This window comes from Eretmochelys imbricata, chromosome 8, assembly GCF_965152235.1.
Source record: "Eretmochelys imbricata isolate rEreImb1 chromosome 8, rEreImb1.hap1, whole genome shotgun sequence".
In the NCBI taxonomy this organism is placed as follows: Eukaryota; Metazoa; Chordata; order Testudines; family Cheloniidae; genus Eretmochelys; species Eretmochelys imbricata.
The window spans coordinates 98,986,033-99,130,211 of record NC_135579.1 but is presented as its reverse complement, the minus strand read 5'-3'; positions in this window follow the sequence as shown (position 1 = coordinate 99,130,211).

The window sequence follows — 144,179 nt, the reverse complement described above, 5'->3', positions numbered from 1 at the left end:
CCCATAAATTCCTTTGCCCCCTACAATCACAGGAAATTGATCATCTGAGATATGTCTACCTGCCCCCAAATGATGATCCTCCAGTGACAACAATTTCTTCTCAAGGTTCTTGACAATATGCTGGGGGTGAGGAATTCTTTCCAGAAACACTAATTTGGTGCTCAGCAAGAATGATCAAAATCCTATTTGCTAAAATCATTAGCACATGGTTCATTATCTAATCTTATTTAAACCATGGGCATCCAAGTAATTCTCTTACTGTTTTTAATCCTTAAATCCCAGTAAAGTGGATTAGGCCAGTATAATTTGGGTATGAACTTCCTACACCTCAGTTACCCTTTGGATACAAGCTAAAAACCCCAACACATAGTTAATCTAAACTTCGGGACAAATTATCCTCTGGTGTAAAGCTGCACTCAGTCTCATTGAGCTATGCTGATTTTCTGATTTATGGCAGATGAGATACTGATCTTTCGTTTTTATAATTTTATAATTTTCAGGAGCCTGCAGTTTCTAAACTCTGGGGAAGGCTGACCAGTGCCTCTCATGAACTGCTACCATAACCGCTCCACCTAGGGCATTATATTCAGCTCTCATTAACACCCTTGTAATATTACGGGTTGCAGGGCTGTGACTGGGAGCAGACTGTGGACTACAGTTGTTTCTTGAATGGCATAAGGAAACAGAAGAGGGCCTTAGATGGTGCCAAACTTGACGTGTACTAGGACCTTTTCTCACACAGTTTCCCATCTCTCTCTAGAAATGGGACTTTTTGTATTTGTCCTTGCAGACTGGAAAATGTCCAAGGTGGAAGACTTATGTTCTGTGTCAATGTCCTATTTAGCAATCGTGCTGCCAAAGGGACTACTTGTTAGGGTCCTGGTTTAATCTGCTGCAATATGGCCCCTGTCTGAGAAGGTTAGGAATACTGGAGCAGATCTTTGGCCCTTCTCCAGCACCTTTGTAGCACTGTGGTGATGCTAAGGGTAGTAATTCTGATTTAATAGCCAGCTGAGGATGTACTGGTTTGGGGAATCCCTGTGTGGCATGTAGATGTGGCTGCCATCCTCCTTCACAACCGGCAGTGCTGGCTGTATGGCAAGGTTGCATGGCCTCGGCACCGCTTTGCTCTAATGACCCCGGGCTGCTCCAACAGTCACTTTTGTCCTCTCCCAAACATGGGAGCCAAGCACAACTCGGTTAGGCATAGTGACTGAATCTACAGACTCTTTATGGCTAGTTGCTTTGTAAAGACAAGCCATTGTCTTCACTTCCAATGGGGTGGGATTTTGATTGGCATCTACTTTGGGAAATTGGTCTATTTTGAGCAGTTATACGGCCACCATGACCAGAGAAGCTGAGTACCTCGCAATATTTAATACCATCCCACCACCCACTGTGCACAGGATAGTGAAGCATGGAGGTACAGATCCTCAGGGATTTTGGCACTTAAGCTTAAGTGCCTAAATACTTTTGAGGATCTGGGCCAGAGAGACCTAGGGCAAGCCCACACAGGATGTCTGTAGCACAGCAGGGAATTGAACCAAGTCTCTTACACCCCAGGGTGGTTCCCTAACTGGGTCATCCTTTCCAGGATGATAATGAAATCAGAAGAAAATCATCTGCAGTATCCATACCTCTGGACACAGCATTTGATTTTATAGTTTTGCAACTGTCCTCATTGTTGAAAGTGCACCAGTTTCTTTTCCAAGAGAGGATTTCTACTTATTTAGGTAATTCTCATACTCTAAGACTTGTCTAAGTATTAGATTCCATGAATTCCTATGGAAGCTTAAATGACCAAATATTTGATTTTAAAAAAAATCAAAAAAGGATTTGCTTTCAGGTTAATCATAGATTGGTTTGTTAGGAATGGCGGAGATCATGTTTCTGAAAAAGTTTATGCAGCCAGTTGGTCTGAAATTTTAGCATCAGCTTTATTCTCAGACCATCCCTGTTTGGCCTAAATAATGCAGATGATGCTAAAATAGTGGCGGTGGTTAAAACTCTGAAGGATGTTACTGTTTATAGAATTATAGTGTTAGCTTAATTGGACAGGTTCAGAGGTGGAGCAGGAGGAAATTTAACATGTCTATATGCAATGAAAGATGAAAAAAAAATCCCAACCAAAATTCTTGAATTTACAAGAGCAATTTTACTGGTTGGTGTCTGAACTGCAAATTCATCAGGACAGTGACCTTATCTTTATTCCAATCTGCAAAATACCTAGTACATTGCCACTATACCAATAATAAATAATGATGGTCATAATAAGGTGATGCACTGAGACAGAAATAATGCCAAAGCTAAATATAGATGAAATTGTGATGGATTTAGTTAATACGGGGAGGTAAAAAAGCCCCTGATGTAGGAACTGATCCAACACTTAAATTCTTAGTTCAGCATACAGCAACACTGAAGAAAATTAATAGGATGCTGGCATGCATTAAAAAGGAGGTATATATGTAACAAATCCGATACATTTCTGTTTTCACTTCAGAAGGCCCTGTGGTGGTTAGACCATACTTGAAGTATAGTGTCCAGTTTTGGTCACGAGAGTAGAAAACAGATAGAGTTAAACTAGATAGAGTATGGCAGAGGACAACCCAAACAGTTCATGGATTGGCGGGGGCTCATCAGTAGTTGAGACAATGATGAAACGGGGATTATTTAGCTCCAAGGAAAAGTGATTAAGAGGTGAATGACTCAAACATTTTAAACCAGATAAGGGTTATTATATAATTAAACTTGGCGAGACTAGAACTAAGGGACACAGGATTAAATAGGCCATCCTCACAAAGTTTACAGTACACAGGTGGAAGTAGATGTGGTTGGAGTGCTGGCTGGAGTCATTGCACTCCACATATGGGATACATAGTTTTTGAAGGTCTTTTCCTTGGCAGGTGGTAGAAGCTAAATAAAGTGTTCTCCTCCTCTGCCACACCATCAACAAACCCCAGGTAGCAGAATTGTTCCAGGTAGGTAGACAGACTGGTGGATCCAGGCTGCCTCCATTTTGAAACAGAATTGACTATCTCTTGCTATGAGTAACTTAGTGTCTATATCACGGATAAAACTGATTGGATCCTATGTGGATCAACCAGCTTCATGATAGCAGAATTAGGTCATGACGAAAGAAATTCAGTGTCATCTATGGATGTCTAACTCATTATTTATCACCTTGGGTACTCCTGTGGTCCCCAAAACCATAGTCTCAGAACACCCCATAATGTTTAACATACTTGTTGTTGAGGTTCTAGAGACAGTGAGGGTAGGAATCAAACACTGACTACAGCAAAGAGGGGGCTGGTTTTCATCCTCCATGTGGGTAGGATGAATAATTAAATAAAAAAAATCAGGAGGTTCTGAAAGTTTAGGCATGCTGGGTAGAATTTTTTGATGAACAAACGACTCGATTTGCTACTGATGGATGGAAGATGTGGGATCTGCACTGAGATAGTGCCGATGTGGGAATTAAATAGCGCAGGGAGGAGAAATGAGCTATGCCTGACCAGAGAAGAAAAGAGGACACAGTGGCTATTAACAGTGAAATATTATGTTGGTTTTTCTAATTAGCAAATGCTAATTGTAGGAATGACTATACAGTACAACAGAAGAACCAAATCTCAAGTGGAAGTAGGTGATAGCAAAATATTATTAAGCCAAAAAGTATAATGAGGAAGATATAAAATGGAAAAGGTGATTGTTCCTTCGAGCAAGAAAATGTTATTACCAACAAACAAACAAATTTTCACTGTACTTATACAACACAAAATTGCTTGAACTATCTTTTGCATAAAAAGTCTAGAAAGGTGTATTACAATTTGGAAAAATCAGATTGGGGTAAATTGGGGAAACTCAGTGAAGTACAGAAATATCTAGAGAGAAAGAATACTCTAGAGCAAGAAAATAAGCAGTGTGTTATAACTATGTAAGATAAGGAAAAGAAGGAAAAAAGAAAGATGCATAGGATTAAATTTCCAGAATGGTTTAAGAAAATAGATTAGTAAATTCATATGCAGATAAAAGAGAATGTATCAGACAGAACAACCTTATACATTCTTTAAAGTAGGGATCACAATTACTTCAGCATTTGGTGGGTGGGGAGAAACTAATAGTGAAACGAAAAGGAGTACTTGTGGCACCTTAGAGACTAACAAATTTATTTGAGCATAAGCTTTCATGAGCTACAGCAAACTGACACTTGCTCATGAAGCTACTCTCTTTCAGATGTTAGTGTCCTGATAGATTGTCTTTGTGATGGAACCCACAAGATCAGAATCTGCTCTGGCCTGTGTTTTAGAAAACACACCATGTCTGATTAATAAAACACAAGTTGCTGCACAAATAGGATTCAGTGATCATATCATTAGAGCTGAAATAGTTGTAAGAAAAATATAGTAGCACCAAGTATTGTTCTCTTTACAGTCAGACTTTTAGAGAATTCAGAATGAAGGAAACAAATGTGTCTAGAATACACTAGTTGACAGGAAAGATATTCTGGTGCATTGGAAAATATTTTTAAAACAGATAAGGAGGATATAATCCAAATTAATTTCCACCAAAACCCACAGGATATCAATTAAAGACTTCCTAAAGTTAAACACAGTTTTTCCAGGATGTATAACCACAGACATTCTGATAAAATTGGCACAGCCAAAAAAACCAATCTACCTTCACTGGAAAAATATTCATATTTAATAATTAATATTGGGGGAAAACATACGTTAAATGTTATGAGAAGAGAAACTGAACAGATTGGGACTATTTACCTTAGAGAGGAGATGAATAAAAGAGGATATGATAAACTTATACAAAATAATAAATGGAACAGAGATGATACATCTTCTGTTCATCCATTCTCATAATACAAGTACAAGGGGATATTTAATAAAACTGAAAGGGGGCAAATTAAAAAGTGAGAAGGAAATATATTATCTCACACACTTCACCTGCGGAACTCCTTATCACTGGATATCATTAAGGCCAAGAGTTTACCAGGATTTCAAAAAGGATTAGTCATTCTTAAGGATAACAAGATCATCCAGAGTTATAACACATATTAAAAAATAAACATTTTGAAAGGGCTATAAACCTTCATGCTGTATGAGCCAGCCTATAAATATTGGGGGTTAGGAGGAAACTTTCCCTGGGAGCAGGTTATCCCATAACTGAAGCATTGCTGTCACCTGTCTCTGGTGCTGGCGGATCTCAGAGACAGGATACCAAACAAAGTGGACCTCTGTTCTTATCCAGTCTGGCAATTCCTATTTTCCGGGTGGGGATGCAGTGCCTAGATACCACAGTAATGGAAACCGAATAAATGATTGCAATAATCATAAATAGAGTATTCAGAATATTTTCTGCAGCTTTCTAGTATATGGAACATCAGAGCATGGTTTCATGATCACTATTCCAAATACTAGATGCAGCCTCTCTTCTTTTCCTATTCATATTCACATCAGTGTCACATTATACACTTTCTTGTACGTAGGCAGGATTGGGCATGTGCAGGAACCTCACTCTTCTTATAACATTGCATATCTTGGCCCTCATCCTGCAATCAGACCTTTAGGACCACAGGGAGCCCTTTTGACTCTAATGGTAATCTCCTCCGATGGCTCTGATTATGGGATTACGGCTATACCTTGTTCACAAGAAAGGATTAGGGAGCAAGGGAAGTCAAGATGGACATAAATGCACAAACCTGCAAACATGAGCCAATGCAGCATCCTGGATGTGTTGGTGGTGGGTCACTCTACTGAGGTGGTGGGATTTGAACAACTTTGTACTTCTTGTTTGGAGAATAGATAGGGTTTTGTAAAATTTCAGCATAGGCAGGCATTTTTCAAAGTTACTACTAGTGCAATTTTAATGAAGTTGGGGTGTGTATTGCTTTTTGTTATCTGTTGGAGATGGAAGTAAAGCTTTATGATGTGTTGGGGTGCATTTTCCATGGTGGGGTAAGGAATATCAAAGTGGCAAGGAACGAAGGAGACTTTTCCCTTAACTTCTGCTGTCTATGCTTCTCAGTTATGGGATGTGCCTTGGTACAACCTTAACTATCCCTAAACAAAGTCTTTGTTTGAGTTAATCATTTTAAGGTTGAAGGTCATCCACAAGAACCTCTGGGTTACCTGAAGGAGGGAAAGAGGATTTATTTTACTTTGCAGATCCAGGAAAATGGAAGTACCTTGTTGCTTAGCAATGAGTCCTTCAGGGCCCCGATCCTGCACTGAGAACTGTGTGCACACCAATGTACAGCCCCACTGAAGGTGATGGGAGTCTAAAAGTGTAGCTGCCAGCACAGGGGCACAGCTCAGATGAGCAAGGAACAGCGTTGATAGGACTTACAAGGAATCCCACCTATTCCTCGTCAGTGGAAAGGATGCTGGTTACAACAAATGCATTGAGAACAGTGGTGATTTAATAATACTTTTCTATTTCCCATCTTAATGTCACTCTCTCCGTTTTGCAGGGCAGAGGGATGAGGCCTGGGCCAAGATCTGATTTCACCATTGTGAAATGCTCCTATCCCCAAGAAGGTTCTATGAACTCATGCACAGAAAGCTGCATCCATTCCAATCTGAAGTCTGGCTAAATAAACTTTGTTGCCTGTGTGTGAGCTCCAAACCACAAGAAAGCTTAACAGCCATACAGCTCCTAAGTGCATGAGTAAGTTATCACATCTGGGAGATTTCAGAGTAACAGCCATGTTAGTCTGTATTTGCAAAAAGAAAAGGAGTACTTGTGGCACCTTAGAGACTAACCAATTTATTTGAGCATAAGCTTTCATGAGCTACAGCTCACTTCATCGGATGCATACTGTGGAAAGTACAGAAGACGTTTTTATACACACAAACCATGAAAAAATGGGTGATTATCACTACAAAAGGTTTTCTCTCCCCCCACTCCACTCTCCTGCTGGTAATAGCTTATGTAAAGTGATCACTCTCCTTACATCTGGGAGAGTAGAGTTTTTATTCAAGTGGCATATACAGGGCCATTTGGTATAGGAGCTAAGATGCCTATAGGGACCCCCTTACGGGCATAATACACCACTTTTGCCCAAACCTCACCCCCTATTAAAGGAGTTTTCCCTGTGTTAGAAAATGAATTTAATTTAAACCTCATGTTTAACAAATTCATCCTGGCTCTTCTCTCATGATCCAGGGGAACATGGTGTGGTGTGGTTACAGCACAGCCTGGGAGTTGGGAAACTGGGGTTCCATTCCCACCTGTGCCACTAACTTGCTGTGTGACTTGGACCACACCCCCTAAACGCTCTGTGCCTCAGTTTCCCCATTGGGGAAATGGAGCTAACACTTTCTACCTTTATGGAGGAGGAGGAGGATGGCATTCATTATTAGAATTGTAATCTGCTTTGAGATCTGCAGATGAAAAGCCCAGTTGAAATGCAAGGCGTTATCCTCTCTCATGGCAGGGGAGAATTTTTGGTTTTGCAACATCTGTGATTACCCCCTGAAAAATTATTCCCTTGCCCCCCTCCACAACAATATACGCCAAACAACCCCAAAGGAAGTAACATTGTGACTGGCTGGAGGAGAGTCAATGGACATCGAAGTGTGGCTTTGTCACTTTAATAAACTGCTCCTCTAACAGAAATGGCTCCAGTCTTCAAACTTAACCCCTGAGAACTACAATTATTTTATCTACCAATCTTTAGGATTACTGACACCCTCAAAGGGAAAAGCTGTTGCCTTAGATTAGCCAGAGCAACTACCGTTCTGTCCTCCTTAGAGACAGAGGATAGCTGTTTTATCCCTGGGAAATCTATATAATCCAAAAATTAATCTGGAAGACCTGAGCTCTTTGCCGCAAAAGGCCATTCCTAACAAACTGCTTTCTCCACAGTAGAGCCACATTTTCACGTTCTCTCTCTGTCACACACACATGAGTAAAAAGAGTCATAATTGTCCTAATAAAAGTGCTTTAGCATCAAAGACAGCAACAATCACAATATAATTTCTTACCCAGAAACAGTTTATCCAGGGACAGAAATGGTTCCTAGATTCCTAACTCTGAGAAGGGAGTTAATTATCGCTAGTTAAATGAAAGCACTGAGGAGACTGGATGAACAGCTTTTTCTTAGATTTCCTGCAAATATCTCTTAGCCTTCAAAATAGTTGGTACCATCTGTGACTTGGCTTTAAAATCATTGTGGGATGGAAGTAACTCAAGATGCAACACCTGAGCTGCTTCATTAGCCTGATTTACCACCCTGGTTCTCATTTTCAGCAATCTGCTAGTTTTGCATGCAGGAGGAACAGCCACCACTCCTTGCTGCATTATCTGAGTCTTTTGTCCTCCCAATCAGAGTGAAAGGCATGCTTTTTGCAAGAACACAAAAGCATTTTTTAAGAATTCCCGTAAAAATCGCACTGTAATTTAGAAACAGAGGAAAAAAAAGAAATCCCTTTTGGGAACAAAAGCCATTCCCTGATTTTTTTTTTTTTTTTCACTGAAGGACTGGACTAGGACTCAGGAGACCTGGGTTGTATTCGCAGCTTGGTCAGTGGTCTGCTAGCTGACCTTGGACAAGTCATGTCACTTCCCCATGCCTCAGTTTCCCCCTCTATAGAATAGAGTTATGATGCCTACCTCCTTTGTAAAGCACTTTGAGATCTTCTGATGTACAGTGCTATATAAGTGTTAGATATTATATATATTATTTAAATAGCATATCTATCTATCTGTCCTTTAAGATTGTATGTAGTTTGGAAATTACTTTCCGAGAAACCCTGATTGTGGGACAAGACTGATCTGAGATCTATAGCAAACACTACAAGCTGGTAATGTCACCGCTTCTCTGAGCAAGGTGGTAAGGGGAGAGGGAGTTTACAGTAAAAGCAGAGATTGTGGTGTGTGTAAACTTTCTAAATTCTTTTATAACTGATGTCGTCTGAGTTATCCCACCCACTCTTGCTAGTGATGGAAAATTTTTGAGTGCAACCTATTGAAAATGAGCATAAAATACTGTAGATTCTCTCTTCTCCTAAGGACGTTTATAGCATGTGGCAAGTAAAGAAGGCCTTGCAGTCAGCAGGAAACCTGTGGGGCTTTTTGTTTACCTTTATTTCTGTTTATTTATTTATTGCTGAGGATTTTTTCCTCAAAATTAGTGCTCTCTAAATTCTCTGAGCACGGGAGTTAAACTACTTTTTCTGATAAACCTGGAAACTTGATGACTTGAAAAAATCCTTCCATGTCAATTCTGCAGTTCATATTCCTGCTGAGATTGTATCTAATTTTGAAAATCTTCACACTTGTGCCCTGCCATCATGTGTAATCTTTTATGCATGGCTACCTCCACTGCTGCTGAAGCAGTTGCTATGCGACAGATGAACCTGCTCCGTGGGGCCCTGACATTAGTAAAAGCAAATTGACCACAGGAGCACTAATCTAGCATGAAAAGCAGTTGGTGCCATGCATTTCCCTGAGAAGGATTACCTAATCAACAAGCAAAACCTCCTTTCAAACGTGAGCTGAATTACCTGGGCCTGGATTTCCCCTGTTTCACACCTTTTGGCTATATTGAATCATCCTACAGGGTAAAGTCTACAAAGGTGCAATTCTCAAGAGGAGCAGAGACTTGCCCCATTTTGGATTCTGCCGCCCTCACTGTAGCATGTTTGCAAATTTGTCATCTGGGCCGATACTCACTGTAATTTGTTTTGTGGTGGGTTTTTTTCCCAAGGTTACTAAAACTGGGAATGAAGACGAAAGCTAGCCAGACAAAAGGGGCCTGTCGCTTGCTTATCACACCTCTGATAGCACCTATGAATGTTTAGTGTGAATAAAGAGTTGGTTACAACAAAGATGGCCCAGCACCTGTCGTTGGAAACCAAGGTCCAGTTCATAACGGAAAGTATCATAGCTCGCTGTTGCTTTCATGCTAAAAGTCATCTAAAGGGAACTGTACTTTACCAGATGGAGCTGTGCTAATACTATTCATGATTTAACTCTTCAAGTACTAGGTAATTTTCTTTGGATCAATTGCCAACCCTAAGATTACAGCCATTGGAAAAAATGTGCCATAGCGGCCTTGAAGTCTTGACCCACAGTTTGGATGCTCTGGCTGATAATCTACTATACTTCTTTGGGGGCAGAAAGGATTTTTAACCCTTATCTTTTGTTACAGGTGGATGGACGTGCTGGAGAAAGAGAGGGCAGCACTTTGAAAGTGTGACAAGGTAGAGAAGTTTGGCTTTTATGATGTGAAGCTAACAGCTGTATGTATTTCTTGAGTTACTTCGTCATGAACACTGGGGGCTGGCATTTTCAAGGTGTTCTGAAACCAGGGGCCCAAATTTGCTTGACTGAGGGCCTGGGAGGTGTCATTAATTTGCATAAAAAAGAAGTAGATTGCTGCCACCCTCCAGGTTCTTGTAGGGGTGCAGTGCATGGAGAAAAGAGGTTCCAGCAGGGAATTCCCCTCAGATCCAGGTGGTGTGTCGCACGCTGGAACGGTTAGTCTCCACGAGCTGCATTTCACTGTTACAAGGGAGTATTCCAGCACTCGGTGCACGACGTCTGTGTCTGAGGCCATCCCTTTACTCAGGCCCCGCTCCTGCAACATGCTCAGCAACACTCCCTCCCATTGTGGTGGAATTTGCTTGGTGTCTTTCAGGAGCCGCTTGGCACTTCATAGGATCAGACCCTGAGTGACATCTTACGGCCAGTCTGCTGGTCTTCAAGGCTTATAAAGGATCTCAGCAAAATAAATAGAAGCATTTCCCTTTCTATGAAATCTTAATCTCCTCTTTCCTTAACGCTCAATATATCTAAGCTTCCAAACAAAATTGCAGTTACAATGGGACTCGCTCTCGTCCAAAATAGTCATTTCATTTAACTCATCAAATGAGTTTTTTCTCTAGTGAGGCTTCTGTTTACTGCTTAAGCTCTTGCCAAGGCAGTCAGTGCAGGGGTGACTGACTATTCAGTGTGCCACGCATAGGGACTTAGCAATGTGACTCCCATTAACCTGAATGGGACTCATGCAGCTAAATCCCCACCCTGAATATTTAACCTCCCTGTCTCTGTCTATTCCAGTCTGTATAAATTGCCTTGATGAGGGAAATAAATAGAAACAAATACACTCTGACTCTAACGTAATGTTTAAACATATGCAGGTTCAATATTCGCTCAAGCTGGACGCAGAGGGATCTTACATTAGTCCACTTGTGACCCACCATTATGCACTGTACATCGCCACAACAGTGATTTGTTTTACAAACGTTACCCTGCTTATATGGAGGCCTTGGTATCAGAGAGCTTTTGGTCGTTTAAATTTTGCATTAATGGCTTTTTGTGCAAGATTATCCACTGCCAAGTGTGAGGAGTTACAAGACTGTTTGGGCCCAGAATGCAGTATTCATACTTTGTACAGAACGTCATACGTGGCCTTCACTCACACCGTCTTGGTTGTTTATGTCACCAGCTCTCACAACCTAATCAAGGTCAGGCCTGGTCAGTACTCGGATGGGAAAATAAATGCTTCATGACCACCACTATGTTGGTACTGAACTAGCATAGCATGAGGTGGGGATGAACTGCTGGAGGGTCCCCTTTCATATGTCCGATTAAGCCAGGCACTTGTTGCTAAAGTTCCCACACCAGCATTTTTTTGCAAGAGTAGGAGTGTATCAACCCTGGTGTCTTGGCCAAATTGCCATTTGGATATCTATTTATTTATTTTGAATGATCACCACATCCTTTATCTATAGATAAAACTCATCTCAAGTCCTGGCTGGGTTTGCAAGACAAAATCATTAAAACCGAACTTACATTGAGGATCATGCAGTATTAGAATAATAACAAGGGGCCAAATGCACTTTCAACACAGCTCCTAGGGCACTGAATTAAGTGGGGCAGGATCAGGCACCTAGACTCAGATCCTCATAGGTATCTAGGTGCTTAACTCCCATTGAAATCATCCCATTGAAATTGAAACCTTTGAGGATCTGGGTCCTTGAGAAGTAGATGGGAGTTGCATGTATCTATCTGAGGGCAGATCTCTCCCCAGGACACTGTCTGAAAATAGTAACTCTCCCCTATTATAAAGATTATCATCATTGTACGTTATTTACCCACAATCCTAATTGTTGGGTAAGTTAAATAGTTTCTGCTCTGATCCCACTGTGAAATATGAATCAAAAGCTTCAGATTCCAGCCAAAGCTGGTGCTATTTTATTTTTTTGACACAAAGGGAAGAATGACTAGAAATGCCATGTTTATTTTGACAATAATATATTTGCCTTTTCAGTACTTGTGACCTTCTCTCGTGCATTTCATTGAATCTGAAAGATAAGTCACTATCCCTTAGCCCAGGGCACGTCAGGAATCGGAGAGAAGGATGGGAGTGGAAAGGCACAAACACTTTGAAATCAGAGTAGGGGTGGGGAGGGGGCGGTAAAAAATTGAAACTGCAATCCTGTACGTTTCATGTGATGAAAACTAATTATAAAATCAGAATGTATTACCATAATTGTTTATATCTATGTTTTAAGGAATTTGCTGTCTTCTGAATCTAATAAACGAAGGAACTGGAGCTTGACTGCTACAACAGTTTTTAATCTGTTTGGAAATGACTCCAAACAATGAAGAAATGCTTTCCAATATTACATGAAAATGATACAGTAAGGAAAGAAAATGGAAGGGAAAGGGAAGCCTTTTTAAAAAACCCTTAATTTTTAATATTGAATCATTAAGAGCAAGATTGTGCCTGGTTGATTTGGGGTACATGGTGGGAGATGAGGGCATAAAAAGACATCCCCATGCTTATGTGACCTACCAAAGTACCAGGCAGAAATCCAAGTGTTGCTCTGCAAAGGCGCCGTAAATCCAGTGACCCCTCTGCATCAGGTGGGTGATCACAGCAAGTTACCAACTGCTTCCCATGAAAGGGATGTGGCATCTGCGTACCTGGGAGCTCCAGGAAGTGTTCTGCCCTCCTGAGGTGGAACGATGCCACTCCACCCCTTACTACTGACTGTGCCTAAATGACACAGTCTGGCTCTAAATGAGCCCCACTGAATATGAAATATATTGTGAACATCTCACTCTCTGTGTGTTTATGGTATGATGTGGCATCTGAGCATGTGACTGTACCGCTCAGCTGAGACAGAAGAATAGAATAGAAAGAGCAGAAATGTGTATATACGCTATAGTTTCAGAGCAGGCCAGGTGGACAAGGGCTTAGTGTAGTTGTTTAATGTCAACCTGGGTTCTTAATCCCACTTCAGGTCACAAAAGGAAAATGAATTTGTTTGTCTCTTCGCTTGGTCCTCACTTGTCCCCATCATGAAACTGTCCTATTGTGCAACACAGTTGTCAGAGTCTGCTCAACAGATGCCTGCGACTGAAAAAGTCGGGGTGGTCTGAGAAGTAGCTGGATTGGAGAATAAATGTACTCTGCAAGACAGTGGAGCACTCATTGCCTAGGAGGTGAATTTAGTAGCCAACCCAGTTTAAAAATAATAAAGGGAGCTGGATGATTCAGGGAGATGGCAAAGGGCTAGGGAGCCTTTGACCTCTAGGTTACTGCTTTGTATCTAGTTCAGGTCAGTAATAACTTAAAGACCTTGGATGAGATTTTTAAAAGGCACAAAGTTCAGTTAAGCCTCTTACTCCCATTTATGTCTTTGAAAATCTCCTCCACCATCCTCTGACGGTTGTCGGGTGCCCTATGTGACATGACACAGGGGTCTGCATTTGCTTCCTAATGACTAGGGCTCTGTATCATACAAACCTGAACCACAACTCTTGCTCAGCCTCAGCAAAGAGGCCAAGATCTGAATGGGCAGGAAGTGTGAATTGCCCTTGCATCCCATAGGTGCTTTTTCTGGATTGGGATATTTCGATGTGGAGGTGTGCACCAGCTTCCACAGCTGGTGCCTGTGCTATACTTGTTCTGCAGATAAAAAGAGGATGTGGGTCCCAATCCCACAAAGCACTTCAACACATAAATAGTCCCACTAACTCAAAGGGTTTACTCACATCCTTAAAGCTAAATGTGTACTTGAGTGCGTTTTGGGTTCAGGGCCTAAGGTCCCATGGCTTTCAGTCTGGCACCTTTCACCAGCACTCACATTACGCAAATCTTTTTTTACAATAGAAGAGCCAGTAATGTTTTGTTTGAATATTGTCAAGTTCCAAGGATGGCAGTCGAACAGGAGCCGTATCTCTGATTCCAACAGAAACAAAAAGCATTTCACATTTGTTCAGTTGAAGCCAGTGAAATTGTCCCTTTTCAATCAAGTTTTGGCCAATATAAATGTTCTGCAAGGCTGAAATGGTGTGTTCCCAAATCTTGCTACAGAATGAATATCCAAAACAATACAGTCATTTTGAACAGCTAAGAGAGTAGAGAGTGCTGAAAGCACAGGTCAGCTATTTATCCACAAGGCAAGGTAGAGGCAAGTGAATTTCTCACACTCCTCAGGCAATGTAAAGTGTTCACTCTCTCTCTCTTTCTGAAGACGAAAGCAACATTTGTAGCTTGCTGTAAGAAATGAAGTTTGCTAGAGGACATTCTGCTTCTGGTCCAGCTTGTGTATATCTCCCATGTGCCTCTGAAATTTTCTGCTGCAATAGGTATTGTTCCGTGGGATCTCTGATGTGTTTATAACTGTGTCTCTTTTGCTGTCTTGTTAATTTTGAAAATAAAGTTGTATTAGAGCGTTTTTTGAAAAAACCTTACTCCACAACCATACACCATCAAGTGTCTATCGGGCAGATCAGACTCGAGCAGTGTGTTCAGCTGGGATGCTTTCCTCGGGAGAATTTCACAGCTGGGATATGACCAGCTTCTAGCCTCAGATTTCATTTCTGATAGCGAGAAGTCCATCTCAGATTGTGTAAGCCCCTCCAGGCAGGAATTGTGTCTCATTGCTTATGTATTGTACAGTGCCAAGCGCACTGTCAGCACTCAATAATAATAAATCTCAAAAGGATTTTATAAATGAGCATGAGAGGTGGGGGAGGAAATGGCTTGAATTCTGTTAATTCTGTTAAAGGGCTAAATTCTGTTCTCAGTCAGTATTATTCAACAAACTTACTCAGGTGTATCTGAGAGAAGACTTTGTCCTCTTGCATTGATATTCCAGTTTTTCTTCCTGCCACCCTTTCCTTTATTTTCCATCCAGTTGTACAAACAAGCATTTCTACTCCAAGCCCTTTTCCTTTGGGATCATGGATCGTCCCAACCCTGAATTATGTGTTTTCAAAAACACAAACTCATCAAATGGGTTTAGAAATTTTAAAAAATGGCACAAAGCTAACAGTGTCAACTAGTTTGATTCAAAACATGAGCAAATGCAATTTAATGAAACACTCCTTGTATTTTACAAAAAAAAAAAAAAGATGATTTTGGGTGATTTATTGTATTTATTTTTTTATGCAATTATTTTTTTTTTAAAAAGAAACATTAAGCATTTTTACTACATTCTTACTGACCATGCTCAGAACATGCTACAGAACTGAGCGTGCCCTAAGCTACAATCTATGGGAGCTTGGCACAGTGGGGCAAGTTTAGGGACATGGTATTTGCTCGCAGTCATTGGAGGTATTGGCTCCAGCTAGCTCAGATCATGACGTGGTAAACACTTAAATCATGATGGGAAAGGTTTCACTCATCTATTTCCCAGTTTTTCTAGGCTTCACCCAGATCCTTCATGTGATTTTAACATATCTGCCTTTGTTTGCTGTATACTAACATTGTCAGTGTAACTGCAGCAAGCTCTTGTGTGCATATAGGCACATACACAAAGATATATACGTATATTTGGTGGGGGAGGGGCTCTTGACTTGTTCTTCAATCAATAATTTTCATGTATGCAGCTTCTTATCAAAGGGAATAGTATATATAAATCACCATGCCACGTGCTACAATTTTTTACATTTCAATCATATTTATATGTTGGCTTTTTTCCCCCTATTTTCTTTTATACATCTTCCTATGCCTGCAAATGCCCAGCAAAAGCTGCGGTGTATATCCTTCTGGGTCCCAATTAAGATTCTGAACTGCTGTTCTCTGTATGATAACAACCTGAAGTGCTGACAACACGCTACCTGTCAACAGGCAAATGAAGGCCAACCATCTGTTCTACTATAAATTGTCTCCATTACGCTCAACTTGAAAATCCGCTTTTAAAGACTCCCTAATTATCTAGTAACCTGAGCCAAATGATGCAATGTTATTTTAACTAGAATCGTCGTTGGGTACAGGAAAAATAAACACAAAAAGCTTTGAACAAAGAGAGGTTTTTGAAAATCTGTTTTAGATTTGATTTCTCTGTGTACGGCTCAGATGTGCATACTGAATCAGCTTAGAATCACAGGGGCAAAGAGCAGCAGATCACTGCTGGTTGAAACCCTGAAATTCAGTTGGTAGAGAGGGACGGCTAAATATTCCCACTCAGGAATCCTTTGTCTCAAACCACTGTAATTACCGAGTTCCTGGAAATAAACTACAGCAGCACAAAATTCGTGAAGCCCAATGTGCCCAAAGCACTTGAGGAGGGGCCCTAAATACATAAGTTGCCCATAACGACCGTGGAGTGTGTGTGTGTGGCGGGGGGGCAGTCATCATTTTCTGCAGTGTAATTCCAGACAGTAACACCCCCAAATGTTGTATTCTTGGGACTGAGACAATCAGCATGTCTGCCTCATTCTGGGATGAGATGTCAAAGGAAATGGACTTGGACCACTCTTTGGAAGTACAGTTACCACCTGTCCAGATTTTCCCAGGATCAGCTCTTTTTTGAGTTAGCTGTTGCAGGCGATCTGTAGGGCACACTGCAAGCTGTCCAGTTTTATGGGATAAGATGAGCCTGGCTAGCCTGGGTTTTGTGTTCAGAAGAAGGCTCTCAGACCTCTAACACTTTGAATTCCAGAGGACCCGCCACACAGGGGACGACTATAATCAGGGACTGAAGTGGGGACCCCAAGAGCTGAAAGCACCAGCTTTAGCTAAAGAGGCAGGCTTTCCAGCTGAGAGTCGTAACAGGCCTATATCCTCTGTGGAGTGGGCAGAGTGGGATACTAAGTAAATAATGAGTCATGCAAAGAGAGGGAGAAACAATCTCTGCCCCACAGAGTGTGCAGCCTGTAAGCGACATCGTCAGTCTTTCCAAAATCTCTTTCCCCACCCCCTTATCATTAATAATGACAGTAGTGGAAAGAAGATTATTTCACTGACCTGTCAAAAAAAACCTTACCTCATCCTGGACAAGTAGGAATTTGCAAGGCTGAGTTGCATTATTTTCTATTGATTAAATAGGTGCCAACACACTTTAGTTAGAGTGCTGTGTCAGGCTCCAGATCTATGTATATATGAATAGAAATAGCATACTGTGTAGCAATGCAGCACTATGAAACTTAAAGGTCATCATCCCCTCCTCTCGTAAAACCTGTAGGAGGGGGACAAAATATCCCAGACACAACCAAGCGTCACCTCACAGAGTCTCCGACAAATGCGCCCTTGGTTTGGGGGACAGTGGAGGAGGCAGATGATGTGGTCTCTGGACCTGAGACCTGTCACAGCGTGGTTGGACCCTGTAAATGAAGCAATCCAGCTTCCTTGTGCCAGAACAAGTTCTCCGAGTCTGGCCAATGAAGAGCGTTGACAGGTGTAACACCAACAGACCCTGGTTGTCGGTGGGCGGGATCGAACCTGGGACCTCTGGAGCTAAATGCATAAGCCTCTAATGCGTAAGCTAAAAGCCACACTTTAGCTAAGGCTGTAGCAGACTCATTAATCTCTCTCTAAGTGGTCTTGGTGCCACTAGATGGGACAGACCACCCCACCCAGGAGGTCTGTGGGTTACACTGGCACCTGGGGGCTATAAAAGGTCAGGGAGAGACCCCCAGTGAAAGGAAAGTCAGGAGATTGGACTGGTCTCTGGGGAAAGCCACAAAGAGTAATAAACTTTCTGCAGCCCCTCCCTGTAAAGAAGGAAGGATTCTCAGGAACCCACCGAAGGGCAAGCCTGCTGACATTCAAAAGCCAAGCCAGGGCTGGGAGACCAAGAGCTAGGAGCCAGCGGAAGGGGCTAGCTTGTTGACTGTCTTGAGCCAGCGAGCCAGTGCTAGGAGGCCAGCGAGGGCTGAGAGCTAGGTAGCCAGTGGAGGGGCTAGCCAGCTGCCCTTCCTGAGCCAGAGAGCAATGGCCAGAGAAGGCTGAAGGCTGAGAGCAGCTGAGGGAAATATCTGTTGGCTCTTGGAGCCAAAGAGCTGAAGCCAGATGCCCAGAGAGGACTGGGCTGGAGAGCTGGGGCGGGTCACAATGAAGGATGGTGGGGCTGCTCGGGAGAGCCGGGGGGCGTGGTGAGGTGGCAGCAAAAGGTGACTGACAGTTGGCTGGCGAACAAATGGCTGGAGAGGCACAGCAAGCGGCCAGCAGGGCGGCTAGTGGAGAGGCACAGTGAGTGGCCAGCAGGGCGGCTAGCGGAGAGGGTGCGGGCGAGTGCCCGAGTGCCTCCTTACTTGGTGAGAGGTGAACTCTGCAAATGCACCTCTGAGCTCCGGCTTGGCACTGATCAAGGACAGCAACTGTGAGTGGGGTGCAGAGAAGGGTTGGGCATGTGAAAGTGACTTTTGGTTTGCTGGACTTAAGAACCTGAGGGGGAAAGGACTCTGCCCAACTTACTTGGGGGTGGGTCTTTTGCTCATGGTTTATATTTATGAACCCTTTTTGCAGGGTTTTCCCAAATTAACGCTGAGTGACTACCCTCCTTTTATTAAAAATTTCTTTTCTACACTCAGACTCTGTGCTCGCGGGTGGGAAAGTATTGCCTCTCAGAAGCACTCAGGGGTAGTGTGTAATTTTCCCAGGTTACTGGGTGGGGGCTCGAGCTGGTTCTGTGTTGGATCGATGGAAACGAACCCCTAGATATTGAACCCAGCCTTGGTTGCTGCTGGCTCCGCCTGGCAGAAGGGTTACACTAACACTATGGTTTAATCAACTCACTGAATTGGTTTACAGTAAAAGGAAAACAAGGTTGTTAAACAAAAAATTGTAGCTTTTAGTGATACCAAGTACAAGGTATAAAGTTAGAAAGGGCTACAAGCAAACAAAAGTAAAAAGATGCTTCTAGACTCAAACCTGATTTAACAAATTAAAATCTCTTGTTCAAGATGTGTTTCTCACCAACTCTCTCTTTCAGCATGGCTGATCAGACTCTCTGGCCACTACCCTTCACAGAGCTCAAAGTGCTCAGTTCCTTTGTCTCCGCTGGTAAAAGAAAAGTCTTCTTTTGGTGTCCCTCTCCTTATAGCTTCCCGAAGTTCAATGACCTTGCTTCAGGATGCAGGAAGGCTTTATGCAGCGGCAGTCTCCATCCCCCGTTGAGATTATTAAGTAGTCCTTTTCCCACTTGCTCTCCTGATGGCTTTGTTTACCTTGCATGTAAATGTACTTTTATCTTACTTTGGTCACACCTTGCTTATTTTACCCTGGAGACACATTCAAGCTGGTGGAACCACATTCCTTTGTCTGGAACGGGCATGGCTTAGGCACTGCTTGCCAAATATATTCTTAAGGAACATATTTCCAGCACATATCAGTAAAGTCCTTTGTGGGGCTACTGTACAAACATCATGCAAGAATATTAGTGATTAGTGAGTTATTAGTTTTCCAGTGATATATTACTTGTCACCTTTTGGGTATATATCATGACAACAGTGTGCCAACTGTCACGGGGGTTCTTGTAGGGTGAGAGGGTTGCAGAAGGATGACAGAAGAAAGCCAGTAGATAACCTAGAGTTAGACAATAGGAAGATAAGGTTTCAGAGTAAGATGTGGGGTTTTAATAGTGTTAATCCCATGAAAGTCATTCGGCATCACATGTTTCAAGTCCTCTGAAAGATTAGGTAAGTCTAATCACTTACTGGTAGACATCAAGTTGTGACTATATTTCTTTGATGGTTTTGCTGAACCTACCAGCAGCTGTTCAAACAATGTTTGCATACTGAGCCTGGAATTTCTGTTTACAAATTTGTTTACCGTGTACAGTATAAATCCCAGAGGAGGATATGGTCCCCGTCCCAAGGGGCTTACAATCTATTCAGACAGACAGATACCAAATGTCTAGGATAGTCCATAGGATATTTATAGCAGAGTGAGATTTTCTTTGCCTTTTGAGAGAGTGGATGACAGCGTTACCTTGGTGGACTTCACAGAAGACATCAGGTGTTTTTTTTAAAGGATGTGAAGAAAGAATAGGTGGCTGCTTTACACACGAATGCCCAAATTCAGGCACAGACAAATACTGCCATGAGAAGTGCATGAATGATTTGGGGAGCCTGGGAGTAAGCAGACACAACTCTCACTGAAGTCCAGGAGACAGGAGAGAGCCATTCGGAGGCAGGAGAGAGCTCTGGGCAGAAGGGGTGACAGCCCACAGTGAAGGCTGGAGAAGGTTGGGAGAAAGTTAAAGAGAACAGTGAGACAGGAAGTGAGTCAGCAACAGGAAGTGTGGAACAGTGAAGGGAGATCAGCTTTTAGCCTGCACCCTTGACAGAGCCCCTTTCAGTCTGAAATGTGATCTGGATTTGTCAAGTACCTGACAGTATATCAGTATCCAACAGATATGTCTCCTGGATACCAGTAGAAATGAAGGAAGGAGCGAGGCTGCAGAAGTGAGTGAGTCTGTAATCTTGGGGTCAGGAAGGCTTAGATAGTGGGAGGGAGTTTATGGCTGTTGCTGAAAAATGAGCGGTGAGCAGGAAGCTTGTGTGGGAAGGTGTGCATTTGTGGGGAGAAGGGAAGGATGGAGACCAGGAATGGGGGTGGGGGCAGACAGTGGGAGGGGAGGTTTATGCCATTGTGAATATCTGATACCCAAACTGACTTTAAGGAGCAGAATCAACTTGACATTTCTGTAGTGCTTTCCACCCAAGATCTTCGAACACACCGCAGACATGAACTGGGGCTCACAACTGCACAGGGACGGACCACAAGATTATTATTACTCCAATTTTACACATAGGGAAACTAAGGCATGGAGAAAGTTGAGTAACATTCCCAGGTTCTCCCAGTAAATCTATGGCAGAATTAGGTATAGAACCTAGGTTTTCTGACTCCCAGTTTGCCTTTAATGCAAGACCATACTTCTTAGTCTTTTGATTTATGTGAATGCAAATCCAGTTAAATGGGTACATTTGTGTGCAAATATGAAATTTAGGCCCCATTGAAGTCAACGGCAAAACTCACACTCACTTCAATGGAGCCAGAATTTCACCCAAAGTCTTTGACTGAAGGACTAATCATATTCATACTTTACTCCTGGGGGCCAGATTGGCAGCAGGTGTAAATAAATCATTGTAGCTCTGTTCAAGTTAATGGAGCTCTGCAATTTATGTTAGCTGAGAATCTGACCCAGGGGAATTTGACTAAAAAATGCTATGACCTGTTTTTGACGTTCCCATCTATATTGAAAATATATTACAAAGTTACAAATACATTTTAATAAATAAGATGACAGATGGCATGGTTATCATTAAATGAAGTGAAAGAAGCAAGAGGAATGCATGTAGATTGCTCTTTAAGAATGAGGGCTCAGGACCTGGGATCAGAACAGAAAACCTACAGACATTTTCATAGCCAGCAGCAGAAGCAACTAGTGAATGGCAACTACAAAGGTCACAAAGAACAAAAATAAACAACGGGAAATATGGAGATACTGCCATGCAAATACTGTTATAATTACACCTATGGAGGCATTCATACGCATGGTGCTTTACGTATAAGAAAAAAACAATGAATGGGGTTTTCAAAAGCATCTAAGGAGTATATTGGATGGGATTGTCAATGTACTTACTGTAAAACACTTACTAGTTGAGGGCCCAGTGCTTACTCCTAGGCTTTAGCCCTACTGAAGTTAACAAAACTACTCTCTGTAGTCAGCACTATACCCACTAGTAAGTGTTCATAGATCTGGGCCACAAGCTAAGCTATAACAAGGGAAGTTAAACAGTGGGGAGTTAGGGAGGAGGGAGACCAGGTTACAATAAGAAGGCCATGTGGTTATTTTAGCTATTAATGCTAGTTTGGGGAGGGTTATATTTAGGTTTCTTTGTTGGTTTGAAAGAGGAAGACTAGGGTTTGTGGGCTCTACAGAATGTAGACTTGAGAGGGTGAAGGCTTGGTGTAATGGATCAGAAATATATTAATAAAACAAATGTAATATTTGTAGGTTTTGATCACACTGTTTTTTATTTTGCAATAGCAGCATCATATAATTGCCTCCATGCCTGCAAAATGATATTTGTATTAACATGCTCCCTACCATTCTAAATCCCCATGGAAGTTGTCCTCCTATGGGAAGTTCTTTTAAAATGATAAACAATGGTGTTGTTGTGTCTATAACTATGGAAACTCATCATAGTGAAGTCTGAAGCCATGCAAGTCTCGTTACAGGTTTCATTAATAATGTGAAACAAAACTCAGATGGCTCAAACTTTTTGATCAATCCAGGCCTAGTTCCAACTGAACTGGAGCTGAGTATGGAAAGAACTTGGGTCTAGTTTTGAGACAGACTTGGCTGAGTTTTGATTAAAAGTTGAGCTGAGTGCTATGAGACCAATGGTCATTTTATGACTTCTAGCAGAAACCATGTGAACATTGTCATTTCTCATGTCTCAACCCAAAGCCATACTAAATCTTGTGGTATAGACAAGTGCCGTCTAAAGCTCTACATCCAAATACCCCTGAATTTGGTATAGTTCAGATCTATATTCAGTCTTTTATCCCTAGCCATCAGTTATTTGGAGGTTTGGGTTTCTTCCAGCCAGAAACTCCAGGGATGTGAATCTAAACAAACCAAAACAGAAAACAGGGGGAAGGTCTCACACACACTCTGAACTGAAACCATGTTGTTTCTTATAGCTCTAATCAGGACCACGTCTTTAAGCAACTAGTGACATAATCATGGTCATTACCATTTAAACAAATAACAGTCACAGTTGCATTCCATAAACCATACCTGGAATACAGTATGTGTAAATACCTGTTAATAGACATACCATACTGTGTCGGGGGAAAAAATATAGTTTCTACAACATGACAGGTATTTCAGAGTATCACATAATTAACTATGTTTAGTTATTTTAATTTTGTTTCTATTGGCAAGATGCAGTATGAAATATCTACTAATTAGATAGGAAGTTCCCCTGAAGACATTTATCAACTGTTTCTATTAATACAGGCAACTGTGAGTAGCTAGGAAGGAAAAACATTCAGAAACAACTTTTAGTTAATTAAATTGAGGTATGGATGCAACATACTTTTTCCCCCTAACAACCAATGTTTGAGCCTGTCTCCTCGACAACCATTTTAAAAGTTTTTCATCATATATTTCCAAGCGAAAGTTAATCCAGAAGCCTAGATGTCTATTATATCTTGAATCCGCATCATCATCTACTTGATCTGAACGAACTTTAGGACAATTACATAAAGTATCTGAGCACAAGAGACTGCCAGGAGATCTATTCTCCATTTAAAACCTAGTTGTGACTCCTGTTGATGCCAACAGGAGTTGCATGTGCGTACGTAGGGGCAAGGAACCCCCCAGTTACAGGTGAACATTGTATAGAGCGTTTTTTGCTAGAATGGGATCTATACTCCTAGGCCTCACTTGACTGTGATAATATAGAGCAAAACAAGATTACCTTCTCTTGACAGGAGGAACTCATAGCTGATGGGATTTTTCCTCCTCCTAAACTCACTAGTTCTAAAAAGACCTCATTCAGATACTCTGGCTGACCAGCTTAATGTCAGTAATTTACTATGTCAGCATCCAAGTCTGTTACACTGCAGGAAGGCATGTCGGTCAGCTGAGGTTAAATGGTTTAGGAACACATTAACAGCCCCAGGGGAATCATATTAGGCTTGACATCTTTCAATAAGATGCAGTAATAATTGGCAGGCAGTATTCTCTAGTGACACCGCCCCCTCCCCCCAGGGGACAAAAAGGAGGTAGAGCCAACGCATGTAACTTAATGGTGACATTGGACTGCTCCATTTAGGTGGGACAACAGGAGCAGTGACTAACTGCATCTCCCTGTCTGGGGAGTCCCCAGTAAGTGTAGTAAGCTCCAGTCAACTTATGGCCCATGGCCATGGATTTTATTCAACCATGGTGTCTGTGTCTATTTGGTACCAGTCTTAAAATGAAGTACATTTTAACGCCTCTGATAGGACAGTCTGGACAAGGGTGGATTTGTCACAGGTTCTGTGATGTCTGCTGTTGCCAGGGAACGGCAGGGCAAGTTCAGACTGTGAGACTCTACTGGGGACTACAGAGGGGATGCCTTGAAGGAGCTGAGGAGATTTAAATGGCTTAGCTTGCTAGGCCAAACCAAAAAGCTGCCAGTGCTCTGAAGCAGGAAGGCAGTCCTGACATGAGATGGAGCAGAACTGCCCATTCTAAGGGGTCTTTTAGGAGTCAGACATGTAGAATCTTCCTTCCCTGGCTTTTGAAGTTGCCCATCCCATCTATGGATTTGGATATATTTCTGCTCTTCATAACTTCTTTGGTGCAGTTCCGCCTGAAGGAACCTAAGGTTCCCAGATTAGGGAATGCTAAGGGCTTCATTAAAGCTTTGTTCACCCCTTCCAGCTGCAGTGCTTTCATATGTTCTGGCGTCTGTGATCAATAATGCAGTGTATCTGCCCTCCTGCTAAGATGGATGTCTTTTTGGTTCAGTTCCAAACAATTTTCTCAAGAGCACCACAGTTTCTACAGCTTCTCATTGGACAATCTTTCGGGCCCCACCCTATTTCTCGAGCGTGGAATCAGCGTATTGGGAATACATTTTCTATGTGTTAAACAAATACAAGTCTCTTCCAGGCTTCTTGGTATGTTAGGCCAGAGCCCCTAATTTAGGTCTTGATTCTGCAGTGAGATCTAATGGCAGGAGGGAATAACCAACCCATACCAGTTTAGGGGAATGCTTGGCTCTGCTATCTGATAAAATCCCCTCTGGTGTGGGGCTGGTTTCTATTCTTCAGGGAGTAGCAGGAGGGCTGCATTGGCACAGGTGGTCCCTGGTGCTGTACTGTAGTGGTCTCAGACTCAGTGGCTCAGGAAAGACTTCAGAAACCTCAGGGGAGGGGCAAGATTCCCGAGGATGAGGGACTTGAACATTGTCACTGACCAGATGGGAAGCAAGAGTGAGGGTAGTGGAGAGCACCCCACTACATCAGGAAATTTGTTCTGGATAGCTCAAGGATGTGATCCTCCTGCCCCTGAAAGGACAGTGCCTCCTCCCTCCTTCTGTGGCAGCACCTGGCAGGGCAGGAGGTCAGTGGGTTGATGTCTAGTGAAGCACAGGTGTTCTCAAGTTCCAAGGCCTCCGTGAACCTGCGTAGCAGACCTGGCCCTGAGAGGCAGCTTGATGTGACGGCTGGGGGAGTAGCTCCTTCATACGTAGCATGGGGGAAGGCTGTGAGGCAGGCGGAGTGCAGACTGCAGCATGGGGAGAAGGATGCAGATCTGTTCCAAGCCACAGCAAAAATCACTGGGACCAGGAAGACAAGGTCTATTTATAGGGGACTCAAACAACTTCTTTTTTTCTCCGAGGACCTGACATTTAGAAGGTTAGGTAAAAATCTATTTGTGAAAAGAAATGAAGCTTTATTTCCTGACTTTTAACTACATAATACAGCTTGAAGAACCAGAGTAGCTGAACAGCCAGAGAATTTGCTAACTGGATCTGGTATACAGCAGTCTATGTACCAATTCAGCTCACATGCATAAAATAACCAGAGTCTGATGCTAGCTTATTTGCTCCCCCCCCCCGTCTAAATTCACATTCTTTACCACATGCATGCAGAGAACGGAATAAATAATGATTTCCACTGTGATAGAGAACTTCTGCTACAATACCAGTCAGTCATCAAATGGCTGTTACGTGCAATGATAATGCAGTCAGTAGTGGGGCTTTTTCAGCAGGAGTAGGAAGCAACATTATATGTGCATGTTTTATTAGTTACAAAAATGGATATCTCAGTCTAAGCACCACATGTAGATCAAACTGACAGGCTCCTTTGGGATTAAGCCCCATCACCTTCCGAATGCAAGACAAGCATAAAACCACTGCAGCAATGGGGGAAAAAAATCAGCTTGAAAATAATTAACCAGCAAGGCAGCCACCCATAATGATATTCAGCAGTGCACATTAGGGACAGTTTGCTGGGAATGCACAAGAGCACTCCAGTTGTTTAATTAACATTGAAACGGCAGTTCCACAAGAACTAAAATCCTGTTAATTTATGTGTCTCTTAATGATGCTCATTTAAATACTGTCAACTTTTCTCCAGTTTAATATTCATGATTTCTAGTCATTAAAACACCATGCTCAGCTCGTGGCTTCACCAAGAAACACAAAATTGTTTGATGTCAGTTCTTTAAAAGTTCTCTTACCCCGTAAAGTGTAAATCTCTCAGTGCTCACACTGGGGTCATGGTAATCTGGTCTATAAAAATCATTTTTATCATTCCGATAATACAATAAACTACAGTGTTCGCTCTCACTTTCAAACCTGAGCTCCGGTCTCATTGTCAGGAGTTATTTATGTAAGAGTAGTTATTGTTTTATGACAGAGCACCTCAGCTGGTTAATGTAATGTCTTTATGTATTGGGAAACTGCGCTAAAAATCCCATTTTAGATTATAAAAACTATTTATCCTGGCAGGAAACATTATATTAACAATAATTTTAGTGCAGAAAAGACTTTTGCAGCTGGATATTGTTGAGGCAGACAGGACCAAAATTTGACCTATCCGCACTGGTTTATAGGCATGTGGACTGAAATTATATGTGAATGCATGCACCTTTTGCTGTCCCTCCACTCTGTATGCTGGACACTGCTACTGCTGGATGGTGACTATACTAAGAAATTTTAGGGAAACATAATTCCCCACTGTTTTTACCTGTGGGGGGAGCCATAATGTGAACAAGGTGGTGGCAGCTTTGTGGGGTTTTTTTTAAGGGGAATGAGTTTACAGGTCATTAACAATAAAACATTTCAATTAGTGTTATGAAACCTATAAGTATACACCTGTCATAAATATAAAGGGAAGGGTAAACCCCTTTGAAATCCCTCCTGGCCAGGGAAGGCTCCTCTCACCTGTAAAGGGTTAAGAAGCTAAAGGTAACCTCGCTGGCACCTGACCAAAATGACCAATGAGGAGACAAGATACTTTCAAAAGCTGGTAGGAGGGAGAGAAACAAAGGGTCTGTGTCTGTCTATATGCTGGTCTTGGCCAGGGATAGACCAGGAATGGAGTCTTAGAACTTTTAGTAAGTAATCTAGCTAGGTATGTGTTAGATTATGATTTCTTTAAATGGCTGAGAAAAGAATTGTGCTGAATAGAATAACTATTTCTGTCTGTATATCTTTTTTGTAACTTAAGGTTTTGCCTAGAGGGGTTCTCTATGTTTTTTGAATCTATTTACCCTGTAAGATATCTACCATCCTGATTTTACAGGGGGGATTTCTTTATTTCTATTTACTTCTATTTTTTATTAAAAGTCTTCTTGTAAAAAACTGAATGCTTTTTCATTGTTCTCAGATCCAAGGGTTTGGGTCTGTGGTCACCTATGCAAATTGGTGAGGCTTTTTATCCAACATTTCCCAGGAAAGGGGGGGTGCAAGTGTTGGGAGGATTGTTCATTGTTCTTAAGATCCAAGGGTCTGGGTCTGTAGTCACCTAGGCAAATTGGTGAGGCTTTTTACCAAACCTTGTCCAGGAAGTGGGGTGCAAGGTTTTGGGAAGTATTTTGGGGGGAAAGACGCGTCCAAACAGCTCTTCCCCAGTAACCAGTATTAGTTTGGTGGTGGTAGCGGCCATTCCAAGGACAACAGGTGGAATATTTTGTATCGTGGGGAAGTTTTGACCTAAGCTGGTAAAGATAAGCTTAGGAGGTTTTTCATGCAGGTCCCCACATCTGTACCCTAGAGTTCAGAGTGGGGGAGGAACCTTGACAACACCTTTTTACAAAATTAACAGTATTTGTCAGCATATTGGCCGTACATTGTTTTATCATTACACTTTATCCTTTTTTAAAATCATTTATATCACAACTATAACTTGATATGTATTGTATTTAATCACATAACATAAGGGGGAAAGGAGCCCAGGAGAGCTGGCTGTTTTTTAAAGAATCGTTATTGAGGTTACAGGGACAAACCATCCCGATGTGTAGAAAGAATAGTAAATATGGCAGGCGACCAGCTTGGCTTAACAGTGAAATCCTTGCTGATCTTAAACACAAAAAAGAAGCTTACAAGAAGTGGAAGACTGGACAAATGACCACGGAAGAGCATAAAAATATTGCTCGAGCATGCAGGAGTGAAATCAGGAAGGCCAAATCACATCTGGAGTTGCAGCTAGCTAGAGATGTTAAGAGTGACAAGAAGGATTTCTTCAGGTATGTTAGCAACAAGAAGAAAGTCAAAGAAAGTGTGGGCCCCTTACTGAATGAGGGAGGCAACCTAGTGACAGAGGATGTGGAAAAAGCTAATGTACTCAATGCTTTTTTTGCCTCTGTCTTCACGAAGAAGGTCAGTTCCCAGACTACTGCACTGGGCAGCACAGCATGGGGAGGAGGTGGCCAGCCCTCTGTGAAGAAAGAAGTGGTTCAGGACTTTTTAGAAAAGCTGGACGAGCACAAGTCCATGGGGCCGGATGCACTGCATCTGAGAGTGCTAAAGGAGTTGGCGGATGTGATTGCAGAGCCATTGGCCATTATCTTTGAAAACTCATGGCGACTGGGGGAGGTCCTGCACGACTGGAAAAAGGCTAATGTAGTGCCCATCTTTAAAAAAGGGAAGAAGGAGGATCCTGGGAACTACAGGCCAGTCAGCCTCACCTCAGTCCCTGGAAAAATCATGGAGCAGGTCCTCCATGGAATCAATTATGACGCACTTAGAGGAGAGGAAAGTGATCAGGAACAGTCAGCATGGATTCACCAAGGGCAAGTCATGCCTGACTAATCTAATTGACTTCTGTGATGAAATAACTGGCTCTGTGGATGAGGGGAAAGCGGTGGACGTGTTGTTCCTTGACTTTAGCAAAGCTTTTGACACGGTCTCCCACAGTATTCTTGCCAGCAAGTTAAGGAAGTATGGGCTGGATGAATGGACTATAAGGTGGATAGAAAGTTGGCTAGATTGTCGGGCTCAATGGGTAGTGATCAATGGCTCCATGTCTAGTTGGCAGCCGGTATGAAGTGGAGTGCCCCAAGGGTCGATCCTGGGGCCGGTTTTGTTCAATATCTTCATTAATGATCTGGAGGATGGTGTGGATTGCACCCTCAGCAAGTTTGCAGATGACACTAAACTGGGAGGAGTGGTAGATACGCTGGAGGGTATGGATAGGATACAGAGGGCCCTAGACAAATTAGAGGATTGGGCCAAAAGAAATCTGATGAGGTTCAACAAGGACAAGTGCAGAGTCCTGCACTTAGGACGGAAGAATCCCATGCACCGCTATAGTCTAGGGACCGAATGGCTTGGCAGCAGTTCTACAGAAAAGGACCTAGGGGTTACGGTGGACGAGAAGTTGGATATGAGTCAACAGTGTGCCCTTGTTGCCAAGAAGGCCAATGGCATTTTGGGATGTATAAGTAGGAGCATTGCCAGCAGATTGAGGGACATGATCGTTCTGCTCTATTCAACATTGGTGAGGCCTCATCTGGAGTACTGTGTCCAGTTTTGGGCCCCACACTACAAGAAGGATGTGGGAAAAATTGGAGAGAGTCCAGCGGAGGGCAACAAAAATGATTAGGGGACTGGAACACATGACTTACGAGGAGAGGGTGAGGGATCTGGGATTGTTTAGTCTGCAGAAGAGAAGAATGAGGGGGGATTTGATACCTGCTTTTAACTACCTGAAAGGGGGTTCCAAAGAGGATGGCTCTAGACTGTTCTCAGTGGTAGCAGCTGACAGAACGAGGAGTAATGGTCTCAAGTTGCAGTGGGGGAGGTTTAGGTTGGATATTAGGAAAAACTTTTTCACTAGGAGGGTGGTGAAACACTGGAATGTGTTATCTAGGGAGGTGGTGGAATCTTCTTCCTTAGAAGTTTTTAAGGTCAGGCTTGAGAAAGCCCTGACTGGGATGATTTAGTTGGGGATTGGTCCTGCTTTGAGCAGGGTGTTGGACTAGATGACCTCCTGAGGTCCCTTCCAACCCTGATATTCTATGATTCTATGGTTCTATGATACTAACTTATTAATGGCTTCATTGGGAAGTTTAATGCTTTTTCTCTTTGTGGGGAGGGAGATTAGAAGGAATTGCGGGGGGAGGATGTAATTGAAATATTGTTCTTTATATGTCCCCTACTTGACTATCTGTTGTTCCTGTAAGTACAAGATCATATCAATGACTTCAGCATTTCTGATGTATTGTTTTCTTGTGCAAAATATACTTTTACTTTTATCCTTTTTGTGAGGTTGTCCGGTACAGTTGTCACAAACTATGTTAAGTCTTCCATGATTAGATATTCTACTAACAGTTCTTTTTCAGTGATCTAGAGTAGAAGCTGTTGACTGAGTCCACAGATCTAGGATTGCATGATTTGTTTTATGGGGGTTTTTTTGCCATAAAGAGCAAGACTAAGAGTCACTTCCTTTTTCTCATCTTAAAGCTTTTTAACATCCCAACTACCAATACACGTCTTTAAGTCTTGTTCGGATTCTGTCTCTAGTATATATTTTTATTTCGTTCAGGATGGATTTCCAAAATATGTTTACCATCCAGCTTTCCCAGGCCATGGGTAGGAAAGAGAGCCTTCCTATTTTGCATTGCATACAGACATGTGGGTCAATATAATGTATTTTATTAAAAAAGAGAGGGCAAGTTCAGTACTGTTGGTGAGTATTGGAGTCGATATTTATTGTCTGTGTTCTTATGCTATTATTTTGCTGTTATTTCACATTTACGGTCTGCACTCCATAACCTAATAACTTTAAGTGCTTTGTCTTAAAAACATAATTATTAAATTATATGTTCTACACAGCATCTTGGTTGCTGAAACTTCAAGCCCTTGTGTGAAATTTTCTAATGCAAAAAGCTTTGGTGGTGCCTTTCTATTTTGGAGGGTCTTTTTTAACAAAGTAAGCAATCTGTCTACACTCATATTGTGAGTTGTATACTGGCTCCCAGATTCCATGTTTACATATCTGCTAGTGTATAGCTCTCAGAAATAACTAGGGAGTCCCCATTTTTGTCCTTAAGTAATGGTATGGCTGTTCTCGGTCTTCTGTTAGAATCTGTCTGGTCAGTGATATGCCTGAGTTGGTCTTCCATTTGTAGAACCTTTGTTTCGCAAACAGGAGAGCTGTCTGTTTACCAGCAGGAGAGGGAGTTTGTGTGTGTATGAGGGTGGGGGGGGGGTGAGAAAACCTGGATTTGTGCTGGAAATGGCCCACCTTGATTATCATGCACATTGTAGGGAGAGCGGTCACTTTGGATAAGCTATTACCAGCAGGAGAGTGAGTTTGTGTGTGTGGTTTTTGGAGGGGGGTGAGGGAGTGAGAGAACCTGGATTTATGCAGGAAATGGCCCACCTTGTTTATCATACACATTGTGAAGAGAGTGGTCACTTTGGATGGGCTATTACCAGCAGGAGAGTGAGTTGGGGGGGGGGCGGAGGGTGAGGAAACCTGGATTTGTGCTGGAAATGGCCCAACTTGATGATCACTTTAGATAAGCTATTACCAGCAGGACAGTGGGGTGGGAGGAGGTATTGTTTCATGGTCTCTGTGTGTATATAATGTCTTCTGCAGTTTCCACGGTATGCATCCGATGAAGTGAGCTGTAGCTCACGAAAGCTCATGCTCAAATAAATTGGTTAGTCTCTAAGGTGCCACAAGTACTCCTTTTTTTTTGTCTGTTTTTTGTTTTCCTGTTATCAATGCTCCTAATGCTACTTTGACTTCTTAATCTTCTGGAGCGAGTCTGTGTTATTAGTTGTTTATATAGCTCCTGCAAACCATTAATTTGTTCCTCTAAGTCCACCTGGTTTTGCCTATGTAATTTTTCCCTATAATTATTGTGTGAGATTTTATATCCTCTTATTACTGCTGTAAAGGCCTTCCACCTAGTTCCTGGGAATATACCATGTAAGGGACAGTCCTTGATAATTATTAATATGGTTTTCCATTTTATTCCCAAAGTCTTTGCCTTTGAGTAATATCTTAGTGCTTGCCCATACAGTGGCTTTAGTCTGCACCAGATGGGTGTAAACTTTAGTCTGCACTAGCATGTTGTGTACTAACTGGCCTGTCTGGACCCTGCTGGCACACGCTAAAAGTTCCATAGCGTGGATTAATGTAGCCCTGGTTCAAAATGTAGAGTACTTGAGTCTAATCAGTGCCTCCTTCTTACGGATCATGTGCATTTGGTTCTGGCACAGAGGTCAGGAGTTTGGGGCTACCCTTGCAATGTAGAAAGTATGGGTTTGACCCACCTGGTGTATTTTTAGGGTAGCTGGGAATATCAGAGCACATTAAAATGTTTTCTATGGACCTGCTGCTGGGCTTCTGTAAATTTAGCCCTTTTCCTCTGTATAACTATAGAGTAATCTTGATAGAAGTATATGTGGTTACCTGCCACTCATTTCTTTCAACTTCCTGGCTGCTTCAAGAATTGAAACCAGGTCTCTGTATTTCTATAGCTATAGTATGACTGGACATGGTATAGTCAAATTTCTGTTGTATACAGGGATGCCAATCTGGTGTGACCATTCAGTCTTAATTTGATTTGATTTGACTATCAGATTCACAGCCCTGGGGATCCATGTTTCAAAGTATTGTCTGGGGCATTTACTTTTGGGCCTCTTTTGCAATCTTCGAATTCTGATATTTTTTTCTATGGCCCCTATTTTTCTGTCAGTGTTTTGACTTGAGATTCTAGGGAGGCAATTCTCCAATTTGTCATCTAACTTTTCTCCAAGCTTGCTGAAATGGATTTCCAGAACCACAGTTAAGTTAATCTGTGCCACTGTTTCACTAGCCATCCCCATAACTGCTGATTCTTCTTTTGACTCTGATTCCTTGGTTTGCATGTTGCCCTTCTTAATTTTACCATCTTTCTCCTCCTTTGCCATTTTCATCCAGAGTTACCAACCATCACCCATTTTTCTGGGATAATCATGTATACTGCAAGGACACCTGATGTTTCCTTCTATCTTGCACTCTCTATTCTGCCTGCCTCCAGCCTGTTCAGACCCAACCTTGACTCATTCAGAGAGAGGGGCAGGGGGAGGAAAACCTACTGATTTTTTCAATTATGCTGCTGTTGCCACTCGCATCATGTATGCTCACTACCCCTGATTACTGCCGTCTCCACTCACCAAAACTTCCATCACAGTGGGAAGTGGAGGTGAAGGGGAAGAGAGCTTAATCCAGTTTGGAAGTGGATTTAAACTAATTTTAAATAAGACTTTCTTATTCTGGAATAAGAGGGCCCACACAGGGGGCTAATCAAGCATAACTATTCTTCTTAATAAGGGTATGTCTACACTACAAAATTAGGTCGATCTTATAGAAGTCGATTTTTAGAAATCAATTTTATACAGTCGATTGCGTATGTCCACAATAAGCACATTAAGTCGGCGGAGTGCATCCTCACTTCCATGGCTAGCATCGACTTTCAGAGTGTTGCACTGTGGGTAACTATCCCACAGTTCCCGCAATCTTCGTTGCCCATTGGAATTCTGGGTTGAGCTCCCAATGCCTGATGGGGCAAAAACATTGTCACGGGTGGTTTTGGGTACAAGTCATCAGTTGCCTCTCCCTCCGTGAAAGCAACGGCAGACAATCGTTTCGCGCCTTTTTTCCGTGCAGACGCCATACTGCTGTGAGCAGATGGTGCAGTAGGACTGCTAACCGTCGTCGTCATCCACCGCTTCCGCTGCAACTCTGCTCTCCTGCTCTCCTGGTGCCATGAATCCACCTCACAGGTCCTCTCATTGTTCTGTATAAATATCTATTCTTGTGGCATCCGTCGTCATCCACCGCTTCCGCTGCAACTCCGCTCTCCTGTTCTCCTGCAGACGCCATACCACGGCAAGCATGGAGCCCTCTCAGCTCACCGCTGCTGTTGTGAGCATTGCAAACACCTCGTGCATTATCCTGCAGTATGTGCAGAACCTGCAAAAGCAGGCGAGGAGGCGACCACAGCGCGATCACGATAGTGATGAGGATATGGACACAGACTTCTCTCAAAGCACAGGCCCTGGCAATTTGGACATCATGGTGGTAATGGGGCAGGTTCATGCCGTGTAATCAAGCGATTCACATTACATAGCACATGTGCTTTTGGTACAAGGTCGCATTTTGCCTCTTATATTGAGTGCCTGCCAGTTTGGTGTGAGACATCACACACGCTCAGCTGGGCAACAGAATTCAGCTTGCAGGCAGCCATGGTAAGGCAAAGGGTTTGGGCTTCTTCCACCTTCATAACATGTGGGAACAGTTTCAAACAGCACCTGTTCTGTTCATTCCCTCTGGGGCACCTGGCATTGGCCACTCTCAGAAGACAGGATACTGGATTAGATGGACCTTTGGTCTGACCCAGTGTAGCTGTACTTATGTTCTTATGTTAAAGACTGAGGCAGGGGTACAGGCTGCATCAGTCCCTAACTGATGGAAATAAGTTTTAATAGAAGTTCAGGACAGTTACCCATTTAAAATATTCCACTGAAATGAAGCCCAGGCCAGCTATAGGGAAATGTAAGAGTTGTTGGGCTGGCTGAATTTGCCAAATACCTAGTAATTGAAACACTTCCCAAGGAGATCAGCAACAGTGCAATCTACAAAACAACTTTTAAAGTAAAATCTTTACTCTTTTAATTGACCACAGGGAACAGAACAGTTTGGGAATGTAAATTACAATTGTGATTAAAATATAAGCTGTGCTTTCTTAATATTCAAAGCGATATTTGCTACAACCAGCATTAAAATTAATTCAAATGTATTCTTCTCTCTCCAGAAACACATTTTTTTTATTAAAATGAAAAGTTTATTTATGATTATCTTGGTGGGAGGGCAGATTTTTTGCCTATATAGAAGAATTAAGACTGTCATATTCTCTTGTGTCCTGTATTTGCCAGGCTGCCTCACGGCTCATTTATTTGTGGCTGTTAAATGTATAAACCTACTCTAGCTATTATGCACTTTATAAGCAACTGTGCATTAATTGTTATTCATGTGTAGGAAGTATTCTCTCATCATTCGGGAGGTGCCACAGTGAAGTCTGTAACAAAATGGTAATTCAGCACCTTCTTTTCATGTAGCTTTTAAATAATCCAGAAGCAGAGGCAAAGGTGAAAAGAAAATAAAGTTTAAGCAATAAAAAGTGAGTGCTCTTTTTCATAGAAAACAGAAATACAAGAAAACAGGTAGTGCCATTACTGATCAGGCCACTTATTCAACTAGCCCAGTTTCCTGCCTCCAATAAGGCCAGTATCAGATACTCCAAAAGAAGTTGCAAGAATCCCCCCAATGGGCAATTCTGTAACCTGTCTATAGAAGTTTTGTCCTAACTTCATGCATTTAGAAGTTGCAATGTGCCTAAAAGAACGAAATACTGAAGAATGTGTTTAACTTTAAGCATGTGAATTCAATGGGAACTCAGGGCCTTAATGAATGCCATAGATGATGATTGCGGGTGTTGTAGCCGTGTCAGTCCCAGGATATTAGAGAGACAAGGGGGGGGGTGAGATAATATCTTTTATTGGACCAACTTTTGTTGGTGAGAGAGACAAGCTTTTTTTTTTTTTAAAGCTTTGAAAGCTTTCTCTCACCAACAGAAGTTGGTCCAATAAAAGATATTACCCCACCCTTCTTGTCTCTAATAGATGATAAAGTTAGCATCCTAAAATGGATCTCCTGGATTAGTTTTCCTTGTGCATTACTGCAAGATTGTCTTCTATCTTAATGGTGTAGGGTCAATATTGGCGCCATGGGCCAGATCTTCAGCTGGTATAAAATTGTCATGGCTCCATTGACTTCAACTGAGCTACGACAATTATGTAAGCTGGGGCTCCCGGCCCTGCAGTCTTTGCACTGCAGAACTGGCTAGATCCCTATAATTCTTCTGCAGCCACCCATGGGATCTCTTCACCGTGGGAGAGGAGCGTAGGGGATTGCGCAGCCCGGTGCTGAGCTGATTTATAGTGTGCAAATATGACTTCATATTCTGACTCCAGTATTTAGCCCTTAATTGTTTCATTTAATCTACGCTAGTCAGAAATGAGCTGAACAGTCTGCCATGTTAAGGAACTCTTTAGCAGGAAGGACTCATTATTTTCTTACCCCAGCTTGATTTTCCCAGAAACTAAACCTGTTGTAGGGATGACAAGGGCTGAGACACTCAAAGGGACAAAGTCGTAGTAAAAATACAGTGTCTGACTCTGGTCTTGCATTGTTTTTTCTATTAAATTCAGTGCAATTAGTCCTTATCTGTATCAGTGTAACTGAGAGTAAACTCAAGCCCCATGTATTTGTCCAGAAGCAAATATCCTTACCTGCGATGTTAGTCGTGCCTTAGGATGCTAAAATGGAATTTTAAAATAAGAAATGTGCAGTGTTCTCTTTTAGGCTGTTTGTTTGCTTTCTGCCTTTCTTTGGGTTCAGATAACGAACACAGACGAGTCAGTTTCGCTCCAATTTGCAGTCATCTCTCCTTTTTGATTCATGAACATCCTCACTACGCTGCCATGTCTGACTGCAAATGCTAAGCTGCATGGAAACGCTTACATTAAAAAATGATTAGCACATTTATGCTAATATTAGATTTGGGGAAGCTTCCTTCCCCGCAAAAAACAAAGCGTAGAATTTGGACCTGAACTACTTGCGCAGCAGTGGTTTTACTAGTGGCTCTCAAGTTTGCACCGCTGACCCGTTAAGTCTCCAGACTAATTAAACACAGGTGGAGGTCTGAACATCAGTCACAGCAGGGTTTCCGGTTTTGTCTGTTGCTACCAGAGCGGGGCTGATCTGAACTTCAGTCAGCAAAGGCCAGATTTTCAAACCAGGGCAGCTCCCATGCTGACATCTCAAAGAAATGGCCAGATTTTCAGGTGTTCGGCGCTCAGCTGCTTGAACGGACAACATGCTGGGAGCTGATATCTTTGATAATCTGGCTACTAAGGTCCATTGAGGTACCTGAATACTTTTAAAAATCTGGCCCTTGGGGACTTGAGGAGTAAGAAGTACTGATTGTAAGGCCTGATTCACCTGTGCCTGTAAAGAGATTAAATGCTGCAGGTCAGAGCAGAGCTGGACAGGACACCTATCACTCCCATCGCTCTTATTTTCAGTCAGGACTCTCCTCTTCCCAATCTTTTATGAATGGAGAAGGTAGGCAGGGGCTGGGGCAACCCTACCTGCTTTAGTGTGTGGTAGGAGGTTAGCAGTGGCAAACACTCCCACTTCCTGGAGCACGTCTCGGCCCTTCACCATAAACTCAGTTTTCCCTGGTTTCCCCCTCATTACTTGCCATAGTGTTCCAACCTCCTCTCCCTCCGGGGCAAGGAAACTTCCCCAGCCCTTCCTCAAAGAAGGGTGCCTCACCACCCTCCTCATCCATTTTACTGATGTGGATTCTTATAGTTTTCTCTTAGCCATGCATTGTTCCTTGGTCCCTACTTCAGCACCGTTTTGGCAGAGACCAATGGTGTTTTTTAAATGCCAAGGTGAGAACGTGCTTCCATTACTGGGCAGGTCACCATTCTTTTCTCGTGTCAAGTGATGAGTTTCCAGACTGTAACTATGCTGACATTTGCTAGTGCCCTTAGAAAGTAGAAACATTGAATGGAGTCATAAATAGCTCGTTGGCTGACTTCAATTTTGCTTCTTGTCAATTTTGTTGCTTCAGTTGGTGGAAATTACTATGGAAGGTTTCTGAACAAATATTAAACATCAAGTTTCCTGTAGTATAAAGAAACCCTGTGGAGAAGAGGAAAATCTTACATCTGTGTTTGTTTTTTGTTTTAAAGATAGCCGCTCTAGAATTTATGGTGGGGGAGGGGAAAAGGCTGGTTTCCTAATTTTGTTAACATGGTAGCACTTTCTGTGTTGTGTATATTAGCCCTCTGAGTTGGGTATTACTCTTAATATTATTTGTATTACTGTTCTATCTAAGAGCCCCAGGACTCTACTGTGCTAGATGTACAGACAGATCAAAACGAGTCATCATTCCCTAAGAGCTTGCAGTCTCCCCATTTTATAGACAATGAAACAAAAACAGATAGATAAAGGGGGACTTTCAGGTTTAAAATTATGTATTTTTTTAAAATCAGAACCAACGTTGTTACTAATACCACCTTATAACGTTAAAAATGAAAAAAAAATTAAAAATCGTCTTTTTTCTTACTCGCTGCCATTCACTGTTTGCTTATCTTGAGCTTTTCCCCTCAGCTTGTAATAGAAACTAAATGAGACAGTTTCACTTTTGTTTGTAGTCAATTCCACTTTCAGGTTCTCACACACTAAAACAATGCTGCAACGTTTGGATTGCCAGCACTACAGAAGATTGCTTTGGGGTTTTATAAGTGTTTCTGTGAAAATTTGAAAAGACAATCAGGAACAGTTGGGTGGGTTTTAGGCTTTATACGCCTATTTTTACGAAACCTAAATTTGTGGCTACATTTGCCCTGACAGTACATCAGGTTAGTAGCATGGGAGTGATTGGGCAAATGAGACAAGATGATGAGTGTGGGAGTGGCTATGCTAATGAACCTCTGAGCTTTGCAAAGGTGAACTAGCCACTTCAGAAGCTTGAGCAGTCTTAGACTGACAGTGCTCATGCAGTTAATAGAAGCACAGTGTCTCCTTTCCAGTCAGCCTGACTCCAGAGTCCTTACTACACATTACATGCTGTCGGATGTTGTTGTGAGCCCAAGATGGAGCAATTACTTCCTCCATATCCCTGGACTTACATGAAAACCCCACAGAAAAATGTCAACTTGAGCAAGAGTTTGAAATGTCCCTCATCACCACGAGTTCAGGCAGTGACATTTCTCCATGTGACAGGCCCAGCAGTGTTGCTGATACAGACTGAGCAAGAAGAAGATACACAGGATTGGCAGAGGTCGTGGCTGGATTTGAGAGGAACTGTAGCTCCATAAAAAATGTTGCTTATGCAAGACATATGGCATTTCATTCATCATCAATGGCAATATGAACCGGTTGATTCACCTCAGACTGAAGTTTGAAAGCTCAGATCCATGAATTGAAGAAGCTATGTGGCTCTTGAATAAAGTAAAGGCTGCTACATGTTAAAAACATCCAGAAATTGCAGCCGACACAGATACCACAGCCAGCTTATTAGGCGTGGCTTATTAAGTGTGGCTTCCTACAGCTGTATTACTGCTGATTATAGCTGTGCTCCATGATCTGCACAGGCTGGCAAAGAATATCTGGGCAATGGTTAAGATAGTTTTGACCTATAAAAACCACGAACGCCTTGGTTCATGCTTTGCATGAGAGACCACATCCAAAAGAAGACCCTGGTAGTTGCAACACCAGGGTAGTTGTGATCATCCAAGTTACTCAAGCTAACAGCCCCTTGGCTACATTGCTAGGGGATCTGGTGGCAGGCTGGTCTTGGTTAGGTGCCCAGGGCTCAGGAAATAGTCTGCTAGGTGCTTCACAGGAACGAGCAGTGACACGCTCCACTCCCACACTATGAAGACCATGCAAACTGAATCTTGATGAGTGAATTTAAGCAACACGTGAAAGAATGGGAAGGGTTGCTGTGACGAAGTGGGAATTTTCTGTCATATTGTTATGAATCCTTTGTGTGCTTCAACTTCCCACTGTAGAGGAGAAAGGATTAAGTTTGCTCTCAGGGCAGACTAAAAGACATAAGGGTGTGTGTGTCCCCTAGCTGTCTGAGCAGACTGAATGGCTCATTCAAAAGACTGTCCGAGGTCAGGTCATAGCAATGGAAAATCCGAGAAGACAATGGAAAGCCCCAATCACCAGAAGATTGACAGCTAGCAACCAATGACCCAGAGGAAGGAGCTTTTCCCTGCCTCTCAGCATGGACTCAGCATGCCCTGACTGGAAAGCCAAGGACTGAGAGGTGCGAGGTGAGGGAGTAGGTGTGGGCTCCGGAAGAATTTGCAGCTCTTTATTGGGACTGACTACAGAAGTCGGAGCCTGAAAACGGAGTTCACTGCAGCTTAGCAGGCGAATTACTCTGGCTTGACCAACATAGACTAAGCTTTAATTTATATTTCTCTAGGCTAACCTAAGGCCCTCCAGTGCTGTGTTCCAGTTGACGAATAAATCCAGCGGTTTTGAAAATGTTACTTGGGCGTCACTGCACACACTTGCTGAGGTGCATTAGTCCCTGCAGTGTGTACAAGTCTCACTGGGCGGCGCTCATGGTGTGAAACAGGAATGCTGCAGTCCTGAAACTTGAGTCTAGGATGTGGTGAAGCTACCCTGAAGGAAGAGTGGGACTCCTTGGGGATCTGCCACACTGAAGAGGATCCTCTAAGGGACTGTTTAAAAACTGGGCATAGCACAGACCCTGTGACTCCATGACAGTTACAATAACAGGATGAGGAACTGGTTTACCTAAGGCAGGTGTATGCCCATTATGATAGGACACATTCCAGCGATGAGTCTCCTGCCGTGGGGTTGAAGTGAGCTGCAGGGATGGGATCGCCTGGCTATTGCTGGAGGCTCTGATGGGAGTAGTATTGATGCTCAGACAGTAAATCTGTTTTAAGATTTTGTAGTTGCATTTTCTCAAATCTGTTTCATGTGTGTGGGATGCACCTAGAGCTTGGCATTGATTGTAAGGTGCTGGGGAAGGGCACCAATATAATAAACACACACATAAACTCTCAGGATAATATGACTGACTCAAAATTGGTTTTCAGATGGTTTGAAAAACTCACCAAGTGCCAAGGGACTGGTTTCCCAATGAAATTTCCCCACCCCAGCCAAAAATATTCTTCTGTGGAAGAAGGTCCTCTGATTCCCTAAAGTAGCCCCATGGATCCTCCCACTTTTAACCCTCTCACCTTCAAGGCCCACCCTAAGCAGACTGGATGGGATTCCTTACAGAGGTCATCCACACAACTCCCAGATTTTCTAGCTGGGTTGAGGCTGAGCCAAAGGGTGCACACCTTTCTTCAGAGGCTGTGCACTGCCTGTGTGTTTGAGTTCTTTCTTTTGTTTGGCCTGCCTGAGACTGGGTAGGGCCAGCAAAAGTGACCCATTCCTTCATTTCTGGAGGAACTAATTGTCCTTTGCACTCCTCTCCTCCCTCAAGTCAGGAGACAGCGGCAATCATGACACACAACATAGCAGCTCCATCCTCTGAGCCTGGTGCCAAGCCTACGTCAGAAATGCAGCAACAGGCAAGGCAGTCATCCACCTGTTGGCCGTTCCTCTCCAACAACACCCTACACATGCCGCTGCCGAGAGACCCGTCAACTCCTCCATCTTGAGAAGTGACAAACACAAGGCCAGAAATCTCCTCAGTACGTTACTTCATACCCTTTGAACTGTCATTGTTTGTTAAGGAGACAGAAAACTTCTGATCCTCTTCAGACTCAGCTTAAAAACTTCATTGGCAACTATATTAAAAATGCACTTAATCCACTAGTGTGTCTCGTGTAACTGAGAATAACAAACAAAATAAGCTGCTCTTGTTTCTCTGGTATGTAGCAGTTCCTGTTTTGTGATGAGTCAGCTACTTGCTTTTCCAGTCACTCTTATTGCAGGCTCAGGAAAGAGGGTAAGTCATTTTTTTTTAATGTAGCCACTGCGTTAGGCCCGGGCACTTACTGCCACTGGTTCAGAACAGCTATGCTCCTGTGTTCGCAAACCCCGAGCTGGAATTCTCCTGCATTGCTGGTCACCAACAGCTGCATAGCTTCGCTGATGAGGGCCCCACAGGTCTCACCACCTAGATGCCCACTTCCCAGATAAGGCAGACCAAGACAGCATATCCTATAAATGCTCTGTGCTCTACACTGGCTGTCTGTCCACTTCAAGATCCTGGTTCTGATCAGCAAAGCCTTTAAGAGGTTAAGGTTCAGATATTCCTCTCTGTGGCACACAGATAGTCTGCATGGGGTGTAGCAGCGGTTCTAACTCCCTCCTGTTCCCCTGTGCAGGCATATCATCTGAGTCACAAGGTAGCCCTTCGTTTTTTAGGAATCCCAACAATAGTTATCTTTTTCACCTCCATCCTTGGCTTTCTTCTGCTAGCATCAGCTCAATAAGACATTCTGATGTGAATTTCAATCCCATTTTGTATGTGACAACGCTTCACAATAGGACAGGCATGTTAATATGACAGTAACCAGTGCCTGATATTAGAAAGTAAGAAAAAAGCTGCTCCTTACGTACCTAAACAATTATGCAATGCCGTACATGGAGGAACACTTACTTCCTGATCTCCACTGCTGATCAGATTATGCCCTGAAGCATTAGACTTGATTACGCTAATCATTATTTTAGCTAGCATAGCCCCAAACTTCATTAGTGGTGCCCACTGACTTTGACACTTTGGGAATTTAATCAAACAGTTACACTAAATGAGACTATTTATTAGATCCCTTGCGGTACCGACTTAAAAAAATCTGTGAATATCATTGAAATTAATATGAAGCCTTTCTACCCTAGTGTAGTTTTGAGGCTTTGTATATGTTGATATATAATTTTTTTTCTAGCAGGAGTTCCCTGACACACTCCCACAACATCATCTTTGGCATTTTGCCAGCTGGGACCCATTGCAGCATTCCTGGCCCTGCTGTGTTGTGTCATGCTTAACACATCCTATTGCCCGGTGTAGTCGGGAACACAATGCCACCTCTCGCAGCACACTGGCCATTCCATCTTACTTCCCCTTTGGTGATACTCATGTATTATAAGAAGTCCTCTTTCAATACTGCATGGCACTCCTAAAAGAGCCTATGGGCCTGATTCTGCACTACTGGGCCCCTTGAGAGAGAGAGAGAGAGAAGCAACCATGAGGGCCAGAACAGAATTTTGATTTGGTAGCATTTGGTACCCAGCTGGCACTCACTTTGCATCAGTGCAAATGATGTCACAAGGTGCAAGAGGGTGTAGAATCAGGCCCTTTATTTCTGAGTTCCAATAAACTGCCATTTTCCAACACATTCCATGGAAATTAGAGGCCTGAGAATCTTTCCATTGACTTCAGTGAGCTTTGCATCAGGCCCTAATGGCAGAGCTGGGCTCAAACCTTGCAGAATATGGCCCAGATTTTCAGAAATGGCCTTTAATTTGGGGTGACCAATTTTCCATACCGAGGGCATCACTTTCAGAAGTGCTGAGCCTACCTCTGAAAATGTGGGCTTACATTCCTTTAGCATCCCATGCTATATCTGTGATCTTTGGGCCAGTAAAAATGTATGCATAGTTGCCACAAGACCAATATGGCTCTTTATTTCCTCCTCATCTTCCCTCTGGAGCAGCGCAAGACTTAGGGTGACCAGACAGCAAATATGAAAAATCGGGGGTAACGTGGGGGGTAATAGGAGCCTATACAAGAAAAAGTCCCAAAAATTGGGACTGTCCCTATAAAATCGGGACATCTGGTCACCCTAGCAAGACTTTCTATAAATAAACTTCTTCAGGTACCCACCCTCTGACTGAATACCATTTCTTTGAAACACCCTGCAAATGTTTATGTACTGCAGGCTTGGTTTAATCTTTTTAAACCTCTGCATCAGCCCTGTTTTCTCTCTTTCAGTCCCCTTAACCCATCATCTGCTGCTTTCACTCCTTAGCTTCCCCTAACCTTGTGCAAGATCTTCAGTCTAAGCTACTTTCTTATGCTTGTTCCTTTGAATTGAACACCACTCATGCAGTCTGTGACATACTGTGGTTTCCTTATAGGTATCCCACAATCTCTCTACCTTTCTTCCATTGCCCAGTTCAGCAAACAGGGCAATGCAGGCTCAGTTCATGGAGCTAATTGGCAAGTGATTTGCAAGATCAATAAGAGTGTTGCCATCCCCATATGCAAGCATTCTCTCTTTCTCTTTACTTGCCAGTTCGCACTGCACTTCTGGGGAAACAAACTGATGTTTAGATCCAATTTAACTTCTCTGCAACTTGCATGCAGATGTGCCACAAGATGTTCGTCACTCATTACAAGGGGCTACAACGTTGCCTGTCACCCCCATCCAGATGCCTCCAAGGATTTTGCACACAGTGGAGATAGCTTGCAAATCATTTGTGACTTTATGCGATCTAATAACAATATAGGGTCAGAACGGGCATCGTTGTAACACGTGCTGCCATTTTCTTCACCAATCCCATATCATGAATGTGGTTTTTTTGCAGTTGTTCACCAGATAGAGGTGGGGGAGAATAAACTAAAGTTCTGGAAGATTATAAATAATCTTTATTACATTAATCAGCCAATTTTATTTTTACAATGTATCCAACTGATATTTCTAGGAAACATTTACATACAAAAGATTGCCATGTGTTCTCTGAACATTGATACTATACTTAGAACGTAAGCATTTTTTTAAAAATGAATTTTCATGTGGATTAATGCCAATTATTATAGCTCAGCTCTTTACTTTTGAGGAAATCTCCCAGACAATACTTAACAGTGTTGAAAAAGACAGCCCAGGTGACTCAAGAGTTCCCAAAGGTGCAAAATAGCCGCCTCTCTTGAGCCCTATCTCATAGGAAACAGCTTTCCAATTAGTTTAATCCAGACAAGCTGGCTTCTCCACTCTGAGAATTTTGCTACATGTCTATTGTCCTTCTGTGCCTTAGTTTTGTCCTACAAATCGCAATCAGTATGATACCGTGAACTTTTGACCTGCAATGTTACCTTATTTAGATGCTACATGGAAAAGTATTAATGTCTAATAAATTGCCCATCTTTTCCGTCACTGCTAATAATTTATGTGTGTGTTCATATGCAATACTGGAACACATGGGACAGCACCTAGACTATGGACCATCAGCTTACTCGTGTTTACTTGTATGTCTCTAAACTGCTTAAAGAATCGCTTTTCTTAGAAAAGCTTCTGTTCACTTTTTCTGCCTTCTGAGCTGAATAAACCAAATATTGTACTGGGGGTGTGTGGGAGGGTGTTTTTCAGACATGTCCGCCAAGGCTGAGGTCGTATCTACTCTTAGTGAATGTTGTCAGTGGGTGACTTTTCCATCTGCTCTCTGTCTCAGTCTATGCACCTAGTGTAAGGTCAAAACTCACTCCCTTTCACATCACTAACTAACAATAAGGTCTAGTGCAAACCCTCTCCCCAGGCTTGGCTGCTCTTAAGGTTCCAGTTCAGGTCTATTCAACCCACTCCCTACCTCCTCTCTGTCACAGACCCAAGGTCCCTCTGCCGGGCAGCCCAGCTCTGAAGTCTGCTTCCTTAATTTTTAATTCCTTTTTTCTGGTGGGCCCTCCAGCCAAGCTTGATAATGCTAGCAGGGCAGGGCAGACCATTTAATCCCTTCCTGCCTTGGTCTAGTCTGGGCTTTCTTTTTCTGGTCAGAGATGTTAAATACACAATTGAACTTCCACTGTTCAGCATGCTATTCACCAGCTGTTTACTAGAGGTAAGTGCATTTCTGTGGTGGCCTATGTATATTGGCTCAAATCCTGATATCTTTACTGAGTTTTTTTACTCAGCCTATGCTCAGACAAGCTTCCACTGAAGTCAGTGGGAATCTAGCTGAGGAAAAAGTCAGTCATAAATGAATAAAGGAACTCAGGATATGGCCCATTCTTTCTAAAGAGCACTGGAATCCCTAGGGATGAAACCTGATATATAACTCTAGGGTATCATCATTAACAGGATGTGGAGAAATTATGGAACACATTAGCTTCCAGCCATGTGGCTCAGTGAGAGCAATCGCTATTAAAAAATCAACATGGGCCATGGATACCATGGGCCATGGATACTGTGGTATCTGAGATAATAAAATTGAACCCCCTTTACTTGGAGCAGGAACTGCTGTGCAGTAACTGGTGTCAAATATTAACCTTTCAGAATGACTAGTGTAGCATATTGTAATGTTTGGTAGAAGACTCTAGTTTTCTTAGCCACTGGACAGATATCAACATTTCCTTGTCAAACTACTGAAAACACATTGTAAATGAGCTTCATATATTGGGTCTATTGATCTGATTGTCAGTTTCTTTTAAATGAATCCAAACATCACAAGATTTAGGTGCCAGAAGCTGGAGCAACTTTCAAACTCCTGATTGTTTTAGTCTGGGCTGTGCAGCAAATACCCCATCTGAAGTTGTTGGTTGAGAGGAAACCAGAATTTCAGATCCTGCAATTCACAATCTAAGATTCTAGGTCCTTTAAATCCCCCTGGAGTAGCTCTCTTGATTGACAAGGGTATGGTGAAAGGATGGGTTTAAAGGCTTGTTATTTCTAATGCTGATGGCTGGTGGTGTCCAGAGCATGATTCAGCATGTATGTGTTAAATTTTTGTGCTTGAGTCTTTACCGTTTTCTAGGGTGACCAGACAGCAAATGTGAAAAATCGGGACAGGGGGTGGGAGGTAAGAGGAGCCTATATAAGAAAAATACCCAAAAATCAGGACTGTCCCTATAAAATCAGGACATCTGGTCACCCTACCATTTTCCCTGGTTGCCAGGTCCATTAATGCTATAAACAAGAGTGAGTCGTTTATGCCAGCCATTTGTCTTTGCCTTTCCATCAATGTGGAAGGAGATAAAGACTCATAAATGACATAGCTGACCTCAGAAAGAGAAATGCCAGCCAAGGAAGATTCCCAACAATGTTAGGCTATGACCTCTTGTGGTATTTCCTTGTCTGACATAGTAATTCATATATCCCAGCGTTAGGACAGTCGGGGAGCTGGATCTGTGATTGTTAGTGAATGTCCTCGACTTCATGCTCACAACCCCAGCTGGGGAGGTGGTAGAGATTCCATTCCTGAGACGGAGGCAGCACAGAATGCCTAATGAGGCATTACGCACCTGCTTACGAAAGGAAGAGTTCCTCTGGAATCGCACGTAGCCTGCGCACCTACTGAGCCCAGCTGACGCCAAGGAGCTCCTGCTCGCCAGAAGCCACAGACACTAAGAGTGTCTGGAGTGGGCCCTGTGTGTCAGCAAAGAACCCCTTAAAAAGATGTTTTTAAAAGTGTATAAATACACACCCAATAGACAATGAAGCCCCCATTGTATATTTAACAGTAGACCATGATGATTCCAAAATAGTCTTTAAGGTACTATAGGGAAACAATAGTCTCTATCTACAGTACTAGGTAAGGCCCATTGGAAGAATTCTCACTAGCCTCCCAGGACAAATCATTTTCTTTTGTGAGCTAACTTAAACAAACAAAACAAAAAGGAGCCGCTCCTACAGGACAAGCATGTCAACATCACGTTAAAAGGTTGGCTTAAACTGACAGAACTCAGGATATTCAGTGTTAGATACCTCAACTTTTACTCATCCTGTTATATCAATGTATCACGGATAATACAGTCTTCTCTTAGGCGAACCACAGAATAGTAGGTGGCCTTATGTACCAAATGAGCTGTGATTACTAGGTACAGCAGGGGTGAGCTAAGGGTGGAGTTTGAGCCTTTAATTGAGTTTCGCATGTTTTTTCAATTTACATCAGCTCCTTAAATGTTATTTCAACATATCTTTTTATGAGGGTGCACAAAGACACGTATGTATTCTGAGATTTTATATGTACACACAAACCTGCACGTCATGCAGTTACCGCAAAACCATCCCCACAGTCCCTCATTTACTGTTTACTCTGAGGCAGGAGGCATCTATGTGTCTTCCTGCGATATCTTCTCTATTCATTGCTTGCTCATAGAGCTACAAGAGGCAAAAACACATGGGTCTTGGCTAACTCTGAACCATTAGGAAAAGTCAATAATTTTGTAAAACCAACAAGCAATCATCCTGCATTTTATTCACAAAAGGCCTCCCTGCATTTTTAATGTGCTACTTTCTAAACAGCTATACTCAATAAATGTATACAAAATATTGGGTGAACAGTAAGTAGAGCCCCGGTGTAGTTATGGGCATCCTTGATTTTGTCCAAGGCAGGGGTTATAACAAAAGAAAACATGTAAAGATTTATTGTACAGACAGTTGCTGCAGGAAAAAAAATATTAATTTCTACATAAAGTGGTTCATTCCACTCTGAGCTTTTTGTACAGTATACACCTTGGCAGCCTGTCAGCTGTTATTGTATGGCAGAAGCTGTACCCATCTGTATCTTTCATTAAAATAGAATGCCATTGCATAATTATAGTTGGATATTTTTTTTTACATGGAATACCAGTAAATTTTTCTTTCTGTAATAGAAGAGAGCTTGTATATGGGTTCTGAATTGAAATCTAGAAAATGTGTGGATAGCATCAAAACATAACATGGAGAGGAAGCATAATAAACATAGAAAAGACAAAAAGTTAAACATCAAATGGATTTAACTTGATGTCTGCCACCTATAGCTTCTCCAGATTAGCTAGCAAGGCTATAAGAGAAAATGGCTGTTTCAGAAAAATATACATCTCGTCTCAGTCATTTATGTATTTTAAAATGTTCTATACCTAGTGTCCAAATTAAACATTGATAATTCACTCTCTCTTTTGTTGTTCTGAATATAACAGTTCAGAAATAAGCTCTCTGCTTTCTTGTGGTATTGTCTTATTAGAATGATGCTCTACCTTTAGCCTCAGAACAAGGAGGAGGTAGTAGAACAGGAAGAGAATTCTTCACGTTTTGAGCTTCAGCACTCTTGGAATTGGCTCAGTCACAAATAGTCATTCTTATTCTCAGTGAGTTTAGCACATTTACATGCTGGAAATAATTTACTCTGTTGCACCCTCTAGTGGGTTTACTATACACTAATCAGATCCTCTCCTTCCCCTCCCCCCCCCCCGTTCTTTTTCCCCTGGTTTTCATACTAATGTTATTCAAATTGAGGAAGCTCCTATTAAATAAGGAGAGTCACAGAGGGTGTATTTAGGTGCCAGAAATCAGATTTCTTTATTGTACATTGACATTTCATTTTATTTTAAGATTTTGTTTCCAATAATAAATACCAAGGCATGTAGTATCTTTGGTGTGTACACATTTTAAACAATTATGAATGCCAATTTCTGATTTTTACAAGCTAGCCTATCTTTTGAGTCTCAACTTGGACTAGAGAGATTTTTCCATGCCAAGATAAAATTGTATTCTTTCATTAAGGTCAAACCATATATGTCATAAGGATAAAACTAGAGAAAGAGGGAGAAAACGCATTTTGGTGCATGATTAATTTGCTATATGCTACACTAGCTGTGTTCTGTAGATTTTTTTCCGCAAATTAGCCAATGATAAAAGCCACATTATTAATTATTTAATTGATTCTGATAGTGTCCATGATGTTCCTACCCTAAAGAGCTTATATTCTAAAAAAGTCCAGATATAGCCTGAGAGATAGGGGCAAGAGATGAGGGAACTTTAAACTCAGGCCCCAGTCCTGCAAAGATTTAAACACGGACTTACCTTTACATATTGTGAGCCGGCCTGTTGGGTCTGATGCTGCTCCCACTCAAGTCAGTGGGACTTTTTTCTTTCATTTGAGCAGGAACCAGATATGGCCCATTGACTTCAATGTAACCATACATAGTGCTTAATGTTCAGTATGTGTTAATGTTAAGTTTTTGCAGGACTGGGCATAATAAAGTGTTCAGATGGTTATTGGCTATATGCTAATGGTACAAAGTTTTGATAATAATGGATAAGATCGTCACCCCTGCTCTGGCCCCTTAATGGCAGGTGGCATAAAGGAACTCAATGGGTATGTCTACACTGCAGGGAGGGGAACATGGCAGCAAATCTCAGAGTCCAGTCTACAGATTCAGGCTTATGCTACGATGCTAGAAATAACTGTGTAGACATTCCACCTTGGACTGGAGCTCAGGCTCTGAAGCCCAGGGGTGGGTTTCACAGCCCAAGCTCCAGCCTGAGCCACAATGGGTACAAAGCTATTTTTAGCCCCATAGCATGAGTCCTGTTAGCCTGAGTCTGTAGACCTGAGATCTGAGATTACTGCCACAATTTTTTTTTTCAGTGTAAACATACCCTTAAGCCCAAGATTTGGCTGTCGAAGGATTCCCCCAGCACTGGAACTGAGGAACACAGCCATCAATCTGCTGTCTGAGGACCCCTTTGCAAGCCCCAGCGAGCGTGTTGAGGGCAGGCTGGAATGCTGCTGTACATAGACAGCTAGGGACAGATGGTCATAGGGTAGACATTTCCGCAGAGCTGCCTGTGTTAGGTTGGGGCCATAAAGGCACCCATAGCTGGGAAGGCACAAAGGTAGCTTCAAGCCACGATCCATCTCCTTAACACTAGGTTCTGAGTTCTGTGCTGTGCCTCAAAGGATGTCTACCATGTGTTTTTTTTTAATACACACAAAGATATATAGATAATCCCAAATTACCCTACCAAGCTATATTATGATTTAAAATATCAAGATACTTCCAACAAGTTCTGACACTGGATGGCAAAAAGGAACAAACAAAGATGTCTAGCTTAGCTTTTATTCTAAGATGTGTTTTATAAGAGTGTAAACAAAATCAATATCCTTCTCATAACTCTTGCTTACTCTCTTTATAGGCATGAGGGCTGACGTCCATGTGAAAATATCAAAATGAAAACACTCTGCTCTCTCAGAGATTTTGGTCTCGCGGGCATAATATTGTACAAAGAACACTAATGTAAATAAATGCCCCGAGAATTTGAAAATTCACTGAAGATGGGACTGTTTGGGTGCAGGCTGTGAACCCTTTGCTCTGACTTGTAACTAGTTACTTGTCAAGTACCCCCACTGACTTTGTGCGTGAGTCACTGTTCTCTGGTACGAATACAGGGCTCATAATCTAGCTTTTAGCTATTTCCCCCAATACATTTACATTTAAAATGAATTATATATTTTTGTTAACGTCATTTACTAACTGGTGGATTGCAACAGAAAATAGAAAGACCCATCCCACTGTAATTGGTCAATATGAGCCTGCTCTGGCTCACATGCATCACAACTGTAATATTTAGTGATTCTTAACATTTTGCTCAGCCATGAATGCACGACAGCTGCAGCTCTAGCACTCCAGCGCCGTACGTAGACACTTCCTAGATAGATGGAAGGGGGTTTTCCGTCGATGTAGGGAACCCACCTTCCTGAGAGGTGGTGGCTAGGGCAATGGAAGTATCTTTCAGTTGACTTAGCCACGTCAATACTGGAGGTTAGGTTGAACAGTGTTCAGGGCATGAATTTTTTCACAGCACTGAGCACCGTAGCTAGATTGACCTAAGTTTTAGATGCAGACCAGGTCTCGGTGTAACTCACCTGAAATCTACAGGTACCTCCGAAGAGTTGAATCTTCATCCTGGAGAACGCTCATGATTTGGATTATTCTTCTATTTCACTGAGTGTGACACAGGGCATATGCCAACATAAAACTTGAATTGTGATGTGCAGAAAACAAAATGTAAACCTGCCGCAAGTTCAATTATAAAATGTGTTCTCGAAAGCTGTATTTTTATGTCATCCAGTTTTTTTTTAAATGACCATTACCAAATTGACGAGGGGAGTTGGAATTGCTTTAAATGAACTAATTGATATTAAATTTTTTTTAAGGAATTGTTTCATTTTGTAACTGGGGTACTGAAAAGCCAAATGCTAGGTATTAGTTAACAATACAAAATTAAATGCAAGCAATCTATCTGATGTATAAGAAGAATTTCAGGAAAAAACGTACACCGATCTTTTTAATGGCCAACTGCATTTCATCAGTTATGTTATATTATGCACATCTGAAAGAAAAAGATAGCATGAGCATAAAAATTGTATAGGAAATTGTTGATAACAGAGGTAGCACAAAGAAGAGAATAAAACTAATACTGGTTCCAGTATCCTGGAGGCAAAATCTAAAACACAGTGTCATCAATATCCATGACATCTGTGAAAAGAGTCATCATAATGTTAAAAAATATATATTTAATTTTCCCCACTATGGTAAGCCCTAGGAACTTGCTCCTCTGCTGCTCACTGTAACCTTGTCAGTGGGTGAAGTGAAATTCACTCCTCTTCATGCCAAGGCTTATGCACCACTTCAGTTCCACTTTATACTACACACACCAAGAAAGTGTAGGCTTATCTGCTAAACATAAAGGGTGCTTTAGAGCATAGAATTGAAACATTTGCTGATTCAGATCTTGGAAACATGGTTGGAATTTAAGGGACGTGCATGGAAGATGGAATCCTTACAGTTACTGTAACCTTGAATTTTGTTTCCCATCAGGATTTTAATTTTTAATTTCAGGAAGCATTATGCAGAAAATTGAGGCTGTGGGCCAGATTCCCCACTCCCTTACACCTCAGGCAGTCATCAGCACCTTTGCAAATTTAGTGTAAAATAATATCAAATTGAATTCCCCAGTCGCAACCGGGTAGGGTTCTACACCCACTTTACACAGATGCAAATGGCTACATGAAGTGCAGCACAGTGGAGAATCAATCCCTCTGTATTTAAAACAATCAGATAGAGTGGTGAGGCACAACTCTTTCACCTACAGAGCCCAAGAATCATATTAGGGTTAGGCTACAAGTGAAATAAGATTGGTAAGCTCAGTTTAGATTCTCATGGACTTTTGTCCATATTTCAGAGCAATCACATAGCTGGAAGGTGCTGCTTAATACAAGGCTGGAATAAGAGAGTGCTTACAAATCAGGATGGAACCACATGGATGTAGGCATGTGGGAAAGCTCCATAGCACATAGCTGTTATTAGCTGCTTGTTTTCATGGATATTAAATATACCCAAATTTTAAGGCAAAAAACATACTGAAACAAGTCCTGGTCATGGAAAGCATAATTATGTATATCAGTCAGGAAATGCTCTCATCCTGAGTTTTAATGCCTATTAAATATTATTAGCACAAAGTGAAGTATTTCCTGAGTATTTAAATCTAAAAAGATTCTGTATGTGACTTGAACTTCATCTATGTGTAAACTATTTAGTGGAAGAATAACTTATCAGCAAATTAATCTGATATAAATAGAATGGTCTGATGTGTTTTGTTTTAGCTGTCAGCGAATTCAGCACTCATAAAGTTGATCATCAGTATTATTTTATTCAATCAAATAAGGCCCCATATACTGTATAACATTACAGAATATAACAAGAACTGTTATAATTTGGGCTGAATCCGTTATCTTTGCTACCTTGTGAATACAGTATGAAAGAGTTACTGAAAATGCTGATATACTTAGAATGACCTTCTTTGGTTCAGTATGTTACAGGCATAGGGTTTTTTTGTTTTGTTAGTAGGGAGGAGAAAATTACATTGGACTAAAATGAATACTAATGAAACTCCTTCGTTAGTTTTCTTTGTGACAAGAATAAAAAAATGAAACTATGTTCCCCTAGAATCTCAAGCAATTTTTGCCCTTTCTTCTTATAAAAAGATTACTGACAGTAGAGAAGGAGAGCAAAGTAATTTCATAAAATATCTTCATTTTTAAGAATGCTTTTGTTGCAAAAATGTTGGTATGCAATTTCTTCAATCTACTTTTTAAGGCTGTAAAGAAAAAGTACCTATTTGTTCTGCACTGCAACAATGCCAGCTGCATTCAATCAACTAAAAAGCTGCAAGCCATAAACCTTCCTCCACAGCTAGAGAAGAAAAAAAGGCAGGGCCATAAAAATTCATCAGGATAATGTAGAGATGAGGCGCGTTTGAATCACCATCCCTGCAATCAACCAATCACTCATCCTGTGGCATTTACAGCACATCTCATTCCCCTGTTCCTTAAGGACAATTGATTTTCCTGATTCCATTAGCATAACGGCGAGGAAAATGACTGCAGTGCAATATTTCTGGAAAGTTCCAACAAGTATGCTGTGTGCTGGAGTGTGACCATAATAATAAGCTACCTAGCTAGCAACTGCGTGTGCTTCTGTTGCTGCGGCTATGGTATCACATCAGAGTGAAAAGGACACAGACAAAGCAATTTTGGGTTCAAGCACAGAAAAAAATGTTTTTGCAGAATATAAAACAAGAACTCATTTAAGCAAATAAACATAATTTCAAGGAGGGCCGATCAGTAGGCAACATCTAGGCGCCCTTGAGCATTATTGTGTTATGGTTAATAATTCCATTTTCTGAATCATTAGCAATACGTCTTCATTCCTCAATGGCTTTTTTTCCTCTTGCTTTTGCTCAGGTTTAAAAAAGAAGAAAATGAAACTTTAATACCAGACTCCTTATAAATATACAGGAAGAATGCATCAGTGGATTCCCCCAAAGAATATATAATCATTCACAGCATTACATAGTCATCAGCCCTAAGCAGGGGTCTACACATTTTTCAGTTTTTCTCTTTGACTTCGACAATAATATCCACTCTGGCTTAAATTATTAAAGATGATGAAACTTTATTGGTGAACATGCACTGCCTAACTTTAAAACTGTACATGATTATCTTCCCTTGTAAACATATTTTAAAGATATGTTACGCTTTTTTGAAGCGTAATTCAGAGACTACTGTCTCTCAAACAACATAAAATACTTTTCATCTTGTGAAGAATCCTTTAGACTTCTAAGGTCCTATCTGTTGTACATTTTTAAGTCCCTTTATCATTTCAAACCAAGTGGGTTATGCATGTTAAATTCAAACCCTAAATTGAATTCAAAGCTGATAAAAGGCTGCCCAAAGAACTAAGAAAAGGCTTCCTCTTACAAGTAGTAAAAATCAATAATTTTAACCCCTTTATTGACATGATTTTTGCCATGCATATCGTTCCTAGAAATACTACTTCATTACTACTCATGACTATGGGCAGGATGGGATAGGGAAGAAACTGTCACCCGTTTCCAGTGCAGCCTCTGACATGGCTATGAGCTTGTTTAATTTTAAACACAACGCGACTACTCACATGCATGAAGTTATTCATGTGCTTGATGGTGAAAGTTTTAAAAATGCCTTTGTTGACCTAACTCTGCTCCATTAGTCAATTGACCTCAGTGGGAACAAGGTTACATATGATGTTAAAGTCTGCTCCCACTGAAGCCAGCTGACCTCAGTGGAAACTGGGTAAAGTGGAGAGTGAGCGCGCTGATAATCCTACCTGAAGCAGGATCAGGACCTATACACTGGCTTCTTAGCAGCACAACGTGACCTTACAGTGGGCAGGGATAGCTAGCAGGGATTTTCCCCTGTGCAGGGGAACTCTCCACTAACATGAAGCTGACGAGGCAGCTTTGTAACCTCCTGCACCAGCCACCTCTCCCAACTCCAGGGCGGGGGCAGGACATGGAGGGGTTGTGGCGCAGCTCAATTCTCCACTGGCCTAAAAGCCTCACAGCAGAGACCTAAGTTAGAGCTCCTGTTGTACTGGGTGAAATCTAGCACCATTGGCTCCATGCAGCCCCTGCTCTCAGTGCATCTGAGCAGAGCTGGGGTGGGATGGAAACGCTCCCTCTGTATTTCTAAGCACTGGACTCAATGATTCTGATTTGAGATAACATTCACAGGAAGTGTTTCTGTTACCTGATTAACAGGGTAAAGGAAGAAAATGTGGTTTAGTGTATGTTTGAAACAATTGGCTTTAAAGAAATACTCTATTATTAACTCTCTGTGTTTGTGTCTTTTAAATCTAATAATCCCTTGCTACACTGGCCATCTAGCTATGTTGCCTAATAACAAATATTCATAATTAAAAATTAGCACTTGATGGAGCTTTGCATCTTCAACGCACTGTACAAACAGTAATTGACCCTTTCAATATTTCCATGGGGGACAGTAGGTAAATACGATCACTCTCGTTTTATGAATGAACATAATGAGACAGAGAGGAATAGATCCAGATTCTTGTATGCACTTTCAAATTCCAGGGAGTTCTCTCATTGTCTGGCACAGAGGAGACAGAAAATCAAGGTCTCTGAAGCTCTTTGTTCCTGCCTACACCACAACGTAACACTCAGCACCTCTGAAAATCAGGCCATTTGTTTAGATGCCTAAATGTGGACTGAGGGGCTTGACTTTTGCCACCCAAGTATGAAACTTTGTCCCCAGTTCTTGTGTTTAATTTCTTTAGTTTTCCTTCTACCTGGTGTTTATACTGCACTTTTAATCCAGCAGGAACCCCAAATCACTACAAACCTTACACAGGAATCATGTGTAAATCCCTCCCCTTATGAGGGCCTCTGAACCGTGCCAGGGGTGTTTTGATTAGGGCTCTATGTACTTAGCATTGACTCCACAGGACTACAACAACTTCCAATCAAATCATAGAGGCTACACTGTAAGGACTCCATATCCCATGATGCAATGTTTGGTGCCCTGACACTTTGGCCTTGGCTTAGTGATCCTGTACCTGGGCAGAAGTGGCAAGTCAGGAGATCCTACAAGGACTGCACTGGTAGACTGAAAGGTGGGGCACTGGCTAAGGAAAGTTGGAGGAGAGAGTAGGCTGAGCCAGCTGTGCAACCTTACCAGGGTTAGGTGTCCTGCAGGCTAGAAACTAGTAGCAGTTGACTATGGTTAGATCTAGAGATTTGGGAGATGCTGCTATCAGCCCCATTTCTGCTGAGACCATGTGACTGGTATTAAAGCCACATCGCACCTGCACCTTTACTCCTTCTCAGCAGCCAGCCACTGAAAGCTGCAGCCAGAAAGCACTGGTTATACTACAAAATCCTGATCCAGGCACACAGGAAATTGTGGGACGTGTGAATACCCCATCAACTATCCTTGGTGTCTGGGGAGACCCTGTTGGTCCCCTTGGTGGTCTGGTGTGAAAGTCCTTGTGCTAGGAGCAGTCCCTCGTCACAGACTAGCTAAGGCAAAGACTAGGGAGCTTCTAAGAAACACAACTGCTCTTGTAGAGTTGGTGGCTGTTGTTTTATAACTAGGATTACTACCAGCTACTGATGTGTCAATTTTAACCTGCTCTGTAGCAAAGTGGTTCACTCCTATTATCGGGATGACCTTTGCTAATTCAGAACTACCTAGTGTTGCCCTTGAATTCCTGTTCATCCAGGGGGCCGTGGCAAGGGTTTTCAAACAATGGGGGAGTGTGCGCTATGGGAAGGGTTTGGGTTGCGCAATATTAATGGTGAATGTTCTGGTGTAAATTTAAGGGCGTTTTTTTTGTTTCCTGTTTAACATATGTAGGGAGTAGTGGTTAAGTTTACCTTAATATTTATAAGTCGCCACCATGAGCTGAACTGTTGCAATGCCACCTTTTAACTTTTCACAGTCATTACAGTCGGTATTCTATTTTATTCTATTGAATTGTCATTGTATTTTGCTATATTACATCAAGTAAAACTGTTCCTGGTGTCAGCATGCGTGTTTAATACTTTCCTTAGAACAATAAGTATCATTTGCTAGGCCTCTTGCATAATTTAGGATGGAGTTGTTTCTGGAAGCTAACAGGATACCCTAACAGAGGTACTTCAGTGCATATCGAGGTGCAGGGACTGCCAACTGTGTCATTCTTCCTATGAGCAGAGAGCTATTGCAGATGGGTGGGTAGAAGATTCCCACCTATCCAGCACCACCACTGGGCCCTCCCCAGGACCTCCATTATCCTCAACATTAGGCATCCAGGCAAGAGGTGAGCACGTGCCTATTCCTGGATGATCAGTGAGGGAAGATAGGTTTGCACATGTAACCTTGCACACACAGGCAGCAGCATGGTCCTATGAACTGGACATGGGGCCCTGTGCCAAGGACTCCTGAATTCAAATTGCTGACTTGATGTACAGTCTTGGGAAAATCACTTGACCTCTCTTTGTCTCAGTTTTCTCATCTATAAAATGGGGATAATACTATTTAGCTATATTTCGGACTGTCGTCAGTTATTAGTTAATGTCTGTGCAGCACCCCGTGACAGCCTGGTCTGTCTCTTTAAGAGATTGGGGGTGTTTCTAGCCACTTGGTTTCTGTGACCAGCACTTTGAAAATACAAAGCACCATCTTACTGCTAAGTACATATTTATTATCACTGAAATGCAGCCATTGCAGAGTAGAATGTGGCAGGCTGTTTAACAGTGCACAGAAATGCTGTGCAATTCCTTGGTAAAGAAAGAAAAGAGAAATGTCGGGGCTCAATTCTCCACTGGCTTGCACCTTGCAGAGTTATTAACGCTGATGGAAAGTGAGTGTAAAATGATACCCCGTCAGAATTCTCCACTTGGACTGCTGACAGCATTGACCTGCCCAGTTTACACAGTTATATATGACTACACGGGGTCTAGTCCTCGGCTGTGCTGAAATTGCTTTCAGCTACGCTGGCTGTTCAAAGCAACCCTAAAGCTGGCTTACCCCGTACAGAAGAATCATCTGATGGAGGGGGATCCTCTGGTGGCATCAAGCTGACATTGCAGTTTGGCTGGACTTCCTTGCTGTGATCCCTAGATGCTATAGCAGCCCCATGGGGCTTGATCCCTAGATTCTAGAGCAGCCCCATGGGTCTAGTGGTAATTAGTGTAATTTAGAGCAGCCTTCATGGATAGGCATGCTGAGGAGTCAGTCATGCACAGGTATGCTAGGGTTCGGGGGATCACAAAGGTGGTTTAAAAGCACCTTTCCAACCCACTCCTGAGTTGTGCTGTGCACTTCTCAGCCAGATCTTAGGATTGGGGCCACAGATACAAAACCCTGAAGAATCAGGCCCATTGTATCCAATTTAAAAAATCTTGGGGAATTTAAAGATTCAGAATGGAAGTCACCTGAAAGGGAACCAGGACACCCAAGCTAACACCAGTGCATCTTGTGAAAAGTGTTAGGTGGGATTTTTAATGACTACTGTTTTCTCAGGAACTCAGCTTTAGATCTCATTAGAAAAACAGCCTGTCCAGCAGCACAGTGCCTGGCGGAGTCATTGGCTCTTCTGGGCTTGTCTACACTACAAATGCTTTGGCAGCAGAGCCCCTGGTGTAGAGCTAGCATAAGTTGACAGAAGGAGTTTTTCTGTCGGCATAGATAAACCACCTCCCCAAGCAACATTTGCTAAGCTAACAGACGCGCTTTCCTATCAGCATAGTTACAGTTACACTGGGGAGGTGCCTACATAACTACGTCAGCTTGGATGTGTGGGTTTTTCTCCCCACACTCTCTGCTGGCATAGTTATGCTGATAAAACCCCCAATGAATAGCACAACCTATTAAATCACCACCAATCCTTTCTGTACACGCTTAGGCCATGTGAATGTCTACACTATGGAGACCATACCAGCATAGCTACATCGCCATAGCTATATTGGCATAATCCCGTAGCTGAGACACCGACAGAAGGAGTTTGTCTGTCAGTGTGGAGGCACTGCCTCCCCGAGCGATGATAGCTAAGTGGACAGAAGCATTCTTCCATAGACATAGCTGCGCCTTTCTTTGCTATGTCCCTCAGGGGTGTGGAGTTTTTCACACCCTTGACCAACATAGTTATGTTGACCCAACTTTTAAGTGTAGGCCAAGCCCATGTCTATGCACAAACTGGCTCCGATTTAGTTAAAGCAGTTTGGTTAAATGGGCGCAAACCCCGTGTCAGTGCTCTCATTTTGGTTTAAGGGCAACATTGTTTGGTTTAGCGTAAACCTGGTGCTAATTGACTTAAGCTAAACTGAAAAAAAGCCTTATTTAAATGGAACGATGAGTGTCCGCACATCACTGGTTCAACTAAAGTGGTTTAAATTAACACCTTAAATCAAACCGGTGTAACGGTGTGTGTAGACAAGCCCTTAGACTTTGCTTGGATAGCTCTTATTCATATACTGACCAGGTACAGCCCTGCTTAACAGGTGTGATTCACATCCCAGCTGCTTCCTTTCAGTATCTTCAGTTTTGCTTCCAGGCATCAAAACCAGAAAGCCTCTGGGTCCACTGAAGTGCCTTGAACTTTGAGCCTTGAAGCACTGCTGCATACAGTGAAATTGAGGTACAGGAACACATGCATGTTTGCATTGTAGAACTCCATAGTATGCTAATACCAAGAACTGGAACTTTGGCACCAGACTCCGTCCCAGTTTGTAGACTAGATTCAGTACTAGGTGCTGTATTTTAACTATTAAAGGACTTTAGGTGCAAAGTAAAAGTTACAGTCTGAATATTCAGACGTGTCTTCTAATGTCCAATGGCCAGGTTGAGTCACATTGGGCTGGACTGGAGAATGCTGGCCACAGTCTGAAGCCAGCACTTCCATTCTCCTTACCACCCAGGCTTACAGCTGTGGTGTTATATTAGCTCCCGTTCTTGAGTTCGCCCCTCACATCCAGGCATTTTCCCACTCTAACACCTCAGAGGTGTGGCCTTTCCTCTGGGCCACCGTGGCTAAAGCCCCTCTCCATGCTCCAGGGAAGGTCCATTACTGTAACGTCCTCCTGTGCAGCTTCTCCTTTCTCTCCCCTTCGGTCTGCCCAAATAAAGCATCTTCCTCTTCTCTTCTCCTCCCTCCAGCTCCTTAGACCTCTGCACTTGTGTCCCTTCTGCAGTCAGGCTTCTCCTAGGCCCTTTTAAAGCCCTCCCCCACTTCATGCCTGCTGCATCTCTGGTCTAATACCTTCTGACACCCCCCCACTGCCAGCTCTCCATCCACGGTTCTCTTCTAACCACACCCATTAGCCACTCCTGACTCCTTGCTCCTTAGAGTAGTCCCATTGAAGTCAATAAGTAACAGTTGTAGGATTAGGCCCTTTCTCCTGTGCCATCCACTACTGTGAGAACTGCCTCCCCCGGTCCCTTCCAAAGCACTCCTAAAGCTGAGGGCTATGTGTGCTAATGGGCACATGCAACTCTGTTGTCCGCTGTTTGCAGTACAGCCCCTGCTTGTGCATGTATGGGCAAATTTTGCCTGCCCCTCTTTGGCCATTGGAGGTTCCCCTGGACAGAAGAACCACTGTGGTCCCACTGCACATGTGGGGCAGGATTTTATAAATCTGAACATGGTAACCAAGAGATCCTCCAATCCTTCCCCAAGTGGAGTGTGTGTGAGGACTGGGTACTAGCTACAGTGAGGGAAGTAGCCTCTGCACAGTGGATCCAATGCTACTCTGTGGCCTTGGCAATTCCTTTTCGCTCTAGGGTCCAATCCTCCTGCCCTTCCTTAGGTTACACGCACACTGACTACAGGGAGGAATTGCTTTTAGGGTATATAAGCTGGTCGAGGCTGGGCCATTTTAACTGTAAAGTGCTATGCACATCAGTCATGTACATAATTAATAAATAATGACCCCTCAATGCTATTTCCACCTGGCAGCTTCTGGAGTGTCGAGCCTGGGGTGTGGTATCTGTCATGACATCAGGCACTGACCAATCAGACACCATCAGGCCACTCGGCGCCTGGTGGTAAGATACACACAGATAGCCTGGAGACCACAATGGGCTTGAAGCGGGAAGGGGGTTGTTGTTCAGAAAGCTGCTGGATTTATATACTATCATATAAAAGCCCTTTTAAAAAAAAACCCTCTTACCTTCTCTTAGCTGCCTGCCACAAAAGTACTTGCGGTTGGGGGGAGAATGCTCTTTAAAAGGCTATTAAATGTTATTGTTAAAGGAAGAAGCTGCCCATAATGTGATTCCTTCCCCAGAGCAGTTCTTTCCTCTCCCCTCAACAGTGCCTCAGCTTTCTGTTTGTTTTGCACTACCAGCCTCATGTTGACATTGTGCCTCATGATGAATTGGTGCTTGATGTCATTGACAATGCTAGTAGTGCTCCGAAAGGAGACGACTTGGTTTTATAATTGCAGCAGCTACATCTGGCACTGATGGAATAATTTTTAACCCTTTCAGTATATCAGTGTCCTCTCAAAGTAAATATTTTTGTAAGACACTTGGTTCAATATAAACTCTTTGGTCGATTTTCACAAGTTCATAGATTCCAAGGCCAGAAGGGACCCTTGTGATCATCTAGTCTGAACTCCTGTATAGCACAGGCCAGAGAACTTCCCCCAAATAATGCCTAGAGAACATTAGCCAATCTTGATTTTATAATTGTCAGTGGTGGAGAATTCATTATGACCGTTGGAAAATTGTTCCAATGGTTAATTACGCTCACCATTAAAAATGTACATCTTATTTCCAGTCTGAATTTGTCTAGCTTCAACTTCCAGCCTTTGGATTGTGTTGATACGTTTCTCTGGTAGATGGAAGAGCCCCCAGTTAAATATTTGTTCCCCATGTAGATATCTGTAGACGGTAATTAAATCATGGTTGCCTGCTGATTGCTGCATATCTGAGTGCAATGACTGGGTTGACTACAGACAAGGCCTGACTTTGTGGGCATGGAAGTTTGAAAAGCCAAGATTTGCCTAGTCACATCTCAAGGGCGTGAGCATTAGAAATAGGTACAAATCAAGCTAGTGAAGATCCAAACTTCATGGTTAGCCTTTGTCTCTCCAGTGGGCCAAAACCAACACTTGAATCCGAATTCCCCTGAACTTTGGGAAAGTTTGGCTCTGGATCTGAGCCTTGCAGTCGAGGCCTCTCTTTGCTGAATATGCTACGTACATAAAGTCTGTTCAAATACCAGTACAGCAATGCTACGTTGACTGATAAGTAAGAAAGTTGGGAAACTCAGGGTGCCCCTGGTACATTCATAAATAACAATTGCCAAACACTCAATTTGTACCTGTATAAAAGAGACCCCAAAGTTTTTTACCTGACAACTTCTCAATCCAGTATCTATCCTGCAACAGCTAGTGCCAACCCTAATGCTAATGCAGCAGAGCTGACTTTCTTAAACAGTTTTAAGGACACCAAAAATTGTAGTAGTGGACAGAGAGTACCCTGAATTCAGGTCTGAGGCTCTGATTCTGTAATAGAAGATCCGTTTGTAGGATCGGGGCCTTGGACAGCAAAGTAAGAAGAAACTTATTTTCAGTTTTTTTTCAAAGACATTCCTTAGTAATGTGTAAGTCTGTACTCATTGTCTGGTTCGTCACTGGCCCAATACCAGAGCCTTGCAATTCGCTGCCGAATGTCAAACCTTTTACTGGGAGAGGGAGGATGTAGTCAGAAAAGCAGCCCGAGTTCCAAATAGCATGTACTAGTGGCTGCCCTGGCTTTTAACTATTATGATTTTTTATTTAAAAAGTTAAAGTAAATGCAAAAATTTCACTCCCTCCTGCTGTCAATTTACCATTTTTTAATTCAAATTCAAAATGAAAAACTGCTTGTAGACTTGCAGGCAACTGTGGGGAAAGGGAGGTTTTTGTGACATTTCTAACAGCCTGTGCAGGGTGCCAGGAGGAGACGAGAGAAACAAGAAAGGACCAAAAAAGCTGGAGTGGGCATGAGGGTCAAAGGGGAACAGATGAAAGAGCAAGGCAGGTGCATTTTGTTCTTGTAATTGTAGGATCCATATAATTTAACAGCACTTTGAACTTGGCTAGATGGGTATCTTGTGATCCTGGTGACACCAATCCACTCAAGTGAGCAAATTCTGGCAGGCATTGTACAGAGGTGCCCACCAGAAAAATAAAAGCCTAACAGGGATGATAGCTGATGGTCCCAATCCCAGCACCCTGGGAAAGCCTCAGAGAGGCTCCTCCATAGGCCTATAGTGATGCAAGCTTCAGAGAGGCATTCCAGACAGGTGCCAGGCCCAGAGATCAGGGCATGTCCATCCCTCCCCTGAAATGGCCCCTATGCACACACACAATTATTTGTATTGCATAATGCATGTGCATATAGGCTGAGGCAGGAATTACCTGTGCTGGGGATGACTGCATGTGGACATATGTAATGCCGACAGATCCCGGTTGTTGGCAGGCATGATCGAACCTGGGACTTCTGGAGCTTAGTGCATGAGCCTCTACTGCATGAGCTAAAAGCCCTACACCTATTAGCTAAGGCTGTAGAGCAGACTCGTTAATCTCTCTCTCTCTCTAAGTGGTCTCCGTGCCACAAGATGGGACAGAACACCACACCCAGGAGGTGTGTGGGTCACAGACACACATTTAAAAAGTCTCTGCATCAAACCTAAAGAGCTTTGGCATATCTGCTATGAAATATTGTACATTAAAAGAGAGAAATAATGAACTTCCAGAGGTTTCCTTTTAACACCTTTTACATTTTCTCTAGAAGGCCCAATCAGGATGGTTTATTCCTCTCAGATAATGTTTTAAAATAAAAAATAACAATCCCGTAAATGCTGCCCAGGGTCGACATTACTGAAACCTACAGATGGCAGGCACTCTTGCAGAAAGTGCTTTTTAATCCTTCCAGGAGCTGGAGCAGTGGCAAGCTAGTTGCTCGAGTAAAACAATGGGAGCAGAGGTCCTGTAGGACAAGCAGAAGGCGAATTCCAGGGGAGCAGGAGGAGCAGAACATCAGCAGAAGAGATTCCAGGGTAAGGAAGCAGAACAGCAGCGGAGGAGGATGTCTTATAGGAAAACAGAACAGCAAGAGAGGTGAGGCATAGCAGAGGAGAAGCACAAAGTGGCAGATCCTTGGGGCGAAATCAGCAGATAGTGAAGTCCGTAAAACAGTGCAGCCGTAGAAGAGGTCCATGGGGAGAAGAAGAGAGAGGCAGGTGAATCTGAGGGAAGGATGGATCTGTTAATTATAACACAATAGTAACATAGGCAATCTCTATGAAAATCTAGCTACACATCACAAACTGTTTGAACTTCCCTCTGTGGTTAAATAGGTAGATTGTGACTCTCTAGTCTTCCATAGGTTCTCATACTATACCCATCACTGAAGAAGCTCAGTTATAAGAAGTTTATATACTGCGACCACAGCTTACAGCAGGAGCTGCAGCTAGTGCTATGGTTATGGTGGGATAAGTTTTTCATTCGAGCTCCCTATTTTCAGTCACTCATAATTTTCTGAAACCTTCCTCTTTTCGGCTGATATTTTCTAGGCTTGATGTCTACCCAAAGGTCATTGATTTGTTTTTTGAAAGCTTGAGCCAAAACAATCCAGCCTTTTCTAAGCAAAGGGAGTATGGAAAACATATGCACTTTTTCCCTTACAAAAAAAGAAATTCTCCCAAGCTTTTAGTTTGGCTAGCACCAAAATGAGCTGGGGGATGAAAGCTGAAATTTGGCATGAAGACAGGCTTCATTGAGAAGTGCCTTCATGTACTCAGGTGAAAAATGGTTTTGATTTGACTGAGTTGCAAGCCTACTGAGCATGCATAGTACATTTTGTGTGAGTGTTTGTTAAGCTCTTAAAATGGGCTGCTAAAGAAGGCTGCGTTGTGCAATGCCTGGCCAATTTAGCTGGGCAGTGAAGAGAGTACTGATGGCTCCATTGTAAAGCAGGTACACAATGAGGCCAGAGTTAAGGTTACTCACGCAGCCTTAATATTTTAATTTTCTCACTTTCGAATGCCTTAATTTTGAGCTCTTATATGTGCAACTTTGATGTTCTCTTGATGTTTTCTGAACACTATGTTCAACAGATAAGTGTATACAGTTTTCTTGGTATATTTGTGTAACCTGTATATGAACTGCATAATAAACATGGCTGTTATACAGACATCAATCTCCAAGCACTTATCAAAGGAGGGCAGTATCATTATCCCCATTTTACAGATGGGGAAACTGAGGCACAAAGAGGGGTGGCAACTTACCCAAGGTCACCCAGAAAACCAGTGGCAGAGCTGGAAATTGAAGGCTCTAAGGCCAGTACCCTTCCTACTAAGCCACACTGCCAACGCATATGTGATAGACCAACACACATGGATTATTATAGGAAATTGCTGTTTCTTTACTTATCCTTACCCCCCTCCACAGAATTGTGTAAGTTAATGAATTCTGAAATATGAGTTTCAAAAAACCTTCATTTCAATATTATATAGCTTTCCTGCACCCATTAAACTCCTTTGCAACAATAACAAAACAACCAAAGCCTGGATTTCACCACCCCGCCGTTTTGAGATGTTTGCGTTCCAGAGCCAAATGAACCGATCTCTACAGTAGTGGTTCATGCACACCCAGTCATGTGCTGTAGCTTCTGCTGAAGCCCCAGTATAGAATCCCATAGATCACAGATGCTTGCACATTTTTGATAGAATATAAAGCTTCCCAAATGCATCACCAGTTGTGGAAGCCAAATTTCCCAAAGTGCTGCAGACGAGGCCTCCAATTAGTGCCTCGCATTTTGCATGCACAAATATTTACACCCTCGGATTGCAGGTTTACATTTTGACCCTGCCCCTACAATGAGCTCCATATGCGTGCCAAGATTCTGCCTGCATGAAGCTCATTGCAGGATTAGGGCCTTTGAGCCTAGTTCTGATCTTTGGTCCTTTGTGTCTATGAGCTATAGAATGAGGCAAATGCGATGTTGAAGATGCTCTTTTTTCCTCTAAGCTATTTGTATAACCCAGTTCTGTGCAATCAATGACATAGGTTTTCTGTATTAGGTTCAGCAACAGACACAGAACCTTTTGAATACAGTTCTTTTAATATCCCTATGCTTACATCATTCCAATGCCGTCCAACAGAGTGGGCAGCCAACTCGCAACTGGTGTCTGTTGATTTTTTGTTTGTTTGTTTATTTGCAGATCACCAAGAGCATGTGACGAGTGGGTATGTGTGAAAGGAACTGCAGACTGAGCAGCTTAAAATTGGAACGCGTCTGAGTACAAACCAATGTCTCCGTGCTTGAGATCATTGAGGACCAAACCCTGACGCCTAGGTAAAGCCAAGCAAACAGGTTTTGGGTGCACGGGGGTCTTCACAGGGCCAGGAGAACAGATGCCTTTCTCTCAGGTCATAAACCACCAGCAATGCCATTCTGCAGCCCATAGTGCAGCCCCTTTACTGTCCATCTGCAGGGGCTTTGGCCAACAAATTTGATTAGTCCATGGATCCGCTGGTCACTACCCTGCTTCTGCTCCACAAACATCACGGTGGGCAGTGCAGACAGAGCTGCCGAGAGCTCTGCTGCACAGCACACAGGGAGAAGCAGGGCAGGGACAGCATCTCCACAGCTGTGGGCCCCACACAGCTAAACCCTGACAGTTCTGCTCCCTGCTGGGGGCCCCAAGAGTGGAACGCCTTTGATTTTATTCTTCACTAGAATAACAATGACCAAAGGAAAAGCATCTCTTGCAAATAAAGCAGAAACATTTAAAATGCCATTTCTTCCTTCAGCAAAGTCTTCTCTGGTTGAATTCCATCTATGACTCCATGCACTTATTGCATTGCTGAACTAATTCCCGTTACCTATCCTCATTTATTGCAGAGAACAATTTGTCTTAAACACCTGCATGAGAGCACAGGGAGAAGAAGTTCTGTCACATGGGTGCATCTCATGGATCCCAGGTACATGAGATCATGTACTTACCTTTACAAATTAGCCATACTGGTTCAAAGCACTGGCTCATCAGGAATGGTATCCTGCTTCTGAAAATGATTCAGAGGAAGGGAAAAGAAAAAACTATACAAAATTCCCATAATGCTCCTGACTAATCTGTTGTTATTACTTGTATATTTCTTAAACACTGAACAAAGATAGAAAAAGGGACTGTCCCTGAGAGGAGAGCTATCAGTCTATACTCCATCCATATTATTTATGATACACGTTACAAAGGGGGAAGAGGAATCTTTAGTGTCCATCAGACTGAGGCCAACCAAAGCCATTCAAAATCATGAGTCAGGGCCCCAAATAATAGGAGGTTGGCTTACAAATCATGTGCTTTAAAAGATAAGATTTTGATTCATTTATTTGCCTTCTGAGGCTTTAAAGTTCTTGTTTTCAAGCTATTCTGTGCGACCGTGAGTACTAGAAACTTACTTTTTTTAAAATGAAAGCTGAGATTCTCACAAAATAACGTGACTCTAGGAGCTAGGGCTTTAAAAATAAAACAACACATATTGCAAAACTCACTGTAACAGAGTTGGCAATACTGCAGCTTACCTCCCAAAATATGAGATTTCATTGTCCGTGTCGTAGCATAAAACTGCAAATGTTGTTACTGGTCATAAAGTTACCTGGCCTCTTTTTAGATCCAACTTTTGGGTCTGTCACCAGTGCAGCTTTATGCCAGTGCTGGAGCTACACAAGCATGAAATTGAACTAACACAGTGAAGAATCAGGCACAAGCTATTAAAAGCCGCAACCCAGAATTTTCCTTTTGGTTGTCCTGGATTTAGAAAGAGAACTAATACTCTGTTATTTCCCTAAATTAGGGATGAAGATGGGTTCTCAGAAAGCACTATTGTAGGCAAAGAAAGAGAAGCGAAAACATTACTTTTTGATTTTAGAAGAGTTGGCCAACCCATATTCACTGGTGGTACTGAGTGCCTCTTGCTTAATAAAGGGATGCGGAGTGGTTCCAATTTGTAAGAGTGCCAAGACCTTATCTCTGTTTTGAAAGAAGGCTACAGTCTTGTTCAGACCATGATGACCCACCAGAGATGTACATGTATGGTACAGACCACCTAGTATCAATTCACTGAGTAGAAAATGCCTCCGTGAGAACATTTTCAGTGCCATCAAACCTTTTATTCACTAATGTTGTACAATTGTGCCCATTTAAATGGGCATTTAATTGTGCCCATTTAATCATTAAGTGATTTTTCCATTTGACATCAACTGAAAATCACCTATGTCCTGCTCCAAACAACAATTAATGCCCATTAGCAGTTTGCGGACGATACCAAGCTGGGAGGGGTTGCAAGTGCTTTGGAGGATAGGATTAAAATTCAAAATGATCTGGACAAACTGGAGAAATGGTCTGAAGTAAATAGGATGAAATTCAATAAAGACAAATGCAAAGTACTCCATTTAGGAAGGAACAATCGGTTGAACACATACAAAATGGGAAGTGACTGCGTAGGAAGGAGTACTGCGGAAAGGGATCTGGGGGTCATAGTGGATCACAAGCTAAATAGGAGTCAACAGTGTAACGCTGGTGCAAAAAAAAGCGAACATCCTTCTGGGATGTATTAGCAGGAGTATTGTAAGCAAGACATGAGAAGTAATTCTTCCGCTCTACTCCACTCTGATTAGGCCTCAACTGGAGTATTGTGTCCAGTTTTGGGCACCACATTTCAGGAAAGATGTGGACAAATTGGAGAAAGTCCAGAGAAGAGCAACAAAAATGATTAAAGGTCTAGAAAACATGACCTGTGAGGAAAGATTGAAAAAAAAATGGGTTTGTTTAGTCTGGAAAAGAGAAGACTGAGAGGTGACATAACAATTTTCAAGTACATAAAAGGTGGTTACAAGGAGGAGGGAGAAAAATTGTTCTTCTTAACCTGTGAGGATAGGACAATAAGTAATGAGCTTAAATTGCAGCAAGGGAGGTTTAAGTTAGACATTAGGAAAAACTTCCTAACTGTCAGGATGGTTAAGCACTGGAATAAATTGCCTAGGGAGGTTGTGGAATCTCCGTCATTGGAGACTTTTAAGAGCAGGTTAGAAAATCACTTCTCAGGAATGGTCTAGATAATACTTAGTCCTGCCTTGAGTGCAGGGGACTGGACTAGATGACCTCTCGAGATCCCTTCCAGTCCTACAATTCTGTGATTATTGTATGCAGAACCATGGTTTTTCAATTTTCCACTTAACTTCACTATGTAATTTTTTTCTAGTGTCATGGTTTTCAGCTCTGTGAAACAAGGACTTGGGTGGGCTACAGTGGTGATTTCATTTTTTGCTATTAAAGAATTGAAAGCGCTCAAATATTACAGTGGTGGAGGCCATAAAAGTAAGTACTTAGACAGATGGGAAAGAAATGCCTCTGCTCTGAATATTTCTATTTTAACTTGAAGAAGGTCAGTTCACTGATCAGAAAATCCCAGATAAGGCCATGTTACATTGAAATGCATGGTAAGACCCTGTTTACACTACAAATATAACATGACTACAATGCTGTTGTTCCTTAACCAGGCTACACTCTTGGGGGCCCAATGCTAATTACTATTAACTTCAATGAGATTCCTTACAGTAGTAAATACTGTGCCCTCAAGTAAACGGCTGCAGGATCAAGATCGTAGTTCGAATTTGCAGAGACGACTAAACCTAAATGGTGTTTTGAAATGGAGCTAAAGACTTAGTTTGACTGAGCCTTAGTCTGACTTGCACAAGGCAGGGATAAAGGCAGGAACTCAGTTGAAATTTTTCCATCCAAACATTTTTGGATAGAAAATTGGTTTTTCAATGAAATGGAAATTTTCACTAAAAACGTCCATTTTTGTCTGTTTGGAGATGTTGTTCGTCAAAAACAAAAAGAGTTGGGGTTTCATTTCATCAATGAAAAGGAAAGCATTTGAATTTTTGCTGAAATGTTTCAGAGAGAAAAAAGTTATTTTCCTAACCAGCTGCAGCTGGACCCACTTCGTATTCGATTTCATGTGGGGTTTTCTACTCATAGCTGCCGCCTCTCCCCAGGTCTGTGCAGTGTAACACACACAGTGTAATATGCAGGGCAATTTCTGATGCAGAAGTACCAGTGTACTGCAGACTGTGGTCGTAATGCTTCTGGGAGAATTTCACCCTCAGTGACTAGAACAATGTAAACATCTTGCTTCAAAATATTTTTTTTAAACAAAATGACAAAACTGCAGATCCTTTCTTCATTCTGGTGGCTAAAGTCCAAAACCACAATCTCTGTAAATAGAGTTGAACTTATTTTTTTGGTGATAAAGCTCTTTGAGCTCCTTTTCAAATAAACATGTACAGCTTTAAATGAATAAATCATGCAAATACATGTTAATGTATACATAACACAACATAATAAAGAAACCGAAGAAACAAGATTACAAATTTTTTGCACCTCCAAAATATGTGAGTGATATTTGCTTTAGAAAGAACAAATTCATTTAGAGGAAGAGCTTATCCAGAGCCAAACAAACACGAATCTCCAGCGAAAGTTAATTTTATGTTCTGCAAAGAAGGAAGATGTGCTTCCCACTACAATAGGCAAAATCCAATTAAATTAGGCAAATTTAAAAACATAGAAACAAAATTTAGTTTAGTACATAGTCTAAGGGCCAAATTCTCCTCTCATTTGCACCTGCATAACTCTGCTGAATGAGCTGGAGTAAAGATAATTGACAAGAGAATTTGCCCCAAAGAGAAAAGTTTTCAAGCAGCTTTTTCACAGAAACAAGTCCTTTCTATATTTTGGTCTTTTGGATTGATTTGAAAGCATTTAAACTAAGGAATGTTAACTCTCATGCCTCAGATACTTGGAGCTAGCTGTTGGAAATACATGCTTTCGTTACACATTCTCAATGCTCAGTGTTGTACACTGGGTGGAGATTTTCAAAAGTCTAACTCAGCACCCATTGAGATCAATGGTATTGACTTGAGTGGATGCAGAGGTCAGCAAATACTTTGTGCTTTTGAAAATCCTACCCAATACTATCTTTTGCTATTCTTACCAGCAAGCTGGTATAATTGCAAAAGTTATAGCCTCATTGATTTTAAGTCCAAAAGGAGACATTATGATTATCTAATGTGACCTCATTCATAACACAGGCCATAGAACCTCACCCAAGAATTTCTCCATGAAGCCCAAGTTTTAATATAGAAGTATGACATATAATATTTCTGTAAAGTATTACAGTAAATGGTCACATAACTGATAAGCTATGATACTCCTTCTCTTGTTATTACATCTTAATGAGTTAGCTATATGTACCCTGTGAATTTTGACAAAGAACAGAGCACCCAGTTCTTGCCAGGTGCTAATGCTAGGGTCCAATGCAGTGCTTAATTTGTAATGGAAGATGTGCCGGGGCTCAAGGAATTTTTTTACATTCATAACTGAAGCAGCAAGCCCAGAAGTGCCAGGGCTATGATCTGCCAAGCCTAAAGGTACCAGGTCTCACCACTGGCAAGCCCTGGCACAAATTTAGCACTGGTCCAATCCTACTGCCTCTCTAAACATGTGCTTTCTGTTGCTTGGATTCTAGATCCCTTTGGTGACAGGAGTCAGATAGAATAACAAAGGATGCTGGACAGTCACGAAAGATTCAATAAAAAACATAATTTAAATCAACTGGCCACATTCTGTGCTTTCACCCCATGTAATCCCACTGAGTGCAGTGCAAAATTTGGAGATAGGATTTCTTGATAATCTCTTGAGTTTGGAAAAGTTTGAACCTGGCAAGCGGAGTCTAAAGTAAGGATGTCTTTTTAAAGCTGTCTGTCTAGTGCATTTACAAGGCTCCCGTGACCTAGGTGCCATGATTGACTCCATTGACTAGTCAGTCTTGCTATATGACCTCAGAACATAATTCTCCCTATTAATCATTAGTCTCAGTGCTTATCCAGGAAGACCCACCCTGTAGAACAAATTCATTCTATAGCTTTCATATGACTGAATCACACCGGTGCCAAATACAGAGGTTAAATATCCTCTCTACTCCAAGATTCCCATTTATGCATTTCAGGATTACATTGGCTCTTTTGGCCAGTATTACATGGTGAGCTCATGGTCAGCTGATTACCCACGGTGACCCCCCCCAAATATTTTCACAGTCACTGCTTCCCAGGATAGAGTCCACTATCCTGTAAGTATGACTTACATTCTTTATTCCTAGATGTATACATTTTCATGTATACATTGTATTAAAATGAGTATTTTTTGCTTGCATCCATTTTACCAAACAATCTAGCACACTCTGTATCAATGACCTGTCCTCTTCATTATCTACCACTCCTCCAATTTTTCTGTCATCTTCAAACTTTATCAGTGATGATATTTTTTCTTCCAGATCATTGATTAAAATGTTAAATAGCATAGGGCCAAGAACTGATCCCTCTGGGACCCCGCTAGAAAGACACTCATTCAGTGATGATTTCCTGTTTACATTTTGAGACCTATCCCTTAACCCATTTTAAGCCTTTTTATGTGTGCCGTGTTAATTGTCTGTTGGTTTTGTTTTTAAATCAAAATGTCATGTGGTACCAAGTCAAATACCTGATGGAAGTATAACTATATTATGTCAACATTATTACCTTTATCAACCAAATTTATAATCTCATAAAAAAAGATAGGAAGCTAATTTGGCAGGATCTCTTTTCCATAAACATATGTTGGTTTACATTATTTACATTACCCTCCTTTAATTCTTTATTTATCGAGTCCCATATCAGCCACTCCATCATCTTGCCTGGGATCAATGTCAGGATGACAGGCCTACAATCACCTGGTCACCCCATTCACCCTTTTAAAAAATTGATACAACATTAGCAAGCTTTCAGTCTTCTGGAACTTCCACAGTACTCCAAGATGATTGAAAATCAACATTAACAGTCCAGCAAGCTTCTCAGCCAGCTCTTTTAAAACTCTTGGGTGGAAGTTATCAGGACCTGCTGATTTAAAACTGTCTGACTTTAGTAGCGTCTGTTTCACATCCTCCAGAGATACTATCGATGGGACCTTTCTTTCAGTTGAGAGAGAAACAGTATGGGTTTTTTTGCTTGCAACTATCTCATCATGTACACTGCTGTTCACTAAGAACTGCGTATGCTGGTTTCACCTAACTGTCAGACTCCAAGCTATTATCATACTGTTACATATTGCTACTTCAGAGTCCAATCCTGTGCCCAAAAGAAGTAAATGGCAAAAGACCTATTAACTTCCAAATTACAGCATCAGATTCTGGTCCTCAAAACAATAAGCCATGAGGTATATGATTCTCTGGTGCTCATATGAGTTGGTTAAGGTTAAGCATAGGAAATATAACGTTGCATTGCTTTACCCTCCAAACGACCCAGCTTCCACCCATTTCTCCTATTAGCCAAAGCTAATTTTGATATATCAGAAATGTTAAAATATATTTCTCCTGTAATACAAGGACTGTACAATTTCCTGACAGATTTCAGTGCTGAACTGTCAACAAAAATATTGCTACAATAGAGCTGCAACGTTAACAGTGATTTCTGGAGATGTCCGTAGTTATTATAAATGACTTTCCAGTTAATTACCTGTTTTGGAAATTAAGGAGATTGGGGGTTCACAGCTGCTCAATAAGTAGCTTCTGTGCCCGCCTCATCCCACTGAGTATGATAAATAATAGATTCTCTGCCACCCAGACTACCAGACAGGGGTTCTATCCAACACCCCAGAGAGCTGGCTTTGTCTGCCATGTGTTATGGGCAACATTAATGATAAAAGTAGAAATTAGATGCTGGTTCATCTTGCTTCTCTGGGTCCATGTGGGGCACAAGCACTGCTGCAGTATGGTTTGCTGGACAACTGTCAAAAAAATTACCTCAGCAAATGGCATGTGCATCAGGATACAGCACAGGGAATATTCTCAGGCAATGATTTTAGGCAAACTGAGCATTGGGTGTGCTCTTAAAAGAGAGGCAAACACAGAAAAGCAAACACTTTATTTTTTCCCTTATAAAAGCAAGTATTACATTACAGTTAGGCCACAGTCAAGGAGTGAAATCATAATGTGCTGGATTTTTAGTTTGCTTCCTATTACTACTTAGACTATTTAGCTTCCATATTATAAGGATATACTCTATTATAATGACTCTCCTCCCAGTATAACAAATAATACTATAATGTACAGCAGCAATGGCCCTGAACTCTGCATCTCTCATGAGATGTAAAGGGCCTGATTCTCATCTCACTTATATAGGTGTAAAGTAGGATTAACTCCAGTGAAGTCACTAGAGTGTTGATGATGAAAAATCAGCATGACTGAGATCAGACTCAGGCACATAGTTTGGGCCATTGCAGTACAAGTCAATAACAATGTACAACACCAATGGACGTTTTGTGTGAAGGAGGATTATGGGACAGATCCCCAAATAAACTTTTTTCTACTTTTATATCAGATTTGTTTCAGCCTCTACAGTAACTTAAATTGACCCCACCCAGTTCTGACTTCCCACTCTACATTTAAAAAAACATGTAATTATAACATGAAAATCATACTAGATAACAGCAAAATCACATTAGAATGTCGTAAAGAAATCTGCTCGTTGCAGATTCCATTCCCACCATATGAGGAGAGATGGTGCAGCTACTACCAATCAGCCTGTACATTTTATGCTTCACACCACATACATGGTACAGTTCCTAACAAAAAAATTACATTTACGGCTGGTGAGGCCACTCGTATTTTGTACTCCTGCTTCCCATAATGCCCCGGACAGGAATAGAAATGTAAGGCTAGACATATGTCTCACTCCATATTAGAACTGTGCAACTTCTTACCTAGACTGTAGTTTGTCACTGGTTGCGGCCAGTGCTGCTCACCTTACCCATGTGAACAAAAGCCAGTGCCACCCTTATAGGAAAGATAGCTTTGTATTTTATTACTGAAAAGCAGCTATCAGCTCAGTTGTAATGAACACACTGAGAACCTTATGAACACTGCATCTTTCATTTTGAAGAGGCAAGACTCAAGGGTACAGTTTCAAAGGCAACCATTGGCTTTCAGTTGGATTTTTGCTCCTAAATCCCTTTGGTTGTTTAGAAAATCTGTCCCTCAAGCCTCAGAAACTATATAAAAATGCTCTCTTAAAAATAGAGAATCTGGGATAACTAAAAATGTGCTATAAACAAAGCCCCCTTGTTGATACAAAGGCTCAGCATAAATTTCCTCATAAAAAACATGATTGTTGCTGGAATCTGTTCAGGAACAATTACAGTTTATTTTGTTATGGGACAAGGTTAAAGGGTTGTACCTTTTAAATAATTCTCTGCTTGTTACCCTGAAATCTGTTGATAAATTTTCATTAGATAGATCCATCCTTGCGCCCTTCACTAGTAAGATCCAAAATCTCCATTTTTGCTTTAATTTCACAACATGAAGCCTTTAGCAAGGTTGACAACTTTGGTCTCTAAGACCGTAAATATTTATCTATTCAAAGGCAATATTTATCTTACAAAAGCACACATACCAGTTTTGCCTCTGACAAGTGTCTTGTTTATTTATTACTCTAATAACAAATAGACTGTCATCCCTGCTGGGCCTCACAGATGAACTAAATCTGCTGACACAACTGATTGGGAGCGGCTGCAAATTATTTTATTAAAAAACGTGGAATAGCAGATTCGTGTTAGAGGAAAAAATGCTGAAATCATTATTTCTGATAGTGACCTATATAGTCTGGAGTAACAAATGTTCAGAGATGCTACAAATGCCTTTGTAACCCGTGTGCTTATACTGCAGTGTTTGGTCTTTGTTTTGTCCAAGAAGGGGGGATAAGCAGTGGGGAGGAGACATGGATTTTTTTTGTTGTTGAATCCTCTATGTCTTTGTACACGTGCAGAGACTAAAGCAAGGCAACTTCGATAGAAGGGCCTGGAGGTAGAAGAAAGAGGTGCGGGGTGGGTATGCACAACAGCTCTCTCTGAAGCTAGGCAGAGAGTTTCCATTAAGGGCAAACAGTCCAGCAGGTTGCACACATCTACCATCTGAGAGCTGAGCCAATCAGACCTCACTGGGGAAGAGGTTATAAGTAGGAGTTGAAGTCTCAGACAGCCCTGTGGATTTAGCTGCTGAACAATGTAGAACTACGATGTGTCTGCTGCGAGGGCAGCATCTCAAAGCCTGTGCCACTTTAGATCCAGGCTACAAACTTGCTATCTCAGTGGAAGCTGGGGAGACCAGATAGTCAACACAATATTAACAACAAAGGTGAAGGAACATAAGCCGAAATAGAGAAAGAACAGATTAAAGCTGTGTTCAATTGGCAGGGCCTGATAAAATTCATTCTATGGTACTTAAGGAACTAGTTGAAACAGTCTCGGAACCGTTAGCAATTATCTCATGGAGGACAGGTGAGGTCCCAGAGGACTGGAGTAGGCAAACATGGTACCTATCTTTAAAAGGAAACAAAGGGGACCTGCGGTATTTTTGACGAGTCAGCCTAACTTCAATACCTGGAAAGATACTGAAACAAATTATTAAACAATCCATTTTAAGCACCTACAGGATAATAGTGTTATAAGGAATAGCCACCATGGATTTGTCAAGAACAAATCGTGCAAAACCAACCTAATTTCCTTCTTTGACAGTGGATGAGGGGGAACCAATACACATGATTTAGCTTGATTTTAGTAAAAAGAAAGGGAGTACTTGTGGCACCTTAGAGACTAACCAATTTATTTGAGCATAAGCTTTCGTGAGCTACAGCTCACTTCATCGGATGCATCCGATGTAGCTCACGAAAGCTTATGCTCAAATAAATTGGTTAGTCTCTAAGGTGCCACAAGTACTCCTTTTCTTTTTGCGAATACAGACTAACAGGGCTGTTACTCTGAACCCTTGATTTTAGTATGGCTTTTGACACAGTCCCACATGACATTTTCATAAGCAAACTAGAGGAATGTGTTCTAGATTAAATTACTTTAAGGAGGGTGCACAACTGGTTGAAAAACTGTACTCAAAGAATAGTTATCAATGGCTTGCTGTCAAACTGGGAGGGTGGATCTAGTGAGGTCCTGCAGGGATCAGTCCTGTGTCTAGTACTAGTCAATATTTTCATTATTGACTTGGATAATGGAGTGGAGAGTATGCTTATAAAATTTGCAGATGACACCAAGATGAGAGGGATTGCAAGCACTTTGGAGGACAGGATTAAAATTCAGAAACAACTTGACAAATTGGAGACTTGGTCTGAATTCAACAAGATGGAATTCAATAAAGATCAGTGCAAAAAACTGGGCATGTTTAGTCTTGAGAAACGAAAACTGAGGGGGGAACCTGAAAATAATTGTCAGATATGTTCAGCACTGTTTTAAACAGGACTGTGATCAGTTGTTCTCCATATCCACTGAGGGTAGGACAAGAAGTAATGCGCTTAATCTGTAGCAAGAGAGATGTAGATTAGATATTAGGAAAAACTTTCTAATTATAAGGGTAGTTAAGCTCTGGAATAGGCTTCTAAAGGAAATTGTGGAATCCACATCACTGGAGGTTTTTTAAGAACAGGTTGGACAAACACCTGTCAGGGATGGTGTAGGTTTACTCGATCCTGCCTCAGTGCAGGGGACTGGACTAGATGACCTCTCAAGGTCCGTTCCAGCCCTACACTTCTGTAATTCTATGAGAGTGCCAGTTATTGATCTAGTTATTGACTAGAAATGGCGCTGGCCATGAAGATCTTTAGATTGTTTTTGCTGAGAAGATTCTGAGGAGTTTGGAGAGGAACTGTGAGGCTGCCGTTCTCCTCTGTCTGAGCAGGACTCCCCAGGGAGATGTGGGGGGCAGTTTGCCCCAGGTTCCCCATGTAAGCGGGTCTCCAAACTGAGTGGTGGTGTGTGCTGGTGCACAGGGTCGCATCACCACTCAAGTTTGGCCTGGCTGCCCCCTGTGCACCAGGTCACAACATTGCTCACTCAGAATTGGACCAATTTTCTAAACCAAGTATTTTTGAATCAAAAAATCAAAATGCAGCGTTTTGCAAAGGCTGAAACAAGACATTTTGTGGAGGCGGTTCCCACACAAGCAATTCGACAAAAGCAACACAAATTCCTGATGTCGCTGACTCTGCATTTTTCTCCAAAAAATTTTCAGCTGAAACTTTTCACCCAGGTGGAATAATACGTGCCCAGGCATGACAGCGAGTTCTTGGAACTAGAAGGGTTTGCTCACCTCATCGGACCCTCCTGGTCAAATGGTCTTTTCAAGAGCCTTACACTGCCAGATGTTCTATGCTGGAATGAAATTCTTGGTCTTTACAGTTGATTTAAGCAACTGATCAGCCAAATCCTGCTCACGCTGCACATTGAGTAGCACTGGACTAAGTTGTGGTTTGGACACACACACAGCATTGGTCGGGGGAGAGAATCCTTTTTATAACTGCAGGAGCTACTCAGTCTTTGGGCCCAGGCAAAAAATGCTACACAACTATTTACTCCCTACATGGAGGAGGTGGGTGGGTAACTGGATGGAGCCATGGTGCTGAGCCAGCTTGGGGAGAGTCATCGTTTGCTGCTGGCATAGGCTGACAACAAATTACTATCCCCTCCCCACTGCCCCACGCAGAGCAAAAGGGAAGGAGGCCAGGGATTGCACCTGCCAGGCATGCCTCGGACTCATGGTGGCTTCCTGGCATGGGGCAGTTTCTACTCAGGGCTCTGTTTAAAGGCACCATCTACCCATTAACTTCAGTGGAAGTGCTCTTGTGAGCAAGGTGTGGAATTTACTTGCATGTAAGGGACCAGCATAAGATCTATGTAGTCTGATGTATGGGTCTAAGTGGCACATAGATCTTGTGCTGGCCCCCTGCACACACAAGAATTTCACCTATAGTGAGCAGGAGCTTACCCAAATTGTTATACTCTGCTATATAGGTTTTTATCCTCTGCGCATCACTGCAGTATCTACTGTAGTCACTCAGCCATTTGTTGAGATATTTCCAAGCAAAACTCACCATAATACTCAAAGAAGAAATGCAGTTTCTTAGCAGGTCAAAAAACCATCTTCTCCACATACTTGATATTATAACCATTTATTCTGCAACATAATTACATGTTGGCACAGACTCTGATTAGGGCTTTAAACAGGAACGAACAGCAGCTATGTTGAATATGTTTATCAACCAATGATGCACAATACCATTGATTGGATGTAGATTATATCCAACATTAACTCCAGCTATATAAAAATATCACAAAGGAAACTATCCCATAGCATAAAATATTTTTAATTGCATGGAGGATCAGTACACGTTGTGACTTTGCTTTAAAAAAAAAATCTGGTTAGACAATAGAAGTCATGGGCTGTAGGAAAATCATTAATCCAAGTAATTATTAAGCAGTGTTTATTTTTCCTCACAAATGCTTGCAATTGCTTGGTTCTGACCCATGTTGTGTTGCAGGGTTAAAAGTGCTGAAAGAAATACCAGGTCATTGTCCAAGGATGCAATTTATTAAGGCTCATAGCCCTTATTTCACTACAAAGCTCTCTCACCAGCCACAGGTCGATTGTAGAGGTCTCATATTTTTTGCCCAAGTCTGCCATGCCCCATGAGAGCCACATTTATACTACAGATTACACCTGCCTAGCTATGGTTCCCATTCCTGAGCACCTCAGCTCTTTAACGTATTTATTCTCTCAACACCTCTGTGAGGTAGGGAAGTATTATCCTCATTTTACAGACAGGGAAACTGTGGCTAAGGCCAAGCTCCTCAAGGCTGTTTAGGCATTGCTGTGTTCAGTGTTGCAACACCTAACCCCTAGCCCTGAGCTGGACGCCCACGCTTCACATACGATGCCTGGGGAGAGTTCGGCACTTCAGAAAAGGATCCTCAGAAGCCAACAAGCTGAGCAGGGAGTGCCCTAAACTAGCCAGGAGTGAAATGTCAAGGAGAGAAGACAGGCTTAGGTGCCTTAATAGCTGACTTGGCACTCCGGCTGACAGGCCAGGGGTAGGGGCCTCCTTCTGCTTGGCCTCCTTAGCCGCCAACCTGCTGGCGGAATTGGGCGCCTAAGCCAGGTCAGCTGCTTAGATAGCCCATCCTCCAGCAACCAAAACCAAAACTCTTTAATCTGGGCCTGGATTAACTACTCCTAATTACCTCTATATGTGAATGCTTTTATTCCAGATCAGAGTGCCTTGCTCCAGATTAAGATCATTCAGAACAAGGCACGATTATTCCAGAAAAAAAGCATCCATATGTGGAGTTAATCAAGAATAATCAATAATCCCCCTGTAGACAAACCCATACAGGCACAAGCTCTGCACAGGAGATAGGAATTCCCTCATCTAGTTTGAGAATCCCGTTTCATGGCCTCCAGGGCATCAGAGAGAGCTTGGGCTCTGAGCAGCTCATTAGCTCTGGGGCCGCATCAGGGCTTAGGTAGCCTTGCAACTGCTGACTGGTGGAAATTTCGGCATATTGATGATTTAGGAATCTATAGGGTTATCTGGCAGCTGAGCGGCAGTATATGCAGTCAGTGGTGCCTGAATGAGTGGACAGAGGCACCAAAGTATCTGTGAGGATCTGGGCCTGAGTGTATAACTCAGTTACAAATATTTATTCCAGGGTTAATGTTGTCCTACATGCCCCATAGCGTATGTTTCCACTGCAGCTGGGAGATGTGATTCCCAGCTCAAGTAGACAGACTTGCACCAGTTCGGCTCAAGCTAGCGAGCTGAAAATAGCAGTGTGGATGTTGTGGCTCAGGCTAGCCGCCTGAGCTTGGACCATAAAGGTCAGGCAGACTTGAACGCGGGGGGCTAGATAATTTTGGTTATCAACCACATAAACATTCCTTAGTCCCTGGCTATCAGAGCCAAGCAACCTAACCATACCACCAAGAAAGGCAACTGGGCCGGGCTGTATGTTCACCACGCCTTCCCCAGTGTCATTTCAGCCCCAGGGGAAGTCTTGCAGGATGCTCAGCCGTTACTCTGATGATTCATCCTTGGGTTTGAGTTGTGTTTGGATGCTAAGGCCCTCTTCACTGCACACAGACCCATAGTGCCATTTTTACAGAGCCTGTTTAATAACCATGCAAATGGCACTGCAAGATCACTAGTTTGTTAGGCAACTTAGCCATCACAGTGCAAGCCACCTGTGAAATACCATTAATTAGATTAGAAGAGGTACGACAATCTGGCTAGGCCTGTGTGAATGGAGACCTTACCATATTAACCGCACGTTGACAAGAGGTGGGCTGGTGAAACTCCCGCAAGGCACTGGGAACGCCTTGAAGTCCCCCCTGCATTATTCTGTCCAGTGACACCACATAGTAGCTATTCAACCTGGCTTTTAAGAACCAGAACCAGATGTTTTCAGTGGGTGAGAATACGGAAGGGTTTAGCACCGGACTGCTGCTTTCATTGAACATACATTGATAGACTTAGCTCAGGCTGCGAAATTTCAGCCGAAGAAGCAACGTTCTCTCTTATCCCAAAGTTTGTTTTGCTGCTTAGGTACTGTAAGAAATTGATGGTGTTTCACTTTTACACCTTTTAAATACATGTCTTCCATTTAAAAGTGCTTGGGGGGGAGGAAGGAAAACACAACTAATTTGTGACACAGTTACATAACAAAGCCAAATTAAAATGCAATTAAGGTCAGTTGCAATACTTCTACACTGCAATAAAAAAAACCCATGGCACCATGTCTCAGAGCCTGGGTCAATTGACTTGGGCTCACGGGGCTCAGGCTGCATGGTTAAAAATTGCAGTGTAGCCATTAGGGCTCAGGCTGGAGCCCAGGCTCCCAGACCTCCCCACCTCCAGCCCCCGGGGAGGTTTCAGAGCCCAGGCTCCAACCTGAGCCTAGTCATCTACATTGCAGTTTTTAGCTCTGCAGCCCAAGCCCTGAAAGACAGAGTCAGCTGACCTAGGCCAGCCACAGATGTGCCACGGGTCTTTTACTGGAGTGCAGATGTACGCTTGGAATCAGTGTGTACTGCAGTGCCAGAAATCACTGTCACGATACAGGTAGGCCTTGCCTATCGGCAACTCCATTTGCATCATGTTCTCTACAGAGGACATCATCAGATGACTCTGCGACAAAGGGAATAGTGAGGAATAAGTTCCAAGCCTTTAATGAAACTATGTCCATTTCATTATTTTAGTTTTATTATGACTGGTGAGTAGGCAGCTGAGAGGAAGACAAAAGACTTTTTCCAGCTAGAAAAGGTTTAAAGTTGAAACTTGACTACTGTTAAAGGTTACGATTTCCATTGAAAGCATGGTGTCCATGCCTAGTGACATGGTCAATGGACCAGAAGGGAATGATTTTCATCGAGCTTTACTGAAGGACAAAGAAGTGCTTTAGAAAAGACATTTTTAAAATGTATATCTCACGGAAGGTAATAAAATATTAAATTCACAGCTGAGGGATGGAGGACCTTGGTACGTGTACCAAGACTAGCTCAAGTGTAGGTGATTATGAATAGGCCCTCTGCAAGGTTTCTGACTGTCATAAAGATAGCAAGCATGGATAGGCAGGGGCAGCAAGGAGGAGAATCAGCAGTAGGCTATTAATAAGTAAGAGAGAAGAGACTGATATAATGTCCACCACAGGATGAGCTAACAGTGCCATCATGGTAACAGATGAATGTGTACTTTATTACCCTGTTGATACAAGCCTTTGTTTAGACATTGCAAGATGACAATCGCATGGTTCATAATCATAGAGCAGATCATGGCAGAGTTTTTTTTCAAGTGGCAATTGAAGGTAATTTAAATCTCGTGAAGTGGGAAGGTCAAAAGTCAGTCACTGAATTCTTGATATATATTAGTTCTCTATACTTTTTCATGTATGATTCTTTGTCTAACAAGCATTAACCAAACTACTCAACACACCGTCTTTTAAAGACTATCCTCAGTATTGCTCTGGACTGTAGACTTTTTGCTGACGGATTTCTGACTGAGACAATTCAGAACAGAGAGGGTCAGCTCTCCAAAGGCTAGTTGGCCTCTCTTTCCAACTCTTACAGTGAATGTAACTGAAATGGGGTCAAAGTTTTTTCCCTAGTAACAGATTGACTCCGATAGTTTTGATTAATTTATATATCATGAACCAGGACACTGTTCTGCTAAGTGCTGTATTGTTTGTACCCAGATTTTACTTACTTACTGTAGTTAGCTCATAGCTTAAAGAATCAAATTTATCTCATTGTGGTTGAAGAAGGCAGTTTTAAATAGAGTCTTATAGTTCAGTTGAAAGCTGAATGTCAAATCAATTGTTCTTCCATTCCTTTATCTTCATTTATCAGTCATGGACTTTTTGAACTTTACATCTTCTTCCCTGATTTTCAGGATAGGTTTCTTCAGCTGACCGCATAATCAGAACTTTAATAAAGACCATAGATAATCTGTATGCAGAGTTTCAAGTTATAACATGTCCTGAGGTTCACTCCTTGAACCAAGTGCATCAAACAGAAGCTGCAGTCAATAGTCTATAATTATTAGTCATCCATGGCTAAAATATGTTCAGTGTAGAGCATGGAATCTAGAAAATATTCTGTGTGACAAGAATACTGGCATACTGATTGCAACTGCTCACAAATGTACAGATTACACTAAAAATAGAGAATTAGAGGCAGATATACGAATCTCAGAGGAATTTTAGAAAGTTGCAAGAGAAAACAGTATGATCTGTGAATTAATTACCTGACCTCTGCTTTGAATGTGTCATATCACAGTCATTTAATTTTATTAAAAGACTGTATAATCATGAGCGTAATCACAAATGCAATGTTTAAGAAAAATTTGGTTTGACCCTTTGTACTCAAGTCACACCTAATATAATTCAAATTTACTTGCTGCTTAATGTAATTCGCATACAGAATTCTGTAACACAAAAATACAAAGCATGGCGGAACAAACCCAGTTCTAAAAGAATAGTAACTAATTACAACCAAAGCATTTCTTGAAGCCTGGTTGGGTCACTGACCACAACTCAGTATAACGTTACCTGGTCAGATGCAGAAGAACTGAAAATCCTAAGACCAGTGTGACACTTCTTGGGGGTACTCGAGGTTGTCAGCACCTCACTACAACCTGCCCTTAGCATGAGGAAGCCTTGTTTGTACCTGCTGCGGGTCAGCTCCCCGACTCAGTAGGCCACTGGTAACACAACTCCCCTCCAGGCTTACACGGGCCCTACCATCTCTCTATGGGTGAGTGATGGACACACTTCAACACTGAGCCCTCTGAGCGTCCCCCTAGAGCTTCCAGCCCTGTGTCCACTAGACCCTCAGCACTCACACTGTCGTTGCTTCCAAAGTAGCAGTACACTCCAGCTTACAAGTTTCACCTCAGATCACTGCTTCATTTAACACACAGAGCTTAAATAGGTTTAAAGTGAAAACAAGTAAAAGTTTATTTCACAAAGTACAGAGATTTGAGCATTAGCAAGTCAAAGTAGTGGAGACAAATGGTTACATGTAAAGTAAAATCCTAACACCCACTCTAGGGCCTAGACTTAATTACCAAGGTGCTCTGCTGTCTAATGACATTCAGCTCACGCAAAGTCTTTGCAGCGTTTTCCAGCCAGGTTGGCCGTGACCCTCCTTTTAAAAGACAGAACGCGCTGACAGCTGTCTCCTGGGGTAGCTCGGTATCCCCAGTCATACTCCCTAAAGCCATTGTCTTTACCTGAAAACAGGCTACCACCCTGGCTCTTTTTGTTTTTTCCTGCCAATCTTCTTGAGTGATTTTGCAATCTCTTCATTAGCACCAGGGTCAGTAATGCAAACAGACTTACACTGTGAGTCACACAATATACAATGACCAGCCAGAGAGAGAAGTGTCTCTGGAATCGGTGTACGACTACAGTACTTAGCCACAAGCCATAGTAAAGGGTTGTGCGCAATCACACTGCTCTGGGGGAAGTCTTTTTAAAAGCACCAAAAGCCTGTACGCAGATTTCCTGGGAGCGTGTGTAGCAGCCTACTTGAATGGATACATGAAAAAGGTCCTTAGAAGTTAAAGGAGCGGTACACAAAATAGCCATCCAGCAGAAGTGAGTGTAAAAAGTCCACAGTAACCATGTGAGACTCAGGTAGCTATGTTTAATATATTATATACCATATATGCCAGTGGACCCCATAGTGCTTTGAGAGCTGGAATACCCCTGATGTCCATTTCTATTGCGATGGTGGCGCCTGGGATTTCCCTGACTATGGCACCATGATAATATTATCAATAATAATATTATATTATCACTATCATGCTATATTGCTGCCTGTAGCTTTCCAGCGAGCCAAGCATCTCTGGCATATACATCCTCTGACTGCCACTTAACCTCATCTGTGCCCGCAGAGACACTGCTGATAAAAGGAAATGGTAGATTAAAGCATCTTCACCCTTGTAGTAAATACCAAGGGACATTATGCAATGCAGGAGGCGCCCTTATCTGTAAATTATATGGGATGAGTGTGATATAGGCTTTTCCAGATCATGTTTTGGACCTAATCCTCCTCTTCTTATTCACATGCTGATTGTGGCCCCTTTGTAATGGTATCACCTTAAGTTAGAGAAATGGCATTTTTAAAGCATGTGCATGTTTCTAAGGTCAGTGTGAGGGGCTGAAATCTCATTATTCCTTGCTCCAATGCAGTATTTGTAGCAATTCATCACCAAGCATTTGTCAGCTCATCTGCTTCTTGGGTAAATCTGTAAGAACATATTGTTTATGCACTTGAGATAACTGTGAGATTCCTTGGTTGTTTTCCATTTAAATAGCATGCTGAGGGTACCTGCATATGCTCGAGTGTTATGGATACTTTGCTGTTGTTAGCCCTCCCACTAGAGGATTTGGGACTCCTTATCTCCTGTGTGCTTTCAAGCTGTGCTCCCTTTGCCCCAACAAGGCGTGTGTGGCTGGTGCAGGGAAAGGGTCAGGATTAGAGTTGGAGACAGAGCTTTTGCACCCACAACTGTGCATGCTGACCCTATTGCCACTTTGCAGCTGATCAGGGTGAGGATTCCTTTCCCACCAGCCCACACAGAGCTCCAGGTGAGCCCAGCCATCTACACTATGTCCTGTATTGAACCAAGTTCTGTTCACTTCCCTTGGTGCTACTCCCACTGAAATCACTACAGGCACTGGCCCAGGCAGGGGACTGAGTCCCACCAATCAAGCAGGACAGAGAGTATCAGTTTGGCCCATTGTTTACATATATCAAGAATAAATCATATGCACTAAGAGTGGCCCTTATGACTGCTCACCTAAAAGCTGCACAGCGGATTCCGGGGAATTTTCTCATTGCTTTTTTGAACCTGGTGAAAGAGGGGTCTAGGGCACAGGCAATAAAAATGAATCCCTGATTCGTTGTGAGTAAACATTGTGAAAATAGGGGACTAAATGCCTAGTCAGAGAGTTTAATATTTCAAACACCATGATGAAAAATAGCTGCAACATTGCCTCCTGTAGAGGAGCGCTGGAAATAAATCAGGGGAGTAATTTACTTCAAAGGTCTCTGTGTTTACCTCTCCCTGTCTCCTAACCAATCTTATTGACTGAAACCAGGAACGTAGTCAAGGAAAAAATATCTGCAAAGTGCTCAAAATAGTCAAGGGAGTGTAGAGTCTGATGCCTTTAGAATTGGCTTGGTCCTGACAGCCTTGCATTACGTGACAGTTTCAGGTGCTGATTTTCATTTGTGTTTGCATTGCCTGTCACAGTAGGGTCCAGACTCTGCCTGACTGAGGGCCCCCTTGGCAGCTTGCCATGAGCCCCTTGGGAACCACAGACAATTGACATGACGGGAGCAGGCCCCCTTCCTATTTAATACACAGACCCGGCTTTCCAAGAGCACGGAACCCAGTATGGCTCGAGCTGGAGCACACCGTGCTGGACTCTAGAGTTGCTATTCGTGATGGGGGCAGCGACACTGTACAAAGCTGTGAGCTGTAGTTGATCCCAGAGAGGCACTTTGGCCACCCTAGTTCTGTTATCTTTCTTCTCCTCCTTTTTATTCCTCACAGCCCCTCTCTTTAATCTCCAAAAGCAAACTCAACTGAGCGATAACAAACTGTTATAGTTTTCCATAGTCAAAGAGCAACAGACCCTTTTAGTCAGAATAGCCTTATTTTCAGACTAAGGAAACAGCCCACTGAGAAAGAAAGAACAAAAGTAAAGTCTTAGAGCGTGTACACGCATACACCCAGTGTTTGTGTGCTAGAGCTGCCTAGTAAAGTATTCCTCTCCTCAAGAAAATTTGGGGAAAATAATGTACATTTTTGTTGTAAATTTTCTGTGCAATTTTTGCATGTTTAATATTTTCTTTAAAACCCCAGTATTTTTGGTGAACATTTATTTTTTCCGAAACTTTTTTTTTTTTTTTTTTTTTTTTTGAGAACTCCCCTTTTCGACATAAAAAAACATCTGGTCAGCTCTAGTATGCATCTTTTCTGAGAGCCTCCCCTGACCACACAAAAGAGTTTCCCCATCACTCCAGGCAGCAGAATCTTCAAAGATTTAAAAGTGCAGTTCACAGAAACTGAAGCCTTAACAATGTGATAGTCAAATACACCACCAAACAAAACAAAATAACTGAAGGATTCTCTAGAGCAATGCTGCTACGCATGGTCCCTGCTGAGGTACACCAGTTAATACAATCATTTCCACCTCTCACAAGGCAGAATTAAACTCAGTGTATCTTGGCTTTAATTCTCAGGTCAATCACTAATTCGGATAACTGATCCAACATCTAGCAGTTTTGTTTGTTAACCTTCCCACACCCTGAAATGCACCAAATCTCTCCACCAACTCTGAATAGCACTTCATTGACAGCCCATGTCATTTAAAAGATAGTGTTTTTACCTACATTAAGAAACTCACAATTGATGTGAACACTTAAGTGCTTTAACACCCCAAAAAGCTGATGCAAAATGTATCACCATATGACAACGTATCGAGTAACGTTTCAAAACAGAACTCAATATGACATCTGCTCTGGTAGGAAGAATTGCTTTTATATAGCTCCGGGTGAGGATGGCCAGGAGGGGTGAAACCATATACTTTAACTATGAGTGCCTTTCACGTTCCCTAAAACTAAGTTAAGCCTTCAGATATATTGCTCAGATTCCAGGTCAAGTTTACGCAAATTTTCCTATGATCTGAAAATTGCTTTTTGATTAGAAACCTGTTTTGTTTAAAACATAAATAAAACTCAGTTCCAGCTTTATTCTGCTCACTGGGACCTTTTCTAGCATGTAGAGGAAATGATAGAGCTAAGTCTCATGAGGTTTTGCAGTAATTAATGCAAACCATTTAAATCTGATTCCAAAAGCTAAACAAGGGACAGTAAATTACTTTTTCGCTGTTTTACACCTTTTCAATTCCTCAATCAGGGTCAGAGCTGACACCCGGAAGATGAAATGGCACACTGCACAAAACCACTCTTAGCACTTGCCTTTCTGGCTAGACTACTTGTGACTAGGATGGTGCACAAGTCTCATTACTATGTTTACACTATGGCGAATGGAAGCATAATCAAGAGATGTTGAGCATTTGGTGTGGCGAAAGCAGAAGGACATTATTAAAATACAGAGCATGTAGTGTAAAAGGCACCCAGAGCAAGACAGAGTCCAGCTTTGTTATTACGAAGATAAAATTCACTGGACAAGTCAGGAGGAAGAAATCTGAAAAGAGTCTGATTGTAATAAAGTCTTAGAGCATGGGTCACAACACCAGCTCTAGTTATATTCCACTCTTAACACAGGTCAAGTTCTGGCAGTGGTGCACATAGGGGCTTGCCAGAAAATCAGTGCCCAGCAAGAGGAACGTGTGTGATAGACTGTCTGAGTAATCTTGTCTCCCAGTACAAATCGATGGAGAAGCTGCTCTGCAGACCCTTTGTATGAGGTCTTGTGGAGGCCCTTACTGGGGCAGAGCTGACATGTCAAGTAAGTTTCTGTGCATCCAGCCTCTGACCCAGCAATGACTCCTACCCACAATGCTTATTCATAGTTCTGGTTAAAAATTGGCAGGGGAGAGGAGGGAAACTGGATATTGGGCTGCTGCAAGCCACAACAGCATGTATGCCTAATGCTACTTTTGTTGTGTGGGGACCCAATTTAGGGGCAAGTCAACATTCAGCAAGAATTGGTTCCAACAATTCTATAGTCACTGTCCATCCACTCACCCATAGCTAATTAATTGTTGGTAGGGGGGATATCCGCAGCTCATGGAAGCAGGGGTCTTTTCCACATCTCTACTGTGGGGAGAGAGCCCCCCCTTAGCCATGCAGGGGATCCCTCACCTGGTTGTTCATTCAGGATCGGGGCAGTGGGCTATCTACAGTCCCACCAACCCTTTTCATTCTCCCAGGCAGAGAGCAGTTTCTCTGTGGTACCTTTAAAATATTCCTAGGGAAGACTCTCCCACTTACTCACCTTGGCCAGCCCATGCGCGCACATCAGTGGGGGGTACAGTAAGAATACTCAGTGTGTCTCCTATGGTGTTCTCTTGCATTCAGTTCAAGTGGCAGCAATCAGACAGGACAGAGCCCATAGCTCTAACTCTGGGAAGGAGGGTGGTGTTGGGAAGTTACTTAACGCCGAAAGGGATTACACATTGTTAAGTGCTCTTGTGCAGGGAATAGTGTGGAGGGGATTGGGACTGTTTAAAGGACCACAGCCCAGCTGGAGCCCTCATTCACCAGATTATCTTAAGGTATGTCTACATTGCAATGTGAGCCCAGCGTTCAGACTCAGGCTCAAGCTTAACTCCTCTTCCATCTACACACATCAAGCTACCCCAGGGTGCAGACCCAGGGTCACAGAACCCCATGGGGCTAGAGGATCCAAGCCTGAGTCAAGCCACAAACCAGGCTTCAAGCACTATTGCTTTCCAGTGTAGGCAGAACCCTACGGTACTCCTGCTCTGGGAGTCCACCGGAAGTATTCCACAGGCCAACTTTCTTTGACCAGTCAAAATTTCCCACATTGCTTTGCGAACAAAGGGCTAGAGCGGTCACATTTTGGGAGGGCACTAGGCAGTCTGGGATATGGGTGGTTGGAAATAGGCCTGAATAACGCAATGTAGATACTGGAGCCCTAGGTTGGGACCCAGGGTTCAACAATTCATAACCTGGGGTTCCAAAGGCATGTAGATGCTCAAGCCAAGAGTTTGCCAACTCAAGTTCTACTAACCCTGGGCTGACACTGCAGCATAGCCCTACCCTTGCTGTCAAGAGTTTAGCTATGGAACAAAAACTCAGCCAGTAGATGCCCATGTCAACTCTCATGGCAGTTTCAGGTCAACCATTGCTTTAGTTTCTGCTTTGTCCTAAAATTTAGGCACAGTTTCTTCTGGTCAGCCAGCCAATAGCTTTGAATTTACTTAAAGTCTTACATGAGGAACCACATGTCCAAGTTAAGTTTTATCGACCCTGTTGTAATGTAGTTCCTTTGTAAGTGTTAATTTTATACCCTTCTACCTTCTTGAACTTGGTTGGTTTTGTATTAGAATGTCTGTACTGGGGAATAATCCTGGCCAAAGCTCTGGAGGGATAAAGATAGAAGCCAGCAGCGTTACAGGAAATGCTTATTGTCCAAGCACAAGGTCAGGCTTTTCTTAAGCATCAGGCATCGCTATGGTATTCTCACAAAGTTCCCTAGGAGGTTTTTAGCTCATTACTTTGGGTGACCCTCTGGTCCCAGGTTACTGGTGTAGACCTGAAGTGAGTCTAGGTCATCCATGGTCCTGAATGTTGCCAGCACGGCAAAACAGAAGCAAGGATGTGAAACTATGCTTTCAGCAGAGCAAAAAGAGGGGAGAACAGAGACCTAGATGGTTTGGTGAATGAATCACTGACCTACTCGAGTTGAAGGCTTGTTTGCAGTCCCATGTAAAATGGATTAGTCGGGGGAGGATTTGTCTCAGTGAGCTGAGCCAGACCCATCTTGACACATGGCTTGGGACTGAACAGGGTAGGGAGCATTCCTGAGAATGCTAGCAGTGAGGCCAATAATGACGCCATTTGAGAGGCCTTACAGCCGCTGGATGGGAGAAAAGAACACTGACAATTGCCCTTCATTTAACATTCAAGTAGAAAACATGAGAAATGTGGAGGAAGCGTACATTATATATATTTCAAAAGTCACTAAGGAGTCAGTTACATTGCTTTAGACAACAAATTCACTGTTTAAATCTTTATTCAAATGCTTTTAAACACTTACTAGTCTTAAAAAAGAAACACACAGTATGTGACAAATACTTGTAATTCTTTAGCTCGTTTCAAGTATATGACTCATCCTTTGGTCCCATTAAAAACCACTCTAAAGGGTGTCTTACAACCCACTTTGAGGCTCTACGAGACATTACCAATCAATAGAGACCTTTATGGGGGTGGGGAGGGGGTGAATTCGGTACTCAAAAGTTGCTGCATCAACAGCCCTCAGGGACGAAATCCTCTGGTATCACAGAACAGGTGCAATATGGCCAGCAGGAGCACTCACTTACCCATACTGCCCACATGATGTATCCCAAAAGATCAAGCTAGTGGCAAGAGCAATTCACTCTCCCTGGCCCCTGCACAGAGGCTGCCAACACCTTTACTAACCGGCATCCAGCGAGGCTGTGATTTTTGTGATGTGGCCGCTTATTACTAAGAAGTGGAACAAAAGCACCAAGCATAACCAGTATGCTTGTATTGTGCAAAGGGACTGCAGAAATATGTCCTGCACTAGTGCAAACACCCTGTTCTAGCCAAACATCCAAAGAAACCTTGAAAATAAAACCTTCAGGCAATAGTAATAAAATAATTATTTCCCACTTTTATAGTGATTTCCAACTCAGAACCTCAAAGAGCGTTACAAACATTAATTCTTAAAACACCCCTTGTGGGATGCGGAAATACCATTATCTCTGTTTTATCTCAGACAGGCAAGCTGCGGTACAGGGAGATTGTGTGAGTTGTCTCAACGACAGTTTTGTTGGCCAAAGGCAGCTTTTGCCAACAGAACAGTGGAGGTGTTCACACTGCAAAGCTACTTTTGGCAGCAAAACTGCTGTTTTGCCAACAAAATAAAACCACCTCGGCGAGAGGCATAAAGCTTTTGGTGGCAAAGTTAAAGCAACATAGCATCAGTGTAGATGCTGCCGTTCATTATGTCGCCATAACTGGCCACCCCCAGTATCCCACAATGTGCGCCGTGACCGCTCTGCTCAGTATTTTGAACTCGGCTGCCCTGCATCTAGCTCAGGGGCGAGCAAACTTTTTGGCCTGAGGGCCGCATTGGGTTTCGGAAATTGTATGGAGGGCCAGTTAAGGGAGGGGGTCGTGGCCTGGCCCCCACCTCCGATCCCCCCCCCCAGGACTCCTGCCCCATCCAACCCCCTGTTCCCTGTCCCCTGACTGCCCACGGATCCCCTGCCCCTGACTGCCCCCTGCCACCCCATCCAACCCCCATTCCTTCCTGACTGCCTCCCCGGGACCCCTGCCCCATCCAACCACCCCTTCTCCCTGTCCCCTGACTGCCCCCGGAACCCCTGCCGCCCCATCCAACCCCCCCTCCTTCCTGACTGCCCCCCATTCAACCCCCTGTTCCTGCCCCGACTCCTATACACACCCCTGCCCTCTGGCCACCACCCTGAACTCCCCTGCCCTCTATCCACCCCCCCCTGCTCCCTGCCCCCTTACCGTGCAGCACAGAGCACCGGGTCAAGCCGGGATCTGCAGCTGCCCAGGAGCTCACCCCACCACCCAGAGCGTTGGGCCAGCAGCGAAGTGAGGCTGCGGGGGAGGAGGGACAGCGGGGGAAGGGGTTGGCCTCCCCGGCCAAGAGCTCAGGGGCTGGGCAGGAGGGTCCCGCGGGCTGGATGTGGCCCGGGGGCCGTAGTTTGCCCACCTCTGATCTAGCTACACAGGCATGGGCCCCTCCCCTTTCAAAGCTCCGGGAAGTTCTGCCATTCCTCAGCACACAGCGGTCACAGGGGATGCTGCTCCCGGTAGTGGAGGAGGCTGTGGGAGAACTCGGAGGGAATCACAGACCCATTAATGTAGAATCGGCAGGCAGTCAGAGCAGGCTGCTAGGCGGCGTGGGGGAGGGGGGACGGCAATGCTGTGCAGAGCCGGGAGCTGATGGGGGGTGTCCCCTTCCCCCAGGATTGGTTGCTCAGGCTGCTGTCTGAACTTAAAGAGACAGCATGCTGACACACTCTCCCCCAACACACACACACTGTCTCTCTCACATATACACTCCACACACACAGTCTCTCACACACTTCCCCAACGCACACACACCGTTTCTGTCTCTCCTCACACACGCACACTCCTCTCCCCCGCCCCTATACTTGAGTTGGAAAGCAGCTGGCAATCTAGTAGGATGCCCAGGGAATGATGGGATTGAAAAACCTGCATCATGTGATGCGGTACCTGCCCCATGAGGCATTGCAAACCCTTCCCAAAGTACCCTGCAGCGAGTTGCAAAGTGGGATAGCCACCACCGTGCACTGCTCTCTGTGTCAGTGCAAGATCTGCTAGTCTGGATGCACTCTGCCGACACAAGGAGACTAGTGTGGACACGCAACAGCGGTTTAATTAAAGCGCTTTAATTAAAACGGCATAACTTTTGTCAACAAAACTCTGTAGTATAGCTAAGGCCTTAGTGATTTGCCGACAGGTCTCACAACAAGTCTGTGGCAGAGATGGGACTTGATCTCAGTTCTCCCATTTCCCACAGATAACCCAAATAAAATGTCCTCTTCCTTTTTGAGCATGGGCCAGAGGGCATTAAATGTCAGGCTGAGTGATGTGTTACCAAGAGAACATAGTGTTTTGTACAGCTTTGACATATGCAATGAGTAAAACATTTTGTATTCATAACATTATTTATCCTCTAATCTTAACTACAGTGTTCAAAAACCAACATGCCCTGCACCTTTCAGAGCGATGCAAGGGTGGCGTCCTATTTGTCAAAGCTCACAAAGGCACTGCTGATAGTGCAAGCTTTGTTTAGGAGGCAGAGCACACTTTCCTTTTATGCTGCAAATTTCTGGACAATGTCAATACCAGTTTAAGAGGCCTTGAGCTCTATAGGCCCTGTCAAGTGCTGACATCTTCTAGGAATCAGCAGATTTTATGCCTCTATTCAATTCACTTGACCTGCCTCCAAATATGTTCCCAGCATCTGATGAGCCATTCCCCGTACAAAGATATGGTGAATTCTGGATCAATAACATAGGATAAAAACAAGCTCACTAAAGCAGGTCTGAAGTCTAAACAGATGCTCCTATCTGGACAGTTCAATATGATGTTCTGAATTGTACACAGCAGGATTTCATTTGCTACAAAATAGCTTTGCACCGATAGCACCCTCAATAATTTTGTTGTGCACTCTTTCCTAGACAGAGCAATAATTCACTTAATAAACAGCAAATTAAAACAGAAAACAAACAAATATAGTGAAAGCATTTGTAGATTTGCTTCATAGTTTTAAAGAAAATATTGATTTTTTTTTTTGTTAGTACTTCTGTGGTAGCTCATAAGGTCACCTTCATGACAATTCCAACAGGGGGTTATCTTGTACCGCTCATTCTGACATACAGACCGATGATTTATTATTGCTTAGTTCTTGATACTGTTCACTGCACAATCCAATCTAAGAGAGAGACATATTTCTCAATTCAGGGACTTCTTTTATTTTATGAAAAATCAGCTTGGTGCTTTGTGGTAAAAACTAGAGCTGGTGTTTGATCCTATTTTTTTAAAGTATTTTTTCCATTGTGTGTTCCATCTCTGCTTGTTGGGGGTGGGTTTTTTCCTCCTGTTTTGTTGTGGTTACACCCAAAAGGAAAGATTAGTAAGGCTGCAGCTTCTAGCATCATAAAATCATAGGACTGGAAGGGACCTCAAGAGGTCATGTAGTCCAGTCCCCTGCACTCACGGCAGGACTAAGTATTATCTAGACCATCCCTGGCAGGTGTTTGTCTAACCTGCTCTGAAAAATCCCCAATGATGGAGATTCCACATCTCCCTGGGCAATTTATTCCAGTGCTTAACCACCCTGACAGTTAGGAAGTTTTTCCTAATGTCCAACCTAAACCTCCCTTGCTGCAATTTAAGCCCATTGCTTCTTGTCCTATCCTCAGAGGTTAAGAAAAATTTTTCTCCCTCCTCCTTGTTACAACTTTTTACATACTTAAAAACTGTTATTATGTCCTCTCTCAGTCTTCTCTTTTCCAGACTAAACAAACACAATTTTTTCAATCTTCCCTCACAGATGATGTTTTCTAGACCTTTAATCGTTTTTGTTGCTCTTCTCTGGACTTTCTCCAATTTGTTCAAATCCTTCCTGAAATGTGGCACCCAGAACTGGACACAATACTCCAGTTGAGGCCTAATCAGCGCAGAGTAGAGAGGAAGAATTACTTCTCATGTCTTGCTTACAACACTCCTGCTAATACATCTCAGAAGGACGTTCACTTTTTTTGCAACAGTGTTACACTGTTAACACATATTTAGCTTGTGGTCCACTATGACCCCCAGATCCCTTTCTACAATACTCCTTTCTAGGCAGTGATTTCCCATTTTGTATGTGTGCAACTGATTGTTCCTTCCTAAGTGGAGTACTTTGCATTTGTCCTTATTGAATTTCATCCTATTTCCTTCATACTACTTCTCCAGTTTGTCCAGATCATTTTGAATTTTAATCCTATCCTCAAAAGCACTTGCAACGCCTCCCAGCTTGGTATCGTCCACAAACTTTATAAGTGTACTCTCTAGGCCATTATCTAAATCATTGATGAAGATATTGAACAGAACCGGACCCAGAACTGATCCCAGCAGGACCCCACTCGTTATGCCCTTCCAGCATGACTGTGAACCACTGATGATTACTCTCTGGGAACTGTTTTCCAACTAGTTATGCACCCACCTTATTGTAGCTCCATCTAGGTTGTATTTCATGCAGATTATCTCTTTTCATATAGCAGGGGAATATATTTAAACTAAGGAGGGTTATTTTGACATAAAGTTGCCACCTCTGTCTGTGTTTTCCCAGGACTATCCCTTTTTTGTGGTAGCTATCCTGGGAAATCTGTGAGGGTGCTCAGCATACACTGCCAGCTGTTTAGTTTAATGGGCTCAGGATCATGCTGATGTCCCAGTTTTTAACCCTATTTGGAAGTTAGAAACACAGTTATTAAACACCACGGCAAGTGCAGATTCATTGGGGTTGTAAGTAAAAAGAACAAAAAACAAAAACACGATCTAATGTGGTATACTAGTTTCTCTCTGACCTTGTATTTGTGAATTTAAGACAACTCCTGTCCTCATATGTCATCCTTATGTCTAAGGCCTTATGACAGTGCTTCTTAAACTTTGGTCACTAACAAAGCAGTTTTCAGTCTTCCAACAGACTGTTTACGCCATGTGGTATCATTAACCCACATATACCAGGATGTCCAGTAAACAGCTGCATTCCTGAAATTCTGACAGTTATTAACTGGTACGTTAAGTAGCTAATGGTGCTCTTACAGGAGCTGCTGCATCATGCAGGTGCTAAAGAACAAACATTTTTGAACTGCTCCTTTGTCCCATATCTTTAAGGGCCACCATCCTGCAGAGTCTTACACACGTGAATAAACTGACTTACCTGTGCAACCCCCGTAATTCAACAACAGCACATGCGTGTTTAAAACTACTTGCTCACAAGTTTGCAGGATATGGCCCTTAATAAGTAAAATCAATATCAGACAATTGGCTAAAAGCTTTTAGAGAGTGAGTATAAAGTCATGCAAATCTCTGAAACACTATCCACTATCTGTATTGTCTTTTACTGAGAGATGTTTACAACACTGATCTTTTTTTTTTTAAGAGGGAACAAAGATTAATATTCACACCTGCTATTCTATGACATCATTACTTTTCCACTAATTGATCAGTGTAAAAAAAAAAAGTCAAGGCACTATGAATATTCCCCTACTAATTGGGAGTTTGTAAGGGAGATTAACTGAGGGTATGTAAATTATTAAAGCCATAAACTACTTCTGGAGCCTCCCCCACTCTCTAGGGTCAGGTTGGGGGATCGGCTGGCTGTCCCCAGTGGAGCTGTGTTATAAGCAAGGTTAAGTAAGCAATCCTCATCTCTACATCTGCATCTATTAAGACACCTTAGTTGGATCTCTGGCGCCAGGAAGTCAGGCGCCACCCCCTACATTCAGCACCAGAGAGGCTCAGCAGGTTGCAAATGTTACATTTGATAACACAGCAGGAGGTGCCATTTACAGTCCCATAGGAGAACAGTTTCACTCCCTTCCCTTTCATGCTCATATAAACAAACTGAGGCTGATGTAATTTCCAAAGCTGCTTTGTTTTATTTTATTAAAATATATTTAAAACATGTACTTTTCCTTTTACAGTTAAAATCTGCTCACCTTTCATATGGAAAAATTAAAGGCCAGAGATTTCATCATTTCTTTCTTTTTTTGGTCCGTTCACGTCATTGTTAAATTGCAAGGAGGATTTGAATTTTATGAAACCATTAGAGCCCTGATGAAAAAAGGAAAAAACATTGACTAGTGAAAAGCCAGGGTGCTAACTTTATTTTTCATGTTAGAAGGAAAGATTAAGGTGTGCAAATGTTATAACCGTAAGCCAGCCAGCACTTATATGGTATTACTTTGTTAATTTGAAAGATAAATGCAGAATCTTCCTCACCCCCACTTCCCCACAAAACCCAAGTACACACATTATGTGCATTTGCAAATTATTTCTCTGTATTTCCTTTGCAGTATTTTGACATGCTACAATGAAATCTGTTTCTCTTCATATTACAGCAAATTACCAGGTGCCAGATTCTGTTCTCAGTTACATTTCTATAAACCTGGAATAACTCAGCTGGCTGCAGTGGATTTACTCTGCATTTTCAGTGGCATAAGTGAGATCAATATTTGGTCCTGGATTTACTTTTTTTTAAAAAAGAATAAAATTGCAACCCAGCTAAAGCATCTCAGCTGTACAAGATGTACTTCAGCTATTTTCCATATATCTAATGTATCGATTTCATTCAGTCTTTAAAACACAGTACATTAAGGGGGGGAATCATCAGTTTTTTCAAAAAATTAGTCACAATTGTTTAATTGCTCTGGAATAATTCTTGCAAATAGATACAAAATACCGAAAAAATAACCAGCAAAGCTGGTGAAATTCATCTCCTCTGTATAAATCCCATATGTGCAAGCTCTGTGAGGCTGGAGCAATGGCCAAGAACTGAAGAATGTATACCCAAACCTTTGTACAAGCATAAATGGGAGAAATGAGGTACTATGACAGAGCTGAATGTTTATAATTGCGATTGTAATGAAAGCCAGACATCTTGCAGACTGGTTAGGGTGAATGTAAAAACAAAGACTTCAGCAATGGAGAAAGGAAAAGGTGAGAATCAACCGCAAATTAACGAAATCACAAAGGTTTTAAGACCTGATTTGCAGAGCAGAAGCAACTGTGTCTGTCAGAGAGAGCAATTAGATTCATTATTTTAAGACTGAAAAGGACCACAGTGATCATCAAGTCTAAATTCCTGCCTAACACAGGCCAGAGACTCACTCAGTCATTCCTGCATTGGGTCCAATCATTTGTGGGTAGCGATTCTTACCTCCTTCTTAAAGCACTCAGGTGTAAAATGCTAGGTATTATTGTTATGGTTGGGGTAAAGCATCACTCTTAAAAAGCTATCCAGTTTTGCTTTAAACAGCAAATGCAATGGAGAATCGACCACATCTGTAGGTAAGTTGTTCCAGTGGTTAGTTACCCCTCGTCCTCCACCCAGCATAAGTGAACGAACAGCCATGGCAGTGATGACTGACAGAAGGGAAAGAGAACTGGCCAAAACTGCAAACTGGAGTGAACAGGTAGGAAGAATGTGTATATATAGCAAGTCTGTATTACAGATGAACCTAGTCTATAGTTTATCCGCATAAGTAGCTCAAAAATAACAGTTTTCCCACTGACTGTATATGAGGTCTGTGGCTCTGAGACTCTGTACCATGATCTAATAGAGCACGCCCACTGGCATCATGTTAGATCCATCAGAGAAACTGTTACAATTGTATCATACCACATAGACGCGCTCCGACCAGAACTCCCTTAGAACCAAAAAATGTGACCAAATTTGTTTTCAGCATGAAACATTGTAAGGGGGGAAAAAAAGCAGATCCAAGAGTTATTGTTTGCAAAGGCCACAACACAGACATTTAAATCAGTAAGTAGGGTACATTTTTCAAAATGCCTGGAGCCTACGTCCCATTGATTTTCAATGGAACGTAGGCACTTTTGAAATTCTTACTCGGTCACTAGTCCATACCTGTGACCAAATGGTGTACACCAAATGTGTACCTTCTTAATTCTTTTTATTCAACTTGCATATGTGAATTTGCTGCTAGCGTATGAGAAGAACCAATAGCACTAGATAGAGCCAGGCATAGCGTGGGTAGGTACTGTGGGAGCTCTCCCACGTGGTGTCAGTCCTGACTGGCAACACTGCTCTTCAAGAGAGGTTGAGCTGGGACAGCCATTTAAACACACACGGATTCAGAGCTGCAGTTTCACTTGTCACCCAATATGAGACTTGAATTCATGTATCCACACTTCAGAAACTGGTTCCTCTTAGCACCTATTCTTGCCCCCTGCCTGCAGCAAGGATACAAGACCAACCACTCCATTATCAAAAAAGAGAAGACTACTATTTGACTATCTTTGGCACATCACAGAAACATGGAACATTCATTAAAGATTTATGGCAGCAGCAAACATTCTGTTTTACTTTCAATTTTGTCACATAATTCCATTAAAACAGTGACTTAGTCGTATCTATTAAAGCGATTTGTCATTGATGGTTCCTTCCTGTGCACTTACAGATACTGAAATACACAAGCTGAAAAAATAAAGTCAGTCTCCACTGAGTCTGTCTCCTCTGGCAGAAGGACAAAGGTGGATCCCTCCAGAGGAATCAAAGCTAATGCATAGCTGCTACTCATTGTCTTGCTAAATACAAGTATGGACTTTTAGGTTAAAAAAAATAAAAAGAACGTCCACATAATGCTTTAGCATCATTTTGTTACCCACAGATGTTTGTGTGACCAAATGAGAGGGTACAAAAAACAAATCACAGTTAGAACAGAACTTGTCCCAACCTCTTGGTTGACATTACAGCTGGGCAAATAATAAATTCACCAAAAAAAACATTTGGAGGGGAATCAACATTATTTACAAATCTGAGTCAAATTCAGGAAACCTGCATTCAATTCCCTGTTCTGCTACATACTTCCTGTGTGACCTTGTACAAGTCACTTAGTCTCTGTGCACTTCAAATTCCCCCGCCGTAAAACCGAGACAGTAGCACTTCCCAGGAGTGTTGTGAGGATGAAAACATTAAAGACCGTGGTGTCCTCAGGTACTATGGTATAGGGGGCCAAATAAGTAAGTAAGGGAGATGGGACAGCAGCTGGAGAAGAAGGCGAGGTCAGTGGTAGATTTCTCGATGACGGAGGAGACTGGCGCACACCGGTATAGTAAGTGAAGGGAACTAGAGAAGAGTGATTTGATTAAGGAGGACTGGATGGGAAGGAGTGACAGAACAAAGCACTTTGTGTGGCAGGAGGGGCTGGAGTCAGCAGGACAAGTGGAAGGGTTAGAAATAGAGAGTTAATAGAAAAACTTAGCCTCTGTAATAGGCAAGAAAATATGTGCATTCTAATTTTCATTGATTCAATACATCACCTGTAATTTTGTATCCTTTTAGCTCTGTCTTCATCCCCATCATGATCTTCAAGAGCTCTACCATCATAACTGTGGTCCTCCTCCTCCTGTGTCAGAATTTCAGATATCCTTCTTCTCTTTTCATTCCAGGATGTCTATTCATATGGCACCTTCTTCATCCAGCTCTGAAAGGTGTTTCAAAGCAACACCCTAAGGCAGGGAAGAGAAATCTGAGTTGGCTCTCAAAAGGCTACAGGGAGTGGTCATAACCAATAGCCGGTGTTCCAGTTACAATATCATTCATTTGCGATTCAGGGGGCTTGCCTCATGAATGGCTTGGTCAGTGGAACAAAGTGCCTATTGGACGATGCATTACCATGAAAAATTGTTTTCTTTCACAGAGTTTAAAAAGGGCAATCTTGCAGCAGGACTAGCCGAATGCAGACCATTTTCACAAAACTGTACAGAAAGCTAAAAGGTAAACTGTTGAATGGTTAGACCCACATTCACTTCCTATTGCCTTAAAATATGGTCTTACTTTTTCTTTTCTTTTTTTTTATTAAAGTGGTCCTTGTTTTCACTGGAAGAAACACACTCAACTTTTTTCGGGGAAAAGATGAGGCTGATGAAAGAAAAATCTTTTTCATATCCAGGGATGCCAGGTTACATCATGCATTCGATTGCGCTATGCAACTATATTCCATTTTAGGCAACATGAAACATCAGACATCTGCTAAGCTTGACTGTTTTTAACCTAACGTTTTACTTATGATTTTGTCTGAAAATGGGGTGTCAGTAATAAATTTTGTTTGCATGAGCAATGAGAATGTTTTCCCTTGGTGAGTTATTTAAGAAAAAATTGGCTAAAGATTTTCTAAGGGATTGAAACTGAAATTAATGGAAGATGTGTCTAAATCCCCTAACAATTGCTTCAACGTCAGCCACTTAGTATCCAAATAGCTACGTTTGTAAGACTGAAAGGTAGATTTGTAAAACTTACACCAATTCCATATTGCCTATGTCTCAGGCTTTGTCTACATTGTGGTGTAATGTGGACTGCAGGACTGAATGGCACAGGGCACCAAAGAGTTGCACACTAACTGCCCCATGTGGACGCTGCTGGCGCGAACTAAAAAGGTACAAAGTTTGCATTGACATAGTCCTCTTTCAAACAGGACGACATTAACATGAACTGGGTACAGTTTAGTTCACGCCAGCAGCATCCACACAGGCCAGTTAGAGCGTTATTCTTTGGTGCCATGTGCAGTTCACACTCCTTGTAGTCTGCACTGCAGTACAGTGCAGACAAACCCCCAGTTTTGCTGAGAGAATGACACCTGTCCCTTTTGTCTCCTGATTAACAACAGACTATTGCACAATTTGCTCTTTTTTGGTATGCTGACAGACTTTTTTTCAGCACTGTTACATCGTAATGAGCCAGGGCCTGGTCTGCTCTAAAAAGCTGTTTCTTTTAACTATCCAGCCAGGGTTTTTGTGCACAAATATGTGATTTTTAAAGTAAATTGTGTGTACGCTGCATTTTCCATGTATGAATACTTCATTTCTGAGGAGCTATATCTTCTCAGTGGAGGCATTCAGCATCCTCCTAAGGCAGCAGGCCACTGGTTGTCGCATTGTTATGTTTCAATCTTAGCTGACAGCATATTTTTCAAGTGTCCCTGGATTTGCCTTAAAATTTCCTCTCTCTCAACCTCTTAACCAAAAGCTGTTCCTAAACAAGCATGAAAATGTCAGATAAGAAATGATAGTTTAGCTTTCTTCCAAATGCCTTACTGGGGGGGTAAAAAAAAGAGCCCCTGATATTTGCTCCTTGGTATTAATTACCAGTAATAAAGATACCATGTATCAGTCTGGACTCCTTTTTCCTTTGTTAATTTTCATGCTGATTGTGATTATTTGCTTAAATGCCTAGAACCATATCAGCTAAAGGCATATTTAAGGAGCTGAAGTACATTAATTACATAAACCTATGATACAAAGGAGGAACCAGAGTTAAACAAAAGCTGAACTGAATAATATGGCTCATTGTGCCATAAAGGTTGCTGGACTTGTGCTCCGGCTAAGTACCCAGAGGCATGAATTGAAAGACAGAGGCCCTCCATAGAGAGAGTCTCCTACCGCTGGCCCTGGGGGAACTGACTTCAAGGGTCTCCTAGCTGATCTTAACTGCTATGGCAGGGTACAGGACGAGAAGAGCTAATGATCTAGGATCTGGTTATGGGTTACATACGTAGTCACCAAGACCTTGAATGACTACCAGATGTGAACAGGAGACTCCATGTCTGTCAGTCACCTCTCCATACCTGCTGGGGCATAGAATAGGGAAGGAACTGCCTGCTCAGACATCATTCCCACAGCATGTCCACTATCATATGTGGCAAGTGGGAGATGGAGACATGAATACCCCCCCATCTGGGAAGGGCTGGACAGCTGCAAAAGTACTGTATGCGTGATATTGAAGGGAATCCTCCTCAGAATCCATGTTTTCCTCCATGACCGCTGATCTTAGACAACCTTTGCAGCTCCTGTGGTTCCATGTAGGAAATGCATCATGGAATAGAACTTGGCCCATAAAATACTTTGATGTCCAGCTTTCACCCAGGTTCATCCCATTATTTTTAATTATTCCTTCTTTAACCAAACTAAATATGTATTGTACATTTTGGATGACTAGTCCTTTTTAATTCTTTACAGGTAGTTCCTGTATCAATGAAAGGAAGGATCTGAAATGGAAGGATACCGCCAACACTGAATTTCCAGATTACCATGCTTTCAAAAAAGTTATCTTTAGAAGGGTGAAGGATGCCTCTTCTGACTGTTGATATCTGGGGAAATTCTGAAAATTCCAAACATAAAGGATTTTTTTAATACATAAAAATAAGTCATTTTACATTATCATATCAAAGTTGAAATCTAAAAGGAAAAAAATCTACATTCATTTTGGTAACATTAGTAAAATGTGAACACGTATTTCTGATGTAGCGATATGTCCTGTGCTACAAATCTGAGGGTTCACTTATCACAGATACAGCTTATTCCATAAACATGATTGTGCCCTAACGATACCACTGTCCTTTAGCAAAACCCTAGGGCCACGCAAAGTATTCAGTACCATGGACAGCAGCTAATGTTTTGCAGACTGCCTAAGGCCTAAACAGGCCTTTCATATACAGGCCAGATGTTCACTCTTTCTTAGGCCAGCTTAAGGCTAAAACAAACCTTTTCAACCAGGGTTTATCAGAGTTTCTAAATTACATACTGGGAAGAAATTTAATTGGTTTAATTAAGAAAGTTTATTTCATGGTAATTCAGTTTTGTTATGCTGCAAGACTTAATGTGTCCTCTGGTACAAGTGATTTGTTATAAATATTCATAGCATTCCTCTTCTCTCTCACACACACACACACACACAAAGTGTAAAGTTGCTAGTAAAAAAAATTATACCTTCAAAAGTCACGAAAGTGACTGATCAAAGCCTCCCACAATAGTGTCTGTGCTTATTTAAGCCAATATAATTAAGTGTTATCTCTTTGTATAGCTCGGCATTGTCCTCATTGATTCTCTGTATACTATACACGAAAGTCATCAAAGAGCATCAGACAGCAAGGTTAGAACTTGACTGACTTCCTTCCTTCCCATGAAATCAGAGTCATTACTTTTCTCCTTGCTCAGCTGTGCTAGCAACTTTAAAAATAAACCAACCCTTGTTTACCAAAATAGAAAATAGAAAAATTATTTAAACCCTTCTTTCACCTGTTTTGAACTGGGATATGTTGTCTAAGCTGTCTGGTAGGTGGTACTGTATCAGACACACAAGGTTAGAGAGACATTGTAAATATTATTAATTCATTTCACCCGTTAAAGTTATGATTTAATCCTTTGCATTTAACTAATAGCAAAATGTAGCTGAAACTCCAAGTTCAAAGGCATCAGTCACACACATAACAAACGGTGGGCCAAGCAAGACAACAGAAGAAGGAATGCTAATGTTCGTTCAGCTAAAGAATTGTTTCAAGATGCAGTCATTCTTCCTAATGATTTTTTTACCCTTCATCACTAAGAATTTTCAAAACAAGGGAGCTCTGAAAAACCTTTGCACATTGCACATTGACCATAGAGATAGATAGCCAATTGAAGCAGTAATCTGTATGGCTCAATAGTCAAGTCATTCTTTCGCCAGTGAATTCTGTGCTGGTGAAAGGTGCCAGCTAACAGCTCCGGAGACTACTCAGTCCTCTATTCAGGCTAGGTACAGCATGGGAAGCAGCAGCATTCTCCCCATTCTGCCCTGCCAATGAGCCCCCACCACGTCTCTCACCTCTATGAGATGATGCTAGGCACTGCAGAAAGAATGGAGACTAATTGTGATGGGTTAGATCTCATATACAATACATTACAGTAGCATCCAAGCACCCGAGTCAGCTCCATTGTGCTGAATGCTTTTCAAGCACAAGGAGAGACATTCCCTACAACCTAAAAAACTGAAGAACAGATGACACTTTGGGGGTTACCATGCTCTCCTGAATGCATAACTTCCTTGCTTTAGGGTTCTGGCTCAATCTGTTTTAAACCTGTGTTTTGGTTTAAGAAATATTAACAAATAGGACAAACACTATGGCTCAAAACAGCCCAGAGTGGCCCACTGCCCAACCAGGTTGAAAATCCTCAACTACTTGTGAGGTGAGAGCAAGGCAGAATAGCTCAATGGGTAAACTAGGTGATTAGTAGGCATGACTTTCCCCAAACTCTGCCACGGATTCTCTGTCACCTTGACCAAGTCAGTTGCTCTCTGTGTCTCAGTTTGGCCCTCTCTAAAATTAGAATAAGAATCCCAGCATCCCATGGGGGTTGTGGGGCTTCCTTAAGTTTTGTAAAGCATGAGCCTTCAGCTATTAGACACTGTAAAACTGGATGCAAAAAATATCAGTATTAAGGATTATGGCATAGATCTTTGGGTATGGCCAAGAAGTGCACAGCACAGCTCATAAGGCAGCCTTTGTGTTGCTCTCATTCTGATCCCATTCTGTGCTGGGCCACTCCCTGTGGTGTAATTTACAGCAGCCCACATGCTGCTCTAATTTATGCTAGCTGACAATGGGGGCTCACAGGACACTGGAGCATGCGGAAGGCACAGGGAAGCTCCTGACATCTTTTGTTTCCATTTACCTTCCCTGAACACCAGCTCCAAAGAGGCGGGGTGGTATAGGAGCTCTAATACCAACACTATGCCATCACTGAGTCCCCCCCGCACGCTGAAGTAATCCTTCCAGGCCAGCTGAACTGCTTGAGGGCCACTTTCTGGTCATGGTGTGATGCAAAGCAGAGCACCAGGGTCTGTATGTGCGGCTTAAAGATTCAGGAGACATAAGAACAATTGGGTATTTTTAAAAGATTATATTAAATGAATTTTGACTCCATTATTTTTGCACTGGGACTGTGCAGAAGAATTTACCACTCAGTCTCCTCCAGAGAAGCTGCAGTGCCTGAATTCATGCCAATTCATGCCTGTGGAATTCATGCCAAACAATATCCATTCCTGAGCTGGCAGGACATCTTTTTCTCAATCGGTTAAATTAGGAAGAATGATGATCCCCTCTCCTGATTGCTAAAATCCACGAATAAAATGTCTTGATAAAGTATCTCTGCCAGGTCTGAAAAAAAGGCACTTTGCTTAAAGAGACAGCATTAATGCAAGTGCTATTTTCTTTAAACTCCTCATGCATTTTAGAGAGGTATTGTAGGGAGCATAAATATACTTTTCTAATATGGAGGTGTATATATTTCACAAGAGGTAACACTATCCCGCCAATCCTATCATGCCACTAGAAAAACAGCAGCAAAAAAGAGAGTCCAACCTTGTCATCAAAAGCTGACACAGTAGCGACAGCAATGTGGAGCTGGCAAAGGGAGCCGCTCTACCTTTTTCAGGGGGCATGCCCCATCGGGGGAGGGCTGGGCGACTATGCTAGGAGCTGCTCTCTTCAGCTTCTTCTTCCAGGCGCAAAATGATTGCAGGCATTGCCACTACCATGTCTGGGCCTTCTAGGGCTACATCCACACTCGAGGGTTACCCGGCTAGTCACGCCCTGTTTGAATCAGAACTTCCCTTGCTCCTCTTGGTTGAGTTCTCAGGGCATTAGCTCACCTCATCTGCCCCTGCACGCAGGCTTACGGAGATGTAATGAATCACATCCACACGCAAACGCGGTCGTCGTCAATGGAGACTGAGCCTCAGTATCCAAAACACAAGCCTACACAACTTGAGCTAAGGGAGAGCTCCTCTCACTGTGATATTGCAACAGGCTGTACAGTTGCTAGGATCAGTCTCTGGGAGACTTTCTCCCTCACACCCTGCACTCATGTAGTATAGCGGTGTTCCACAATCAAGCATTTTCTCCCCAAAGACACAGTGACAGCCTCTGCCCCTAAAGGCGTATGATCTGACATACAGATGTACTCTCCCCAGGCCTCCCAGTGTGTTCTTCAATTATCTCTTTTTTTTCCCCCTTCATTTCTGAGCCTCCCAAAACTGATTTTTAGGAGGGATTTGAATAAGCAGAGTGCTGAGGGCCTCATAGACAAGGATTAGATGGGGCTAAGTTAAAGGAAGAGTGAAAATGGGGAGGCAGAAACAGGACTATAAAGGCAAGAGGGCAAAAGCAGATGGTAAGTAAAGAGATCATGGATATAGACTGGGGTGGGATTAGCAGGCCTTTGAAAGAAAGGGTGAGAGATCTGAACATTTACGATAGGCAAAGGGAGAGGGCACAAAATGGAATGACCTGGTCAGGACGATGGGCAGGGAAGATCATTTCTGCCTTTCCATTTTGGATGGATGGGAAGGAAGAGATAGACATGCCAGGGTGGCCAGAAAAGAGGAGGTTACAGTAGTCGAGTCTGAAGTGCCAGTATGGGGTATAAACAGGAGTAGTTGGGATGCAGAAGACCTCAGAGTTTTTGTTTTAAGCCAACTCTTAGCTTTCTGAAAAGTCTCCACTTAGATAATTAGGGCCTAACGTACCCGTGTTTACCTCCATTGTGGTTAATTGAGTCTCACCTGTTCTACTAGAATGAATAGCTTTTCTATGAATCACCTACATCAAATGTGCTGCACGATACCTCAGAGTCACCTGCAGATTTAGCTGCGGGGGGGTGGGGGGGAGGATTCTTTAAAAAGAAATCCATTCTTCTATTTTCATACATTTGTACTATCACTTTCAAAATAATTTACTATAAAATAGAGTCTTGGCTATGTATCCTGTCACTCTGAGGGGAGACGCACCATTCAACCACAAATTATTTCCACTTCTCATTACTAACATTCATTCATTGCATTCCAGAGAGAAGCTTACAGGAACATCAAGTCTGTGTGAAATTAGAAACTGAAGACTGTACACGGCTTTCGTTAGCCTCGGTTTTTTTTATTTGATGCAGACCGTGCATGATATTTAGACTTAAATTCATACCCTGTTCTAAGCAGTAATTCTTCAGTTCACTTGCTTATGTGGGAAAAAAACAAACCAATTAAGAGCACTAAAAATGCCAGTGTTGGGCAGGGGAAGAGGGGAGTGAGAAAGAGAGAGATTCAGCTAACCTGAGAATAAAGGGGAAAAAAAATCTTACTACAGGAATTATCCAATTTAACAACTGAGGTCATTTTTTTAATCAAAATAGTAATGGTAACATACTAGACTTTTTTCAGTGATAAATTACCATTTCTCTCTCTTTAAAATCTATTTAACTCAGTGCTGGTTTTCTCCCCATTTGCTATACCATATTACTTCACAGACATGTTTCTGTGCATTCAGTTACCAATCCTGACACAGGCAACTTAACACATCTATTTCTGGGTGAGCTGAACATGGAGTATTTTCCTGTTTTTAATGTGCTTTTATTTAAATGAGAGTAATATGTGTTGAGCATTTAAACCGAGTACATACCCAGGCCAGAAACAAAAAATTCAAGTTTTGCAGGAGATTGTGCTTCTAGTAATGTGCTATAAGTAAAGGAAAACTTGCCCAATGGATCTGTTGTCACGTAAAAAAAAAGTCACAGGTTTTCTCACTATGCAAAAGAACAGGGGGACACCATATGGGGGGAGCTGTCTGGGGGCTGCCAATGATATAATGGTGAAGAATAGTGAGGAGGGAGAACAGGTGGCACTTGCCTGACCAAGCAAAGTACAGAAATGTTCAGAACAATTTTATTCCAGGACAGGTATGCAAGTTAAAGCTGTCTCCAGGAAGGCTGCATTTATGTCACTGATAACTTATTCAGACATTGACCTTGGTAGTACTGGGACCCTACCACCAAATATTAGACACAGGTCACCAATCACCATCTCCTTAGACATGTCTCCGGCTTCTGCTATGTACCTCCAGGGCAATTAAGGCCAGTCAGGTTAGGGCTGGGAGCAGAGCCAGGTCAGGGCCCCAACTATGGAACTGCCTGTGTTCAACAGAGTCCCTGTTTGACTGTCTTTGAGGCTCAGACTGAGATCTTTCTATTCAGGTCATCTCACACTTGACTATTTTGCCTCCCCTCCTCTTTTGCTTTTCCTTTTGGCTATTTTGCTTTCATTCTTCTTTTTAAGAACTACTGCTCTCATTGGGCCACTAGGTCCTTTTATATTTGTGCAGTGCCCCAAATGCACACAACTGGCATGCTAGACAACAGAATAAATAAGGAACTTCCAGCCTTCACCACAAAGTCTCATAGTAGAACTTCTGTACAGAACATAGGCCTGCCTAAGTATCCAGTCATCCTTTAACTACATCAAAAACCCAAGCAAGTCAGCTGGAGTCACCCACCCAGCTCCGCCTTATGCCAACAACTATTCAGTTCTCTGGGGGCAATATTAACCATGGTCTTCAACTATTTGTCATCAAATTCTGGCAGGAGGGCTCCCATCTGTTTATAGTCACTACAGAAATCAAATCCTTACCCTGTCAGTCTGTAGGCCTGATCCTGAGCCCCTTGCTCCAGCAAAACTCCCATGAGTTTACTGCAGCTGATTCAACACCTGCTTCCTTGGTAAGATCAACTTGCTTGAGCAAAGGGAGAAAGGTGACTGCTCTCAGCAAGCTGAGGGCAATCCATTTTTTACAGCAAAAAGCAAGCTTCTGGTGTAGAATATTGCTACAAACTACCAGCTCCTCTTTGTCCCAGTTAAATGGCTCCTGCATATTGGTTGAGATTATTTTCCATCTTGCCAATTACTGTGCAAAGCACTAGTCACTTTACTTGGTTTATGCAGCTCCTTTAGAAGGGCAAGAGAAGACCTATCTTCTACCGAGATTTCAAATCCACACTCAGATCAGAAATGATGGGGTGCACACACCAGGTGTTTTGTTTTAACTATCACATGTGCATGTTTTTTCTTCCACACAGAGAAATCACCGCCTGCCACAGATTAGTCACATATTAGTAAACAGAGCCTCGTTATAGCTGTCTAAACCTACTCATATTGCTAAACTGACCTGAACATTCCCACCCTCGCTTAGCCCAGGTCTGGCTGCTTCCAGGTGCGTTAGCAAGCTCATCAGTTTAATCACTGATACAATCTATCATACACAGTGCGCAGTCCATCATGTGAGAAGGAGTAAAAAAAATTATTTCACCTATTAAGGGTCATTTCCTAAGGCTAGAAAGCTGCTCAAGCACTCTCTTGGCAGACCAAGAGTCTATTTACCCTTCAGCAAGGAATCATTTTTCCTCTGTTCTCTAATCTCTTCAATATTATATGAGATAACTGATATTATGCAACAGTTTTTGCAGACCTTTCCACTGGCTCAGTTTTCTTGCAGGAATAATGAATGTCAAGAAATATGTATTTTTCCCCTTGTTTTCATTTGAATGGCAGATCATATATAGCACAAAATCCAAGGATTCCCTAGTGCTTTCATACATAAAACATTTTCTTTGTTAAACAGTACTAAAGCAATAACATTTGTAGGTAGGCTACTTTAAAATTTCTATTGTACACCTTTTAATCTGTCTTAAAATTTTCATTAAAAATTTTCTGTTTGCTTTATTCTTTTCACAGAAGTCATTTTTCTTTAAACTGATGAGATTCCTACTAACATCCAAGAGTTTCCTTTACAATTAAACAAAAGAAAAACATAATTAGTAACAAATACCTTGCATCATAAGATTTTTTTAATCCATAGAAGTCAAAGCACTTTGTAAACTGCTTTGACTTCTATGGATTAAAAAAATCTTATATGATGCAAGGTATTTGTTTATTATCCCCATTTATATCAAATGGGGTAACTGAGGTACAGAGAACTTCAGTGGCTTGTCCTAAATAACACAGCATTGCAACGAGAGAATTGGAAATTAGGAATAGAATCTAGCCCTCCTGCTTCCCAGCCCCATGCTCAGCCCACTATATCACAACTGCCTTGTATTTATCCAAGACTTTATAGGGAGGTACAGGGTGTCAAATTGTTGGGGGTGGAACTAAGCATTAGGAGACTGGAGTTCTTTTCTGCACTCTCACTAATTTGTTACACCTTATGACTGTGTGTAAATTACTTCATCTCAATGTGCCTCAGTTTCCCAAATTGTAAAATGTGACTAACTATGCTTACCCTTCTTCGTAAAGTGCCTTGATATCTGCAGATAAAAAGCTCTTTAAAAGTGCTAAATATTGGTCATTGCTCATTCAGTTTTTCCCAATGAGGTAAGTACAGTGGATACCGTTCTTCCACATCAAAGGATAATTTTTGAAAGTGGCAGCTAGCAAATCAATTTTTACCACCGCACAAAATCGATGACTCATGGGAATAGTTCATTTTATATTATGCCATGGGATTCTAGATGTTGACTTCTTATGGTAAATGCATAGACATAGGATACAGTAAATGTCCAGTCCCTCAAGATCCCTGGCTATTCCCTCCCACACAAAACACACAGCGTGGCTATTTCTTCCCTGAAAGATGCAGTAACAACTCTGCTGACACTCATGACCCAGGGAAGAGATTCCTTCCCTATCCCAAATCCTGTGTAGAGCCTCAGTCCCGGGTCCATAGATTTGGGCTTCTCCCATGGTGCCATCCTTGGATCAGGATCGTTATTTACATACAAGGATTTGCAGAACCACCATGGCTTTTTTGTTTTAAACTGAGACTTTATTTTCCTCCTGGATTTTTTTATACAGCACATCATGTTAGTTTTACATTTCATTTGACCACGATGATGTGAAACTGCTTAATTCACAAGGGATATAACAGGATGTGAGCCTATAACAGGCCGAGTTATCTTTCAAATATCATACAGTGTTACAAATGACAGCACTGGGCTGCGGAAAATTATTACATTTAAACAATGACAATGAAAAATAAGAAGGCAGAACTGGCCTTCTCACTTGGACATGGTACAGGACTCTGTGCAATGACACCAGACGTTACAGGCCAAATGGAAAACAAATTTGCTGATGGAGCCATAATATGCAGAATATTTCAAAAATAAGTTTTAGAGCCTCAACAATGTGCGCATTTTAAATCACAACAAAGATGAAGTGAATTTTTCAAGTTATTAATAAGTATCAGCTGGCATCTCTGAAATCTGGCAGAAAAATATATTCCCCCGTTTTGTTCACTAGCACAGCTTTTGCAAGGAGCCTGCTCCTGTGAATAAATGAGTTGTATTTCATGGTTATGGCAGCTATCAGACCGCTCACTCCTCCATTCCCTTTCCACCTTAGTTGGGATACACAGATGAAACCAGAGACAATGGTGATTAAATAAGACCTTCACACATGGAAGGAGCAACACCTTTTGGGGTACCACTCAAAGGAAGTATCACCTATTCACACTTCTAATTATCTACTTGCTAAGGCTATTCTTTTTCTTCCCCTTTATTAGAACAGAACGGTTTAGTCTAATTGTTATATCACGGGATTGAGAGTTTGAACTCCTGGATTCTATCTATTCCCAGCCCTGCCACTGACTGTACAAATTCTGTCACCTTATCCATAAATATTTAATCCTTCTTTTGCCCTCCTTTCCCCACCCATGTTAACCACCTGCAGTTTACTCATATGAATTGTACTACCTCCAGGGGTATCTCAGAGTATAATTAATAAATGTTTTCAGAACTTCTGGTACACTATGCTGTGTGAGAACTGAAGAAATTCAGAGGTCTGTAAAAATAGAAAATGGAGGAGACGTTAGTGTTCCATACTTCAAAGTAACGGTTAGAAATCTGATGAGAGAAAAAAAGGCAATTTGGGCCTCAATTCTGCAAGGTGCTGAGCATTCTGTCATGACCCAGCAAAGCACTTATGTATATACGGAACATGAGTAATCCCACCAGAGCCAGGAGCTGACCCAGTATTGAGATGATTCAAAATGGCGTGTTTGAGAAGGGTTAATCTTACAAGTTAGTTCGGTTCCATTTCTCACTTTTATTTTTTTCCATCTGGAGATCTCTGCTGAGTACGGTGTGCAAGACATAACTCCATTTCATTTCTTGCTTGCTCTCAAACGACTTATGGTACATTCCATAGAGAATAGTTTCATCCTTAGGCAAAGAAAAAATGGAAACTGTGTTTAGTTCACATTTCTGTTTTCTGCAAAGCTCTTGCTAAGGAAGCTGGGCAAAGTTCTGGACAAAATTATATCATTTGACTAGAAACTAGCCATAATTTTCTGCCACTGGATTTGAGACCCTACTTTACAGACATTTACATCTCCGGTTTATTAGTACTAGAGGCAAGAGGGAAGGCTATAGTGGGACATTTTAGCCTGTGGTAAGTGCTTTCTCTTTCTCCATATTGCGTATGTTAATACAGTCTGCTGTGTGACCAATATCTGTACCCTGGCCCTGCTCCATTCCCCATTTGCTGAGGAGTTCCAGGATCTTGAATTCCACAGTTGTATTGCTCTTCTTACCATCTTTCTGGTACTCTTCTTTCACATTCCAATTTTTCTTGAGTGTCATCACAAGGATTAAAAACTCAGCACATCCCAACTCTAACACATCTAATGGAAATTGAGCCTAGAGCTGCTCTTCCTATCGAAGGATAGACTCTCTGGCAAAAGTATTGTGTCCAGATCACATTTCCATTCATTTTTGAAACATAGCTTGCAAACATTTCAAGCAAAATGGAGAAAAAAAATTTTTTTCCATGTGTCCTGGGTGCCCCAAAGTACCAGGAGCAAATGAGTATTCTGTATGCAATTAATTTTACACATGCCATTTTTATTTTCACATCTCCCACAACTTCTGGAGAGCAACCATCAGCTACAGTGAGTTTGTGTGTGTGTGTGTGTGTGTGTGTGTGTGTGTGTGTGTGTTTCCGGGGCGGGGTGGGGGTGAGAAAGCCTGGATTTGTGCTGGAAATGGCCCACCTTGATTACCATGCACATTGTAGGGAGAGTGGTCACTTTGGATGAGCCATTACCAGCAGGAGTGAGTTTGTGTGTGTATGGGGGTGGGGGGGGTGTGAGAAAACCTGGATTTGTGCTAGAAATGGCCCACCTTGATTATCATGCACATTGTAGGGAGAGTGGTCACTTTGGATAAGCTATTACCAGCGGGAGAGTGGGGTGGGGGGAGAGAAAACCTGGATTTGTGCTGGAAATGGCCCAACTTGATGATTACTTTAGATAAGCTATTACCAGCAGGAGAGTGAGTTTGTGTGTGTATGGGGGTGGGGGTTGAGAAAACCTGGATTTGTGCTGGAAATGGCCCACCTTGATTATCATGCACATTGTAGGGAGAGTGGTCACTTTGGATAAGCTATTACCAGCAGGAGAGTGAGTTTGTGTGTGTGGTTTTTGGAGAGGGGTGAGGGAGTGAGAGAACCTGGATTTGTGCAGGAAATGGCCCACCTTGATTATCATACACATTGTAAAGAGAGTGGTCACTTTGGATGGGCTGTTACCAGCAGGAGAGTGAGTTTGGGGTGGGGGGGAGGGCGGAGGGTGAGAAAACCTGGATTTGTGCTGGAAATGGCCCAACTTGATGATCACTTTAGATAAGCTATTACCAGCAGGACAGTGGGGTGGGAGGAGGTATTGTTTCATGGTCTCTGTGTGTATATTATGTCTTCTGCAGTTTCCACGGTATGCATCCGATGAAGTGAGCTGTAGCTCACGAAAGCTCATGCTCAAATAAATTGGTTAGTCTCTAAGGTGCCACAAGTACTCCTTTTCTTTTTGTATCAGTTACTCTGACACTCCAAAATGCATCATTCTTTCATGTGACAGCTATCAATTATTCCACAAGTCGAAGAGTTGGCTGTTAAGGGGTCAGGTAAGGGGCAGGGGGGGGAGATTTTTTAAACCATATAGTAAGTGCAGTGTTGAGAAGTCTTATGCCCTGTGGGATATAAAATAATTAAATAAACAAAACTAAGAACCAGGCTTATACCAATTAAGCTACCACTTATCCAACCCCTACCAGACAGCTCCTTATCAGCAGGGCCCAATGTCACAGGATGGTGCTTCCCAGGGCCGCAGGGTGGGATAGAATTGGCCTGCACACCCATCCCCTGGAAGTGGCTGGAATTCTGAAGGGATAGGTTATAATACATTTCCCCTCGCTCTCTTTCCAGAGTTCATTGGTCATAACTGAAGCCATAGCTTTCATTGGGAACCCTCGCCTCCCTTTTCACAGGTCAAGAGGAGTGAAACGCAGTAGAACTGGCATGTTTCTGCTACGCATAGTGAGGGGCAGGCAGGAGAGGGACTCTGCACCTGAAGGAGTGCTCTGTGGAGACTCGTCACATGGCTGCAGAGTATGGGGTACGTGGGCAAACTAGAGATCAGTGCAACTCTCGCAGCTGCTGCCCAAACCCTTGTTGAGAGGGAACAAAGCAGGTTGTGGCTTTTACTGCAGCCTGTGAGCTATAATAGCAGCTAGGAATAGCTAGGGGATGCTTTGTGGGTTGGGAAGAGTGAACTTTCCTTCCTTTCCTGCCCATATATAGGGGACCCACACAAAGCCTCTCACTCAGCCTTTGCATAATTGATGAGAATGTCACCCTCGGGGCCTGATCCAAAGATCCACGGAGTCAGTGGGAGTCTTTCCCTTGACTTTAGGATATTTTGGGTCAGACCCCATGATGAGCATCAATGGAACAACGTTCAGTGGGAGATGGATCAGGTGACTAGGCCAATGAGTGGAAAATGCACATTAATGTATAAAAAAAACAGACTCCAATGTGAAGCTGCAGAACTGGAATTAATTTGCAAACTGGATACCGTCAGATTAGGCCTGAATAGAGACTGGGAGTGATTGGGTCATTACAAAATCTAAACTTAACTTCCTCAATACTAATTTCTCCCTACTGTTACTCACACCTTCTTCTCAACTCTCTGTAATGGGCCACTCTCTTACCACTTCAAAAGTTATTTTTCTTCCCTTGGTATCCTGCTGTTAATTGATTTATCTCATTAGACTGACCTCACACTTGGTAAAGCAATCCCCCATCCTTTCGTGTATTTATACCTGCTCCTGTATTTTCATTCCACGCATCCGACAAAGTGGGTTCTAACCCACAGAAGCTTATGCCCAAATAAATTTGTTAGTCTCTAAGGTGCCACAAGGACTCCTCATTGTTTTTGTTTTGACCAAACCAAGGGACACATATTAAAATGGAACAATTGTGCAGCATGCTGACAAGGAAGAAGCTGTAAGAGTGATTGTGGAGAATTCCTGAGAGCCATTGGAGAATTCCTGAGAGCCATACACGGCTGCAGTTAAAAAAAAAAATATATAAAAATAAAAAAGGCAGAGAACACTGACATGCGTCAGGAGCTAGGGAGACTCCAAATCAAAAGAAAGGAGGTTGGTGCTCTAGGAAGCACTGTTTAGACCCACAGTGGAACACTGTATTCAGCTTTAATCACTCCTTCAAAAAAGTAGCTGCCGTGAAAGTGGCGCAGTATTGAGCAGCCAGGATGAAGTCAAGTTAGGGTGGCAGATTGTACTTGTCATGTTTGCAAATATCACTAGCATGAGCGTAGCCCATTACATGATTGTATACAGCATATTGTTTTTTTTCTTCTCTGTTCATCCAGCATCAGAAGTCGTCAGGATTCCATCCAGAACATGGAAAATAAGGGCCACTGGAACCTTTGGGCTCTTTCTATGCCTAGCTGAGCTAAAAGTAAAAGGAAGAAGCTCCTTGAGCTAAGTAGCTTCTCCATTCTAACAATCTTTATGCCCTTGAAATTCAGTTTGAAATGGAGCAGGCTGTGCTATTTCCTCACCAAAAATCAATACAAGCAACAGGTTAAAATGTTCTCAGTTACAATCAAAGAGTATCTGGGGAAATGATAGATATGTTAAACAGCTCTAAACTTAAGGCCATAATAAAACAGGAAATCTTTTTATTTGCCTGAGAAAACAGCATGGTGCAATGGATAGATACCATATTAGGATCCAGAAGACCTGGGTTCTATTCTCAACTTTGCCACTCTCCTTCTCTGTTACCTTGGGTAAGTCACAACCTCTCTCTGTCTCAATTTCCCCATCAGTAAAATGGTGATAATAATGCTTACTGACTTTGTAAAATGGTTTGAGAGCTATATTTGGGAAGCACAGAGGTGTTTATTGCTCTAAAAACAGGAATCTCTTCCAGGAAGAAACTGGTCAATTAGCAATATACATATTTCACAGAGAGGGATTTCATTTAAATTCCTCCTACTTGCAAAAATATTTATTTAATGAAAATATTTGAAAAAATCAGAATACATGAACAGTAGAATAAAGAAATGCCATATAATGCAATGCTGTACCGCAAAAGAGTCTCCCACAGATCTGACCTCTGATTTGTACTAATTAGTTCAAGTGACATCCTGGAAAATATGTAAACCCACATTAAAGGCCCAAAGCGCTAGACTGTATTCATGCAAAACTGTTTTTAAAAGGCACAAGTGTATGAGTTACAAATGTGGTATTAGCCTTCAAATCCAATTTCTTGACTGTAATAATTATTTTGTGTTAAAAGCGTAGGAGTTATATGTAGGTTTTTGCTTCCATCAAACCAGTCTGTAAGAATTTGTCATTTTAACTGTTCCCTGCACACACACACACCCCCCCCACCACCCACCCAGCCAACATACAGTTTACTCAGTAGAACACATTTCATTACGGCAGCCAAATTATAAACACCTGAAAACAAGAGATTTGCAATTAATGTAATCATACAACTTTACACAGGCACTCAGGAACCATTGAACATATCCTAAAGTAAGACTTCACTCCTTGCGGCAGCCAGCCTTTTCAGGTATCCTCGCTGCCCCAGCTGGCCATGGCATGACCTGAGTAGGGTCTTTCTCTGCACACAGAAAGAAGAAAAGGGTCAGTGCAATGTCCCTAAAAAGAAAATTAAATAATTTTTAAGAGACCAATTTTTGCCATTTGCTCAGTTTGACTCTTATATTTTTAATGAGATTGGCACTTTAAAAATGCTGTTGTCGGCTAAGGAATATATTCTAGATTGTAGAGAATCCTAATGTGTCTTATAAAAGTTACACCACAGCCCAGTTTAATTTTTTTTTTTTAAACAACCAGTATGGGGGGGCGGAGTAATTCCAACATAATGGGCATGAGCTTCCCCTACCGAATCTGCAGCTACAATGAACAGATTCATCAGAGGGCTCTGTAAACCTCATTTATGACACTGGTTCAAGGACAAAGAAGAACAGCAGAAGAGGTTATGTTAATCGCAGCTCTGTGAGAAACAAAACGATGAGAAAGGACAAGATTGATACCAAAAGACATTCTGGGCCTGGTTTTGATCCCAATGAAATGGTTTTACACTGGCGTACCACTTCCTGCCTCCATGAAATTACTCTTGATTTACACAGAGGGTAGGAGGTGAGCAGAATCTAGCCTGTAACATCAAACTTCTTTAAAAAAGAACTCTACATAATGGGGAGAAACCCTGAATGCTACAAAAATGTATGTGATAGTGTCCTTTGTTTTACAGAGAGATCAATGTCTTAGAACAATGTACACCACACTATACAGACATTCTCACCAGCTGTTTTACCTAATGGAGCACACACACACACATATAAAATGTATTATTCTACCATTTAAAAGAAAAAATTCTCACGTTTTAAAAGCTACAAAACAGTGTTCCAATGAGCTGAAATGTGGCTCAAAATATCCCCAAACCTGGAGTAGCTAAAAAAGGACACATTTAAAAAATAAACTAAATCAAGTACAGTAACATGTTATTTTAAAATTGAATTACTGTGCATTTTCTACTGCCCCACTCAAAAAAATAAAAACAGAGGAAATGGGGCTGCCCATGTTCCCCATTGGCTGAATTTTACACTATTCTAAAGTGATTTTTGGCCAAATGTTTTTTATACTGCATAGAAGTTTGGAGTAGAACAAATATATTAATTTATCATCAGGGTCTCTTGCTATTTCAAAAGCAACTGCTGACATCTATTGGCAGAAATTTGGAAGGACGCTCATTTTACAGACTTCAGAAGGGTTTGGGTTTTTTTCCCTTCTAGAGACATACAATATATTATGTTTTTATTTGTATTATCATAGCACCTCTGATATAGAATGGGACTGATTCCTGTCTCAGGAAATTATCGCAATCAGGACTCTATTGAACTTGATGGAGTTAAGCTGGTGTAAAATCAGAGCAGCTGAAATCAGAATCAGGTTAAATCCTTCTCCTTCCCCCAGTATTCTGTGTTTCTTGCAAACATCTGAGTCTAGAACTAAGCTTTTAAACATGGGAGCATAATATTTAAGCATGGAACACTAATAGAAAGTCCAAGTTTTACATTTGGATGCTCAAACTGGCACAAAGTAACACAACTTCCACAGCACCTGGAACTGGAGGAGCTCAAAGCACTTTGCAAACACTGACTATACAGAGATGACTACTTGATATTATCCCCATTTCACAGAGAGGGAAACTGAGGGACAGAGAGGCAGAGTGACTTCTCCTACCAGGTTGTGGTACGGCCAAGAATAGGACACAGATCACCCACCTCACACTCCTAGGCTCTAGACCAAGACCACCCTTCCTCGTTTATACCATTTTATAATCCTAAATGCAGGAAGCAGAATTTCTACATCCTACTAAAGCACCCAAAATTTTGCTCATATTAGCAGTCTTGTTCATTGTCAGATCAAGTACCCTAAAATACTCATCGCTGACACCCATGCAGAGTAACATCAAGTAGGCAGGGTGGTGATAAAAATTCCTCAGATTAAGTGGCCACTGTTCGAGATGCAGAGACTTCAGTGATAACATTTTCGCAGGTTAAAGTCTAAACATTGTAGTAGTCATAACTAAAGAAAAATGTAGGAGAGCTAAAGAACCTCAGTAAGGAGAGCTGGAGTCCAGTTATTTTTTTTCCATGAAGAAACCACCGCCCCATCCTCCCAGCATAATGCAATTAGTATTTCAGGCTGAGGAGAAGCTCACTTAAAAAAAAATATCCTCTGCACTGTTCTAATGAATGGGACCAAGACAGAGAAAGAGCAGACACACTTTTCACCAATGACTTCCTGAGGAAACTACAATCCATCGATGATCTTCCTGAAAACACCATCCTGGCCACTATGGATGTAGAAGCCCTCTACACCAACATTCCACACAAAGATGGACTACAAGCCATCAAGAACACTATCCCCGATAATGTCACGGCTAACCTGGTGGCTGACCTTTGTGACTTTGTCCTCACCAATAACTATTTCACATTTGGGGACAATGTAGACCTTCAAATCAGCGGCACTGCTATGGGTACCCGCATGGCCCCACAGTATGCCAACATTTTTATGGCTGACTTAGAACAACGCTTCCTGAGCTCTCGTCCCCTAATGCCCCTACTGTACTTGCGCTATATTGATGACATCTTCATCATCTGGACCCATGGAAAAGAAGCCCTTGAGGAATTCCACCATGATTTCAACAATTTCCATCCCACCATCAACCTCAGCCTGGACCAGTCCACACAAGAGATCCACTTCCTGGACACTAAGGTGCTAATAAGCGATGGTCACATAAACACCATCCTATACCGGAAACCTACTGACCGCTATTCCTACCTACATGCCTCCAGCTTTCACCCAGACCACACCACACGATCCATTGTCTACAGCCAAGCTCTACGATACAACTGCATTTGCTCCAACCCCTCAGACAGAGACAAACATCTACAAGATCTCTATCAAGCATTCTTACAACTACAATACCCACCTGCGGAAGTGAAGAAACAGATTGACAGAGCCAGAAGAGTACACAGAAGTCACCTACTACAGGACAGGCCTAACAAAGAAAATAACAGAACGCCACCTTCAGCCCCCAACTAAAACCTCTTCAACGCATCATCAAGGATCTACAACCTATCCTGAAGGACGACCCATCACTCTCACCCATCTTGGGAGACAGGCCAGTCCTTGCTTACAGACAGCCCCCCACCCTGAAGCAAATACTCATCAGCAACCACACCACAGAACCACTAACCCAGGAACCTATCCTTGCAACAAAGCCCGTTGCCACCTGTGCCCACATATCTATTCAGGGGACACCATCATAGGGCCTAATCACATCAGCCACACTATCAGAGGCTCATTCACTTGCACATCTACCAATGTGATATATGCCATCATGTGCCAGCAATGCCCCTCTGCCATGTACATTGGTCAAACTGGACAGTCTCTATGTAAAAGAATAAATGGACACAAATCAGATGTCAAGCATTATAATATTCATAAACCAGTTGGAGAACACTTCAATCTCTCTGGTCACTCGATCTCTGACCTAAAAGTTGCAGTATTACAACAAAAAGACTTCAAAAACAGACTCCAACGAGAGACTGCTGAATTGGAATTAATTTGCAAACTGGATACAATTAACTCAGGCTTGAATAGAGACTGGGAGTGGATGTGTCATTACACAAAGTAAAACTATTTCCCCATGTTTAATCCCCCCCGCCCACTGTTCCTGAGACGTTCTTGTTAACTGCTGGAAATGGCCCATCTTGATTATCACTATAAAAGGTTTTCTTCCCCCCACCCCCGCTCTCCTGCTGGTAATAGCTCATCTTAAGTGATCACTCTCCTTACAGTGTGTATGATAACACCCATTTTTTCATGTTCTATATGTATATAAATCTCCTCACTGTATTTTCCACTGAATGCATCCGATGAAGTGAGCTGTAGCTCACGAAAGCTTATGCTCAAATAAATTGGTTAGTCTCTAAGGTGCCGCAAGTACTCCTTTCCTTTTCACCCTGATTTTTGACAAGCTCTGGAGGTAGCTGGCTTTGGTGAAGAACATGAACTCAAGGGAGAAGCAGGACCATGCTGGGCCACAGCAGAAATGCAGCAAGGTCTGGGATGACCTGTTCCAATATGGAAGCCATTAAATATTAAGTAAAATAAATGCAAAGCCGTAATGAGAAATGTATAAACATAACGCCAAACAAGCGGAAGGAGCCCTCAAGCTGATTCTGGCCATAGCAAGGAGAGGTTCGGTATCAGTCTCCACTGACTTCTGCAACACTTGCACTGATGCTAGTGTAATATGGAAGAACACATTTAGGTGTTCACCAACATAGCTGCAATGGTTTGGCCCAGCACAACACTGGTTCAGGAGAAATCCTTCAAGAAAGGGACTCTAGGATGAAACTGCCTTGGTTATTCCGATTTTCTCATCCTTGTCATATCCTCTCCATTTGTCATAGTTGTTGATGGTGACAATCTATTCTCATGTCCACAGCCACAAGCAAGGAAAGAGGAGAAAGAGACAAGGGCAGTGTTCACCATCTACAGAGCTAGATACAGCTCCAGGATAACTCTTAAAGTGTGTCTGTTGTAATGACTATTACTCAGAAGGATGAAAAAAAGTTGGGGAAGGGGAAGTGAAGGGGCCTGAAACTTAGAGAAAGGGAGAAGCTTAATTTTGGGCCAAGGAGGATAGAAGGAAAGGAAGGTAAAGAATAGAGAGTGCACTTTCACAGTTACACAGCATAGGCCATATTCACAATAATCTCTCGTGGCCTGTCTACAGCACATCAGCTCTCGGGCAGCCTGCAGACGGTGTGCTGGCAAAATAGTAGTGACTAGAGAGACTCAAACATGAATTGTTACACATGTAGTAAACTGCACATAGAGTACTAATTCTTTATGGTGATTTATAGAACATACACAGAAGATATCGTCCCTTTTCTGAGAGCTCCCAGTATAAAATGGATAAACCTAGAAAATGAGGATAGATGAAGGAAGAGGCTAGAGAAAGGAGGAACAAGGGTTGAGTATTGTAGAGGAAGTGAGTCATATGGGTTCTAATTTTTTTTTTGTTTGTTTTAATTAGAGACTGGTAGGACAAGAGAAGAGCAACAGTGAGCACGAAAGTGACAGTTGGTGGTGGAAAGGAAAGTTTAGTATGCCAGGCCTCATGCCATGACTCAGCACATTCAGGTTATGTGCCTCTCTCAATTGGACGATTGAGTTAGCTACCAATAGTGGGTAAAATTCATTAATGGTGATTCTAGAATAGATAATAAAATTGCTTTCCTGTTTCTTGCCAGTGCATCCAAGTCATTTTATGTCAACTTGAAGTAGGGCAGTGCAGAGAGAGACAGCCATAGTAATGAGATGTTTAACCATTTGTGCGTAGTTTGAGTAGAGACAGGCCCAAGCTGAAATGTCTGGATAAAAGAGTTAGACTCAGACTTTTCCAGAGTTTGGGGATATTCAGATCTGACTTCATGGATCAACCCACTGAACAGGTATAGACAAGCTGGAAAGTTCAGATCCAGATCCAGAGTTGTAGAATCTGAGGCTTTGATCCAAGCACATCTCTAACTTCTGAGGCATTTTCTGTATTCTTTCCGTGGATGCTGATGAGACAATATGGTTTAAGATCAGCCCTCAATTATTTGGACTGTCCTCTATTCACAGGTCCATTAAACACAACATCTTTGCCAGGAATTCATATCCAAAACAGGGAAAGTGCAACAGATTTTGGAAGAGGATGAAATGGGAGGCCGTAAAGAAGAAATATTTGGAGAGCTGAACTTATTGGATTCAGTCAAAATGGAATCATATCTCTCTATAAACAGGTTTCAGAGTAGCAGCCATGTTAGTCTGTATCCGTAAAAAGAAAAGGAGGACTTGTGGCACCTTAGAGACTAACCAATTTATTAGAGCATAAGCTTTCGTGAGCTACAGGTCACTTCATCGGATGCATACAGTGGAAAATATAGTGGGGAGATTTTATATACACAGAGAACATGAAACAATGGGTGTTACCATACACACTGTAACAAGAGTGATCGGGAAAGGTGAGGTATTACCAGCAGGAGAGCGCCAGCGGGGGGGGGGAGGGGGGAACCTTTTGTAGTGATAATCAAGGTGGGCCATTTCCAGCAGTTTACAAGAATAGTAGGAGGGGAAATAAACAAGGGCAAATAGTTTTACTTTGTGTAATGACACATCCACTCCCTGTCTTTATTCACGCCTAAGTTAATTGTATCCAGTTTGCAAATTAATTCCAATTCAGCAGTCTCTCATTGGAGTCTGTTTTTGAAGTTTTTTTGTTGAAGAATTGCCACTTTAAGGTCTGTAATCGAGTGACCAAAGAGATTGAAGTGTTCTCCGACTGGTTTTTGAATGTTATAATTCTTGACGTCTGATTTGTGTCCATTTATTCTTTTACGTAGAGACTGTCCAGTTTGGCCAATGTACATGGCAGAGGGGCATTGCTGGCCCATGATGGCATATATCACATTGGTGGATGTGCAGGTGAAGGAGCCTCTGATAGTGTGGCTGATGTGATTAGGCCCTATGATGGTGTCCCCTGAATAGATATGTGGACACAGTTGTCAACGGGCTTTGTTGCAAGGATAGGTTCCTGGGTTAGTGTTTTTGTTGTGTGGTGAGTGGTTGTTGGTGAGTATTTGCTTCAGGTTGGGGGGCTGTCTGTATGCAAGGACCCTATCCTACAGACTCCCCATCAAGCCTCCTCCCCAGGCCATGAAGCAGATGCAGGAGACAGGGTTGAACTTGCCCCTAGCAGCACTAATTCCTGTAGAAGTTTTCATATGTCTTAGCATGGATATAATGCCTTGTATAGTGCCCCCCTGCCCATACACACACACACACACACACACACACACACACACAATTCTTCAACAAAAAACTTCAAAAACAGACTCCAACAAGAGACTGCTGAATTGGAATTAATTTGCAAACTGGATACAATTAACTTAGGCGTGAATAAAGACTGGGAGTGGATGTGTCATTACACAAAGTAAAACTATTACCCCTTGTTTATTTCCCCTCCTACTGTTCTTGTAAACTGCTGGAAATGGCCCACCTTGATGATCACTACAAAAGGTTCCTCCCCGCCCCCACTCTCCTGCTGGTAATACCTCACCTTTCCTGATCACTCTTGTTACAGTGTGTATGGTAACACCCATTGTTTCATGTTCTCTGTGTATATAAAATCTCCCCACTATATTTTCCATTGTATGCATCCAATGAAGTGAGCTGTAGCTCACGAAAGCTTATGCTCTAATAAATTTGTTAGTCTCTAAGGTGCCACAAGTACTCCTTTTCTCTATATACAATATACAAACCCTTCAGAGATGCTGGTGCATGCATAGCTGTCCTCCGCAGACAGTGTGAGCCAGATGCAGATATTAATTGGCCATTTCAGTTTTGCATTCAGTTACTTGTGTAGACAAGTGTTCTTATGCCATTTGGCTGCATACACAGCAGGGATGGAAGGATGTCATCGTTTCATCAGGATAACAAGGCAGTGGAAACAAGATCTGGCAGTTTGGAAAGAAATTGTAGAAAATGTTATTGGCAGTGCCATGGCATTGATGCCAACTGTTTCCAGTAAAGGGTGACAGTTCTTCTCAGGTACTTACCATATGGCAGGAAAGTAAGAATTGGAAGCTTTATTTTGGAGGTTCTATTCTCATGCAGCAGAGGTGCGGTGAAAAGAGCATTTGTAGGAATGTGGCATTCTTGGAACATTGCTCTGCCACTCTGGCACTCATGAGATGGAGCAAGTGACTTTAGAGACAGGAAGGCTGAAAGCTGTTGAGCATTTCATTTCAAAGTGCTTCATACTTAAGACATCCTTTTAGACTAGGCTTATAGTTAGGAGTCTGAGAAAAAGTTGAAAGCTCTCTCTCAGTTCCTTGGCAGACTTGTCACAGGTAGCTGGTGCTGAATGCACAAATACATTGCTAGAGAATTCTATTCATCTTCTGAACACTTACATCCCAAAGAAGGGGGGAAATGTTATATGATCCCCTATATGATCAGCACCTCAGCATTAGTGTTTTGGAGCTATGGGCGATTTGTCTGGCACTTCTCCGACTGACCAGCATGTGTTTGTCTGTTGCAATAAGAGAGCATCTTTTGCAACTATCTAAGAAAAAGTGGGCCGCAGATGTTGACACCTCTCAAAGTAGGTAATGTAATTTGGGTGCTGAGTAGACTCCTACCAACTGCCTTGAGGGACAGCATGTCTTCAGAGGAGGGAGACTATCATGGTAGATTGGCTGAAGAGTGCTTCAAGAGGCCAGATAAAGTATCCCTACATCCTCCCTGCAGTAGGCTCTGCTGGGCATATCTGCTGCCTTTCGCTCAGGATGTTCGTTTGCAGAATTGGAGAAGTAGTGACACACGATAAAGAAAAAAGGGGAAATTATTTACCTGTCACTGTTTGTCACAGACTAACTCTTCCCCTCTCCCTGTTGTGGGAGATTTGTCTTTGCAAGCATTGTCATTCCTTTCTTATCTGAGCAAGATGTGGATTAACTGGTATCTTTATTGCAGCTATGCCTGACACTTCTCTTCAACGCCATGCTTTCTGCTAGGTGGAGACATACCATTGCCTGACAGATATTCCCTGCAGGATGAAAAGGAACAGGTACAAGTGGTGGCAAAGGACAAAGGGGACAGAAGAGGACTTCCATGGCTCTCAGCATGTGGCAGGCTTTTTACCAATTCTGGGGCAATTCTACCCCCATCTGGAAATATTTAAGAGGAAAATAATCGAGACAATACCAGTGAAACATGTGCATGAAGGAGGATCCTTGTTTGAAGGAGGCTAAACATATTCATAAGATGAATTCCAGAAAACAAATGAAAGCCCAGCAGAAGAAAGCAATTGTTTATTAGATACGGAGACGAGGAGTCCAGTGACACAGACTAACACAGCTACCCCTCTGATACTTAGATATAGAGGATGCTTTTAAAGGTTTCAGGCAGCATATGGATGAAGTGGTACGCTTGCCAGCGTTAAGAGCAGTAGTCTTCAACAAGGCCTGGGCTACTTGTCTTTGCCTTGGTGAGAAAGCACAATGTTGGGGAGACAAACAACACCACTTCAGAGAGCAAACTGAGATGACCGGGATTCCAGCTGAAAAAAATAACCTCAGCAGACCTAACTGATAGTCCATTCTTACCCTGACCCAAATGCTCTTGGGCTTTGCAAAGCAAAGTCCATGGGAATTACAGTATGTCTGCTTATGTCAGAGCTGAATTTAGCCCCCGGTTTATATTCCTGCCTCTGCCACAGACTCTGTGCAACGGAGGGCAAGCTACTTAATCTCTATATGCCTGCATTTCCCATCTGTAAAGTGGGCATGATATGTCTCCCACCGCACATGGGGTTGTGAGCCCCAGTTCGTTAATGTTTGCAAAGTGCTTTCAAATCTTAGAATGTACGGTGCCCTATAAGCACATCAATTATTAACATCTGGGCATGACATTAAAGCTTTCAAACTCTAATTTCATTCCTACCCTCACCCAAACACATCCTCTGAGGTAATGGGTACCACTGATGCACAATTTAGTCAATGCTTAGTGGGCTCTTGTGTTCACAAAGTCATCTGATGCCCCTTTTTTGCCCTCCCTCCCCCACTACTTCCCAAGGCCAAGCCTCAAAGACAAAGCTGTTTGAAAAGAACAGCTGCCATGGTGCTGAGTCAATACAGACAGAGACAAATAAAACACCCTGCATCTGTGGCAGTGTTTTTTCAGTCCCAGTATCACCAATGCAGAAAGCGCTGATGGCTGTTTAGTAAACAACAATGCAAGAGTGGGGAGAGAGGAAAAGAAGGGGTGGGGGAGGGTTTCAGAGAAATTTGCCATATCCTGAAATCTTGAAAACAATATGCTAATTCCTGCAATGGGGCAACCAAACAGCTGGTGCTGCAATGCTTTGCTTTGAAACAATGATATTTCACTGATGTTCCACTTAGATGTCTACTTCTAGCATTAAGCAAGGGATAGAATGAGAGAAAATGGTTTGATTATTTTTCACTATTAAATGCAACAGGAAGGGCAAAATACTGTGTGGTCTTTTTCAAGGACTACTTATCAAGAGAGGTATAGTTCATCTTATTCTGTGCCAAGTAAAGGTTTGCAGGGGGGAGACATGTCTTTGTTCCACAATATTTCTCTCTCTTGTAACTATTTTTCATAGCATGATATGGCCTTGCCTACACTGGGAAATCACACTGTGTAAGAATATGTGTTTAACTAAAATATTGCAAAACATGGCTTATCACTTAGTACAAAGACTATCCTGCTTACCATTGTCACCTGCTGACAATCATTCCTAGGGTGGGTTATTGATTAATGCTAGGATGGGCTCGAGGGTTAACCATGATAGTCCTTGGCCACACTGAAAGTTTTAACACATGTTCTAACAAGATATAATTTCTCAGTGTATGAAAACCCCATGAAAGCATTGAGAAATATTGCACAAAGACAGCAGGGACATTTTGGCCAACAAATTTAGAAACTTGGACCAGTCCCTTTGAACTTTTGCTTCATTTCCATCCTCCGATTTCATTCAAAGCTGGAGAATGTTGTATTGATGTAAAAGACACCTGCAAAAAGCTTCTTTTTAAAAAGAGTGAAACCACCAAGCCATGTGTTCAAAAGCAAACTTTTAAAATGGCAGCCTTGCAAATTATATGAGCTGTCAGCCAGCTTTGTAGATGTTATGAAAAACAAATGTGCATGAGCAAATTGCGGTATTCATCAACCATGAAAGAGCCTCCGTACAGCTGCAGATTTGTACATTTGCTCTGCAAAGCTGCAGGAGGCCAGTTTTTCATAGCAACAAGCCAAATTATTTTTAAAAACTCTGCCCAGGAACATGTAATTTGTGGATCTTCTAGAATTCTATTGTCCAGCAAACTAAAGATTTGTGATGGGGTATACTGGACTCTGGACCACATGGGGTTAATGAGCTAATGTGGGTTCTCCTGGCTCCGCCCCAGCCTACCTGTGCGAAATATCAGTATTGGAGGGAGCAGCTTAAGAGGAAGAAAAACAGCTGACTGGGGTGGAGAGCAGATCTTCAGCCCCCAGGTCCTGAAGAGCGGGCTGACTGAAGGCAGAAGGTCCCCAGTCAACTGCTGCCTGACAGCCCCTGCCTGAGGAAAAGGAGGCCCAAATGCAGAGGCACCTTCAGAGGGAACCATTCCTCTCTATTACCTGTGAACTGTGTTTATTTGCATTAATTCCCCTTGGTTTTGTTCACTGACTACCCTGGAAGGGAAGAGACTTAGCAGTGGTCTGGTTGGAGGGCCACATCACAGAATGACAGGTTTCAGAGTAGCAGCCGTGTTAGTCTGCATTCGCAAAAAGAAAAGGAGTATTTGTGGAACCTTAGAGACTAACCAACTTATTTGAGCATAAGCTTTTGTGAGCTACAGCTCACTTCATCGGATGCATACTGTGGAAAGTGTAGAAGATCTTTTTATACACACAAAGCATGAAAAAATACCTCCCTGCACCCCACTCTCCTGCTGGTAATAGCTTATCTAAAGTGACAACTCTCTTTACAATGTGTATGATAATCAAGGTGGGCCAGTTCCAGCACAAATCCAGGGTTTAACAAGAACATCGGGGGGGGGGGAGGGGGGAAAACAAGGGGAAATAGGCTTGAATAGAGACTGGGAGTGGCTAAGTCATTATGCAAGGTAACCTACGTTAATTGTATCCAATTTGCAGATGAATTCCAATTCAACAGTCGCTGGAGTCTGGATTTGAAGTTTTTTTGTTGTAATATCGCAACTTTCATGTCTGTAATCGCGTGACCAGAGAGATTGAAGTGTTCTCCGACTGGTTTATGAATGTTATAGTTCTTGACATCTGATTTGTGTCCATTTATTCTTTTACATAGAGACTGTCCAGTTTGACCAATGTACATGGCAGAGGGGCACTGCTGGCACATGATGGCATATATCACATTGGTGGATGTGCAGGTGAACGAGCCTCTGATAGTGTGGCTGATGTTATTAGGCCCTGTGATGGTGTCCCCTGAATAGATATGTGGACACAGTTGGCAACGGGCTTTGTTGCAAGGATAGGTTCCTGGGTTAGTGGCTTTGTTGTGTGGTATGTTCTTGCTGGTGAGTATTTGCTTCAGGTTGGGGGACTGTCTGTAGGCAAGGACTGGCCTGTCTCCCAAGATTTGTGAGAGTGTTGGGTCATCCTTCAGGATAGGTTGTAGATCCTTAATAATGCATTGGAGGGGTTTTAGTTGGGGGCTGAAGGTGACAGCTAGTGGCGTTCTGTTATTTTCTTTGTTAAGCCTGTCCTGTAGTAGATGACTTCTGGGAACTCTTCTGGCTCTATCAATCTGTTTCTTCACTTCCGCAGGTGGGTATTGTAGTTGTAACAATGCTTGATAGAGATCTTGTAGGTGTCTGTCTCTGTCTGAGGGGTTGGAGCAAATGCGGTTGTATCGCAGAGCTTGGCTGTAGACAATGGATCGTGTGGTGTGGTCTGGATGAAAGCTGGAGGCATGTAGGTAGGAATAGCAGTCAGTAGGTTTCCGGTATAGTGTGGTGTTTATGTGACCATCATTTATTAGCACTGTAGTGTCCAGGAAGTGGATCTGTTATGTGGACTGGACCAGGCTGAGGTTGATGGTGGGATGGAAATTGTTGACATCATGGTGGAATTCCTCAAGGGCTTCTTTTCCATGGGTCCAGATGATGAAGATATCATCAATATAGCGCAAGTAGAGTAGAGGCGTTAGGGGACGAGAGCTGAGGAAGCATTGTTCTAAGTCAGCCATAAAAATGTTGGCATACTGTGGGGCCATGCGGGTACCCATAGCAGTGCTGCTGATTTGAAGGTATACATTGTCCCCAAATGTAAAATAGTTATGGGTAAGGACAAAGTCACAAAGTTCGGCCACGAGGTTAGCCGTGACATTACGCTACCAGCACTCCCAGCTACCTTCGAGACACCACTGACTTCCTGAGGAAACTACAATCCATCGGTGATCTTCCTGATAACACCATCCTGGCCACTATGGATGTAGAAGCCCTCTACACCAACATTCCACACAAAGATGGACTACAAGCCATCAGGAACAGTATCCCCGATAATGTCACGGCTAACCTGGTGGCTGAACTTTGTGACTTTGTCCTTACCCATGGGATGGGGATGCTTACAGCTGAATCTTCTAGTTAGATAGGGATTCTAACTCTTGCTAGAAGCCCTCTCGGAATATTTAGGTGTTTTAGAACATTAACTCCATGCTACTCTGCAAGGCTGTTAGTCTATCACTTTAGAGAGACAAGGTGGGTGAGATAATATCTTTTATTGAACCAGCTTGTCTCTCTCACCAACAGGAGCTGGTACAGTAGAAGATATTACCTCACCCACCTTGTTTCTCTCCTATCCTGGGACCAACACAGCTACAACACCCCCATACACAGTCTATCACTTTCTTATAGCACACGGTTTGAAGTAGACGCCATCTTAATGATGCGATGGCATCTTTTCAAACCATGCACTCTAATACACAAAATACACACACACACACACACACACCGTATAATTTTGCATCAGTATTGAGAGTATAGCTAAAACAGCTTTGTTGGTTATTACACAAAATAAGACTGGCCTGGAAGTGGTTATAGGCATTCATCTTTGCACAGGGCAGTTAATTCCCCATCAGAAATGAATATCTCATGGTGGAGCCCACAACTGCAGAGATTAGTAATTAATAAATAATTAATTCCTAGTTTTAGTCGATTCAGATTAGGACAACCAGTTGGCCTCTGCTACACAATAGCAAAGCCCATTAGAACAGCCAGTTTCAAAGCAAACGTTTTCCTTTTGAGGAAATAAATTAATCTGCCACTTGCAATTCTACTTGGTTTGTTCATTAGAAATAGAATCAGTCTCTTTTTGCTGCAGCCTTTGACCAGCAGATAACCTACCTCACTGTGCTCACATTCATCACAACTACTTGAGATGCATAACTCTGGTCATGGTCCATTATGTAGTCATTAGTTGGGGGGACGATGGGGACTACTGCTAAAGCAGCTATCACAACAAAACTCTGTGCTGGGATGCTATCGTAAGCCTAGCATACATGCTGGGATACGGGTATTGCAGAATGTGAGGAAATGCCAGCTTATGTCTCTGACCTTGGAAGAGCTGCTCTGGTTCTGTTCCCAGAGCCACCTGACAAGTCTGGAATCACAGCTGCAAAGCAGGGAGTTTTGAAAGTCTCCAAGCACCAGGTGAGGCGACTGTCCTTTGACACAGCTAGCTTCTAAAAATAGAAAGCCAGAAGGCTGATTTCGGCATGACCTTGCTCACTGAGCCATTGTGAGCCTATAGAGCAACAAGAATGGCTCTCACTACAGGGATGCTAAAATATTTCATGGCTTGTCAGTACCTCAATATAAACTGGGGTAGTGATAAAAGACAAAGGAAAGTAGCATGAAGATTGGAAAAGAACAGATGTTGTCTGCTTCAGCTTTATAGATAACTTGTTTAAAAAAACCACAACACATTTTCCCTATTATATTGTTAAGGACAGCCAGAAAAGTGGTCCCTATGCAGCCAAGTTGGAATATGAACATTGCCATCACAACCTTTTTGCCCCTCCAAAGAACAGGCACATTTGACAGTGTCATAAATATAAAGGGAAGGGTAAACCCCTTTGAAATCCCTCCTGGCCAGGGGAAAGCTCCTCTCACCTGTAAAGGGTTAAGAAGCTAAAGGTAACCTCGCTGGCACCTGACCAAAATGACCAATGAGGAGACAAGATACTTTCAAAAGCTGGGAGGAGGGAGAGAAACAAAGGGTCTGTGTGTCTGTCTATAGTCTGTCTTTGTCGGGGATAGACCAGGAATGGAGTCTTAGAACTTTTAGTAAGTAATCTAGCTAGGTACGTGTTAGATTATGATTTCTTTAAATGGCTGAGAAAAGAATTGTGCTGAATAGAATAACTATTTCTGTCTCTGTATCTTTTTTGTAACTTAAGGTTTTGCCTAGAGGGGTTCTCTATGTTTTTGAATCTAATTACCCTGTAAGATATCTACCATCCTGATTTTACAGGGGGGATTTCTTTATTTCTATTTACTTCTATTTTTATTAAAAGTCTTCTTGTAAGAAAACTGAATGCTTTTTCATTGTTCTCAGATCCAAGGGTTTGGGTCTGTGGTCACCTATGCAATTTGGTGAGGCTTTTTATCCAACATTTCCCAGGAAAGGGGGGGTGCAAGTGTTGGGAGGATTGTTCATTGTTCTTAAGATCCAAGGGTCTGGGTCTGTAGTCACCTAGGCAAATTGGTGAGGCTTTTTACCAAACCTTGTCCAGGAAGTGGGGTGCAAGGTTTTGGGAAGTATTTTGGGGGGAAAGATGCGTCCAAACAGCTCTTCCCCAGTAACCAGTATTAGTTTGGTGGTGGTAGCGGCCAGTCCAAGGACAACGGGTGGAATATTTTGTACCTTGGGGAAGTTTTGACCTAAGCTGGTAAAGATAAGTTTAGGAGGTTTTTCATGCAAGTCCCCACATCTGTACCCTAGAGTTCAGAGTGGGAGAGGAACCTTGACAGACAGAAATATGTTACAGGTTAGAAATTAATGAGCTGTATTTAATTAACAAAGAATTTGTAAAATTCTAACAAGTTGACCAAAAAATGAGCCACATGGGAGAGGAGGATGGAACCCTGGTTTCTACATATGCACAGATGTAAACTCCACCACTGCACAACTCCACAGCCACCATGCAGGACATTGGGGCAGAGCTATCTCCATTCAGCACCCTGTCAGGACTGGCCAAACCCCAGCTTCCTTACACAGAGTGAAAACAGCCAAAGTATTGCTGCCTTTACCTTTCAAGTGATATTTTGCATGGCCTTCAGCTCCTGAGCAGTTTCATTCCAACTTGAACAATACAGTGTGATGCCAGAAGAGTAGCACAAGATTATCAGGATCCTGGAGTTGTTTCTGTGGTTTATAGGGTTGCCAACCCTCCAGGATTACCCTGGAGTCTCCATGAATTAAAGATTAATTTTTAATTAAAGATTATGTCATGTGATGAAGCCTCCAGGAATTCATCCAACCAGAATTGGTGACCCTAGCACTGGTTTACAGTTACAGTTAAGTGTGTAAGCATGAGGAACTGCACTGATCTGAAAGCCATAATAAAAGAACATCTTAAAAGCCACACCCATAATAGAGTTGAATGAAAAGTATTGAAAGCCTTTGTACGGGAATGATTGCAACCAACAATCTAAGGGTCAGATTAGCTGTTAAATGATGGTGCATGCTCTGCTCTTACTTGGGTGTAACCCATTGAGTTATGATTAAAGTGTGGATGAATAAGCATTGACAATACACCAAGGAAATAGGAAGGATGGTTCAGTATTTAGAGCACTAGCCTAAGACCTAAGAGATCTGGATTTAAGTCCTTCCTCTGCCACAGACTTCCCTATGTGGTCTTGGGAAAGTCACTTATGTCTATTTTACAGTTGGGGAACTGAGACACTTAATGGGTAAAAGCACTTCCCTAGTTTACAGGGGCATTGAGGATTAATACATTAAAGACTGTGAGATGCTCAGATACTATGGCAATGTGGTTCATATAAGTACTTTACGGTATGTCTATACTACCTGCCAGATCGGTGAGCAGCGATCGATCCAGCAGGGGTCAATTTATTGTGTCTAGTCTAGAGGCGATAAATCGACCCCCCAAGTGGTCTCCCATCGACTCCTGTACTCCATCACCGTGAAAAGCGCAGGCAGAGTTGACGGGGGAGCGGCAGCAGTCGACTCACTGCAGTGAAGACACCAGGGTGAGTAGGTCTAAGTATGTCGACTTCAGCTACGTTATTCACGTGGCTGAAATTGCATAACTTAGATCGATCCCCCCCCCTCACACCCAGGGTAGACCAGGCCTTAGATAGGTGTCAAGGTTCCTCCCCCACTCTGAACTCTAGGGTACAGATGTGGGGACCTGCATGAAAAACCTCCTAAGCTTATCTTTACCAGCTTAGGTCAAAAACTTCCCCAAGGTACAAAATATTCCACCCGTTGTCCTTGGACTGGCCGCTACCACCACCAAACTAATACTGGTTACTGGGGAAGAGCTGTTTGGACGCATCCTTCCCCCCAGAATACTTCCCAAAACCTTGCACCGCACTTCCTGGACAAGGTTTGGTAAAAAGCCTCACCAATTTGCCTAGGTGACTACAGACCCAGACCCTTGGATCTTAAGAACAATGAATAATCCTCCCAACACTTGCACCCCCCCTTTCCTGGGAAATGTTGGATAAAAAGCCTCACCAATTTCCATAGGTGACCACAGACCCAAACCCTTGGATCTGAGAACAATGAAAAAGCATTCAGTTTTTTACAAGAAGACTTTTAATAAAAAATAGAAGTAAATAGAAATAAAGAAATCCCCCCTGTAAAATCAGGATGGTAGATATCTTACAGGGTAATTAGATTCAAAAACATAGAGAACCCCTCTAGGCAAAACCTTAAGTTACAAAAAAGATACAGAGACAGAAATAGTTATTCTATTCAGCACAATTCTTTTCTCAGCCATTTAAAGAAATCATAATCTAACACATACCTAGCTAGATTACTTACTAAAAGTTCTAAGACTCCATTCCTGGTCTATCCCTGGCCAAGACCCAGCATACAGACAGACACAGACCCTTTGTTTCTCTCCCTCCTCCCAGCTTTTGAAAGTATCTTATCTCCTCATTGGTCATTTTGGTCAGATGCCAGCGAGGTTACCTTTAGCTTCTTAACCCTTTACAGGTGAGAGGAGCTTTCCCCTGGCCAGGAGGGATTTCAAAGGGGTTTACCCTTCCCTTTATATTTATGACAATAGGTAACATCACTTCAAGCAAAATACAGCTTGCTACAAAGTAAAATATAGTACTTTTAGGCAACTGTTTGTCACTGGCAATTTTTAAACAAATTATGTTCACTAATCTTGAAAGATGGTCCCAAACCAAACCTTTACATCTCAGGAAAGTTTCAGTCTGGATCATGAGCCAAATTGGATCCTATCTCCATAATCGGTCAAATCAAAATCTTAGTTGTAAACATATCCAAAGTTTGGGAAGGTTCAAGTCTTGATACCCATGATTTGGATCCACCTTTTCAATCCCCTGCTGTTTTAAGACAGAACTAACAAACGTCACACACTTTAAATCTATGGAGAGGCAAGAACTGGCTTTTGTCACGTACAAAAAGAAGGGAAAAGAGTGGCAATCAAGGGAAAAGAGCTAGTGACTCAAAGTGTAGAAGCAGAACTAAACAGAGGAGCAGACAGTTTCATGGGGCATTGTCTGCACAGCCAAAACAAGGGGCAGCAAGTCTCAGAGCCCGGTCTGCAGACTTAGGCTCATGCTACAGCACTGGAAATAGCGATATAGACTTCGGACTCAGGCTGAAGCTTGATGTTTGGCTAATGAGTACATAGATAGAGGGTTCTGAAAATGAAAGGCAGATTGGCATAAATGCAATTCCACATTTCTTACTGTTATGGACTGGTTTATACCAGGTTGAAGCTGATGTGCACAACAGTTGCCTTTCATTCAGGACCAATGTAAAAAGCAATTAAGCTCCCGTATAGACTATATAGCTGACACGTGCCGGCATTTTGGACGGTGGGCACTATTGCATCAACACCCAAGACAAAGGCAGATATAGGTGGAGGGGTTTGGCAGGATATTGTTGAGTGGAGGTTTGTGTGCCTGTGAAAGACAGAAAAACTCAAAGAAGAAGCAGGACAAACCACCAAGGACACAGCCAGAGCAAGCACCAGGAAAGTGGCCCTGAGAAAAAGTTGAGAGGTTTTTGTGGCCAAGAACTGGCTGAAAGAGGTTTAGAACTGTGAGCAGAGAAACTCTTCTGTTCTTTGATTCCTGCTCTTTTTAAGGAAACAGGACTTTGTATATAAACAGGATTGCATATAAGAAAATACCTGACTCCATCATCCCTTTCTCCTCCTAAATGAAACACACAGGACTCCAAATTTTGGCTAACTGCTCAGGTCATGCAACTGAGATAACCTGCACAACCACCACAGACCGTGGGTGTTGAGTCACCTTCACAACATTACCTCAGGCTCCTGTGTGTCACTGTCATAGGGGCTGTGTCGTGTTATGGAAAGCTGTTCTAAGCATCAGCAGGCACTTTGGATTTTAAAAGATTGTCGTTCGGGGGAATAAGAACCAAAGGGCCAACACTTTATAGTTTACAGCTGAAGATGATACAGTAGCTGGGAGTGAGAAATTCCCACAGGGTTTTCTCGGTTGAGGAATGTAAGTAGATCTGATGAAAAGGTTAATAGTTTGTTTTTGTTTTTTTTTTAAACTTGAGAAATACTCACCATAATTCCATGAGCAAAATGTGCATTTTAGTTTAAGAAAAGAGGGAAGTTCCTAGGCGCTGATTTAGCAATGTATTAAGCACACCCCTAAGTTTAAGCATGCAAGTAACCTCATTGAAGGGAGCACGTACTTGGGGCTGGATTGGAGCCCCAGTTTCCATGTGACCTCGAGATCAGGGACTGCTCCTTCTTTAGTACCCTTGGGACTGGAAGCTGCCCCAAACAGAGCAGAGAAGGCAAGACCATTCCCCTTCCACCTAGACAGTGGAGTAAACCAGGCACAGGGAGGGAACACTCAGGGAGAGCCTACAGGATGGTGTAGCAGCTATGCTCCACCTTGCACAACTATGAGCTCCCAAAGGGAGTGTGCAAAGAGACCCAGACAGGACTTACTGCAGTGAAAATTTATAGCAAGTCATTTATCAATATTGAAATGAGCAAATCCACCTACAATATTGATCTCCTCACTTACAGCTTGTCTCAGTTCCGATGCTCCATGCTAGCCTCTCTTGCCTGCTGCATTTGTCTCCTTTGCCCATCCCAGGTCTACGGGTTCCTCCATGTCGCACCAAGCGACTTGCACAAATGCCTTTCTTCTCCTACTTCAACTCACTCTTGAACTCCTGCTTCCCCAACTACACTGGAATCCCTGTGACTACACTCTGTGGGGCTGGTCCTTTGTCTCATCTTTGGATATGCACATGTTGATGGGTAAAAGGCAACCTCTGAGTTTGAGAGAGGCTACCAAGCAGTGAAAGTTAAACAGGTCGTAAGATCATGTGACTCTTCTGACAGGCTATTCCCAATGAGGGGTGATTATGAGCTAGTCTGATGGTGAGCCAATGGGATGGGTGTAGAGGGTTAGTGGTCAGGGCTAGGCGAGAAGGGTGCATGGCATGTGCAACAGATATATTGGTGTGGTACAGCCACAGATCTTAGCAGCCCCAACACAAGAGAACTTACCAAAGAGGAAGAACAGTGCAAGTCACTCACCTACAGATTCTGTCACTTCAGCATGGCCAGCCCTGAATCAGCCCATACTCTGCCATCCCACCTTCTAGACCAGTGGTTCCCAACCAGGGGTACACATTCTCCCAGGGGTATGCAGAGATCTTCCGGGGGTACATCAACTCATCTAGATATTTGCCTAGTTTTTCAACAGGCTAGTAAAAAGCACTAGCAAAATCAGTACAAACTAAAATTTCATACCGATTATGACTTGTTTATACTGCTCTATACACTATGCACTGAAATGTAAGTATGATATTTATATTCCAATTGATTTATTTTATTAATTATATGGTAAAAATAAGAAAGGCAGCAATTTTTCAGTAATAATGTGCTGTGACACTTTGTATATTTATGTCTGATTTTGTAAGCAAGTCGTTTTTAAGTAAGGTGAAACCTGAAGGTACGCAAGATAAATCAGACTCCTGAAAGGGGTACAGTAGTCTGGAAAGGTAGAGAACCACTGTTCTAGACAACTCCTGCAACACCCCTCGCAGTGGCCCTTCTACCATGTTCTGTCCAACATCTGTGATGTGACCCACCATCCAACCACCCCCTTAAACCAGGCACCCCTCAGCTACTCTCACTTCTCAGATTCCCCCTTCCAGGGCATGGGGTCATGCACTTTTGCCCTCTATCAGTACCCCACCCCTTTTCCCAGCAGCATACCCCTTTACTATGCTCCCTCCTCTCCACAAAAATATTTACCTCCGGCTCAGTTCTTCACAGGACTAAGCACTTGTGACTCCTGCTAAAGTCAACAGGAATTGAAGGTGCTCAGCCCTTCACAGGATTGGGCCCACAGTTCTCCATCACTATTCAGGTGCTAAATTGCAACAACTGTATGGAAAAATTTTGGGGATCTCTGAACATCAGACGAGAGGGAGAAAAGCCCTAATTTGAAGGACTGAGTGAAAAGAACAAAAGGAAGAGGAAATTAAAGTGAGTCTTGCACCAACTAGGACAGGCCACTAGATCAATGCCAGAGCATAGCTCTACTGCACGGAAGCTGGCCGTTCTCTCTCATTCTGATCACCAACAGACTGTAACTATATGTGCTGCTGAAAGGAGAAGGAACAAAGACACTGAATAAAAGGTGCATGTGTAACTTCATTTAACTTTGGTGTGCTCTGAACTTAAATATTGTCATAACCATGGAATTTATTTCCACCACTCCCCCAACCAATTACATAGTAAATCCAAATAATCTACAGTTATATATCTGGATATATCTGAGAGCGGGGCTCTATCAGCCTTTATATGTGACATGGTTCGGTTTTCTTTCATTTATATATTTGTCTAGTTGAAAAAGTTTGGTTTTTCTGAGGGGGGAAGAAAATTGGTTGGTTACTATTATCACATGAAAGTACAACAGCCTTGGAAATTTTCTCCTTGCCCACTTGCCCCAGGCAAGTAGTTTTTTGGATGGATGAGTAAAATAGGATTAGCTTTTTCATTATCACCATAAGGATGGTGGATAAAGCACTGGATTGGGACGCAAGAGACCTGGGTTCTATTTCTAGCCCTGCCACTGACCTGCTCTGTGACCTTGGGCAAGTGTTTTCACTTCTGTGTCTCTGTTCCCCATTTTACCCTTTGACTGTTTATACTATGGGATCTTTGAGGAATGTATTATTTCTTACTGTGTGCCTGTACAGCACCTTGCACAATGGGGCCCCAATGTCAGTCATGGCCTTTAGGCGCTTCTGTAATATAATAATATTTTCAAAGTTCTTCTACTGGCACACATCTCCATACCATCTGAACAGCTGGAGATCTGAAGCAGAAAAAACTTGTTTCCACATTGTTTTCAGGGCGGGAAACAAGGACAGGTGACAACAAAGAGTACCTGAAAGTTTTCTAACTTAATCACCCTGTTACTAATAATATTTAACCTCAGTCAAGCACAATCCTTTGTACTCCCTCTCCAATTACCAAGCTGTGATTCAGATTATCCTTGACATGTGAAGATGATTAAATGTTGATTTTATTTATTTATTTTTAATAACTGACCATATGGTGCACAAAATTTGTTATTTCCTCTGCCATTCCCAGAGCAAATATAAGTCTTGATGTTGTTTATGTTACTATCATCCGAAAATTAATAGCTTTTCATATATCTCTTTACTTCCTAGTGGCTACAAGGGAAAAAATAACTTGAATATATTCAAGGCTAAATGTCACTTAAACTGCCTCTGATATACGTGTATTATAGTAAATTACCATAAATGTGCTATGCAGAGATGGAGACAAATGCCCAAAGAGAGAACCCATGTAAACAAGATAAGTAAAACTGTCTTATACATATTTAAGGGAATACATAAATGAGAGAGAGTCATAAACTTGACAACGGTAATAGAAGATATACGTTAAACTTCATTGCTATAAAACTCGGGTTAAAAGAGAGTGATATAAATATTTTAGTCCTATCTAAGATTCTATCATTAAAGTTTTACCACCATCCTCTCTCTTTTTAAAGCTGCCTCCATCACATGCTATTTAATCTGGAGAGCTACCTTTGCGACTTCTGCTAGCTGTTTTCAAAGTCCTCAGTTTCTTTGTCCACAGATTCCCTAAAAAGGCATCATATCATACAGTCATTCTGTACAAATATGGTGTCTATAGTAGAAAATACACACATGCAGCTACTAGAGGCTAGTAGTCAGCCCTCTGGTTAGAACATTGGTGCCAATAGCACAGTTGCTCAGAAATCTGGGTTAGAGGCAATGCAACTGAGACCCAGTTGTGGATCCCTCCAGTAATGCCAGTCTCCATAAGGAAGGGGGCTCAGTGATCAGAGTAGAATTGGGTACAACCACCATACTCCACCTGCCACCAGAGAGCATGGTTCCAAGATAACTCTCCACAATGAACTTTGTTTTCCTTCCCTGTCCCACTCCAGCCTTTGGTTGCTCCTATTTGACCCCCAGCTTTTGGTTTGTTTGTTTTTAAAATCATTTCTTTACCCAAGTGAAAATCTAATTGTCTTTACTGGGGGTTTAGTCTGAGTAAGGACTTCAGGTTCACCACATATCATTAGTGTTATGTGACTGCTGGCATGGCAAAGGGATGTGTACTCTTTGGGTCAGGAACTACCCCTACGTATTTAGGCATCCCCTAACACTTTGCAAAGAGCATCACTAGAGAAGAACGGCAAGACCAACATTCAATAACTCAGTGCAAGGATAGTATGGCCAACAATGGCACATTCCCAAAATACCACTCTTGCCAACTCATGATTTCATCATGGGTCTCATGATACTTGGTGTTCTTCTTAAAGCTCCAGTTCCTGGAGTCATGTGATGGGGGGAAGCTGAGATTCTCATGGCAGGTAGGTTTCCAGCCCTCATGATTGCAGAAAAAATGCTTGAAAATGTTACCTGAATGCGGCCTTAAAGGCTCAGAACACAAACACAAGAAAGAACCCAAGAGTGTTTTATTGAAAAACCTCATGGGTTTTAAGCCACCTAACTAATCTAACCATGGCTCAAAAATATTGTCTAAATCTGTTTCTTGCTGCCTGCACATTTACTGCATTTATACCTTTTGGAGCTTCTCTAATTTTTTTCCTCTTTTGAGCTTCTCTGTTTGAGAAAAGATGGGCCAGATCCAAAACTCCTGATGTAAACAATCCCAGACTTTTGGATATTCAAGACCCAAACGTGATGCCTTGATTCCATCTCTCCTTTTAATTTTCGTCTTCTCGATTTCACTCACTCCTGCTCTCCTTTGAGCCATTTATTCCTTCATCTCCCTTTTTAGGAGGAGGCCAATTGATTTTCCATTGTCTCCTCCCTTCCAGCAATTCTTATTCTACATTTTGCCACTTTTCTGCCCTCTGACACATTTTCTGACACATTTCTGCCCTCTGACACATTCTGCCCTGCACACATTTTCCTCCCCATCAAGTTAGCCTACAATTCATTGGGAACATGTGTTCCAAAGCCAAGTAGATAGGGAGCTGGTTTAGAAGAATAAGCAAGGATTGCTTCAGCTCGCTAATAGAGTGTATCAATCTTACTCCCTTTTAAATTAAATGTAAATTTCTTGTAGTCATGCTAATAAGTGCTACTTGCCAAATTCATTCCCGGAAGTCAATGAGTTACAGCAAGGAGGGATTTGGCCCCTTATTTTCGGTTTGTGGAGGCTGTGCATTAAAATAAAAGCTCACCTTGTGGCTGAAAATGTGACAGCAACACGTAGCACTGCTTTACCTAAAACAAGAATCAGTATTGGAACTGACACTGCTCAAGTGTGACATATGGGACAGATCCTGCAGTCCTTTCACAAACAAAACACCCATTAACTGCGGGATGTGACGTTATAGGATTACAAAATGACCAGGTAGATAATTGTTGCTATCCCTGATATATAATTGCAACATATCTTATACAAAAGTGTATCAAGTAAGAAGTCTATGGAAAAGTTATGATTTGCTTGATAGGATTATGCTATTTGCATGTATCATTTTTGTATCTGAAGTTATGAATATTGATAATGTACCTGTATTTCAAATGTGTCTGCTCCTGTGGCAACACCCACAAGGAATTCAGCCAGCACATTGTAGAGGGACTATTCAAGTTGAATGGCCCATCAAGGAACACGTAACTCCCAATGGACCGTGAAAGATGCCTATCAACACCTAATGGACTTTCCTGTGGACATTCCAGATAAAGTACGGGTGATGGCCCCTGCTATGACTCAGCAAAGCATGCAAGTGCATGTGACTAAACCATGTGACCCTCAACTCCATCTTACCACCTGTATTTTTCCACAAACTGAACTGAGGGCTTTGTTGGAAACAATGGGATTCCCTCCACATGACAGAAGCTATAAAAGGCCCTAGAAACATCTCCATTTTGCCTCTTTCCTGCTCAAACCTCTGAACTATGAACTTAAATTAATGGGATTATTCTAACCAAAGGACTGAGGACCTTCCTATGATTTGAGAGCAACCAGAGACTTAATAAGCCAGCAGTTTATTCCATCACCGCTGCTAGCCTGATCCAAGAACCTTGCAATTATTGTATGTATTTGTATGTATTCCTTTAAACAATTTTAACTCCCAACTTTTTCTTTCTTTTATAAATAAACCTTTAGATATTAGATACTAAAGGACTGGCAACAGCGTGATTATTGGGTAAGATCGGAGTTATATATTGACCTAGGTATGTGGCTGGTCCTTTGGGATCAGAAGAATTCTTTGGTTGATGAAGTTGGTTTTAAAATAACCTCTCATCATTAAGTCTAGTGCCTGGGTGTTGAATCCAGGACTGGAATACTTAAGGAGGCTGCATTTCTGACTTCTTGTTAGACAGTGTGGTGAGACAGAAGTTTACTTTTGTATGCTGATTTGGGTATATCTTATGGAAGAATA